This window comes from Peromyscus eremicus, chromosome 2 (assembly GCF_949786415.1).
Source record: "Peromyscus eremicus chromosome 2, PerEre_H2_v1, whole genome shotgun sequence".
NCBI lineage: Eukaryota > Metazoa > Chordata > Mammalia > Rodentia > Cricetidae > Peromyscus > Peromyscus eremicus.
In genome coordinates this window covers 158,146,519-158,288,594 of record NC_081417.1, presented here as the reverse complement: position 1 = coordinate 158,288,594, position 142,076 = coordinate 158,146,519, and the positions used below count along the sequence as shown (strand labels likewise).

Below are 142,076 nucleotides of genomic sequence, written 5' to 3'. Positions count from 1 at the left end.
CCTGCATCAACACTTGAGACAGATGGGAGAGCTGGCCCTGAGATCCTAAGAGCAGGAGACCTGTCCCTGCCCCCAACCAGCTGCAACACTCAGGAGAGCAGGCCCTGCACCTCACTTGGGCAGCACAGTAGAGCTGACCCTGTTGGTGGACCTGTGAGTGAGTCAGCCCCAGAGTTGTGAGCATGGGAGAGCTGTCCCCATTATTCATCTGTCATGTGGCAGCATGGGCAGAGGAGAGATGTCCTCTACTCCCCACCCATCAGTGCCTGAGGCAGGTGGAAGAGCTGGCCCTGAGGTCATAAGAGTGGGAGAGTTGTCCCTGCCCCTCACCAGCTGCAGCACTCAGGAGAGTGGCCCCTATGCCATGGCTGGGCAACACAGTAGAGCTGGCCCAGGAGGTGTGGATGTGGGAGAACCAACCCTGAGGATGTGAAAGTGGGAGAACTGGCCCCGCCCCTTGCTCCTCACTGCAAAGGGTGAACTAGCCAGGGCAATGCTGGAGAGCTTACCCCAGTGGTGAAGACAGGGGAAGAGCTGGCAGGCTGACCAACCCTGCAACTACCCAGGCCCAGAACCTCCTTCTCCAGGCTGTTCTCTGTGTTGACCCACCCCAACATCCACCCTATCTGTGATCAGCTGGAGCATGAGGGTGAGGGATGGGGGTGGGGTTGATCCCGTGGACCCAAGGCTGCAGGATCTCTATGACACAGGGCAGCAACAGGGTGTCCAGGGAAAGTCCCAGTGAGGGTCTGGCATTGATGGTGTAGCAGAGACCAGGGGCCTTGAACCAGACCAATGATTCTTTGTGATAAATGCTTGCATGTAAAAATGTATGGATAAAGGGGTTTACTGATAAAGAAAAAATATTTCTCAAAATTTTGTTTTATTCTGGAAGTGGGGGGTGGGAGGGAGATTGGTGGGATTGGGAGGCATGATGTGAAAGACACAAAGAATAAATAAAAAGAAAGTTAGAAAAATGTGTGCCACCCACGCTGACTTCAGAAAGAGTAGTTATGGTAGGTGTTTAGTAATCACACTGTAAACAGTTCTGTTGAAATTCCCAGTGCTGCTTGCTTCAAGAGTTCTGGGAATGCAAGAGAGAAGACTGGTTGAGTTGGGCACTAGGTCCAGAACACACATGTTGTCCAAGGAAAACGGTGTGGTAGAGGACCAGAAGGCAGTGTGCGTCAGGTGCCATCCAACCTCGTCCTTAGAGAGATGGCCTTGGGGTCCCCCACCTGACAGCCCCGTGAGACTCCCAGCTTCTTTCTGTACCAGCACATCCCGAGCCCTGGCTCCCAGGGCCGGGTCAGGAGTTTGGGATGCAGCTTGCCAGCTGGCTCCTCCTCCTTCTCCAGGCTGTTCTCTGGGCTTCGGATTTCTCCTGCACTGACCTTGCAGCTTTTCCTCCCCCGGGGCAGAGCTGGTGCCAGCGAGAAAGAAAGGCTCAGGTGCCAAGGACGGGAATTGGGAAGCAGAGGAGAACGGAATGCCCTGGAGTCCATCTGTGTATTTGAGAACAGAGATAGAGGGTGGGCAGGAGAGGACCTGGGGCCTCTCAGGTCCTTTGAATGGATGGAGGTGTGGTGTGTCCTCTGGATGCTGGCACAGACACTGTTTGGGGGCCTTTGTCCTACTTGGGTGTCACCAGAGCCATCTTGGTGGTGGGTCCCCAGAGAGATGAAGAAGAAAGGCTAGGACCAGGTCAAAGCGGGTGCATGGCTCACACCTGCAATTCCAGTACTTCAAAGGCTGAGGCAGGAGGATTGCCATGAGTGTGAGGCCAGCCCGGGCTACCGAGTAAGACCCTGTTTCATACAATAACAGTAACAGCAACAGTCAAACAGACAGGCAAGTTTAATCCCAACAGAACAGTGCTGGTAGGCTGGTCAACTCTGTGGGGCCTGGTAAGCTCCATGATCTCTCTAACCCCCTTTCCCATCCGTGTGGTCATATTTATTCTGGTCATGCTGTCTGGTTTATGAACGGTGTTCCGCCAGTTTCTGTAGTTCCCTCTTCACCTTCCACCTCCATCCTGCCCCTATTTCCACCTTTACTTCCCTTAGCTGTGGTTCCTGCCCTCTCCATTCCTTTGGCCCTTTCCCAAAGCCGGGCTTCATGGAGAGCTGGAGGACTATAGTGATAGAAACACAACCCTGGGCTAGAACAGAGAACCAGCCCAGTAAATACTCAGGTCCTGTGACTTGCCTCAGACCTTTGCCTCTCAGATGTACCAGCTGCCACACGTCGGAATGGCAAAGCTAGCCAGGCAGGCATGTTTGCCTGTGGAAGGCCAAGCGATTGCCAGGACCCAGCTGCCACTCTGTCACTGTGGAAACTTCATTCCACAGCACTTCAGCCTTCCCATGTGCAAGGGGACTGTAGTTAAACTGTCCTGTGTGGGTCGTCAGGGCCCTGGTCTGGATCCAGTGAGATCAGACTGAGAACGTTTGGTTTTGTGATTGGCACCTGTGAATATCATTTTATAACATCAGCTTTCCTGAAAACAGTGGCTGAGAGGCAGCAGGTACTGCCTAAGCATCGTGTGAATGTGAAGTCTTTTTATTCTTGCAACAAGCCTGTGATGGAGGCATCACTATAGCACCCATTTCAGAGGAAACGGGGTGTCGCCAGGCTAGGAGCAGAGCTGGGTTGATACTCAGGCACTAGGCTGCACAAGCCTGTTTAATTGTTGTTGTGATGGTTTTTGGTTTTATTTTTGTGTTGGGTTTGTTTGTTTATTTGTTTTTCAGACAGAGTTTCTCAGTGTGGTCCTGGCTGTCCTGGAACTCGCTCTGTAGACTAGGCTGGTGTTGAACTCAGAGATCCACCTGCCTCTGCCTCCAGAGTGCTGGGATTAAAGGCGTGTGCCACCAAGTACTTTCCTGTTTTTTCCTTCCTGTGTTGGGAACGGGACCCAGTGTCCTCGTTATACTGAACAGTTTGCTACTGAGCCACCCACACTCCACCCCCAAGTCTGTGCTTTCTCCATCACATTTATCTGTGCGTGTGCACATGTGCGTGCATGTATACATGGAGGAGCTCAGAGGACAGCTTGTAGGAGCTGATTCTCTCCTCCCACCATGTGGGTCCCAGGGATTATACTCAGGTTGTCAGGTTGGGGGCAGGTGTATTTTCACACTGAACCACGTTGCTGGCCCCCACACCCTCTATTAGTTGTGATTTTGTGTGTGGAGTCCAGTAGACATGGGAAAAGGCTGGGCGATGGGTGAGAGAAGGTGGCCACTGGCTGAAGGGCACCTGCTGCTGTTCCTGGGTTAGGCTTCCCCTGCTGTCCAGCTAGCCTGTGCTCATGGCTGAGGCTAGCTGTGGCCGTGAAGTGGCCCACTCCTCTCTCAGCACTGTGGGCCTCGCTGGTGATTTGTGCCGCTCTTTGGTGCTCCTAGCAGCAGAATGCCCTGGATCCATCAAATGGCCTAGGACTCTCCCGGGCCCAATTCCTGCTTACAAAGCAAGCTCCCTACACACCGACTTCCTGGCACAGAAGCCAGTCTGCTCAGGGGAGGGGAATGCTGAGTGACTATAACATTTCCCCAAGAAACATGTGGCTCTGTCTTGCCAGACAGGAAATGTCTGATGCTCTAGCTGTGTTTCTTCCACATCATAACCTCCTGAGCCATGTCTGATACTTCCTCCTTCCTTGTCTCTTCTTCCCAGGCACCCAGACGGTTGGAAGATGCTCATAGCGGCAATGTGCTTAGCCCTTCTGGGCTGCCTGCATGCCCAGGAATTCAAGGGACATGTTTCCATAATCCTGCTGGGAGCAACCGGGGACCTAGCTAAGAAGTACCTGTGGCAGGGACTGTTTCAGCTCTACCTGGATGAGGCTGGGAAGGGCCACAGTTTCAGCTTCCATGGGGCTGCCCTGACAGCCCCCGAGCAGGGCCAGAAGCTCATAGACAAGGCCTTGGAATCCCTCTCCTGCCCCAAGGACTTGGCACCCAGTCGCTGTGATGAACTCAAGGGTCAGTTTCTACAGCTGAGCCAATACCGCCAACTGAAGACAGCCGAGGACTATCAGACCCTGAACAAGGACATTGAGACCCAGGTCCGGCAGGATGGGCTCTGGGAAGCTGGCAGGATCTTCTACTTCTCTGTGCCACCCTTTGCCTATGCAGACATTGCCCGCAACATCAACAGCAGCTGCCGACCACGCCCAGGTGCCTGGCTGCGGGTTGTTCTTGAAAAACCCTTTGGCCATGACCACCTCTCAGCCCAGCAGCTGGCTTCAGAACTTGGAAGCTTTTTCCAGGAAGAGGAGATGTATCGGGTAGACCATTACCTGGGCAAGCAGGTGAGCTGCAGCTTGGAGTCCGTCATGCCTGTGCCGTGTGGGGTACCATGGATCTATCATCAAGGACTTACTACCAAATGTAGAATTGGGCTAGAGAGTGTTGGGAACCCTCAGGATCTGTGGTCTTCCTGAAGGCAGACAGGAGATGTGGAAGCAGGAGAGACCAGTGAATAGCAGGAAGGACCATTTTCTATCTCCTTGTCTTGGCTTTCCAGAGAGGGTGTACATCCTGATCTCCCCATGTTGACCTGCCTTCTCCACAGAAGTGGTCCAGGGACTCTGATATCTGGATCTGTTTTTCATTTGGAAATGCTGTGGGAATTAGAATTAGCTTTTTAAATCCCTCACCCATCTGCCTTTTAAAAATAAAAATCTTGGTCATCTTGAATTCTGTCTTGAGGCAAAAGGATGATAACAACTTAGAACTGAGTGAGGGAGTGGACCCCTGAATCCAAGTGGTTCAGTGAAGCCTAGAAACAGGAGCTGGGAGCTATCTAGAAGGTACAGGTCAGCGGCCAGTTCACTCTGCACAGGCCTCAGAACTCTGGGCTCATCAAGGGCTAGCATTCCCAGCACAGAGTGCACTGTGCCTCTGCCCTCTGGTACCCAGACTGCTGAGCTGGGCCACATACTGGGCCACATACTGGGCAGGGAACCAGCTCACAGGCACGTGCCTCCCTTCCCGTCTGACCCTCTGCGCCTGTCATGGTAATAGCCTCAAACTGTGCTCCCCAGACCAGGGCCAGTCTTGATAAGGGATCAGTGCCCTGGAAATGAAAAGGAATATTCTTAAATGTATACGGTTTAAAGTTTTTCATGTTACAATTTTGTCATTAAACTATTTTTATTAAAGTTGATAGTCTTAAAAGATAGGGTTCGGGCTGGAGAGATGGCTCAGAGGTTAAGAGCACTGGCTGCTCTTCCAGAGGTTCTGAGTTCAATTCCCAGCAACCACATGGTGGCTCACAACCATCTGTAATGAGATCTAGTGCCCTCTTCTGGCCTGCAGGGATGTGTGCAGGCAGAACATTGTATACATAATAAATAAATAAATAAATAAATAAATCTTTAAAAAAAAAAAAAAAAAAAGATAGGGTTCATTTTTTTCCCCTTTTCTTTCCTTTTCTTTCCTCTTTGTACTGCAGATTGAACGTGGGGTCTCAGGCATGCGAGGCCAGCATTCTACCACTGGCCACAGGAAGACAGTCAATTTTAAACATGTTCTTTCGTGGCTGGAAACTGTTTAAGCCATTTAGTTTTAAGTATCTCCATTGAGCTGTGAGACCTGAGGTCTAGGACCTGGTGCCCACAGACGGTTTCTCCCTTAAGCGAAGAGGTCTGGAGCTCGGGAGCCAGGGTTCTTCCTTCACCCAAGAACCTGGGATGACCAGTCTTCCTCCCCGACAGGCCGTGGCTCAGATCCTGCCCTTCCGAGATCAGAACCGTAAGGCCTTGGATGGCCTCTGGAACAGGCACCACGTGGAGCGCGTGGAGATCATCATGAAGGAGACCGTGGATGCAAAAGGTACGTGGGTCTGGTGCCCCGTGGGTCTGGCGCCCCTCGGCTCCTCAGCCTTGCCTGCCTGGGCTTCGGTGGCGCTCCAGGCTGCAGTCTGGAGTGCCAGCCAGGCCTTTGCACCATGGCCAGCTCAGCTCGGAGGGAGGAGTCCTGTTGGTGTGTAAGCTCCTGCTGCACTCTTTACAGAGCTGACCTGCAGGGTGCCTGGCGGCAAAGCCCAAGTTGTCACTGATGCCATAGGAGGCATTTGGTCCAGTGACAGGCACCTGGTGCAGACACTTGAAACAGCTGACAAGAAGTCAGTGCTGGAGGAGGTTACGCCAGGCATGTTTTCATGTGTGTGTCTGTGTCTGTATGTATGCATGTATGGTGTTTTTTGAGACAGGGTTTCATAGCCCAGGCTGGCCTCAAAATTACTACATAGCCAGGAATGACCTTGAACTTGTGATCCTCCAGCCTCTGCCTCTCTGGTGCTGGGACTCCAGGTGTGTGCTGCCACACTCCCATACTCCACTAATGTGGGTTTTACACTAGTGTGATGTGGATCATTGCAGTTGTGAGGGTTTGTACTTGTGTGAGTGATGCCACCGCCTGGGACATGGCAGCCTCTCCTGTGCCCTTCTCCCTCTCAAGTGACCTCTAGCACCTTGCTCTTCCTATGAGAGGCCTTTGCGGTCACTCCCTCCGGAAGCCACAGACTTCCATTGCTCTCTGTGGGGCTGCTCTTGTCCTGTGCTGGCCTCGCTGTCTCTCTCATGTGATTGTAGATGCCAGGAGGCCACCTGTCTTACAGAGTACTGAATGAATGGTGCCAGTCCAGGGTCGGGAGACAGCGTATTACACTTGTCTCTGTCCCTAGCGTGGTGACCTCAGTGTGTCACTGTTACATCTCTGGCAAGAGTAGGTTTTGCAGGTGATGACAGATAAGGTTACTTTGAGCATTCTGCCATGTTATTACAACACTTTTAGAAGTGCTGTGCTTGTGTGTGCATGTGTGTGCACACATGTGTCATGTGATCTTGTGGAGGTTAGAGGACAATCTTTGGAGTCAGTTCTTTACTACCATGTGGCTCCTAGATATTGAACTCAGATCATCAGGCTTGGGGTGGCAAGCACATCTACTCACCAAGCCAAGTTTCTAGTCCTGTTATTATAATTAAAACTATTTTTATCTTTATTTCATTATTTCATGTGTATTAGTGTTTTGCCTGAAAGTGTATGTGCACCACATGCATGCCTAGTGTCCAGGGAGGTCAGAAGAGGACGCTGGATCCCCAGGACTGGAGTCACAGACAGTTGTGTGTCACCATGTGGGTGCTGAGAATTGAATGCAGATCCTCTGCAAGAGCATAAGTGTTTTTAACCACTAAGCCCAGGGTTTAAAATCTCTCCAGCCCTGTTACTAAAATTTACAACATTGGTTCTTACATCATCATCCTCTAATAACTGTAACAATAATAATTTAAAAAGCTAACTGTCTCCCCAGAAGCATATGAGGTGGGGACAATTACTGGCCTTCTCTACAGGAAGTGCTATGGTACTCTGTCCAGGGGCCTTGGTCTGTTTCTAGGCCAGCACTGTGGCCCTGGCTCTCACACTTGGCACCACTACACAGTGCCACCACCCCACACAGCTGTATACCTACCTTCTGCAGCTGCAGGAATTTCCTGGGGCCACCCCCCTCATACCCCAAAATGTGACCTGACTAGAGGAGAGAGCTCCAAGCTCCTGGACCAAAGAGCAGCTAGCTAGAGGTCTGTCCTTCCTCTCTTCCGTCTGTCCATTTTGCTTTGTCTTTCTCTTCCCCTCAGTAACTCTGGCTTCTCTCCTCGCTCTTGGTGTGTGTAGTTAGTGCTGGAAGCTCTGGGCTGGGTGGTAGGTTCTCAGACGAGATCCAGCCTCTGGGAGGCTGGGGTGGGGGTGAGAAACTCCAGTGTGGAGGCCACAGGCAGACTGTGGTAGGCAGGTGAGGAATGAGGGGCAGGAGGCTAGACAGAGCTTCCCAGCCAGGCCTAGACAGGCATCTCTCCATCAGGAGGCACTGGGTCTCCCTCCTCCAGGATCACAGCAGAGAAGAGGTACAGCCCCCTATGGTGACTTCACCTGGGTCTCAGGACGTCTCCAGAGCCCTTTCAGGTGTCTGATGTCCAAGCAGGAGTGTGTGCTGCACCTGTCCTTGCTTCGTCTGCAGAGCTGAGCTGCAGATCTGGTACTGAGAGCATGGGTCCAGTGGAGGTGCAGTGACCACTCTGGAGCCAACCAGCAGTTTCTGCTGTCTGGACTTGGTCTGGTCCTGCCGCAGCTGGGAGGCAGGGTCTTGCTCCCTCTGCCTGGCGTCTTCCCTGTGCTCACCACGGGGCGTGGAAGAGTCCCGTGGGTAGAGCTGGCTCTGGTCCTCTCACCTCTACATTCTGCCCCTCTCCTGCCCATGTCCTCCATGTACTGCACACCCACTATGGACTCTTTGCAGGGTCTCTGTGGAGACAGGGGCCAGGCAGGCTATGGCAAAGGTGCCTTTGAAACTTAGAAAATGGAAGCCAAGGAACAGGCAGAAAGGCAGGTGGATGCCTGGGCAGGTGGATGCCTGGGCAGGTGGATGCCTGGGCAGGTGGACTTGCTGAGTTGAGCCTGTAACAGTGAGAGTGTGGGTCTGAGCAGCAGCTGGTACCCGGTGGCTGTGCCCAGGGAACGGTCATGGGCTCTGGCTACAAGGCTGCTGTAGCAGGTGGACTTAACTGCGCCTGAGCCTCCAGCACAATACTCTCCCACTCAGTGGGACGCCAAGCGGCCAGGCTCCCCCTTGTTCCCAGGGCTGTTGTGTGGGACTGGCCAGCTAGCCGGGTGTGCTTCCTTTCAACAACTGCTTTGTTTCCTTTAAGACAGTGTCTCTCAAGGTAGCCTAGGCTGGCCTCCATCTTACAATATAGCTCAGGCTGGCCTTGAACTCATAGAAATCCTCCTGCCTCAGGCTCCCAAGTGCTGGGATTACAGACACATGCTGCCACTTCCCTCTTCTAGAATCTGTTTTTGTTGCACTGGCCAGCGGGACTGCTGCTCTGCTGGGTCTTTCTGGTCTAGGTACAGCAATAATGGGAAATTCTGCTACCAAGCCCCAAGCCCAGGAGGAGGGCTCTGTCATGGGCCACTTTGGCAATAGAATGACACACGTGAGTGCTGGGAGGACAAGTCTTACACGGTCCTAAGGAGGCATCTACAGAAGCTCTGGTGACCCAGGCACGGTCCCCCTCTCCTACCTTCCGGACAGGAACTGTAGATCTGCCCAAGTGCCAACATCTGGGTGACAGTGGTGGGCTCAGAAGAGTGATGCTCCTGATGGCCTCAGTGTGGGCTGAATGTTTCCGAGGCTTAATTCTGAGCCCTTCAGTTTGAATTTTAAGCAAAAAGACCAAGGTCACAAGGCATTCCCAGTCCACTGCCATCCCCTCCCCTCCCCCTGCCATACCACTCATTCCTTACTCCTTCCTAGGAGTAGATGCTGGGGGAGTCTAAACTGTACCCTGCGTTCTGGTAGGGGAGGGGCTCCTATCCAGGCCTGTTGTTCCCCTGCCCCTCCCCTGCTTTGCAGCAGCCATGGGAAAGGGACTTTTGAACTGCAAGGTCACTTGGCTCTTTCTCCCACCCCCATCCACCTGGGTGGCAGCAGTTCCACAGCTCCCTCTCTCCCTCCTTCTGGGTTTCTGCCGCAGCCTCTGGCTCAGTGGAGCTTGCTGCAGAGGCTGCTGCACAGGCTGGGGCACCCTGGATGAGGAAGCAAGAACCATCCATCAAGCCAGTAGTAACCCCGCAGTGTCTGACCTGGGTTCAACCCACAGGAGGCCCTGCCCCAAGTCACATACGCCCTAGGGCCCTCCGTGGGGTCTCCTGATGCAGCAGCATGGGCTATGGGTGTGACCTTGGTTAGGTCACCTGCTGCAATGTAGCAGTGACTCCAAATGGCTGTGCAGAGGAATCAGGTCTTTAATGACAGAGGTTCCGTTGTGTTCCGCATCCTCTCAGTGCCCAGGCCTCAGGAGTTGGCTTTCCTCACTACCTTGTACTCAGAGGCACTCTGTACTAACCCAGTTTCCCTCTGCACAGAAGCCTTTGGAAGGGGTGGGGGTGGGGGGCACACTTCCCGAGGCTGTCCGTGCTGGGCAGTGTCTCTGTCCAGGCCCCAGGGAAAGGAGTGTGATGTATGAGTTAGAGTGACTGCCCTGTGCCTCTCACCAGGGCACAGAAACAGCCAGGGTCCTGGCGGGCAGCACCAGCTGTCCTGCTCCTTCCACCATGTGACATAGGGTGGCGCTGGGCACTTGCTCAGCAGAGCAGTGTCCCTTCCGACCCATCTGCCGCACTGTCTGCAGGCTGAGCTGCGGTAGCTGCAGCCTCGTGCCCAGAGCGAGGCCCCGGGAGGAGGGGAGGAGCAGCCAGCCTTCAGACAGTTTCTGCTCTGCCCTCACCGGCCTTATTTTTAGCGATCCCTGAAGACATTGGGAGGGACTGCAGCTGGCTTTTAGTAGTTTTTCCTTTGTTTCATTAAAATAATCTATTTTTGCTGGGAAACCCAGCTCTCGCACAGCACCGAAGCTATGGAAGGGGGTTACTGGTTCATTTCTGGGGACATGACCCTCAGCTCAACGTTTGTAGTGCTGAAAGCCACGGTAGTGTTCTCTGGGTGATTTTTGGCTTTAAACTAGGTAACGTCCATGGATGTACTTAACAAATAGAGATGCTCTCCAAGTTTACCAGGAGAGGAACAGTCTTAAGATGCCTATCCCAGCCAACGTTGGCTTAGTATGTAACAACCTGTAATTGGTCTGTAATACTTGTCCTTTCTTACTTAGCCCCCACCTCCATTTCCATATATTGACAATCTGCATAATATATTTTTAACAGCTCTATATTTTTGTTCTGTTCTATTTATATCACAGAATATGCAGTATAAGTTCTATACGTAGGCATTTTGGCTGTTTCCAGGTTTTGCTATTTTAAATAGTACTTTCTGAAATTTTTTTCTGAGATCAAATTCACATTCTGTAAAATTCACAACTTAAAGTTTGTGACTCAGTGTGTTTTAGTACTTTGCAATATTGTGCAGCCAGTCTCTACTTCCAGAACGTTTGTGATCATTAACTGTTTCCCCTCCAGTATATTTCTACAGCGGAGTCACCTGGCCAGAGATGGGAGGCAGTTTCCAGCTGTCTTCCATTCCTTAGACCGACAGGATGCCAGAGGGCAAAGCCGTGATCCACCCTGGACTCGCACAGTCAGGAGCTGAGTTCACAGGGGCTTTCTTTGAGTTGGCCATACTGCTTGCACCTTCTCTTTCCAATAATATAGATTTTAGCTGGCAACCTTTAACCTGGGAAAGGATGTGCAAAGCCAGTACAGACCCCCTTTAGGGAAAAAATTGGGTTCCTGACAACTGGCAGTTCCTGGACTAAGTCAGCACCTTGAGTCCCATGGGAGCGCCAGCGCCTGGCTTCCCACCTGCCGCTCAGCAGCTGAGCCCCTGCACAGTCTCTTTTTCCTTCACATGTGGCCCAGGCCACAGCCCTGGTCCTTCATAGCTGACCAGGTTGAGAGCAAAGACCAGAAATCCACGGGTTGTGCTAAACACAGGCACACACCCCGAGCCTGAAATGAAGAAATAAAGACAGCTCTCTTCCACTCAGCAGGTAGTAAACCCCAGGCATACAATCTCCCCAGAATCAAGAAGCCGGTGGATAAAAATAGGAAAGGGGCCACTCGGGGATTTAGGAAATTAATGAATAGTAAGCAGATAGCGGGCTTTTAAGGACTCTGGTGCTCTCTCTCCGTCAAAAATTCATCTGTTCTTAAAGCCGTAACCGTCCTCTCTTTGCTTAAATCTGCTCTAATTCATTGATTTTTATCAGGTATGGGTTTTCATGTTTGAGTATCCCTGAAGCTGGATTTGCCATCGAGGGTGCCAGGCTGAGCCAGCACCCAGCTTCTTCCTGTGGCTATAATTAGCCAGGTTCGAATCTCAGGCTCGGTGGAGTACATTGTTGCCTCACCTTGTACCTCCAGTGACCTTTCAGGGATGACCACCAGATGTCACGTCTGCGCTCTTCAGAATCAGCAGGTTTTAAATGGTGTCCTTGCACCTTTCTCATAAAATGCCAACTACTTTTTTTAAAAAAGTATTTGTTTCTATTTCATGTGTATAAGCATCTTGCTTGAATATATTCCTGTGCATCACACCAGTGCCTGTTGCCTGTGGGTGTCAGAAGAGGGTGTAAGATTCCCTGAAACTGGAATTAGGGATGGTGTGAGCCACCATGTGGGTGCTGGGAACTGAATCCTGGTCCTCTGTAAGAACAACAAACAGTGAGCCATCTCCAGCTCCCTACCATTTTTAAAAATGTATATCTTTTTAAAGGACTCTTTTTATTTTATTTTTATTTTTTTGAGACAGGGTATCACTATGTAGCACTGGCTGTCCTGGAACTCACTATGTTGACCAGGCTGGCCTCAAGATCACAGAAGTTTGCCTTCCAAGTGCTGGAATTAAAGGTGTGGGCCACCACTGCTTGTCTCTATTTTTGCTTTTAATTGTTTGTGTGTGTGTGTGTGTGTGTGTGTGTGTGTGTTTGTATGTCAGTGTGTGTGTGTGTGTGTGTGTGTGTGTGTGTGTGTGTGTTTGTATGTCAGTGCAGTACCTTTGGAGCCCAGAAGAGGGCATCAAATCCCCTGGAGCTGGAGTTCAGGTAGTTGAGGGTGTTGGGAACCGAACTCAGTTCTTCTGGAAAAGTGGCAAGTACTCTTAACCACTGACCCATCTCTCTAGCCCCCAACTGCCTTTTACATTTTATTATTTCTATGCCACCATGTCTCTCCAGCAGGGCAGGTTCTGAAGACTTAGGGTGCCTGCTCAGAACATGCTCAGCTTCACAAGTCTAAGCCAGGCTTGCCTCCCTTTTATCTGTTTGGATTAAATATTAACTAGATTCCAGGAAAAATAATGCTTAGAAAACACATGCAAGGTGAATATAACTATGTAATAAGAAATGCAAACAGGTTTTAATTCAAATTTTTTTATCCCCCCCCCAATGAGCCCAGAGTCTCGAGCATAATAAATAAACATTCTACCACTGCGCCACATCCAAGTGCCTTCCAGTTTTTTCCATCAAAAACCCTTTAGTGCACTTATTATTATTGATGTGCATGTATGGGCGTGTGCACGCCATGGCACACAGTGGAGGTCGGATGATAACCGGTGGGAGCCGGTTCCTCTTTCCATCTGTGGGGCCTGCGGGTTCCGGTCGTCAGCCTTGTTTGCAGACACCTCTGCCCATGGTCATCCTCACCCCCTCTGCAGTTATTAAAGCACCTGAAGAGCTCTGTGTGTGTCTCCTTGGACTCTGTCCTGTTTCCTACCCTCTGTTGTTCCCAATTTTGAGCGTGCTTACTTCGGTGTGTACGTTTGTGCACTTTTGTATGTATGTGTGTGTACAGATGTGTGCGTGTGGGGGGCCAGGTGTCTTCCTCAATCATTCTCCACATTGTTTACTTTGACTTAGGGTCTCTTTGTGACCAGCCAGCTATTACTGGGGCTCCCCTGTCTCCACCTCCTCAGGGCTGGGGTTGCAGATGTGCACCACCACACCCAGCTTCTTATTCGGGTGATAGGACTCTGATCTGAGAGCTTCATGTGCACAGGACGGGAACGTGGCTGACTGGGTCGTCTCAGCCATGCCTGGTTCTCTTTACTCCTGTCATGTGTGTCTGTGTCCTTAAAGAATGCTTGTTAAACTTCAGTGAGGAGCCACACACTTACAGCAGCTTTTGTTTTGCCTGTTTCTTTTTTTGTGGTGCTGCGGTTGGAGCCCAGGGCCACATGTGGGCTAGGTGAGGCTCTGCTGCCAAGCTCCCCCAGCCATCCTTTCACCTCGTCAGCCTGCCTCCCTCTGCGCGCTCAGGGCTCTTTTCTACTCCGACTCCCCCGGCGCCTTCTGATCTGTAACCACCCCTACTGAATTGCCAACTTCAATGATGGTTACTAACTGAAATCCTGTTCATGCGGGCCAGTTTCTGGCCTATTTGTTTATTTATTATGACTTTGCTTTTCTTTGTGTGTGTGCATGTGTTTGCACTCACATCTTTGTTAGCACATGTGTGTGCTGGTACCCTCAGAGGCCAGAAGAGGGTGTCAGATCCCCTGGAGCTGGAGTCACAGGCAGTTGTGAGCTGACCGATGTAGACTTCAGGAACTGAACTCTGGTCCTCTGTAAGAGCAGGAGGTACTCTTAACTACTGACCCATCTTTTCAGCCCCTGTACCCTCCTCAAATAAGTTCCTACTTGATCCAAGCAGTTCTGTCTCCTTGTGATGTCCTGTGCCAGGACGTGTGTGCCAGGACGTGTGTGCCAGGATGTGTGGGCATTCGTTCCTTCTGCTGCCTACTGTGTGAAAGTGGCAGTACCTTAAGCAGCAAGCCCGCACCGTGGGCCTCACGTGCAGACATGAATGGCCAGCATCGAGTGGGCTGGAGAAGGCAGGCCTGCAGTATTGGAGGCCCACGCCCCTCGGTGCTCAGAATACATAGGAATCAGTTAGCTGCACAGCAGTGTGTGCGGCAAAGCATTTGGTAAGCGGTTGCGCTCTGTGCCAGGCTTTCAGGTTTGCTCTGTGAGTGAGGTGGTGATGGACTGGGTGTTGGCAAGCTGGGACACCCAAGGCTGTGATGGGGGTAGCGGTAGATCTGAACCCTGTGCTTCGATGCTTGTGTCTGTGTTGAAGTCAGGGGTAATCAGAACTCACATACCTTAGTCTAGGAAGGAGGGCTCCCCTAGCCCGGTCACATGATCTCTTCCCATGTAGAGCAGGGGTAAGTATGTACTTGCCTCGTGGGGACTTTGTGGTACAAGAGTGACATTTGTCAGGTGTTCGGTGCTGTACCAGGTCACAGGTGGCAAGCTTTGGGCTCCGTGTTCTAGGCACGACCCCTGACCTTCACTGTGGCCCTTCCCACCTGTCAGCCAGCCGTCTGTCTCCACCTGGATGCCGACACATGAGACACGTGCATGGTTTCCTTCCCCTTGTCCCTGTCCTGCCCTCCCACTCTGTGAGTGTTACCACCGGCCACCCTGTTGCTCAGGCCCAGGTTGAGGATCTGCTTTGCCTCCTCCCCTCTCCCTTCACTCACACTGTCCTCTTCTGTGGCAAGTCCAGTCAATTCCAGGCAGAAATGACTCTGGCTCCTCGGCCACTGCTCTAGCGGGACCCTGGCCACCCCTTCCATCTCTTCCGGCCTCCACAGCCTCGCCACACAGCAGGCCAGGGCCCTGCTCTCGGTGTACCTCAGGGCTGCTCCAATGGAGCCATCCAGGGGCTTCCCTTGGAGTCCAGAGCACTGTACCATTCATTACCTCATCCCACAGGACCTCAACTCCCCTCCAGCCTCGTCTCCACTGTCTCCTTGCTACTTCTCTGTCCAGCCCCAGCAGGCCCCATCTCTCCTGCCCCAGGGCTGTGCACATCAGGGTTCCTGTACCTGAAATGCTCTCTTCTCAGAGGAGCCTCCCATGACCCTCTGTCACAGCTCACAGTTTTATTTCCTTTCTCTCCTTCCCCCTTTCTCTCCTTCCCATTTCCGTGTACCCTGGCTAAGTGTGCTCTTGCAGTGGGGCGTGCGTGTGTGCGTGCGTGCATGTGTGTGTGCGTGCATGTGCGTGTGTGTGTGCGCGCGCGCGTGTGCGCGCGCGTGCATGTGTGTGTGCACGTGCGTGCGTGTGTGTGTGTGTGTGTGTGTGTGTGTGTGTGTGTGTGTGTGTGGTTCTGTCCAGTGGTTGGATACACATCTAAGCAGCTCACAGTAGGAGGAGGCTGTCAGCGTCAACACCTAGTCCTTTCTCAGCCATCCTCCCTCCTCTCGCCCTGGCTAGGTTACCCCCTCCCTCTCCTCCCACCCCCGCCCGGCCAGTGCCCAGGGAAGGAGGGCAGGCAAGGAGGCCAGCCAAGCTCCGCAGATGTTTCTGCCTAGCCCTGAGACTAGAACCTTCCCAAGACAACTCCTGAACAGGCCCAGTGGGATGATCCCTTCTCTAGATGTTGATGGAGGGGGGCTGCCCCAACGTCCCCTTTCCTGTCTCATGTCGAGGTCTGCAGTGACCCTCCTTGTCATGGGTTCTCTGGATGAAGGATAAGGATGCCGGGACAAGTGATGGGTAGTGTCTTACCGCCTCGGGGACCCTTCTGACAGCCCCCCTGTCGCTCAGGCCGAGCCAGTTTCTATGAGGAGTACGGCGTCATCCGTGACACACTGCAGAACCACCTGACGGAGATCCTCACGCTGGTGGCCATGGAGCTGCCCCAGAACATCAGCAGCTCGGCCGCCGTGCTGCAGCATAAGCTCCAGACCTTCCAGGCCCTGCGGGGGCTGCAGAAGACCAGTGCCATCCTGGGCCAGTACCAGGCCTATAGTGGGCAGGTGCGTCAAGAGCTGCAGAAGCCAGACGGTTTCCAGAGCCTGACACCAACCTTTGCAGGTAGGCACCAGAGCCGGCAGCTGTGGGGCCTCCGGCAGCTGGAAGCAGCTGTTCCAGCCAGTGCCCTATGGAGCGTGGTAGCTTGGACTCCAAAGAATCTTTACAAGAGGGCTCAGTACATTGTGATCACCACCCCCTAGGCCTTCTGCCATTTTAAAGCTGCAGGTCACCTACAGCAGCCTCCATTCAGTTCCAGAAAGGTCTCCTGAGGGCATGCCTGTGGGTTTGAGATAGGTGCCACCTTCGTGGGCTGTGTATATGTCTTCCATAATATGGCAAACCTCAGTCCAGCCACAGCCAAGGAATGTCCCTGTGGACAGACACCACATTGGCCAGCAGATAGTTGCTAGATCCACCTGGAAAGTTCCAGAAGCCTTTGGGGAGAGCAGCTGGATCCTAGCAGGTAGAGACCATGACTGTGAACAGCCCTGCATATAAAGGCCATTTGATGTGCTGGGCAGCGTGTGAACCTCCTCTCAGTCCGTCCTCACACACCACAGGCAGGTGCAGTTCTTGTCCTCGTTGGTGAGGATACAGGGTGAAAAGGCAGCATCTCAGCTAGGCTTGAACTGGTGTGTAGTTTGTCAGCGCCTGGCGTCTGTGACTGTGGCTCGCACACACATGCACACATTCCTCCTACTCCATAGACTCCTACCCCCACCCACCTGGCTTCCACTCATGCTTGGCTTGGTTTTGGCATTCTGGGGTCTTCACACAAAGAGACGCTGCCTCGGGACACTGCCCTTATCCATCAGGATCCAACATGCCTCCTACCCCTTTTGCCCCACGAGATCCTTCCATGGCAGACTCCAAACCCAGTTAGACCAGGTCTCTCAGAGGGACCTCAGAGTGCTGCTGTTATGGCCATAGAGTTCACCTTGCTCGCTGTTTCCATCCCTGCCTGGGAAGAAGAAGCAGCAGAAGGCACAGCGGGCCGGGCTGAGCGGGGCCCGGGGTGCAGGGTGGCTGCAGAGCCAGCTGGCAGGCTGCGGTGTGGCTGTCTGTTCTTTCTCCACCTTAGGTGTCCTTGTCCACATCGACAACCTGCGCTGGGAGGGCGTCCCTTTCCTCTTGATGTCTGGCAAGGCCTTGGACGAAAGAGTGGGCTACGTTCGGATCTTGTTTAAGAACCGGGCGTACTGCACCCAGAGCGAGAGACACTGGGCGTCCGCGCAGAGCCGGTGCCTGCCCCAGCAGATTATCTTCTACATTGGACATGGCGAGCTGGGCCACCCCACCATCCTGGTCAGCCAGAACCTGTTCAAGCCCTACGTCCCCACTCAGAGCTGGACGGAGGTGCAGGGCCAGCCTGGGCTCCGCCTTTTTGGTCGTCCTCTGTCTGATTACTTTGCCTATAAACCTGTGCGGGAGCAAGATGCCTACTCCACCCTCTTGTCTCACATCTTCCACTGCCAAAAGGAGTCCTTCATCACCACAGAGAATCTGTTGGCCTCCTGGGTCTTCTGGACCCCCTTACTGGACAGTCTGGCCCTCGAAGTTCCACGCCTTTACCCCGGGGGAGCGGAGAATGGCCATCTGCTGGATTTTGAGTTCAGTGGTGGTCAGCTGTCCTTCTCCCAGCAGCAGCTAGAGGTGTTGATGCCAGAGCTGGGGTCAGTCCCAAAGCCCAGTGACTTCCAGGTCCTCAGGGCCCAGTACAGAGAGAGCCCACTGATCACTGCCTGGCCGGAGGAGCTGATCTCTAAGCTAGCCGGTGACATTGAAGCCACCGCAGTGCAGTCCGTACGACGCTTTGGCAAGTTCCACCTGGCACTGTCAGGGGGTTCCAGCCCCATAGCCCTCTTCCAGCAGCTGGCCACAGGGCATTACAGCTTCCCCTGGGCCCACACACACCTTTGGCTGGTTGATGAGCGCTGCGTCCCTCTCTCAGATCCAGAGTCCAACTTCCAGAGCCTGCAGGCTCACCTGCTGCAGCACGTTAGGGTGCCCTACTACAACATTCACCCCATGCCGGTGCACCTGCACCAGCGGCTTTGTGCTGAAGAGGACCAGGGGGCCCAGACCTATGCCAGCGACATCTCAGCCCTGGTGGCCAACAGCAGCTTTGACCTGGTGCTGCTGGGCATGGGCACTGATGGGCACACAGCCTCCCTGTTCCCACAGTCACCCACGGGCCTGGATGGAGATCAGCTGGTGGTGCTGACGGAGAGCCCTTTCAGGCCATACCAGCGCATGAGCCTCAGCCTGCCCCTCATCAACCGTGCCAAGAAGGTAGCTGTCCTGGTCATGGGGAGGACAAAGCGTGAGATCACCATGCTGGTGAGCCGGGTGGGCCATGAGCCCAAGAAGTGGCCCATCTCCGGCGTGCTGCCTCTTTCCGGACAGCTGGTTTGGTACATGGATTACGAGGCCTTTCTGGGATGACAGGCGCACCCTGGTCTCAGTCTCTATCGAACTTTCTGTCACCCGCTCAGTGTGCCCCAGCTGTCCCGAGCCTGGTACCAGAGTCAGGCCCCAGAGAAGGGAGGATGAAATTCTGCCCTGCTTCCTGGGCCCACTGGTTCTGTGTAATTATGGTGCCTGGACACAAAAACAAGGCAGAACTCGGACCTCTGCTTTGGAGATGCCTCGAAACCCAGACAGGAGGGAAACTCTGAGGTCTCCCTCAGTTACTCGTCAGTGTCTACTACGCAGAGTAAGACAGGGAGAGGCTGCACGTTGAAGAAGCAGTGTGGTGTGCGCAGACTGGCCGGTGGACCTGGGACCGGTTTCTGTAGGAAGAGGGGCCCGAGTTGGTGGAGAGAAGGATGCAGACTCCTGGTGAGTGGGCCAGGCAGGAAGAGTAGACACAGTCCTGGGATTGCACTGGGCAGCCTGCCTCCTCTGGAATCCCGTCATCCCTCTGTGCATCTAGCTGACGTCTGGTCCTTCCTCAGGCAGCTTCTACCTCCTCAGTGCCTGACAGCCCTGTCCTCTGCATTCCCATTGCCCTCAGCCTCTCCCTATATACAAAGGAGAGACAGATACAGACACTGCCATGTCACACACACACACCCCATCTAAAGACCTGGGCTCCCCTTTCCCCACTGAGATCTGTTCTGCCCTCACAGGGCCACAGGTGTCTCTGATCTAGTAGATAGGGTGCTCTGTCTGCTCCTGGGGGGATGACTGCAGCTCACAGCCTCTTCCTGGAGTGTATGTGGCCAATTCCCAGCACTAGGGGGCAGGCTGCAGCTAGCCCTCATCACACTACCTCTCTAGGGGCCCCAAGCCTGGCAGCTGACTCTGGGGGTGTCTCCACCTCTCTTCACCACTAACCTGGTACCACTGGGACCAGGACAGACGGCTCCTAACTGCAGCCTCCTCCAGGGCCTCTGCATTTTTATTTTTTAAAAGAAAGCCGACAGCATAAAGCAAACTTCTCAGGGCACGTTCAGCTTTTGTTTCGTCCTCCTGCTTAGTCACGTGGACAAGGCAGGGCATAGAAGGGTTACCATGGCCCCTGCCTCCCAGTCACGCTCTGTCGGTCACACAGTCTCAGTCTTTTGGAATTTTCCCAGAGAGGGGCTTTCCTTTGGTGAGGAGCGTCAGGGAATCTGTTTCTCTACTTTTGACTGTACTTTATCCCAGGCAGTGCATGCAAAGAACCCTTGCTTTCACTAGAGATGTGTGCACAGTGTAGCCTGAGCTGGGGCTCTGTATGAAAGGCACTCTTGTTAAAATTCTGCTTACTCTGGCCTCCAGTGACCCAGACTGACAGAACACCTCTATTACAAGAGAGCTACCCTGGGCAGAAAGGACGCGTAATGCCCTGGGCCCTTTGCTGGCTGGTGCTCACTTTTGTGGCTGGTGTCACAGGTCGTTGCAGTGAGGTTCCACCTTTGGCCATGTGGGGGAGCTCACGTGCCACCACTCACACTCCATCCAGGAGGCAAGTTTAGTGCCAAATGTCATCTCTTTGTTTTATGCTCTGCCTCTCTGGCTTCTTAGCGTTCTCATCTGTTCTTTAAGGACTCAGTCCTCTGAAGTTTCAAAATCAGAGAGAAAGGGGCCTTGCATGCCCCGGGAGAGAGGGTGAACATGCTTTGTGTCACCATGCTGAATAACAGTGAGTCACTGCCCAGCCTGAGCTTAGAATGTCCTGTTCTTACCCAGAAGAGTGACTCGCCTGTATCTGTGGGGAGTTAGTTGCACAGGGGAGGCCAGTGTGGGGAAATACCAAAGATTTCCTTTCCGGAAGCAAGCACTAATAAAACCTCATTGGAAAGGTTGGCGGGAGACATTGTCAGAGTTCTTGGCATGCACCTGTGCGTGCCCTTTCCCCTTCTGCCCCAGAGTTAGGAAGGAGTGATGCTCAGAGTCAGGACCACCGAGACTGCTGCTCTTCAGACCCTGTGGTCCATCATCCACGGCAAGCAGTCACATAATCTGTGTCTTGAGTCACAGGAAGGAGTTCTCAGCCTTAGAACCTGGGATACCCTCAATTTTCTGTTTTTCATTAAAAAAATTGTTGCTTGCAAATCACTTATGCTGAGTTGATAACAGTGTGAAGAACACGCCTTTGTCAGCTTGCTGCCTGTCAGGAAGTGGGGATCTGAGGCTGGGAAGAGGGGATGGGTGTCCAGGTCCCTGGGGAGAGGGGCATGGATGGTCACTTGTGTCTGGGACACAGCCTTCCCTCCCTGAAGTCCACTTCCATGCATGCTTCCCCAGTGAAGTGAGGTCCCCGCAGCTGTGGGGACCTCTGACCTTGCAAGCATTCACCCTGTGCTAGCTCAGAGCCCCGGTGGATGCTGCTGACTGCATCCCCATCCCTCCCTTAGGGAGGGAGAGGGAGGGAGGAGGAAACAGTGGAAGCAGAGGCCTGCCCCTTGCTCAGGTGGCTCTTGTGTGTCCTGGGCTGACAATAGCACACCTTGTCCTGCTGACAGGCCAGTTTGCTGCCGGTGGGACCTCAGTGACTGATGATTTGAAACGAGTCCAGTGGCAGCCAGAAACTCTGTTAGGTTCTAGAGCCCGTTCCCAGTACCCACAAGGGCCTCACGTGGCAGTCAGGTTCCCTGAATGGGCCCATGATTCCTCCGTGGGAAGAATGTAGGGCATGTGAATGGCAGAAGGAGCCCTTGGGGTGACATGCCAGTTAACATCTCCAGCACAAACATTGCAGCTGGATGTCACAAGCTAGATCTGATTTCCAGTCCTGGGCAAGTGTTCTTGCTAATTAATTGTGCGCTAAATGGTCCCAACTTCTTAATTTCTGCTTCTTTTTCTTATGATTAATTTTTTTAGTTTTATGTGCATTGGTGTTTTGCCTGCATATGTGTCTATGTGAGGGAGTCAGATTGCCAGAGCTGGAGTTACAGACAGTTGCGAGCTGCCATGTGGGTGTTGGGAATTGAACCCGGGTCCTCTGGAAGAGCTGATAGTGCTCTTAACCACGGAGACATCTCCCCAGCCCATATTCCCTGCTTCTTATTGCCCTACAAAAATACTCTCTTTTCACTTTGGCCCCCAAATTATCTGTGTAATCAGAGCTCCCTGCCACTTCACCGATACCTTAGACCTTTCCCTCAAGGGCCTTCTCCCAGAAACGAAACCAGACTTCATCCCCCAGTTTCCCTCTTCCCCCATCCTGACAGAGAGCCAGGGGCGCATGATGGAAAAGGGAATGAAGAAGCTTCCAGAAAGCCTAAATGGGGCAAATTCTTGGAATTTAATTTTCAGGAACTTTGTATTTTGTTTCCTACAAAGTGTGTACAGCCCCACAGAGTGGCCCTGCGGCAGATCCCCAGAGTGGCCCTGAGGCAGATCCCCAGCTGTATTTTTTTCTTAACAGCTGGGGCTCCCTCAGTCTACTGGTAGAAAAACTACCTGGCAACATCCAGTGTCAGGGAATGAGCCACAGGTGGTGGGGGGAAGTCACATTGGTTGGCCAAAGTGGTCAGCACATGCCTGCCCCGGGAATGATGCTCCAAATGAACCAAGGGTCTGAACGGGCTGCTGTCCCCAGATGTCACAGACTGCACAGGTCATGAGGCTTTCTGCAGGCCACACTGGAGAAAGCAGGCCTTTCTGCTCCCTGCGTTCCTCTCCCCAGCCCCCAGCTCTCCTGGGGCAGTTCTGCACCCCAGTGTCTCAGCCCCCAAGGTCGTGCTGTGTGTGGCCCAGGGACCTTGAAGACATGCTCATGCCTTGGTTTGGCAGCATATGTATGGGAGAAAGGATTGCACTCAGGAGTTAGTCAGAACGCAACCCGAACCAGAACTCGGGGTGGGTCTGCACTGCTCTGTCTGGGCCCGTTTTAACTGCAGTGGTGGGGATGCCCAATTGAAGATGAGATCCGTTCCTGACTCAGCCCTGCCTGCACTTACCTTGAGCCCATCAGAGCTGGCGTTAGCTGCACCGTCGTTCAGTTGGTTGCACATATGTCTTTTGCTTGCCTCATGCTGCAGCCCACGTGGGCTCTAGACACAAGGCTGCCCTGCCTCCAGCCCTTCCCGCTCCACAGCAGAACTGACCCTCCAGGTATCTAGGGAGTCCTTGCAAGAGTGTGGCCTCTGGGAAGGGGAGCAGGGCTCAAACCAGAATGTGTTCCTGGAAGATGCAAGGGGCAGATGTCTTCCAGGAACACCAAATCCTGCCTTCTGCAGGTTCTTCACACCTACTGCAGGCTCCTCACACCTAGAGATGGGTGTGAGGAACCCCTGAGAATCCTTCACCTCTAGCTGAGAAAGGTGTCAATTCATCACTGCTGTCACCAGCACAAGACATCCTGGCAAGTGATCTGAGGATGCATCACTGTGATCTAGCAAGCCATGGGGAGGAGATGGCTTGGATGTATTGTCCCTCCAGCCATCCCACATTGGGAGTATATTTATTTGCATCCAAGGGGATGTCCATGTCTGTGTGTGACCATGGACAGGGGCCTCAAATTAATGACACTCTGTTCATTCTTTGACCTCCAAGGGTGAGCTTTGTTAAAGCTCCGTGTTGCTTCAGTGGCTGGTGTTTTCAAGGAAGTCCATTTGTCTTTTCTGTCCCTTCCTGTCGAGTGGCAAATAATCTGCATTTGCCAAGCACTGTTGAGTTCATGAACAGCTGGGAGTTGGCATTGAGAATACAGGTGTACACCGAGTGTGTGTGTGTGTGTGTGTGTGTGTGTGTGTGGTCTCTGGCTGTGCCTCACAGAGGGCTGGTTATGATGCATTATGCTCAACTGATAGAGCACTTGCCTAACATGCAAAAAGCCCTGGGTTCCATTCCCACTGCCACATAAACTGGGCGTGATGCTATACACCTGTAATCCTAGGAGGTGGAGGCAGGAGGACCGGGAATTCACGGCTATCCTTGGCTACATAGCAAGGTCAAACTAGCCTGGATAGATGAGATCCTGTTTCAAAAAAAGCCTTGTGAATGAAAAAGGTAAGGACTAGGTTAGCTGGGAGTGAGAACACCCAAGTTGTTTCCCTCAGTGTCTCTGGGGGGGTCTGGTCCAGTTGACTCTTCCTGTGTCTGTCCACGTGGGAGAGCCGGATGAGTGGACTCCAGCAGTTACCAGGGCTGCTCCTGCCCACCCGTGCCTGCGTGAGGAGCCTGAGTCCCCAGAGACCGTTAGACTTCTGAGTCACCCTGACAAACACCAAAGGAGGAAGGATTTATTTTGACTCATGGGTCATTTTAGCCCAAGGTCACTTGACTGTGTTGTTTGTGGGCCAGAACTGAGGCAGAACGTCATGGTGTGAGCATAGTGACCCAGAAGTGGGATAGAAGAGGCCGGGAAGGGGCAAGAGACAAGCATGTCCTCCACAAGCACACTCTCGGGGACTTGCTTTCTCCAGCGAAGGCTGACCTCCTGTCGCCTCTGAGAATGCTTTCATATTATAAAGTCAGCAGGGGATTAATGCATCCGTGATGTCAGCATCTTCAGGACAGTTCTCCAAAGACCACCAGCTGCAGCCCGGCTCCCCATGCATGAGTCTGCAGACAGATTCCACACAAGGTGTCCCAGAAGGTCGCTACCATGCTGAGTGCCTGGGGGGGGTGGTGTTGTGACCCGGGTTGTGCCCTTACTCTCTGCTGGATAGAAGGGAACTGGGGGTCTGGGCCTTTGTCAGGTCAGAATGGCAGTGGGCAGTGGCATAGGTGGGAATGTCCAGGAGCAAGAATGTGGGTTTTATCCCCCCCATGAGGGAAACTCCCCCAATCTTAGGGAGACTGGCACCTGCCTCAGAGAATGAGAGACATTCAGAATAAGTGCCTTTTAAAACTTTCTGAGACTCTTTATGTTTTTGGTTTTTTTTGTATATCAAATGTAACATTGATTTTTTTTTTTAAACAATAAACTTGTTTATTTGCCAAAATCCAAGTTTCTTCCTTTGGGGGATGGAGTAAAGTGGGTTGTGAGCCTGGCTAATGTGACAGAGGAGGGGACGTGGAACAGAGTTAGTGCTTGTCAACCTGACACAGGCTAGAGTCACCTGGGAAGAGATAGATCCTCTTTTGGTTCCCTAGGGAACCTTCACACACAGAGAGAAATGCACACACACACACACACACACACACACACACACACACACACACGCATGTATGCATACACAGACACACACACAATGCACACATGCTGTGGGATGGTCTGTATGGCAAATATGTTGCTGATAAAGCTGGGAAGTGGAAGGCTGAGTCAGAGAGACACTGCCAGCTGCCACGATGAGAAACAGCATGTGAAGATGCCAGTAAGCCACGAGCCATGTGGCAAGGTATAGATTTATAGAAATGGATTAATTTAAGCTGTAAGAACAGTTAGCAAGAAGCCTGCCATGGCCATACAGTTTGTAACCAATGTAAGTCTCTGTGTTTACTTGGTTGGGTCTGAGGCTGTGGGACTGGCAGGTGACAGATTTATCCTGACTGTGGGCCAGGCAGGAAAACTCTAGCTAAAAATGGCGCCCAATGTGGGGCAAGAGTTTCCACCTAAAAACTGAGAAAAAAGATTCTAAACTGGAGCTAAAAACAGTTCCTAATTGTCTCTCTCAAATGAGTGGCAGCTGCTGGTTTGAGCTACTTGTGGGTTTCTGGTGTGCGTGCTCGACCTGCAGTATGACAGGAATGAGGCCTCTGCAAGTGGCACATTAAGCGGTGTGGTGGATTTAGCCTTTGCTAGTACAAAACAAAAAAAAAAAGAGGTTTCTGGGCTACACGCTGCTTGGATAAAAGCATAACCCACGATAGCTCCCAGAGCTGGTGGAAAACCACCATGTTGGGAAGCTGAGGTGGGCGGAGCTAGCAGCCACAGCTGCTGCAGTTTAAAGCAATAGATTCACAATAAGACAGATTCAGATGTAATAGTTTACAATGTGTGTAAAAATGTACGTAGGCTTGAAAGAGAGAGAGAAAGGAATATATACAGTTATATAAAGAAATAAAGAGTTTTTAAAAATAAAGTCTTTAAAGAGACAGTAAAGGTAGTATATAAAATAAGCCACGTAAAGATGGATATTACACAGAGAATCTGGATTGTGTTGTCTTTGGGATTCTTAACTGCAGAGAGATATTTGATTGTAAAGGAAGCTGAGTTAAACCAATATGCATATTTTAAAGATACCTTGACTTCAAAATTTAGATATAAGGATATGTTGCTTTGGAAAAGAGTCTCTGCTTTTGTTCCCACAGAAAGCCAAAGGCTATGGATTTGTTCCAGATTAAGATACATCAGGTTTGACCAGCCAAGACCCCCTGAAAGGTCTCCGATGACACCATGGCCCAGATGATCCAACATCCAGAACGGTTTGAAGGCATCTGGCTCAGACGATACAGCCTCATGAACTATTCCATAATTCTAAAATTTTCTTTGTTTCCCCATAAGATACAGCACCCTCCTCCAGCAGGAAGTAGTAAGAGAAGCTACGCCCAAATTCCCAAATTATATGTAATTTTACTTTGTTAAGGTTAAAACCTTCCTTTTTGAAAAAAGAAAAAGGGGAGGGGGGAGTGCTGTGGGATGGTCTGTATGGCAAATGTGTTGCTGATTAGTCAATAAATAAAACACTGATTGGCCATTGGCTAGGCAGGAAGTATAGGCGGGACAAGGAGGAGAATAAAGCTGGGAAGTGGAAGGCTGAGTCAGAGAGACACTGCCAGCTGCCACGATGAGAAACAGCATGTGAAGATGCCAGTAAGCCACAAGCCATGTGGCAAGGTATAGATTTATAGAAATGGATTAATTTAAGCTGTAAGAACAGTTAGCAAGAAGCCTGCCATGGCCATACAGTTTGTAACCAATATAAGTCTCTGTGTTTACTTGGTTGGGTCTGAGGCTGTGGGACTGGCAGGTGACAGATTTATCCTGACTGTGGGCCAGGCAGGAAAACTCTAGCTACACACACATACACACACTCATATACATATTTTTTTTTTCTGAGAGGTTTTCTCTGTGTATCCCTGGCTGTCCTGGAACTCACTCTGTAGACCAGGCTGGCCTTGAACTCAGTGATCCTCCTGAGTGCTGAGATTAAAGGCATGCACCACCACTGCCTGGCCATAAATAAATTTGTAAAAATTTTTATTCTTTTGGAATGCAAAATGCTACTCAGAACACAGTTGAATTTATATATCCACTATGAAAAACAACTGTGACAGAGCTAAAACTAAAAAAAAAAAAAAAAAAAAAAAAAAAAAAAAAAAAAAAAAAGAATGATTCTCGCTCATGACTCATGTGTCCTTTGGCCTATATTTCATCCTTCCTTATCACCTAATATTATTCTCTTGATCTCCTTTTTAAATTTTAGACTATATATACTGACTCCTGTTACTTATGCACACAAATACATTATAGGTTATTGTAAATGGAGGCTTTTCTCTGTCCTGTGTAGATGTAACAAACCATCTCATTAAATAAGAAACACAGCCGGGCGGTGGTGGCGCACGCCTTTAATCCCAGCACTCGGGAGGCAGAGCCAGGTGGATCTCTGTGAGTTCAAGGCCAGCCTGGGCTACAGAGTGAGATCCAGGAAAGGCGCAAAGCTACACAGAGAAACCCTGTCTCAAAAAAAAAAACGAAACACAGAGCCGATTCAGAGAAGAAAGCCAAGAGGTCAGAGCTAAGAGCCTTACCCTTTCTGCTTCAGGGATCCTCTTCAGCCAAGAGAGTTCTACGAAAAAAGGATCTACTTCCTGTGTATTTGTCTTATATAGTCTTTCTGTTCTGCTTTCTCATTGGTTGTAAACCCAAACACATGACCGCCTCATCACTGCCTGTCTGTACAGACCTCCAGGTTTTCTATGGTTGGGATTGAGATTAAAGGCGTGTGTCTCCAATGCTGGCTGTATCCTTGAACACACAGAGATCTACCTAGCTCTGTCTACCAAGTGCTGGGATTAAAGGTTTGCGCCACCGCCGCCTCGCTCTTGCTATGGCTCTAATAGCTCTGACCCCTGGGCAACTTTATTTATTAATATACAATTAAAATCACATTTCAGTACAAATAAAATACCACCATATTTCCCCTTTTCTATTTTAATAAAAAGAAAAAAAAGGTTATAACTAACAAAAGAAAAACTATATACAAAAGTACAATAACTATATACAATATATACAAGTAATGAATATCTAAACAATGTCTAGTCCATCTGTATTTGACAAATTCAGAGAAAATAATTTCATTATCCTATTTTGGTAAGTCCAAAATGTATCTAATTCACTTTCTATCCTAATTAATCTTCAACTATAACTAACTAACCTTCAACTATAACTAACTAATCTTCAACTCCCTCAGAGACCCAAGAAGGAAATAATATTAGCTAACAAAAACAGGGAGTGCATGCAAGCAACTTCCAAAAAATTTGTGAGTTGACAGAAACAGCCAGCTGCCTGGACAGTCACCTGAGGTTTCTCTGCAGTGCTGGGACATCATCTTCAGCCTATAGGCTTAGCGTATCTGACAGACTCATTTGTGAAGTAGAATGTACACAAGGTCAACAGCTCAACCTCACATTGGGTGAGAGCAGTCCATGTATCAGAAACACCTGAATTCCACTAGTGTCCTGTCATGATTCAGGATTTTAAATTCTGGAAATTGTTGATAGTTTTTTAATTCAGCTGTCCATTCTTCTTGGCTGTGTATATATGGCTTCATCTCAGCATCCCGTTCTTCTCCACATCCCTCTATCAAATGCCAGTCTACTATTGAGAGGCGTGAGCTTAATTACTCTTCAAGAATAACTGTTTCAGCTGCTGTTCCATAGCACATCAGAAGCCATCAGGCCACTGCCTGTTCAGCTGCCTTTGAAGAAAAGGCCACTGTACCTTTTGTGAATTGCGAAGGCCACTTCAGGGATGGTGCCATTTTGTCCTGGCCTCAGAAGATGCCTTTTGATAAAGCCATAACCACACTTGTTTTGGCAAGAATCAGTAGTCCTTTGTTTCATGTCCTGTCTGTCCATTTTGTCCTGTTGATTCGAGGATACTTTGTTGTCCAGTGGCTAAGTTTTGCCACAATGAAAGTTAACTCCATACGCAGTTTCTTCAATGCACTTATTTTCTCTGAAGTAGATTGGTACTGCCAGGAGCCGACATGTCTCATAGTCATAACAAAAAAGAAAAATTTTCTAAGTTACTGAAACATTTTAAATGCCATATTCTGTAGATCTCTGAAGGGTTTGAAGATGACCTGTCTATCTAAAATATATCTGCTCAATTTTTAAAACATATCTAATATGACTACAAGTTCTATTGTAATGTCTAACTACTAACTTTCATTTCTTTATATCCTAATAGTTGATAATAATAACATTCAAGGATCAGAAAATTGCATTGTTAAATGAACGGTATAAGTACAATTAGAAATATACATATAGCATTTTCTAACAATATCAATTTTAATATATATAATTTGTATACAATATAAAACAATCCAATCCAATGTAAAGTATTTAAAACTAGTAATTGTCTTTTTCTTCTTTTTTCTTTTCTTTTCTTTTCTTTTCTTTTCTTTCTCTTTTTTTAAACAAGAACCTTAAATCTAATCTCCTTTGCTTAACCTTTTTCCTAACCCTTGACAACAACTTGTAACCAACCCCCCTAAACAATGAAAATTATCCCAGACCCAAAACCCATTAAAAAGACCAAAAAACCACCCGCCCCACACCACCTCTTTGGGAATGTGGGCGTCGTATTCTTAAATTGCTTCCTGCTGGGTATGGGCGAAGGTATCTTTATCCTGAAAGAAAAATTTTAGGTTAATTGTCAAATTCTAGGAAAGGTAACTATATCCTTCATTATCCAGTCTGTGTATAATGCCAAAATTCAGGGTTTATCTCAAGTCCTTATTCAAGTAGTCTTTGAGACTGGATCATCTCAGCTGGTCATCTCAAAATTGCTCTGAGCACCTTGTAGTTGAAAGCTGATCTGTAGATGATGTTTGTCAGCTTAGTGATATTATTATTGTCCACGTGGAATTGTTGTTGTTGTGGGGCCCCATCTTCTTCCTGGAGACTTCAGTTGATGTTAGGACTGGCCGTGATTTCCTGCAGAAAACTGATAAGAGACTCGAACACAAAGACATATATATGCAGCTAATTGAAGCCTTTTTTCTAGAATTAATTAGTACTCTATATGACCATTCATATCTTAACAAAGTTTAAAATGTATATATATATATATATATATATATATATATATATATATTAATCTTGTAAATTTTGATATAAAATTTATACTTTAAGAAAAGTTTAAAGAATCAGAATAGAATCAAGGAGTTGAGATTAGTAGTAGAATAGTCCCTTAATTAACTTGGCTTTTCTCCTGTCCCATAGCAGAAGATGGCTCTTTTATTCTGGCATGATACAGGGAGTTTGCATTTTCCTTTTAACAACATGCTTGAGTTTAAAGAAGGAGAGAGCCATTCTCCAATTCCAAAGTCAGCTTTAAATTTTAATTGAACTGGCACTATTAGAAGACCAATAGTGTTAAATCTTTAGAGAAAAGCAGAAACAAACATTTAGGAAGACATAAAATTTTTTAGATAATATATACCCATATGTCGTTTCACTCTGCTTCCTGGGATAGATGATTTGTCCCTTTTCTTCAGTTGTCTCATTTGTCCTGTGTTCTTCAGATTCCTTAACCTTCATTCTCCTAAAAGACAAAAACAAAAACCTTTCCCCAAGACTAATTTTGGGGATGTTCCTTTTTGGCAAGTTATTATCTGATTAAATGAAAAGGCATGTGTTACTGGTATAAGTTAGTTTAAATTGGATGTTCATGTTGGTTGATGAACTATCACCTCTTCTAATTAAGAGGTTTCTCTTGTTCAAATCGAACCTTTATCAATTTTGATGGTACCCACAGCTTATCTTCTCCTGTAGAAATAAAAGCAAAACCTCGTCCCCAACGTAACACATACCCTGGTTTCCATTCTGAGGTCAGCACATCCTTAAAGTATATAGACTGATTTAATTCTGTAGTTTTTTCTATTATCCAATGTCTCTCTGCAGCTGTTGTTCCTTTCTCATTGGCATTAAGAAAATTCAAAGTTAATAGAGCATTATGCAGTCTATTTCTGGGGCTTTTTGTTACCCCTTGCTGTTTATTTAGCATATCCTTTAGAGTTCTGTTTGATCTTTCTATAACTGCTTGACCTGTAGGATTATGTGGTATGTCTGTAATATGCTTTATATTGTAATAAGCAAAAAAAACTGTTTCATTTTAACAGAGATATATGCTGAAGCATTGTCAGTTTTAATTTGTGTAGGTATGCCCATGATGGCCATAACTTCTAGGAAATGCAAATGCATGATTACAGAATCAGCTTTTTCAGAACTCAAAGCAGTTGCCCATTGAAATCCTGAATAAGTATCGATGGTATGGTGTACATATTTCAATTTTCCAGCCGGGCGGTGGTGGCGCACGCCTTTAATCCCAGCACTTGGGAGGCAGAGCCAGGCGGATCTCTGTGAGTTCGAGGCCAGCCTGGACTACCAAGTGAGTTCCAGGAAAGGCGCAAAGCTACACAGAGAAACCCTGTCTTGAAAAAACAAAACAAACAAACAAAAAACATATTTCAAATTTCCAAATTCTGCAAAGTGAAACACGTCCATTGTGGTGGTATTATGTTCCCCAAAATATTGTGTACCTTAATAAACTTATCTGGGGTCAGAGAACAGAAAAGCCACAAGATACTTAGGCTAGAAAATGTTAGCACACGCCTTTAATCCTAGCATTCCAGAGACAGAAATCCCTCTGGATCTCTGTGAGTTCAAGGCCACATTGGAAACAGCCAGGCATGGTGACTCACGCCTTTAATCCCAGAAAGCAGCCTTTAATTCCAGGGAGTGGTGGTAGAAAGCAGAAAGGTTTATAAGGCGTGAGGACCAGAAACTAGAAGCATTTGGCTGGTTAAGCTTTCAGGCTTTGAAGCAACACAGTTCAGCTGAGATTCATTCTGGATGAGGACTCAGAGGCCTCATTTAGTCTGAGGAAACAGGATCAGCTGAGGAACTGGCAAGGTGAGATAGCTGTGGCTTGTTCTGTCTCTCTGTTCTTCCAGTGTACACCCCAATATCTGGCTCAGGTTTAATTTTATTAATAAGAACATTTAAGATTAATGCTACAGTCCATCTGCCAGATTTCATTCCTTTGAGTACCCTTTGGGTTACATCCTGCTGGTAATGGTGTTTGATTGTAGAAGGAACAAGTAGGACATTTCTTTACTATTTCTTTGGCTTGTTGCCAGGTTATGGAAAAATCCTTTTTTAAACCTTTACTATTGACATGATGTTTTTTATGAAATTCTGAGGCCTCCAGCACATTTCCTATTAGTAATTTATCAATCTCATCATTTGCCTTGTGCTAGAGGGCCTGGTAGACCAGTATGGGATTGGATGTGAGTTATATATAAAGGATGACTCCTTTTCCTAATTGTATCTTGTAATTGAATAAATAGTGAAGTTAATTCTGAAGCATCAGGGATAAATTATGCAATCTCAATATGTAATACTACTCTTTCAGCATACTGAGAGTCAGTTACTATGTTGAGAGGTTCTGAAAAATCCATTAATACCAACAGAATAGCATACAATTCTGATTTTTGAACTGAATTATAAGGACTTTGAACCACTTTACTTAAATTTTCTGATTTGTAACCTGCCTTTCCTTGTTTGTTGGCATCTGTATAAAATGTACGAACTCCAGATATGGGTTTTTCCCATACAATTCGAGGCAAGATCCAATCAGCTCTCTTTATAAGATCAATTCTATCGCTTTTTGGATATTTGCTGTTAATTTCTCCCAAAAAATTACTGCAAGCTCTTTGCCAAGGTTCACTTTCTGTCCATAATTTTTCAATGTCCTCCTTAGTTAAAGGTATGACAATTTCTGCTGGGTCTATTTCTGCTAATTGACGAAGTCTCAATTTTCCTTTCCAAATCAAGTCAGAGATTTTTTCCACATAAGTTTTTAATTTTTTATTTGGTTTATTTGGTAAAAATATCCATTCCAATATAATATCTTCCCTCTGCATTAATATTCCTGTAGGAGAATGCCTAGAAGGTAAAATAACCAAAATGCAATCCAGCTTTGGATCAATACGATCCACGTGCCCTTCATGTACTTTCTTTTCTACCAAGGCCAATTCTTTCTCAGCTTCAGGTGATAATTCTCTTGGACTATTTAAGTCCTTGTCACCTTCTAAGGTTTTGAACAAATTATGCAGTTCATCATTTTTTACCCCAACAATAGTTCATAGATGAGAAATATCTCCAAATAATCTTTGAAAGTCATTAAGAGTCTGTAGTCTATCTCTCCTAATTTGCACCTTTTTGGGTCTAATTTTTTGTTGCTCTATTTTATATCCTAAATAATTAATAGAATCTCCTCTTTGTATCTTTTCAGGAGCAATTTGTAATCCCCAGCAAGGCAAAATTTTCTTTACTTCTTCAAACATTCTTTCTAAAGTATCTGCATTTGAGTCAGCTAGTAAAATATCATCCATATAATGATAAATTATAGATTTAGGAAATTTTTTACGTATCACTTCCAATGGCTGTTGTACAAAATATTGGCACAGAGGTGGGCTATTCAACATTCCCTGTAGGAGGACCCTCCATTGAAATCTTTTAACCGGTTGAGAATTATTATAAGTAGGCACTGTGAAAGCAAATCTTTCTCTGTCTTTTTCTTGTAAGGGTATTGAAAAGAAACAGTCTTTTAAATCAATAACTATGAGAGGCCATCCTTTTGGTAACAGAGTAGGCAAAGGAATTCCAGATTGTAGAGAGCCCATTGGCTGAATTACTTTGTTAATTGCTCTAAGGTCTGTTACCATTCTCCATTTACCAGATTTCTTTTTAATAACAAATACAGGAGAATTCCAAGGGCTGGTTGATTCTTCAATATGCTGAGCATTTAACTGTTCTTCTACCAGCTCTTCTAAAGCCTGGAGTTTCTCTGTTGTTAAAGGCCATTTCTGAACCCATACAGGCTTGTCTGTTAACCATTTTAAAGGTAGAGCTGTTGGTGTCTTTGGAAGATCATCAGTTGTTGTGCCCTGTTCTTGTATAATATGGATGGCTGGTGACCACTCAGAATAATGCCTTCTAATACTTCTCTCAGAAACATGTGCTATTTATGATTTGTTTCTGAGATTGGAGGGATGTTAATCTGAGTATTCCTTTGTTGCAACAAGTCTCGACCCCACAGGTTCATAGCTATGTTAGCTAGATATGGTTTCAATTTTCCTCTCTGTCCTTCTGGACCTATACATTCAAGCCATCTTGCACTCTGTTTCACCTGAGATAATGTCCCAATTCCTAACAGTTGAACGTTTACCTCCTGAAGAGGCCAAGTTGGATGCCAAAATTCTGGTGCAATTATGGTAACGTTCGCACCTGTGTCTACCAGACCAGACAACAAACACCATTTATTTTTATCATTAATTTTGGTCTTTGTTCATTAATAGAAGTTTGCCAAAAAATTTTCTTTATGTTTTCTCCTGAATTTTCTATTCTCTCTGTTTCATCATCCTGACCAGCATGACTTATTCCAATAGACATTTGGTTATTTAATTGCTCTGAGTAGGGGTTTCCTCTACGACTGCAGGAACTGGATTTGCTATGGGGGCCTGCATGAGGCCACTCTGGGAGTTTCCCAAAGACTGAGGCAAAGGATTATTCTGTCTGTCCCTTGTTTTCTACATTCGTTTGTCCAGTGTTTTCCCTTACCACACCTTCTGCATACTTCAGAATGAAGGGGCATTCTGTTGCCATTGTTCCTTGAAGAAACATTGTTTCTAGGAATGACCTGTTTACAGTACCTTTTCAAATGTCCTTGCTTTCCACATCCAAAACATCTAACATTCCTCAAACCTTTTGAAATTGCTTCTCCTACCCACATATCATCATGACCATGAGCTTCAACATTAACGGTGTCTCTAATCCAATCTTCCAAAGGTACACATCTTGCCTTTAACGGCCTGATTATTGTTTTGCATGCTGCATTCGCATTCTCAAAGGCCAAAGATTCAATTATTATCTTACTAGCTTCTGAATCCAGGACCATTCTCTTTACTGCTGATGCCAGTCTTTGTAAAAAAAAAATCTGCAAAAGATTCTTTTGGGCCTTGTACAACCTTTGTAAATGACTCAGTTTTTTTCCTGGTTCCTCAACTCTGTCCCATGCATTCAAGGCTGCCGTTCGACATAAAGTTAGGGTTTGGACATCATATAAACATTGTGTTTGTGCTGAAGCATATTGACCTCCAATAAGCTGATCCTGGCAGACTTGTATTCCTTTATCCCTCCATTGTTTTTCTATGTTTTTAGCTTCATCCTTGAACCAAGTTAGCCACTGAAGCCTTTGACTGGGTTCAAGAACAGCTTGTGCCAGCTCCCGCCAGTCCTATGGTACAATCCTATTATATGTTGACCAAGAGTTTAACATTTGCTTTACATATGGGGAATGCATGCCATAAGATACTATTGCCTCCTTAAACCTTCGTAAATCTAACATTTCAATTGGAGCCCAAATATTTTGTGTAGTCATTTGATTAGGCAACTGCTGTATGGTTACTGGACAAATTAAAGGTGACTGTGTGAAAACAGGCTTTCTTTCTGTAACCTTATGATCCAATCTTGAAGCAACTTCACTGTTTATTTCTTCTGTCTGAATTTTTACAGGTTTAACAAGTTTTTCTAAAGCTGTCATCCTGGCACTTAAATTGACTGTCTTTTTAAATAGTAAAATGAGGATAAGCACAGTAATAAACTGCATAATTCGATCAACATTAATCTTCTCATATAGTTGTTCCATTGTCAGACTGCCTAAAATTGCAAACAAAGCCCAATTTTCTTCCAATGTACACAGAAAACCCATTTTTTTTAATGTGGAAAAAAATTTCTCTTTTAAATAGTTTCCTTTAAAATATCTGATATGTTAAGTGACTTACCAAGTCTGCGTAGAACAGTAGAAATCCGAGAGAATTTCAAAACAGCCACCTAGTGTCCGAGGTATGAATCCAGAGAGAGAGAGAGAGAGAGAGAGAGAGAGAGAGAGCAAGCGTAGCCACAAGTTCTGCCTAAGAGCTTGAATCCAGCCATGTGTTCCCGCTTGAGCCCAGTCAAGGCTTGGCTCTGGCTTCCTTAAGCTCCGACCACGTGCGTTGGCTTTACAGGCAGGGGCCCAGTTTATCAGGGCAGGCCTGAGTTGTTTGTAGCACCAGCTTTAAGCTAACCGCTTGGGGCTACGGTCAGTCTGGCCTGAGGCCAAGCCGACCTAGGCCCGGGCTAGGGAGCCGGCTGCCCAGGCGGGAAACCAGACCTGCCGCCAAGCCAAGTTAAGTGGTTTTTAATGGATTCTTGTCACATTGGCCTCCAAATGTAGATGTAACCAACCGTCTTATTAAATAAGAAACACAGAGCTGATTCAGAGAAGAAAGCCAAGAGGTCAGAGCTAAGAACCTTACCCTTCCTGCTTCAAGGATCCTCTTCAGCCAAGAGAGCTCTCTGAGAAAAGGATCTACTTCCTGTGTGTTTGTCTTATATAGTCTTTCTGTTCTGCTTTCTCATTGGTTGTAAACCCAAACACATGACCGCCTTCTCACTGCCTGTTTGTAGAGACTTCCAGGTCTTCTATAGTTGGGATTGAGATTAAAAGCATGTGTCTCCAATGCTGGCTGTATCCTTGAACACACAGAGATCTACCTAGCTCTGTCTACCAAGTGCTGGGATTAAAGGCTTGCGCCACCGCCACCTCACTCTTGCTATGGCTCTAATAGCTCTGACCCCTGGGCAACTTTATTTATTAACATACAATTAAAATCACATTTCAGTACAAATAAAATAGCACCGTAGTCCTGCCCACAGCCGCTTCCAAATAATCACTCAGAAGCTTATATTAATTAAAAATGATCAGCCAGGGCTGGAGAGATGGCTCAGAGGTTAAGAGCACTGACTGCTCTTCCAAAGGTCTTGAGTTCAATTCCCAGCAACCACATGGTGGCTCACAACCATCTGTAATGAGATCTGGTGCCCTCTTCTGGCCTTCAGTCATATATGCTGTATATGTAATAAATAAATCTTTAAAAAAAAAAAAAAAAAAAAAAATGATCAGCCAGTAGCTCAGGCTTTTTACTGACCAGCTATTACACTTAAATTAACCCATAATTCTTATCTATGTTTAGCCACATGGCTTAGTACCTTTTCTCAGTGTGACATTCTCATCTTGCTTTCTCTGCATCTGGCTGGCGACCCTCTGACTCCACCTTCTTCTTCCCCTCCTTAGTTTGTTTTTTCTACCTAACTTTATTCTGCCTGGCTATTGGCTGAACAGCTTGTTTATTAAACCAATCACAGTGACAAATCTTCACAGTGTACCGAAGGATCAACCCACAGCAGGCTATGATTGAAATATGACAGAGAACATGTGTTTTGGGTTGGATCACCTTGTATAATATTATACTCTCCAGGTTTATCCATTTTTCTGAAAACATCTCACAATTTCATTTTTTTAACTGCTGAGAAGTATTCCAGTGTGTAAATATACCACATTTGCATTACCCTTCCATCTGTTGATGGACATCTATTTTGATTCTATTTCCTTGCTCTATGAATAGAACAACAATAAACATGAATGTGCAAATATTTTTGTGATGGAGTATCGAGATCTTTGATAAATGCCCAGGAGTGCAATGGCTGGGTCATAGGGTAGTTCTACAGTTAAGTTTTTGAGGAAACTCCAAACTGATTTCCGTAATGGCTGCATTAATTTGCACTCCAGCAGTGAACAAAGTTTCCCTTTCCCTACAACCTCCCCAACATTTGTTGTCAGACTTTTTTTAAATGCTATTTTTATTAATTCTTTGTGAATTCCACACACTGTATTTTGATGGAATTCACTCTTCCATCTAACTTCTCCTGAATCCATCTCTGCTTTTCCACCCCTCTCAACTTTGTGTCTTTTTTTTAAATTATTTTTAAATTTTATGTGTATTAGTGTTTTGCCTGCATGTATTTCTGTGTACCACAAGTGTGCAATACCCAAGGAGGACAGAAGAGGGCGTCTGATCTGTGTCAGGAGTTATAAACAGTTGTGAGCTGCCATGTGAGTGCTGAGAGTTGGAACCCTGTCCTCTGGAAAAGCGGCCAATGCTTGCCCCAATACTCATGGGTGGGGTCATCCACCGGGTCATGGTCAACCTACTAGGGGCCACACCCTTAAAGAAAACTGACTCTCCCTCCCGCAGAAGCCATCAACCATCAACAGTGGGAGTGTATACTAGCCAGTTTTATGTCAACTTGACACCAGCTAGAGTCATCAGAGAGGAGGGAGCATTGATTGAGAAAACACCTCCATATAATTGGGTTGTAGGCGAGCCTGTAGGGCACTTCTCAGAGATTGACAGGGCAGGGCCCAGCCCATGTGGGTGGAGGCAACCTTGGACTGGTGGTCCTGGGTTCAATAAGAAAGTAGGCAGAGCAAGCCATAAGGAGCAAGCCAGTAAGCAGCACCCCTTCATGGTCTCTGCATCAGCTCCTGCCTCCAGGTTCCTGCCCTGCTTGAGTTCCTGTCCTGACTTCCCAGTGATGAACAGTGATCTGGAAGTGTAAGCCAGATAAACCCTCTCCTCCCCAGTGTGCTTTTGGTGACGGTGTTCACCACACACCAGTGGCAACCCTAACTTAGCACTGTCAGTTTTCTTGGCTGTAGCCATTTTGAGTGGGATGAAGTGGCATCTTAGAGTAATTTTCATTTGCGTTTCTCCAGTGACTAGGGATGGTGAAGACTTTAAAAATAGTTCTTGTCTGTGTGTGTGTTTCTTCTTTTTCCAGCTCTGTTCAGTTCATTAGCCCGTCTGTTGATTTGCCGTTTTTTTCCTTGATGTTTCATTTCTGCAGACCTTTGTAAATTCTAGACAGTAGCCCTTGTCTGAGGTACAGCTGACAAGACTTCCTCCCTCTGCGGGCTGCGTGTTTGCTCCGCTGATTGTTTCTTTTGCTGTGCAGAAACTTATTTTCACGTGGTCCTGTGTGTGGCTCTTAAGACTGGTTCCTGTGCTATTCCCGTTTTATTCAGGCAGCCCTTGCTTATCCAGTTTTATGTCTGGGTAAGTGCCTGGAGCGATAGTCCCTATGTTTTCTTCCAGCGCCTTCAGCATTTCACGGTTTAAATTAAGGTCTTTGATCACCTCAGGTTGATTTTTACGCAGAGTAAAAGACATGAATCTAATTTCATTTTTCTGTAGATGGAAACCCAGCTTTACCAGCACTGTCTCCTGACTAGATCTCCCTCCCCACCACCCCGCATGCTTTTGTCTTGTCAAAAATTAGGCTCCCATAGCATTGTGGCTTTATTTTGGTGTCATCTAGTCTGTGTATTCATTGGTCTAAATGTCTGCTTTTATTCCAAATCAAGCTGTCTTTGTCACTATAGCTCTGTAGTATAATTTGAGGTCAAGTATTGTGGTATAACTAGCTATGTTCTTACTTCTGAGGATTGCTTTGGCTCTGTGTGTGTGTGTGTGTGTGTGTGTGTGTGTGTGTGTGTGTGTGTGTTTTGTAGTTCCACATGAATTCTTAGGTGGTTTTCTGTTGTTGTTGTTTTGTTTTTAATCTAGATCTGTGAATAATGTTGTCAGAGCCAGGCATGGGGGCACACCCTTTTAATCCCAGCACTTGGGAGGCAGAGGCAGGTGGATCTCTGTGAGTTTGGGGTCAGCCTGGTCTACAGAGTGAGTTCCAGGACAGCCAGGGCTACACAGAGAAACCCTGTCTCAAAAACAAAAAAATGTTGTCAAAATTTTAATGAGTATTGCATTGAATATATGGGGAGGTCTCTGAAACCTCCATGGCCAGCAAAGTGAGCTGGGAGCCAAGAAAGCAGTTTGGTTCAACATGACTGAATAGCCGTTGTTGGTTCAAACTTCAGAAATCTGACCCCAACTAGTTTCTTTTAAGCATATTGAAGCACAGCATAATTTGGTGAAACTTTTCTGGTGATAATTAACTCAAGTTCATGTATACAACAAAGCAGACGTTTATCTCTTTGAGGAACAAAATAAGCTAAATAAAGATCAGACATGACTGCATTGAAATTCTTTGTAAAGTACATGTGACACCTTCCATAAAGATAGGTTCTATATATGACTGGGGAAAAAAAGTAAACCAAGCTCACCATAAGGGTCTGAGGAGGATCCAGTGTGGTCTTGGCCACACAGATAGAGTGAAGGTCACCAGGCTATTTAAAGCACATCCACCCCAGCCTTCTGGGTAACAGGTTATGCATCCATTCCTTTGAAGAAACGACCCTGTGTGGTTAATAGTCCAGGTTGCCCTAGTGCTGCACTGTGAGCACAGGACTTATGTACCTGCTACAACTATCTAGATTAATTTGGGTAGGAGAGCCCTTTTCGTTATATTAATCCTGCCAATCCAGAAACAGTGTTTCCATTATCCAGGGTCTTCGTTGGTTTCCTTTCTCACTTTTTTCTTTTCTTTTCTTTTTTTGCTTTTGTTTTGAGGCAGGGTCTCCTTATGAAGTCCTGGTTGTCCTGGAATTTGCTATGTAGACCAGACTGGCCTTGGGCTCACAGAGATCTGTCTGCTTCTACCTCCTGAGTGCTAGGATTAAAGGCCTGTGCCACCATGCCAAGCTTTGGTTTCCTTTTCCAATGTGTTGAAGTTTTCGGGGTGTGTGTGTGTGTGTGAGTGTGTGTGTGTGTGTGTGTGTGTCTTTGTGTAGAGGCATACAAAGTGTGAAGACACCTTATGGGAAGTTGGTTCTCTCCTCCCGCCATGTGAGTCCCAAGGATTGAACCCAAGTCATTAGACAAGTACCCACCGAGTACGTGAAGTGCATGAGAGAGGGGGGCTGTGGGGGTCTCTTAGATGTAGGCGACGTAGCAAGTTGGTGTGCCAGTGCCAGGTGTGAGACACAGGAGCCCCTGGAGCCCGACCTCAAGTGACAGAGGCAGATGGTGCCTCTGTACATCTGCTCGGCCACAGCCACTGCACTCGGCCCACTGCGAGGAGTGTCCAAGAAAGAATGTTCCAGGGACAAGCAAACAAAGAGGCTTCCCTCACTCGTTTCTTGCCCCTCCCCCAGCTTTTCTCCTCCTCTTCAGTCTCCACGTGTCCCATCTCTCTTCCCTTCCCACCCCAAATGTCACTCAGTAGCTTCCTTTGAGGATGTGTCCCCAGGTACAACTCAGGTCTGCGCAGCAGGCAAGCAGTCCAGGGCCTCCTCTGGGATGGTCCCAGGATACCTGAGTCTGCCACCCCTGTCCTAGAAGGAGTTAGTGTATAGGAGAACAGAGGAATGCACCCTCTGGCTATCCCCCAGATCTGAGTCAAAGCCCTAGAAAGTAGGCCCTGGAACATACTTAAGTGTCCTGAGTGCCAGGCTTGGAGATCACCTCATTTATCCCTTTCATTTATTTGTCCATCTTGAGTGCAAATGGAGGAAGAGAGAGAGAGGAAAGGATAGAGCTAAGGACAGGAAGAGGAGCCTTGTGTCGGGGGGGTATAATGGCCATGGCTTTGACTTCCTAGCCCCCTTTCTCTCCCCTGGTTCCAACTCTGAGCCCTTCTCGATAGGTAGGCTGGACACCGTAGGCTGGTTATATTTGGGTCTTCTCCCCTGGCCACAGATTCCCAGGGAGAGGGGGTGGCAGCAGGCAACTTTGGTCTTCTATAGGTGTCTTGTCCTGCCCAGTAGCTTTTCCTCCATCCCTTCTCCACCTGATCTGAGGGAAGCTGATCCCATAAACAGTTCAAGTGCCCTTGGTCCTGACCAAGGTGTGAGCCATCAGTGAGCATCCATCCCGTGCAGGTCTGCTCCCTGCCAGTCCTTTTCTTTACTTCAGAAGGGAGTATAGGAGGGTCCCAGCACTCCCACCCATCAGGGCGTTCCTAACGGGCATGTGCTAAAGGCTGGGCCTAGGACTCAAGCACTGTCCCCTGACATTTCTACCCGGAAGTGAGAGGAAAAGTGCATTTCTCTTTTTGACTAAGAGCTGGTCCTGTGCTTCAAGCCTGCAGAGCAGGCAGTAGGTCTCTTTCCTCTCCCATTGCTGATCCCAGAGAAGGAAGCCCAGCAGACGGGGGCCTGAGGGCTCCCATCAGCCTGTGGTGCCCAAGGCTCTGCCCACGCCTTCCCCTGCCTGTAAACCAATCCATCCGGCTTCTTTCCCAGCTTAAACTACTTTGAACTGGATTTTTTCACTCTTAAGGAAAGAACCCCTGGACAATGGAACAGACAGACACAGAATAGAATATTTCAGGCCAGTGCTCTACCACTGAGACACATCCCCAGCCCAAGAGACTATTAGAGAGTTAGGATTCTTCATATTCATATTATATTTAGTTTATGTATTTATTTATTTTATTTTTACAGGGCTAGGGATTAGCCCCAGGGATGTGTGCATGCCAGGTACAGACAAACAGGTTTGTTGTTATTGTTTGTTTTTTGAGACAGGATCTCACACTGCTCAGGCTGGCCTTGAACTCACCATTTTCAGAGTGCACATCATAGGCACAGGCAACCACTCTAGTTTATGCAGTGTTGAGGGCCAAACCCAAGGCTTCAAGCATGTTGGGCAAGCATTCTACCAACTGAACTATATATCTCTAGACACAGAAAAACATGATTCTAATTTCTGTCTTAGAAGTCCAATGATATGGGGAGCCCAAAGCAGGGTGCTGGCCTCAGCAGGAAGAGGAGGAGGTGGTAGCTGTGTTCTGAAGACCTCTGCCAGGAGAAAGGACTAGGGTAGAACATGGGCTTCTCAGGCAGGCAGCCAAAAGCACCACGTCTCAGATGGGAGACATATAAGGTCCTGAACTACTGGACAGGATGGTTCCAGGTGGGCAGCTTAGGCTACAGAGGCTATGAGGATAGCCCCACAGCCTTGAATGCTGTCCCAGCCTCTCAGACTGGGCCACCCCAAAGACTTGGAGACATGAAGGTACAGGGGATGGGGAACCATCTCCCAGACAAAAACCATATCCAAGCGTCCACAGAAAAGACTCTTGCCCTAAAACAAAGCTAGAGCTGAAAATGAGAGCCAAACCATTCAGGCCTGGCAAGAAGGCTCACCACCGCCCATCCATGCAAGCCTGATGGAACTCATGTAAAGGTAGAGGGAGAGAACGGAGCCCACAAAGCTGTACTCTGACCTCTGCACACACAAAAAATTAAAAAAAAATACAATATAAAACCATATCAGGAAAACCAGGCCTGAGAACTTGCTGAACACACCACATGTTTGAAGGGATGATGAGAGCCTCACTGGACTCCATGGTGAGGAGGGCACTTAACACTGAGATGGAGGATCCCACTGACCTGTGTGTGATCACCTGATGTGTGTGTCGAGGGACTGACAGGCAGAGAACTCCCTACTGTCCCCAGGGCTCCAGCTCAGCTCAGTCCCCACTGCTTGAGTGTCAACTTAAGCTGCTGGGTCACCACATTGCTGTCATCTGTCCTGCTTGTTCCTGTGTCTCATGACCACAGAACAACCCTCTGCAGCTGAACTCAGCTCTGAGGTGGACCCTCCAGCAGCTCTGTGTGCCCCCAGCATCCCTCTAGCTGGGTTCATTAACATCTTCTCTTTGGGGCTGAAGGACCATCAGTCAAGAGAATTGGTTGAGGGGTTGGGATTTAGCTCAGTGGTAGAGTGCTTGTCTAGCAAGCACAAGGCCCTGGGTTCGGTCCTCAGCTCTGGAAAATTTAAAAGAAAGAGAGAGAGAGAGAGAGAGAGAGAGAGAGAGAGAGAGAGAGAGAGAGAGAGAGAGAGAATTGGTTTAATTTATTGTGACATTGTGGGAAGATACAAATCTCTGTGTTAATGTTTTTGGCATGGCTTGCTTACACTAGGAGGTGTCCAGCCAGTACAGCTGCCGTGTGAATGCTCGGGAATACAGAGGTGGGTGATGGGCACCCCAACACACCATTCATTCACTCATTCATCCCCCTGTAACTCCTCAGTTCAGGCACAGTGGCAGATGCTGGGTCCCTGGTTACCAGGGAGCTGACCAGGCCCTCTCTTTCTTTGCCACATTGTGACATGTCTCCCCAGTTAGGGGCAAGGCTTGCCATCCTTGTTACACACCCTGCCTGGGGTGCCGTGGACACTCAGAAAGTGAGTCAGGCCTATGGGCCAGACCACCATGCTGCCCTGCCCACGAACATTTCCTTCCCGTGGGCTTGCTCAGTAGCGGCCTGGCTCATGCTGGCACTCTGCCCACACAGCCCTTCTCTGGCTCCTGCCAACAGCAATTTCCTTTCAGACCTCCTCCCAGCTCCACAAGGGAGGATCAGCTTTGCCTGTGACACACTTCCCACCCTCTCTGGAGGAAGCAAGAAGCAAGGATGTGGGACCCTGTTCTCACATAACACCTTGTAAGATTCCAAACACAAAATCAGAGTTCAAATCCTGGCTCCACTACTTAGCAGTGAATGTCATGGGGTCATGTCACTGTTCTGAATTTTGGTCTCCTCTTCTGTGAACTGGGATAGTTAATTCTGCTTTCTAGAAAGGAGGCACCAAGCCAGGACCTCACTGTGGCTCAGAATGAGCTAAGCAGAGGGTCTATCGCCAGGGACTTCAGGAGAGAGAACAGAGTAACCTCAGACCTTGCAGATATAGGATAGTCCACAGAAGGGCTCTGGGCACTTCTGTTGGGGGCAGTAAGAGTCAGGAAAAACCTTCACTGAGCCAGAGCCACAATTCAGGAATTTGGTTCCACAGGTACTTATTATGCACTTACTGTGTGCCATGCGTGGTGCTTAGTACCGGGACAAACTTCATAGCAGGACCTTCCCTGGGATTCCCAGTCTGAAGGAGATAGACAAAGTCCCAGGCAACCACAGCTCTGAGCACTGTGCAGCCAGGACTGTATGCAGCCAGGTAGAGGGAACTCTTCCAGGGGCACCAACCCCCAGCTGGGGGCCAGACAAATGGGGGGCTCTACTGCACAGGTAGGTCATTCATCCCCAGAGGCCTGGCCTCACCCCCTCTCACCCACAGCGAGAAGCTGCCTTTCAGGCTTTGGAAGTTGCCATGGCATAATTACCAGGTGTTCTCAGATTCAGTAGGAAGGGCTGCCCATCTCTCTCTGTCTCTCTGTCTCTGTGTGTGTGTGTGTGTGTGTGTGTGTGTGTGTGTGTGTGTGTGTGTATGTATCTGTGTCTGTGTCGTGTTTGTGTGAACAAGCATGTCACAGCATGCCTGTGGAGGTCAGAGAATAGCTTCCAGGAGTCTGTTCTATCCCTCACTGTGGTTTCTAGGCATTGAACTCAGATCCTCAGGCTAATGCTGCAAGTGTTTTATCCATCAAGCCATATGGCTGGCTCTTTTCTGTCTTTGTGTTTGTTTGTTTGTTTGTTTGTTTGTTTGTTTGTTTGTTTGTTTGTTTTGGGGGGAAGTTTGAGACAGGGTTTCTCTGTATAGCTTTGTGCCTTTCCTGGAACTCACTCTGTAGTCCAGGCTGGCCTTGAACTCACAGAGATCTGCCTGGCTCTGCCTCCCAAGTGCTGGGATTAAAGGCGTGCACCACCGCCTGGCTCTGTCTTTGGTTTTTGAGGCGGGTCTCATATTGTCCGGGCTGGCCTCAAACCCACTATGAAGCTGGCGTTGAACTCCTGATTCTCCTGCCTCCTCTTTCCAAGTGCTGGAATTGGGGGTGTGTACCACCACACCTGGCTAGGACTGAAGCCCTCTGGGAGCCATTGCCTCCGAGAGTGCTCCTACAGTGAAGAGCTGGCTTGTGGAAGCAGGTGACCCAGCCTGGCGGCGGCCGCAGTGGCACCAAGTGTCCTGCGGAGGCACAGCTTCTCTCCCAGCCTTAGCTGTAGCTCTCCTGTCTTCTCTAGCTGGTGTGCCCCTGCCCAGCCACAGAACTGGCCTGGTGTCCCTTGGTGCCATCGGCCCCTAGGGAGCAGGAGCCCTGTGAAGCCCAGACCTGAGGAGCACAAGCTGACATCCCAGAGCCAGGGATCCCCGCCCTCCTCTGCCCCAGCTCCACCCCCTTCCTTCGTCACCCCCACCCCCACCCCCCAGCTGCAGAGTGGTTTCCTGGTGCAGCTACCAGAAAAGGTTCAGCCCACTCATGGTACGGTCCAGATCCTGGGTGGTCTAGTGTCAGGGACCCAGAGGCCAGAGGATCTGGGTTCAGATTGCCACCAATTTCCTGAGAGTTTTTTCTAGGGCTCCAGGCAAACCCACCAGTTGAACAGGAAAATAACAGACCCCACACTTAAAACCAGATGTCAGAATCTCTCCCAGCCACTCAGAGACAGGAGACGCCAGCTCACCTCCTCCTCCTCTGCTCCAGTCCCTGCTGCAGACGGGCCCTCTACCACTAAGCCACACAACAGACAGCTTAGCTGGCACCTAAAAATATTGCCTTGTGTTTTTCCTTTAAATAGAAAGGCCCTTCAGCTCGATCCATGCCAGGCCTCCGCCTTCTGTGTTCTGGGTGGGCGCCTGGGACCTCAGCCAGATTCAGCGGCCCCCACACTGAGCTGCCGTGGCTCCGGAATGGAGCAGGGTCAGGTGGGGTGAGGAGTGGTTATGTGGCTTGTCCACTGCTGAGAACTGGCTGGGACAGGACAGGGTAGACTGGTGTTCGTCTACCTGATGTCCAGAGCGTCACGTAGCCAGAGGGGCCTGTTTCAAAGCCCAGGGCATTCCATAGCACAGAGGAGAGGAAAGGGTTCAGGATTGGGGAGACCTGTGACAGTGGAAAGGGGACAGGCATGCTGATGTGCTTACAGGAGCCTTGTCCAGGGCTGTCTGGCCTTCTGAGGTATCCGTGAGAGCCAGGAAGCTATGTCCCGGGTTCTAAGCTCTGCCTGGCAGGAGAGACCTTGGGTTCAAGGACCTTTTCTTGGAGGAAGAGCTAACCAGGGGGCCGTGGCAGCTGCGAGATGCTGTTAACAGTTGGGATGTAAAGTATCCTCCATGGAGCTGTTTTTGGAGGTCGTGGGATCTACGGGACAGTGGCCTGACTGGCAGAAGTGGGTTGTTGGTTCACAGCCTTGAAGCTGGTATCTGCTTCTGCTTCTAGCCTGAGCTCTCTGCTTCTTGACCCACCAAGCCAGCCTCCATACAAGCTCTGGCCAACCTGGAACTGACCTGTTCCTCCCACCATGCCTTCCCCACCAAAGAGCCTCTGAAACCGACCTTTCCTCCCACACATTGCTTCTGTGAGGGATTTTAGTCATAGTCATAAGAAGAGTTACCAATGCCTGTGCTGATTTTGAAGCTAGGTTGCTGGGTTCAAATCCAAGCTGTAAGTTTGTAAGTAACTTAGCTAGTGGCTACACTGTCCTGAACAAACCATTTATTTCATTTGTGCCTCGTATTTCTTCGTCTACACCAGAAGGCTTCTGTGAGGATTAACGAGTGAGGTTTTCTTTTGTTTTGTTTGAGGCAGAGCCTTATGTATCTCAGGCTGTCCTTGAACTGCCGATCCCTTGCCTCTGCTTCTCAAGGGCTGGGATTGTCAGGCTGCTATGGCTGGCACTTTTTTTTTTTTTTTTTTTTTTTTTTTTGGTTTTTCGAGACAGGGTTTCTCTGTGTAGCTTTGTGCCTTTCCTGGAACTCACTTGGTAGCCCAGGCTGGCCTCGAACTCACAGAGATCCGCCTGGCTCTGCCTCCCGAGTGCTGGGATTAAAGGCGTGCGCCACCACTGCCCGGCCAAAGATTTAGCTATTTATTATATATACATATTCTGCCTGCATGTATACCTGCAGGCCAGAAGAGGGCGCCAGATCTCATTACAGGTGGTTGAGAACCACCATGTGGTTGCTGGGAATTGAACTCAGGACCTCCGGAAGAACAGTCAGTGCTCTTAACGACTGAGCCATCTCTCCAGCCCCCTGGCTGGCACTTTAAACAAGGTTTTTCTTTAAAAATTCATTTATTCGACAGGTGGTGGAGGTGCATGCCTTTAATTCCAGCACTCGGGAGGCAGAGCCAGGTGGATCTCTGTGAGTTCGAGGCCAGCCTGGGCTACAGATTGAGTTCCAGGAAAGGCGCAAAGCTACACAGAGAAACTCTGTCTTGAAAAACAAACAAACAAACAAAAATTGACAGAACTTGAGAACTGAACCCAAGGCTTTCTGCAGGCTACAGCCCAGAAGCCACCTCAGGAATACTGGGCACGGAGCATGTCACGTGACCAGCTCCTCCTTTTCATTCTTCACTGTGCTATCCCTTTATGTGACTAAGCTTATTTGATTTAATGTCTTCCTTAATTCATCAAATACTATTTGAGGACAGTGGGGACTGAGATTGTTAAGGAAATAGTCACTGTCCCCCTCAATCCCACCCACTGGAGCATCTTCCTCCACCCTCGTGACTTCCTTCTCTTCTGGAGCCTATGAGAGACTTAAAAGGCGTCCAAGCTACAGGTTTTCCTCTGAGGTCTTCCACAGTTTCCGCTGCCCTTTCAGCTCAGGTCCCGGGTTGCACACACTGGGTTGCTCATCTATGAGTCAGGCTCAGACAACCCTGGAGCCCAAGGCCAGGAGAACCAGCTCATCCCCAGCCACTCAACACATGTGACAGAATAGAAATGATTGCTTTTTAAACCCACTGGGTTTGGGGTGGTGTTTCATGGCAATGACTGAGAGATACCATGTGTCAAGCTTGGGCCCGGGTGAGCCTTGGGCATTTGTGGGAATGCAACATAGCCCCTCATGTAATATAAAGAGTGATGAGATTGGGATTCATCAGAGATTCAGACAAACTGACAGACTGCCTCTCTGACAGGTGTTGTGAGGGAGGGCCAGGTGGGAGAGCATGTAATCAGGTGTGATCAAGCCAAGAAGGGCAGATGGGAGCTGGGGGCCAGAGCAGAGCAGGGGAGGAGGAGAGCGCCTGTGGCAGTCATGGTGGGGGGAAGCAGGAGGTTGAGGGAAAGGGTGGAGGAAAGTGGTGGGGCTAGGAGAGGTGGGAAGAGGGTGTCAGGTGTGGGGTCGGGGGAGGGGCAGAAGGCAGGCCATCAAGGGCCTTGTAAATATGGTCAGATCTTGGGACTGTTTTAAAAATATTGATTGATTGTGGTGTTTGTGTGTGAGTGTGTACATGCATGCCCACACACTCATGCGTCCTGTTCAATGAATATGGAGGGCAAGCTGAGGGAATCTGGTCTTTCCTTCCACCATTGAGTTCTGGGGATCAAACCCAGGCCTCAGGCTTGGCAGCAAGTCCTTTATCTACTGAGCCATCCTGACTGCCTTTGGGCTGTTTTAATGACGGAGAGGGACAGTGGGAGTTTGCATTGCAGAGACCATTTCTGTTGTTGAATGGAACCTGATCAGAAGAGGGAAGAGGATGAAGGGCCAGGCGACAGGCAGCTGAGGGCTGAGGAGGGTGTGCATGTTAGTTTCCTGTCAGGGCCAAAGTCAAGATGAAGGTGTCTCAGGCAAGGAAATACTCATTCCTTACCGCTCCCAACCCCTGAATATCGGCAGTTTTGGTTTCATTGGTGTGTGCCCTCTTGACTTAATCTGCCTGTTTCCTGCTCAGTTAATTTGACTTTTTAGCTGTTTGACAGGTTCTCTGTGTAGTTCAGGCTGGCCCCACACTCCTGCCTCAGCCTTATGAGTGCTGGAATTACAATGGAGTGCTACCCATCTCTCTCTCTCTCTCTCTCTCTCTCTCTCTCTCTCTCTCTCTCTCTCTCTCTCTTTAGAATTTTCTGTTCTGTGGGTCTGTGTCATTCTTTTCCGAGGTCATTCATCATTGGATTAAATCCCACATGAGTCCAGTATGATGTCATTTTAGATTTTCAAAGATCTCTCTCTGTGTCGGTCTCTGTCTCTCTCTCTTTCTCCACCCCCTTGGTCTCTCAGGTTGGTCTCCAACTTGCTATGTAGCTGAGGATGACCTTGAACTTCTGATCCTCCTGCCTCTACCTCCACATGCATGCATGGATTACAGGCATATACCACCAAACGAAAATTTATTTCATGCTGGGGATTGAACCCAGGGCTCCATGCATGCTAGGCCAGCGCTCTGCCACCCGAGCTGCATCCCTAACCCAAGACCCAATGACTGAATATGCTGTATTCACAGGGTTTGGGTGGATATGGACTTGGGGCCACACTCTTCACTCCAGTACAGTATGGAACAGGGAGGAGACGGCAAAGGTGGCAGGTAGATAATGTTGGGAGTGGCGGGGTAAAGAGAAGGAAAGGTGGGGCTGGGCCTGCTAAGGGGCTAGAGTGTCTCGTCCTTCTCTCCAGTACTCTGTTGGCCCCTCCTTGAGCACAGAGTCACTCTCTGGCTGATGTCTACGATCTTCCCAGACTCCCCTAGGTCCTCTATCCTTCTGTGCTTAACCTTTTCATGATACCTAGTGCTTTTGCCCTAGATTCATGCTAAGCCTGGCTTTAGCTTTGCAGGAGCTCTGAGTTCAAATCCTGACTCTGCCAGTTATGGGATGGATGCCTCTGGGCACTGGACTCAACGATTTTGTGTCTCAGCATCTCCATGACAAAACAGAGAGAATCATAGAACGGACTTCCTGGGAGGGCTGTGTGGGAGGAGGCATGTGATACCAGCACTTCCTGGAGGTGGCAAAGCACATAACAGATGTAGCTTGCAAGAGATATGTGTTTGTCTGGTGAATCTGGACGTTTTATTTTATTTTTCTAATAATTGATTTAATTTTCTTTTATGTGCATTGGTGTGAGGGTGTGAGATCCCCTGGAACTGGAGTTACAGACAGGTGTGAGCTGCTGTGTAGGTGCTGGGAATTGAATCCAGGTCCTCTGAAAGAGTAGCCAATGCTCTTAACCGAGGAGCCATCTCTCCGGCCTGAATCTGGACATTTTAATTATTCTTCTTCCATCCTGATCTTCTCTGAAAAGATTCAGGACATCTTCAAGGAAGATTCTAGAATGTTCTAGGCTGTGTGCAGAGGGTGACAGGCCCAATGCTCCGAGCTCTTGGTGTGAGGCAGAGCAGGCGTTCTGACTCAGTCTCATCCTCCACCCTTGTGGGATCAACACTAACAAGCTCCCCGCATGCAACAGGGTATATGGCTCATGTCTAATAAATGCTAATGCTGAATGAATGGGGCAACTGTGCCTTGCTAGGTGTGAAGATGGAGCAGAGGGTCCAGATCTGTGGATCTGGACTCATGATCAAGATATCTGCCAAACACAGCAAGCTCTGTGGTGGGGACTGGAGAGGAGACTGAGTCCCCAGCTGCCGGAGGTGTCTTGTCATTTGGGGACAACAGAGTGGCTTTTCTAGATTCTTTATATAGAGCAATGGTTCTCAACCTTCCTAATGCTGTGACCTTTTAATACAATTCTTCATGTTGTGGTGACCCCAACCATAAAATTATTTTCATTGCTACTTCATAACTGTAATTTTGCTACTGTTATGAGTTGTAAATATCTATGTTTTCTAATGGTCTTAAGGAACCACTGCGAAAGGGCCATTTGACCCCCAAAGGGGTCACAACCCACAGGAAGGGAACTACTGATATATTAAAATTTTGAGCCAGAATCCTGAATAGAGACGTTCTTTCCCCCAAGCTTCTAAGTAAAAGAAGAACAACTGCCGGGCGGTGGTGGCGCACGCCTTTAATCCCAGCACTCAGGAGTCAGAGGCAGGTGGATCTCTGTGAGTTCGAGGCCAGCCTGGTCTCCAAAGCGAGTTCCAGGAAAGGTGCAAAGCTACACAGAGAAACCCTGTCTCGAAAAACCAAAAAAAAAGAAAGAAAGAAAAACAACCATTGAACAAATACACCTAAAGTAGTCTTTTTTAAAAAAATGGCTTAAGAAAAAAAAGATTTATTTGTGTGTGTGTGTGTGTGTGTGTGTGTGTGTGTGTGTGTGTGTGTGTGTGTGTTGCCTGAATGTCTGGACACGACGTTTGATCCTGCTGCCTTCAGAGATCAGAATAAGGCATCAGTGCCCTGAAACTAGGATTATGGATAGTTGTGAGCCACCACTTGGGTGCTGGGAACCAAAGCTGAGTCTTCCACTCAACTATTTCTCCAGTCCCATGAAGTGATTCTTCATTCTCTCTGCTACTGTCTGAGCGATGCCGCTTACTCTCTGTGCGTGTGCGTGTGCGTGTGTGTGTGTGTGTGTGTGTGTGTGTGTGTGTGTGTGTGTAGCTTGTGTGTAGAGGCCAGAAGTCAACACTGTGTGTCATTTTAAATCACTCTCCACCTTACATTTTGAGACAGGGTCTCTCACTGATGGACTAGACTGTCTGGCAGTGAGTCTCAGGATCCTCCTGTCGCTGCCTTCCCAGCACTGGGGTTACAGGTGTGCTACCACGGCCACATTCTTATCAGGTCTTCATTACCAAACAGTCCATCTCCCAGCCCTGAATGATCCCGTTCCAGCCTTTCCCATTTACAAGTCTCTAAAGCCAGGGCTTGCTCTGTTTTGTTTACCGCTTGCGGTTGTGCAGAACAGCAGAGGAAGGGTCTGCACAAGGGCTGAGGGGAAAAAGCAGTAGTCCCCAGTGTGGGGATCCTGAATGCCGCAGTCCCGGCCGGGCAGGTAAGATGTGCCTACTGCAATAGTGGTACAAAGATCAGAGAGGAACCAGCTGCATTCCGTTTGGACGAGAGGCCTCTTCCTCAAGAGGGAATTCATTTCTGTGACTGTAAACCTGGTTAAAGCCCATAGCCTGGGAGGCCATGGACCCTGAGGCAGGAGAGAGGATACTACTGTTGTTTTACTAAATGTTCAAGTCATCAGAGCGCCTTCTAAATATCTACGCTAATACTTGTAGACTGCTGCTCCCAGCCTTGGCCAGAGATCTCCCTTCTGCTCTGAGCAGTAGTTAATGCAAAGACTCAGAACTGGCCAAAGGGCTGAGACTAGATGGCTGTTGACTGCTCAGCCCCAAATGGGATGTCTATATTAACCCCTCCCCTATACACACTGCCTGAGGTTCATGGGACATCCCTGAAGAGGGAACAGAAAGATGAAGAGCTGGAGAATGGGGAGGAGCGCTGTGAAATGCTGTCTTCAGGGCTTGCATGGCTGTTGTGTGCCTGATCTTGCTGCAGCTACAGTTACCTGCACAGGCCCTGTGTAAGAGCAAGCCAACGAGATCAATCCACGTTCCAGCAGGCAGCACCAAGCGAACTGGGGGATTAAAAAAAAATAGAAAGGAAGAAAAGGAAAACAAAGAAGAGCACAGTATGTGTTCATTAAGATCCTCAACATTTAATTAAAAAATAAATACTGAGAGACCAAAGGAAGAAATACTTCAAGGAAGCGGTCACTTACACTGTTTTAATAAAGTTTTACCGTTCTAGTAAAAATGTCCTATGGGAAAAATACCCTGAAGGACTGGCAAAAATTACTAGTGAAAAGTTGACAGGGTCACCAGCATCCCAGCCGACGTGTATTATTTTACTGGAAGAAGTTTTAGAAAACATTGTGGTAGGGGCTGGAGAGGTGGCTCAGTGGTTAAGAGCAAATGGGTTAAGAGAATGTGGGTTCCACTCTCAGCACCCACACGGCAGCTCACAACCATCCAAAACTCCCAGCTCCAGGGGATCTGGCACCCTCTTCAGGCCTCCAGCAGTACCAAGCACTCAAAGTATGCTTGTGTACATGTAGGCGAAACACTCATTGATACAAAATAAAAATGAATACATCTTTAAAAATAAACATTGCAATAACTGTTGTCCCAAGATCCCTTCTCTCCCTCTACCCCTCATCTCTTTGGGATCCCATGTAGCCCAAGCTGGCCTTGAACTCACTATATAAGGGATTCTGACCTTGAATTTTAGACCTTCCTGCCTCTATCTCCCAAGTGCTGAGTTTGCAGGTATATTCCATCAAGGCCAGGTTTATGTGATGCTAAGCACTCTACCAACTGAGCTGCATCCCACAGAATGACCATTTCTTTGTTAATGCCTTCTCAGAGTCTAAGGAACTCTTCAACCCCGGGCACTAGTAAAAAGTTACAGAAACTTTTCTCTGAATGTCTGATAGAGCTATCCTGCAATCTTACATTCGGCCAGCAGGTGTCACTGTTCAATAACATGTGATCCTGAACCGGCTCTGCACGCTCACACCGACAAATGTAGGAAGGATGGACACACTTCATGAAAGTTACAAGATCAAAATCTGTGAAAGTACCAATCTAGGTTTACTTTGTGAGAGAAATCGTATTCTATGGGTGCCCAACGGCCTACATTTATTAATATGCCCAGTGTTTGTTCTGTTTTGGTGGCTCTTGCCACACTTCTGTGTCATGGATTGCTCTCAGAAATCCCGGGGAATCTTTAAACTCTTCAAAACTTTCTGATTCCATCCTAATACAGTGCACTGCACTCATATTTGTTAAATGAACACCTACCTATGCGAAGGTGCCTCTCTGAACCCTGGAAAATGCCTAGAGCATTTCTGTAGATATCAAAGCTGAATGTCTTGGGCTGGGTAAGCACACCCCACAACTGTGAGGATCTGAGTTAAGGTCCCCAGCGTCAGTGTAAAGTAGGCCGTGGTAGGGATCATCTATAGTCTCATTTGGACACTCATACCTGAGATGTGGGGTGGAGACCGGAGAATCTCCAGAGGCTCTGGCAACGGGCCTGGCAGAAATGAAGGCAGAAACGTGTTCTAAAGAGACATGTGTCTCTCCGGGCGGTGGTGGTGCACTCCTTTAATCCCAACACTTGGGAGGCAGAGCCAGGCTCTGTGAGTTCGAGGCCAGCCTGGTCTACAGAGCAAGATCCAGAAAAAGCACAAAGCTACACAGAGAAACCATGTCTCAAAAAACCAAACCAAAGAGAGAGAGAGAGAGAGAGAGAGAGAGAGAGAGAGAGAGAGAGAGAGAGAGGTGTCTCTCAGTCTGACTGTCAGACTATTGAACAGCAGTGGACTCCAGAGAAATGGGAATGTCCCCAGGAATCATGCTGGCAGAAGGAAAGGACACTAGTCAGAGGGGAACTTGTCTCCCAGAGAGCTTTCACACAGTTCTAAGAAATCATCAGACCTCCCTACAGGATGTGAAGAAGCCCCGACAAGGATGGACCAGTGGTGAATAGAGCCATGTTTTGACAGGGACTGCTAGGTGTGCATTTCCTGGTTTCTCTCCCACCTCAAAACCCCAAACATGAACTCGTGGGATTTATTAGCTCTCTCTGTCCTTCTTCCCAGTACAACCATATGAATATATCTTCTTTTTCTGCTTTCCATTTTTAATTTGGCTCTATTAATTGGCTTATTGAGGACGGGTGGCCCAGCCTGACTTGAATCACAAGTTGTAACCCCCAAGTTCGATAACATACAAGACCAGCTAGCCTAGTGTATGCAGTAGCAAGTAAGAGACCCTCGTCTCAAACGAGGTGGAAGGTGAGGAACAACGCCTGAGGTTGTACTCACCTGTACATGCATGTTGCAGTACACTCATGCCCACATTTACATACACCAGCATGCACACAAAATTAACCTCAAAACAAACAATCCTTGCAGGTTAAGTATCTTGGTCACGGACACAGTGGGCGAAATACAGAGTTGGAGTTTACCCTTCTGCTGTTCTTAAAATGCTACAGGCTCCTGTCTTCTATGAGATTCTTTGGGTCGGGCCGGTGGTGGCGCATGCCTTTAATCCCAGCACTCAGGAGGCAGAAGCAGGCGGATCTCTGTGAGTTCAAGGCCAGCCTGGGCTACAGAGTGAGTTCCAGGAAAGGCACCAAAACTACACAGAGAAACCCTGTCTCAAAAAACCAAAGAGAGAGAGAGAGAGAGAGAGAGATTCTTTGGAATAGGAGCAGCTTCTGAATCCTCACTGGAATGGATCTCAGCTGAACTGCTTAAAAGCCTCTAGTTCCTGATCCTCACGCCTTAAGAGAGCAAGTTCCTGTTCCTTCGCACCTTATATATCTTTCTGTGTCCTGCCATCACTTCCTGGGATTAAAGGCATACGTCTTTCCCAAACCAAGACATGAGATCTCAAGTCCTGGGATTAAAGGTGTGTGCCACCACTGCCTGACTCTGTTTCCAGTGTGGCCTTGAACTCACAGAGATCCAGATGGATCTCTGCCTCTGGAATGCTAGGATTAATGGTGTGTACCACCACTGTCTGGCCTCTATATCTAATCTAGTGGCTGTTCTGTTCTTTGATCCTCAGATAAGTTTATTAGGGTGCACAATATATTGGGGGGCAGAATCTATCACCACACAGGCTTGTTCCCTAGTGATCCATTCTTATCATTTTCTCAAGATTAGAGAAGTGAGCAAAATATATCAACAGCATACGTGATACAGAAGATGTGGGAGGGGGGCAGGGGAGGGCTTGGGCAGAACTAGGAGTCTGGAGCCACCTCCTCCCCTGTGGATCACAGGCCTGACTCAGGCTTCAAGCATGTATCAGCTGACCTTCCAATGGTGTTTATCAGCTGGTGTTACACTATTGCAAGACTATGACTTTTCAGCAAACAATATTATTACGCCCCTTCCACTCACAATCTGGCCTTGAGGATTCTTTAATAGTGCTTGATCTGAATCACAGAGGTCACTGCTATATGACTAACCATCTGACATCTAGCCTACCTTCCCAGTATGCCAGGAGTGGGGAAGACTGTCAGTATCTAGTTACCCAACAGGATCAGAACTCAAGAGTTTGAGATAAGTGCTGGCGGATGGGAGTTCACGGCTTTTGAGAACTGCCTTTCTTGGGAGTCACCGAACCTGAGGACCCCAAAGGAACAGCTGCCATTCTAATCATTTGAAATGTGCCCCAGTCTGTCCTGGAAGCTGTTCCCCAGGCAAAAGACAAAGCCTAGAACAATACTCTTTGGCCCCTGGTGTATGGTGTACCAGCCCTATGAGATAACCACACCTGATAAGGGACACACACCTTCTGCACTGCACACCAGCATGGCTGTCCTCCCAAGTCGGAGTTGGTCTGTGGCTGCTGTGATCACTCCAGAATGCTACAAGTTTTCCAACTGCAGAGGCAGTGAGGCCAACAAGAGGGAGTCGTGATGGTCCACCAAGTAGGAAGCACCCGAGTCACCGACAAGGCTGCCCGTCTATATAGCTGTACACTTGAACCTATAGGGCCCCAGAGAGGCCACATTTCTCACCCAGGCCCACCTGGTTCATAGCAGGTGGAGGCATCTGTGTTTTCAAACAAAACTAAACTTTTCTGCAACACAGTGACGTTGTTGGAATCTTCACAGCATCTCTGACCCTTCAGGTTTCGTCTTTACAGTGAGTGATTAAATGACAGTGGCCACAGTATTTATAGCATCTTCTCTAGCATTCCCTCCCCACCCATGGTGAAGAGTGGGGAAATCTTAGGGGGATTTCGTTAAGACAGGAATGTGAAATCCCCCCAGTCACCTGTGACTACTCTCTTGTGCACAGTGAGGGGAAGGGAAAATTCCTTCCAGACTAGAGCTTCTAACAGAGCACTTTTTATGTGAGGTCCTTAAAGGTGGGCTGTCTAGATACTGTGGATGCCTATGTAACCAGTCCCTCGGGGGTCTCGAAGTCCTGAGATGCCTGCTTGGCCCCATGGGCGCAGAAACAGTGAGTATAGTCCAGTCGGATTACGAATTGACTCACATACTGCTCCTTTGCACGTAGGCATTACATTAAAACGCGGAGTTTCAAATGAGTTAAGCAAGGTTTTGCTCCTGTGATTATTGCTATAACCTCACCCTGCCAAACGTGACCCCCCCCCCCCCCATGAATGAACCTCAACTCCCCAATGCAGGACCTGGCACCACTGCAGCTCTCCGCAGGCTTTCCATTATTACAATCCCGGCTTCAGGCCCAGCCTTTCCCAAAAACTCCTCCAGAGGGATTGAAGCAGTTGCTGCCGACGCCAGAGCAGAGATGCCTGGCTGCAGCCTCCGCTGCCCCCAGGGAGCCTCCGCAAGAGGGCGGTGGCGGGGGCTGCAGAGCTCGCACGCCCGCGATCCCGCCCCACCTCTGCACCCTGTGCGCTCTACGCTCTCGGGCGCCTCGTAGCGCTCAGCGCTGGGAAACTCAAGACTTGGCCCGGAGAGTAGAGGGGCGTGGCGGGGAGAAGGGGCGGGGCACAGGGCGGGGCACGGTGGAAAAGTGGGGAGAGGAGGGGCTTGGGAGGGGCTGGCAGAAGAAGGGAGGGCGGGGATAAAGGGCGTGACCCGAAGCAGGGCGTGGTGTAAGGAACTGGACATGGGGCGTGGCAGGGCCGATGAAGGCGGGGTGGGGCGTACAAGCCCCGCCCACGGCGCGTCCCCCTTTCCCTCCACCCCCCCACTTTAGAGCGGTCGGTTGGTTTTTCTTCTCAGCGCACGAGTCGCGCTCGAGCGGCCCGCGCGCTTGCTGCAGGAACCAGCTCCAGGCGCTGGCGCCGGGGCCGCGGGAAGGAAGCGACTTCGCTGTCTGCAGCGGGCGCGGCCCGGGGCACCGCGAGCCTCCAGAGCTCCAGGGGCTGCGGCCTCTCTGCACCGTAGGCGGCGCGGGACACCAAAGACCCGGTGGGTGGGCGCGCGGTCGGCCTCTGGGACCCGGGGAGGGGGCGACGTGGGGACCGTCGCGCTGTGGGAACTGGGAGGGTGGGCGCGGGGCAGAGCGTGGGCATAGGGTGGGCACCCGGCGTGAAACGCTGGCCCGGGAGCCCCGCTCGCTGTGGGTCCCTGGAGAGGGGCCGGGCGCCGCCCAGCGCGCTGCCGCCTGTGCTGCTGAGGGCGGCTCCTGGAGGCTCTAGGGTCCCACCTGCGGGGGTGGCACTGGGCGGGGGCCTCAGTGGAGCGGGGACTGTCGCGCCATGGGATGAGCCTCGGCGGCTGCAGAACGGTAAGAAGCCTGGGGCGCGCGGTAGTCTCGGGGCGCCCTAGGGTTCTCTTCTCGAAGCTGACTCCCGTCGCCGAAGTAGAGTGGACCCCTTCTGCACCGAGCATCACGACCCTGCTGAGTTAAGTTAGTTTCGCTTTTCCCGCCAGTCCGGGCTCTTATTTGTAGCGGTCACTACTGTCCCGGTCCCCCTCCCGATCCCGTCCCCCTCCCGATCCGGCCCCGTAGCGCCTCTCTATGGGAGACCGCCTAGCGACACTGCGAGCGGCGCCAGCCACCCCGGAGCCGCCGATGCTTCTCCCGGCAACCGAGGTTATGTCAGGAAATCGATGGAAACCAGAGAAACAAGAGCAGCCTGAGACGGCTGTTGGAGCAGCGGGATGGATTGCCCCGCGCCTGCCGAGTGTGTAAAGATACGTTAATTTCCAAGTTTACCGAGAGCAAAGGCTCTGAATATTCGCCAAATGGTGCCTGTAAAGATGCTGGCCGGCCAGGAAGTTGTGTGTGCTTTTGAGTATGGGCGTGTGTCCTCATGCGTTTGTGCCCGTTTATCCCTGTGAATGTGTTTTCCAAGTACTCTTGCGTGTCTGTGAACATATTTCTGTGGCATGAGCATGTGTCTATACATCTGTGTGTGTGTGTGTGTGTGTGTGTGTGTGTGTGTGTGTGTGTGTTTATGTGCGCTCCATCTGGGGAAACAAGTGAGGCTGGCCATTGGCTCTGGAAGGCTGTGGAGTGTGACTGCCCTTGCTTGTTTGGTTCTGGTAAGTGGGGTATTGCTGGAGCATTAGCTGGCACCCTTCCAGGGAAGCCCCTGCGAGTGCCAGCTGAGCAGGGCTCAGGCTCCTCTCTCTTCCTCTCTCCTTTTCTCTGAAAGCAAACTGTACAGTGTGGTGGTGAGCTGGCAGAGGCTGCTTCCTGAGTGAGTAATATTTAATTAAATACTCCAGTTAGTGGCATCAGAAACTGCTCATGAGCTGAGTTTTAACAGGTGTTTATGGTAACAGCACTATCCCCCATGACGAAGGCTTGGTGTCCTTGAAGTGTGTGTGTGTGTGTGTGTGTGTGTGTGTGGTGGTGGTGGTGGTGTGTACGCTGAGGTAGGATGACCTGGAGGGAGTTGGCTTTCTTCCTGATTGTTAGATGTGAGGAGATTAGGACTGCCTTCCTTACTTCCAACTCTGGGAGGTAGAAATCACTAGACTAACATTAGTGGTTAAGACAAAAGGAATCATGAAGTCAGGAAAGCACTACATCACTTAGAGAATATCTAACTAGACCAGCCCTTTCCCAGTGGAAGCCCAGAGAGGTTGGGTGACTTACCCAAAGTACTATGGACCAAGTTCCAAGTCCTGTCCTGGCTGTTGTTGGTTAGTGTCCCCGGCACTGAGGTCATAGGCCAGGCAGCTGCAAAGTGATGAACTGGATTAGATCATCTGAAACATTTCTCCTCCTCCTCTTTCTGCATCCACTTTTTTTCTAGTAGATGCAGTTATCTGGATGGGAGGTGTGGAGCTGCTGAATCTAAAACCGTTACAAGTCTTTCTTACTTAGTCTAGATCCCACTCAAATTGGCCAGATCAAACCCTGGGGAGAAGCTGCAGCTGTCAGAGTCTTAGGAAGGAGTGGTCTTGCCTGGGGCCCCGGGTGAGGTCACTTAGGGGGTAAATAAGGCTGCCTGAGTGTGAGTGGCTGCAAAGGTGGACACACCCTTCATTGGGTTCCTCAAGACTGCTGCATCCAACTGGCCCCCTGGGAATCAGCATAGATGTTGAACTCTCCCTGCTCCCAGGAGGCGCTGCTCTGCTCATGGGGAAGTTGGTGCTCCCTTCTCGAACCTGCCATCTCCTGGGTGGATGAAGCTTCCAGGCAGATGGCTCTTCACTTTAGCAAAGCCTTTGCTTTCTCACCACATTCTGAGTTTCGTCCAGGAATTTCACACCAGCCCCTTTCAGACAGAGGGTGTGGCTGGTATGTGTGAATTGATTCATCTTCTTGTTTTGGGTGCACAGCTCGTGGCAGGTATGCCTCAGGCTGTCTAGGCGGCAGCGCACAGGCCCTGCATTCACTGCAGACCTGGTCAGTGAGAGCGGAGCGAAAGGCTGTCTGTCATCCGAGGCGTCCCGTGCTCTGCTCACCTTCTCCCAAATGGCATCCTCTCCACAGAAGAGCCAAGTGATGCCCGTGCTGCAAGGGCTCAGATCCGAGACCTCATCCCACTCCTGGTGGGTGATGGCTTGAGGAATGTGCCAGTGATCTGCTCCAAGCCTTTGACACATTAACTTGTCTGCACTTCCCGGCAGCCCTGGGCCGTGGGTTCTCCCCCCTTCCATCCCTCTTTGCCCCAGCTGGCAGGTTACATAGTCGAGGTCTATTTGCCATTGAATGGTGAAGTCAAAACTCCAGTCCAGACTTCGGTCACTCTCACAGTGTCTCACTCTGCTGCCTTTCAGGTCCCTTCAACAAGTTTGTGTTAACTTTGAAAATGTGTTATTGAAAATTTATTATTGTGCGTGCGCGCGCATGTGTGTGTGTTTGTGTGTGTATGTGTGTATGTGTGTGTGTGGAGGGGTGCATAAGTGCCATAGTGTGTGTGTGTGTGTGTGTGTGTGTGTGTGTGTGTGTGTGGAGGGGTGCATAAGTGCCATAGTGTGTGTGTGTGTGTGTGGTCAGAGGACAACTTGGTGGAATCCATTCTCTCTACATTAAGTAGGTACTGGGAGTCAAATTCAGGCTGTCAAGCTTGTGTATCTAGCATTGTCTGCTGACACATCTTGACGGCCCCTGTTAATTTTTTAAATGAATTTTTTGTTGTTGCAAAAAAAAAAAAATCCAACCATATATCAGTTAAAAGGAGAATATAATGAATAAGTCCCCACATTCCTTCAGCAGTTTCAAGGATCAACACATGCACATACATGAATGCACACATGAGCAATGCATATGTACATGTTGGAATATTCTAAAGCAGAAATATGTTGTCAGTTTACCCGTAGTTACCTTTTAAGGGTACATACTTAAGGGGAGAATCGGATTCAGAAGAGACGCTGTGACTCCTTATGAGGGTAAGGTTTGGGTCAGTGTGCCATTTGCACTTTGAAGGTGAGGTTGATGCTAGATTCTGGCGGAAGAGGATTGGGCACCAGTCAGGGCCTTCAGCTTGGTGCCACTCTGCAGAGCCCCTGGGCAGCGTCTTCTTATTTAGCCTTGTAAAAGTTCTGTTCGTTGCCTAATATTAAAAAGAATGAGTCTGAGGATCATGAGGCAAACCACATCGGCTTATGCTCTCCCGGTCTCCCTGAAGAGTTGGGCAAGAGAAGCCGCCAGGGCACAGCCCCGCTCTGCCTGCTGCGGCGGCCCAGGCCTTGTGCAACGCTGGGGCCTGGGTCATGATGGGCCTGGGAGTCAGGGAACGAGAGAGTGATCTGTCAACAAACGCTGGACTAGACCTTAACCCCAGCTTCGCCCTTCAGCATGCAGTGCTGGCCGCGGATGGAAGGGCTCTGGGAGCCTCTGCTTCCCAGGGGAACACCTGGGGAAAGAAGGGGAGCTCTGGGTGACCAAGGCTGAATGTGGAGGGGATTGGAATGTGATCTCCACACTCACAAAAGGCCCGCTGAGTGGGACTCCAGTGACTCAGGGCTGGAAGGCCCTGCCGGTGACAAGGTCTCCACTCTGCCCCTCATGGTGAACACTGCTATGTGGGGCTACCTGTAGCTGCTATGTTTTGGGGCCACCTTGATTGTAACTTTAAGAACTACTTTTCTTGTTGCTATGACAACATACCTGACCAAAACAACTTAAAGAAAGGGTTATTTCATCATCTTGGGGAAGGCGTGGCTCAGAAGCCTGAGGTGTCTGGTCATATGGTGTCCACAGTCAGCAAACAGGGGGAGATGAGTGCTAGGACTCAGCTTGCTTTATCTTATTTATTCAGCCCAGGACCATCCTGGACCTTGCCACCCACATTCAAGGTGGGTCGTCTCCCCTCCCAGCTACACTTCTCTTGAAACACCCTCACAGACACACCCAGAGGAGTGTCTTCTAGGTGAGTCCAAATCCTATCAAGTTCATAAGGAAAATTAAATATCATAGCACCCCTATATTGTGAGCTACTGTGCCTCTTACTTGTCACCCCATCCCTAAGGAGCAAAGGCTCTTGCCCATTGGGTAAGAGCAAAGCGGGCTGCCCTCCAAAACAACTTACATGCCTCCTAATTCACTAGGAAGAACCCACAAGCCTGTGGGGGTGGACTTGTGGGTATGGGGTCATAGTGGCAAGGGGACACAAAATTGGGTCTGCTGAATTTATTGAGGTTGAGATTCTTCATTTAATATTGCAATTCCAAGAGTTATGAAGGGTGCTAACAGGTTGATTGGCTGGCTGAAACATGAAAAGCTGGCACACTGTGTTGGAACAGGAGATGCCAAATCTCCCTGGGTTTAATGGAGGAAAGAGTTGGCGGCTGGAAAGATTGGAATTCCAGAGGGACAGATCTCCCATTTAAAACCTCACCACCCCTACTGTCCAAAAGATGAACTTCCCACCAGTTCTCTGGGAAATAGGTTTGGGATACGATCCACCACTCCCGAAGTGCTGATTGCTCTTTTCAGACCTTGCATGGAGCCCTGAGAACTCTGAGATCAGTGGGAGTAATTGGATGGGGGAGAAGGAGGCTGAGTGGTGGCTCAACCTCCAAAGGCAAGGTGGGTGTAATTAGTAATTACGGTAATGGAGGCAGTGCAGAGCAGCAATCACAGCTGTCTGGCTCGTGCAGACCTATGGGGCTGGGGAGTTAATCACCATCTTCCTAGAAGTGAAATAGATGGGAAGCCTCCTGCCTTCTAGACCATACACGCAAAAAGCCTCCAGGGTGAGCGAGCTGCAGTCCACTCAGATCATAAAAACAGAAGTGTGGCTCCTCGCGCAGTTCCCAACCTGAGCCAGTTTTCAGGCCCAGAACGCAATGACAGGGAGGCCAGGCCTACCTGAGTACGCCTGGTATCACTTAGGAAAATTTATACTGTTAATCTTTCAGCCAGGCCTCCCCGAAGGGCCTTAAGGTCTCTTGCCAGGATGACTGTGCACTGGGGAACAGGAACTAGTTAGAGTACCCCGGGACTAGTGGATGTTGCCTCTGAGCTGACTTGAGTCCAGGAGACTGGCATTGCCATTGTGGTCCTCCCTTCCCACAGGGGCTGATGGAGGTCATGTGATTTGTGGGTTTTCAGTTTAGATCCAACTCAAGAGGGTGCAGAGGGTCCCTGAACATATCCTGTGGTGATTTTTTTCCAACCCCAGAATGTAATTGGAACGGAAAGTATGGCAGCTGGCATAATCATCACATTGGTTCTCTGACCTGTGGAGCAAGGCCTGCTACGGTGACCCAAGTCAAACGGAATCCATTAGAAATGTGTCCACCCAGGGAGATCATAAATTGGAAGCAATGCCATATCTCTTAGAGGGATTTCAGAGATGAGCACCCCTGTCAAGGGTGTGAGAGATGCCGAGGGTGATGGTCTCCCCACCCAGATCCCCATTCAACTCAACAAAGGACACGTAGCCTATGCAAAAACACGCATGGGTCTTAGAGAATAATAGTGCCCATCATTAACTGGACCAAGTGGTGACTCCAGCTGGAGCTGCCGTACCAGATGTGGCTTTTCTTGTTAAGCAAATGCACACACCTGGTACGTGGTATATAGCTATCAACCTGGCAAATGCCTTTTTCTCCAGACTTGTCCACAAGCCCTTCCAGAAGTAGTTCACTTTCACCTGGCAAGGGCAGTAATACACATGCGTGGTCCTACCTTCAGGGTAGTCAACTCTCCTGTGCTATGGCATAGTTTCATTCCCAGGGGGGCATCTTGATTATCATTCCCTTCTACAATACGTCCCACAGGGCAATGATGTTGACAGTATTATGCTATGCTGATTGGATTGAATGAGCCAGAGGTGAAAACCACTCTGGATTACTGGTAAGACATCTTCATAACAGAAGTTGGAAATAAGACCTACTGAAATTTAGGGACCCTTTGCATCAATGAAGTTTGTATGAGTCCATGGTGTGAAGCATGCTGGAACACCCCTTCTCAAGCAAAGGATTAAGTTGTTGTGACTGGCCTTGCCTACAGCCAAGAAAAAAGGCATAATGCTAGCAGACCTATTTGGACTTTGAAGATAGTACATTCCTCAGCTGGGTGTGTTACTCCGGCCCATTTATTGAGGGACTTTCAGTGTTGCTGGTTTTGAGTGGGAACTGGACCAGGAGAAGGCTCTGCAACAGAACCAGGCTAACAGTCAGACTGCTTTTGTGTTTGGGCTGCATGATCCAGAAGCTCCAGTGATCCTTGAGGTGTTGTGGTAGATAAGGATGCTATCTGGAGCCCTTGGCAGCTCCGGAAGTGAATCACAGCACAAGTGTTCGGGACTTTGGAGCATGGCCCAGCTGCTCTCCCCAAATAACTACTCTCCTTTTGAGAGACAGCCTTTGGCATGCTGCTGGGCCTTACTGAAAAGCGAACCTTTGACCATAGGCCACCACTGTATCATTTGATCTGAGCCACCCCTATGAACTGGTGTTATTGGATCGCCCTGAGCCATAAAGATGGATATGTACTTAGGAGCAATCCATGATCCAACAAAAGATATTTATATGAACCTGAGCAGTGCCTGAAGGCTCAAGTATGTATCTGAGTAGACAGAGGACATGTAGCTAGATATGTGTGTCCCAAGTAAATGGTCACTAAAAGATGACCTCTGGAAAGAGGATGTTAGTAGTCAAGTGCATAGGGATGACTTGTTTTGAAGATAACTGGCCAGCTTATTTCCTCAGCCATCCTTCCTATTGCCCAATGATGTCCTAAAGTAGCCATGGTACCAGAGAAGGACACTGTGTGTGAGAAGCAGAGAGACTGATGCTTGGAAATTGTGTATGTAACATGCATGCATGGTTTGTTTCTGTCTATATGGAAAAATAGTCATACTGGCTTAAGAACCTGGTGAAAGGGGCTGACAGCTCCTGAGGAATGACGTGTGAGGTTGACCTCTAGCTCTGTATGCACAGACATGCATGCATGCACACGTACATGAACGTGTGTACACACACACACACACACACACACACACACACAGAGTCTGGTGAGGAGGCTGGAGCTGGAAGGTTAGAGAAGCTAGCTGACCCTGACCTGCAGTTGGGAGGTGAACTGGCAGCACTCTTGGGGTACAGTAGACAGGCTTTGGGAGCTCACTGGACATGGAATGTTAAAGGAGGTAAAGAACTATAGGTGTTTCTGAGAAACCCAGCTAGTTAGGTCGTAGTAGATCAAGACCCTAGAATGAGGTCTGGGGACTAGGTCTAAAGAGGCGCTTTGAACTTGTCCTGGTAAACTGGCCCCAGTAGACCTGTCCAGATGATAGACAGGAAGGCTTGGGGCTAGAGAGAGGCCTAGGAACTGGAGCCTTCTTTGTAAGGAAGTTTCTTTGCCAGCAGATTTCATGGCATGAGGTGAGATACCACAGGAGATGGAGCCATGTTGGGCATCTTCTTCCAGAACTGGGAAGACCTTTGGTGGCTTCTCAGGCCTGGTGTTCCCACCTGGTGCACCGTGTCTGGGGAGTGACCACCCCTGAACACCAGAAGACACTTGCTACCTGATGTGTGTTGGGGTCTCTAACTAAGGTGAGTAGCAGAGTGTCCGAGAACCATCGAGAAAGCCTTTTGGTTTGTGGTTTTAGGCTTCTGCTTCCCTTTTTAAAATTTCAAGAGAAAAATATTAAGTCTGCATCTTGACATTTCTTTTCTTCAGTGCTGGGGATTGAACCTAAAGCCTTGTGTCTGCTGGAGAAATGCTCTACCACTGAGCCACACTTTCAGCCCCTGGATCTTTGAGACAGAGTCTTGTTGTTTTAGTTTAGATTGACCTTGAACTCGTGATCCTCCAGCCTCAGCTTCCTGGGTGCTGGAATTACGGACGGGTATGCATTGCCATGCTCAGTTTGTGTGATAATGGAAATAGAACCCAGGTCTTAGTGCATGCTGGACCCATACTCTACCAGCAGGGCTGCATCTCCAGCCACCCGGGGAAGGTGGCTTCATGATGTGCTTTCAAGGTAATTGTAGAGACATGAGCTCTGTGGGTAGACACAGGTTTCCACTGATGCCCACTTCAGCTGGACAGCAGGTGGAGTGAGGTTGCTTGTGTAGCTGGAGGGGTAAAGGTCTGGGAGCCATAGAGGTGTGGCTCTGACTTCTTGGCCAGTAAGTGCCTCTATTCCCTGGTCTCTGGACTGTGGTCAACACTCTGGCCTCTGCCTTCTCATTTCCTTTCCCCTCCCAACCCTCCTTAAGCCTGATCCAGCACCCTTGTTACTAGAACTGCTGAGCAGAGGACACCAATGACCTGTCTCCATTACCCACACACTTAGGGGTGCCCTTGCCCTTCCCCCTGCTTAGGAGCTCCTGGTCCCTCCTTGGGTCTTCTGAGACCCTGTTAGCATCCTTGCTGCCTGCCACCTCTCCCCCGACTCTGAGACCTTCCTACTCATTAACTGGCTTTTCGTCACTGCAACAAATTTGTGAGAGAAACAGCCCAGCAGAGGACAGATGGATTCTTGGCTGGTGGGTTCAGGTTTCGTGGTCCATGGTCACTCAGCTCTGCTGCCGCTGGGCCCGCGTGAGGCTGTGCGTCTCGAGTGCAGATGGGGAATGTGGCAGAGCAAAGCAGCATACCCCGGCGCAGTTGGGAGGCACGGAGGCTGGTGTGTGGATAGCTAGAACGACTCTTCTCCCTCCGTTTCCTCCTGACAGCTTCTCCCGCTCTTTCCACACTTAGTCCGGCATTCGGTGTGGGGTGTCTGAAACCCCTTCTCCTTTAAGGATGAGCTGTTGGAATCCTTGTCACTGCCTTTGTCTGCCGGGCTCTGTGCTTGGCACCCTCAAATGGCCCTGGGAGGTGGACACTGCTGCCCTGTTTATGGGTGAGAAGAATGAACTGCAGAGATGTTTCCTGAGCTGTAGACAGCTTCCAGGTGCCTGGTGGACCCCAGGAACATGTGGATCCCAAACATTCGGACCCACGAGGAAGGTTCCTGCAAGGCTGGGGAATTTTCTTGGTCGGTGCTGGGAAACTGGCCCTCATGGGGAAGCCTGAGAGGTGGCTGCATTACTGTATAGCAGGGGTGGCCTCCTGTCAGGCTTAGGGGTTGTTTATGGGTTCAGTGTGTCCTTGTACCCCTCTTCCACCACCTCACCCCCAGAGTCGTTTCTGAGATGTGTTGATCGATGGAATTTTTTTCTCAACTTGCCTTTATTACCTTGCATATGAAACATAGTCATTGGGGCTCCTGGATAGTGACTCTCAGAAGGGCCAAATTCAAGTCCTTGGTACGTCCACCCAGCTGTCTCCCCGAGTCAGGTCATTGATGCCCCCTTGGCAGCGCGGCTGTCCACCGACCAAGGCACAGGTGTCTGGCTGGGTGCTGTTGCTCTCTTGTCCCATGTCTTCCCTCTTGTGGGGTCTGTGATGATAGGATACTCCTGCACCTGCTGTGGGAGGCCACAGAGGAAGCCAGCCATCAGTCAGCAGGAGCCAGAGAGTAGCAGACTTTGTGAGGAATGAGGCAGACCTGTCATTGGTTCGGTGAAACCCTTCAGGGCTTCCTGAATGAGACCTGCAGACAGGCAGAAAGCCCCCAGAAATGGAGCCGTGCAGCTCGATTCCTCTGAAAATGAGGGATGAGGGGGACCTTTGCATGCTTTCCGGATCCCAAGCTCTTCTCAGTTTGGTGATTTTAGGGCTCGTGAGAAGGCATGGAAGTGGGGGTGGGGGGCTTCCTAAAGACATGCAGCAGTGTTTATGATAATTACCTATAAATTATATGTATGTGTCAGGGTTCCTTTGAAAAGACTTTCTTTCTTCAGAATGACGATGATTTCTCTGTCTTATGTGCTGTCAGGTTGATTCTGAGTTGACATCTATGATCGCCCCACCCCCACCCTACCCCATTTGCCCTGTCTGGAAAGCTCAAGATAAAAGGCTTCCCCCACCCCTTTTAACAATTCCTCCATCATTCTGCTGCTGTCCCCTGAATGCCTGCTCTGTCCAGGCCATCCTGGTGCCTACACCGAGGGAGATGCCCAGACATGGCTAACCCGGAGGTCGCGTCTGAGCTGGACTAGGTCTCTTTCTTCCCTGGGATGGGTCTTGCTGCAGCAGAGGTCTGCATTACTGTAGATGTTCACTGTGGAGACTTGCAGACGCAGATACCTCCAGTCCCTGCCCTGACGACCCACTGCCAAGGATTACTGCTTACTCCCCTACCTATTCAGCAGGCATGTCCTCCTCCCTAGAAAGCCCATCAGGCTCAGGAATAGCATCCGTGTTCCAGGAAAGACCAGAAGGGCTCTTGTGCCTGGAGATTTACACTGAGTGTCCCCTGAACCTGTGCTCTGGACACTTTCCCCAATTTCTGCAGTCTCAGGGCCATCTGAACTGAAGGGGGTCTGTTTACATTTGGACTTAGGGGAGGAGCAGGTTAGGGTTCTCTAGTTTGCACTGCTCAGCATAGATTTGGAGACCATTCCCCTGGAAGCTGAGGCTGAGAAGCCTTCTCCCTCCCTTATCTGTCTCTGTCTAAAATGCTTCCAGGAACCTGACGGGAATCAATAGAAGCACACGATACCAGGGCCAGGCAGGCAGCACCCAGCTGTTTCTGCAAGTTGCTGGGTGTCAGGTGTGACATATGGCTTCACCCAGCATGTTTGAGGGAGTATGGGGTGTTATGCCTGTTTCTTCCTGAGAAGGTGGGTTTAGAGCAACCCGAGGGAAGTGAACTTCCTCTGTGCTACTGAGCTGTCTGTCCTTCCACTCCAGGCAGGTGAAGCAGCTGTGCCTAGAGCTGGTAGACACCAGGGCCAGACTTCCCTCTTTCCTAAGCCTGGCACTGAGTTGAGACTCACGACCCTTCAGGAGGACCAGACTTTCTGTTGGTGTAGCTGGCTCTCTGCTTGTCTCTCTCTGAGTATTTTATAAGGCAAGGCAGGGTATCCCTGGCAACACACATATTGTCAGCACATGCCACTATCTCTTAGGGCCCAAATTATGTACAGTAGGAGCTAGTGCAAGGCTTGCTTTTCTTGGTCTTAACTGTTGTATAATTTACATGGCACGCTGTTTGCCTGCTGTAAGTGCCACGTTGATTTTTAAGGCACAGTACACAAATGGGCAGCCCTTGATGCTCTGTGTGTGTGTGTGTGTATCTGTCTGTCTGTGTGCATGTGTGTGAGACAGGGTCTCTATGTGGCCATGGCTGTCCTGGAACTCACTCTGTAGACCAGGCTGGCCTTGAACTCACAGAGATCCGCCTATCTCTGCCTCCCAGTGCTGGGATTAAAGGCGTGTGCCACCACACCTGGCTTCATTGTTGTTCATGAATTAAATTTCCCCTCACAACCGCAGCATCCTTGCAAGTGAGCAGAGTTGGGATAGAGACAGTTCTCTCAGGTTCCTTGGTTCCTGGTTACAATCCAGGTGGGTACCATCATGATTTCTTGGACTAAATTTCACGTCACTTGAACAATTTCACTTTGACTCATCCTGTAAAAGTGGCGCAGCTTTGGAAAGCACTCAGGGAAAGCTGTTCCCAGGATGTGACCAAGGGTGGCATAAGAAGATTGTCCAAAGCTAGGCCCATTGTATGTTCGGGGTGGTCCTGCATGTGAACCACTTATTTCCAGTTCTTCAGTGTAGATCAAGTACCTGTATCAGGTTTCCTCTGAATGCTTTCCAATAAACATGAGATGCAGACTCTTAAGCCTATTCACAGATAGCTAAAACCAAGCCAAATGCTGCACACAGAGGTGCATTGCATGCCTATAATCTCAATTCTTGAGAAGCTGAGGCAGGAGAATTGTAAGTTCCAGGCCAGCGTGGACTACATAGTGACTCTGTTGCAAAAGAAAAGAAAAAAAAATCGAACAGAAAGCTTAATGGTGTCAAGTAAGAATTCATGCTGATAGTGATGTAGATGCAAGCAAGCTATGTTTTGTATTTTTTTCCATTTTTCTTGTGTATGTGGGGTGTATGCATTGTGTGTGTGTGTGTGTGTTTGCAGGTGTGCACTCACAAGCATGTATACATGTGGAGGCCTGAGGCTGATGTCGGGAGCCAACCTTCATCACTCTTTCACATTATTCCTAAGTCAGTTTCCTGGTAAAGCCCAGACTGCACCAATCTGGTTAGACTTGCTAGCCAGTTTGTTCCAGGGATTCCCTGTCATCCCCTTCTGAGGCCACCATTACAGGGTGGCACCGTACCTATCTCGCATGTGTGTGGTTTCTGAGGACCCAGGCTCTGGTCCTCAGGCCTTCACCACCAAGCCATCTTCCCCAGCCCCCCAGTGTGTCCTGACCGTCTGCCTACCACTGAGCTGGAAGCCAGTCAGGATGGGTGGTGTGAAGCAGTCACTACAGGACCACAGTGTGAGCCCTGGGCTGGGATGTGCTGGGCTGTGTAGGGAGTGTTTCTGATGGAGAGAGGCAAAGGAATGGCATATGGCTGGGCCAGGAGGAGAAGGAGATAGGAGAGTGAGTAGCGGCGTGTCCAACTCACCCACTCCAATCCCCAGTGTCTGGCCCTCAGCAGATGTTGGTGATGACATGTGAACAGCACCAGCATCTTCAGAGAGGTAAGAAAAAGATCCTAAGTCCTGCACTTTCCCCAGACAATCCTAGACATGTTTAGTGGTTCTGCCGGGCTGTCAGCAGATCCAGCCACGTCCAGCGAATCTTCCACATTCTCACAAATACCTAGAACAGCTGCCGGCTGGGAAAGCTGGAGGCCTTCCCACAGCTACCCTAGGTCTTTCCTGGTGGGAAGATGAGCCCAGAGCTGGGAGCTGACACCAGTGTTCTGACTCTGCTGGCTGTCTTCTACATGTCTAGAGGGACATCAGCCAGAGGTGATGCACACTTGGGTTCGTAACCAGGAGGTAGAGGGAGGTGGGGGAAGGGAACAGGGCTCTCACACTTCCCCTGCTCTTTGTCTAAGAACTCACATTGAAACAAAACTGAGAAAATGGAGGCCTCGCCGCTGGGCTTCCCTTGTAGTGCCACGTTTTTCTCTGAGAAAAGCCAGCCTTGGGCATCGGGCTTTAATTACCTTCCCAAGGGGCACTTCCTGTGGATATTTCTAGTGACAAGTGGCTGAGGCTGAGTTCCTAAATAAAATTAGGGTTTTAACTGGGTCATAAGCTCACATGCTCCCAGAGGCTGGGAAGGGAGGCGGTAGGGCATCGGGAAGACTGTGGCAAAGAAGTCCACGTCCTGGCTAAGGAGTAGCTCCTGGGACAGTGGAGCCCAGTGGTGTGGCAGCGTTGCCAAGAGTCTAGATAATTCAGTGAATTTTGTTTGAGAAGTCCCCAAAGTGCACTGGTTGCACATAAAATCTCTGTGATAAGACGAGAGGACAAGGCCGGGGAACCATCAGGGTCGCTGATGGGAACTGTTTCTGCACCCGGTCCAGCCCCTGCCCACTTGCCCAGGTTGCATTGTGGGTGAAACTGAGAACTGACTCAGCAGATTCTACTGCAGCAAGAGACTCATGCTGGCACTGCGGGGTGAGGGGACAGCCGCCCTACTCATCCAGAGACGGCGGCGTTGGTAGGGTTTTCTTCTGGTACCTGCACAGAGCATCTCAGTAGGTTTTTTCTCTCCGTTTTGGAGATCTAATACCTACCCCTGGTAAATATCCACTGTCTTTACGTTGCAGATAAGCAAACTGTGACCTGCTGAGGCACCACCTACTTTTGTGGGTGGGATTTGAAAATAAGTCTTATTCCTCTGTGTGTCTGTTAAATAAGTACACTGTACTCTGTCTGGTGCCAATGACCTTGCCCTGGGGGCATGGGCTGCATTCTAATTATATCCACTGCCAGGCCATTATCACCTACCATTTGAAGAACACTGGGTGTGGAGGTCAAGGTGCCCCCCTAACTTCTCTGCTGTTGGGAACGTGGGGTACACAGGCTATCCCACCTCTGAGGGCCGGCACCTCTCACAAGGCTGCTGACTAATTCTCTTTGCAAAGGGCTGTTTCACATGCTTGAGCTTCCAGTAACCACGTGGGTGGATTTGTTTCACTAAAGGGGAAAATGAAACAAAACAAAACATGGAGGGGTTTTCTTTCCCAAGAAGAGGACTCGCTAATTAAGGGTTCAGCGTGCGTGGCTCAGGGCATCCTGGTGCATTTCTGCAGCCAGCAGGGCCTCTTGGCAGCCGGCTTGGGGAGAAATCGCTTAGTCATTTACAAGCGGATCCAGGTGCGGGAGGTCAGGGAGGTGGAGGGGCTGCGGGGGCACAAGAGGCCCTGCCCTGCTCAGGGAACAGCTGGGTGCTCCTTCCAGCTCAGCCCTGCCCCAGACTACAGGAGGAGAGCTGGGTGAAGAGGAAGGTGGCAGGTGAGACAGCGGACCAAACCCTTGGGGCTCATGGCACTCCCAAGGGACGTGGCCTGGCAAGAAGATGCTCGCAGCTGGTGCAGGCTGGCTGCCCACTGCTGTTGGGCTGGAGACAGGGGAGTGCCCAGCCTGCTTAGACTCTGCTGGAGAATGGACAAAGCAGTTCCAGGAGACCAGGGTGTGTGTGTGTGTGTGTGTGTGTGTGTGTGTCCACATGGATATTCCACATAGCCTCATCCATCCAGGGCATCACTACACCTGGTTGGGTCCAGGCACTATCAAAACAGAGTCTACTTTGGTGCTGGTAGAGGCAGGACCCCAGGAGCCTCTGCTATGTCCTAAGCTAAAGGCAGAGCCCTTTAGTCACTTTATGGCGAGGGAACACAGGTCATGGCAAAGACGCTTGGGCGGCAAGCATGGAAGTTTTGGTACCCTGCAGCCCATGTGTGTCCCCTGCCTTAGAACATGGACGTAAGCGGGCTGTGCAGTGACTGCTGAGTGCAGTGGGCAGTTAGACTCTTCTTCAGGGTGGCACCTCCTGTCTGGATGCGGCCGCAGGGGAAGCCGGGTTTAGTCTGCGTGTGGAGGAGGTTGAAGCTGTTTTGAGCTTGGCTGGGAGTCAGGGAGATGACTGCAGTCTAGCGTTGGTACTTTCTGCTCCTGTGACCTGAGTGTGCTGGTCACTTCTCTGAGCTCCAGTTTCCCTCTGCAAAGTGGGAGTGTCAGAATGCCCCACAAATGGGATGATGCATGCAGGTGAGTTGGCTGGGGGTGCCCTTCCAATAGCCAGGGTACCCTGCCTATTGGAAATGAGGCAGTTTATCATAAAGAGGGTGGGTAACCAGATAACTCTTCCCAAATATAACACTAGCGGAGGTGGTAACGGCAAAGGGATCAGCAGGGATCGGATTGAATTTTAATGGCAGTCAGGATTTAATCAGGGGAAATAAGGGAAAGCTATGTTGGGGGTGGTGTCTCTGACACTACGTCTTCGGGCTGTGAGGGCTGAGAGAGGAAAGGAAGACGAGATGCTTTCACTGGGTGAGGGCAGTGTGTGTGCAAAGTCTTCAGAAGCATACTTGGGACTTGGAGTCATAATAGGCACCTGAGAAATGTCATCCGCAAAGGCAATATGATGCCTGGATTTTCAGTTTCGATATTTGGGAGAGGTCTGTATGTCTGTGTCTGTGTGTCTTGTCTGTCGATCTGTCTATATCTTTCCCTTCCCCCTACAGGTCAGTTCGTTTCTCAGGTCTGGGCTTTGTATTCCTCTCTGACCTTCCATTTACCACACATGCATATTAAGGATGTCTGTGTGCCAGGCTTGGCCATGTTCCAGTCCCCTCCCCACCCATAGGAAGCAGAGTGGACAGTTGTGGGCTGTGCCAAGCCAGGTGGACGGGAAGCAGCTGCGCTCTTTCCCCCTTTCCGGGCAGGTTAGGGAAGCATGGTGATTGTTCTGGGAAGCTCAGCTTGGACAGCGCCTGTGTTTCCTGTGGCCAGTGAGGGAGCCTTAGGGTCTGGACTGAGGCAAGGGCTGGAGGTGGGCGTGGGCACCGGAGGCGTACAGTGCCACGGCAGATCCTCAGCTAAGGAGGTGGCTGGCGGTGATGGACTCATGGCAGGCACACCCATGCCAGTTACCGCACTCTCACTCTGGCTATGACCTCTTTGCTTTCTCCCTTGGCAGCGGGAGTTCTGCCCCAGAGGCAGCTTTTGTTCCAGGTAGCAGGCAGGTGAGAATGAGAAGGGCACCTGCGGAGCAGTTCTCTGCCATACTCTTCTTTGCTCCAGGACCACCACCATCCCCAGCCTTCCTGTGTCCTGAGAACACCACGAGCTTTGGTTCTGGCTTCCCACCTGGATCCTGGACAAGTTCTTGTGCTTCTCAGAGCCTTGGCTTCCACAGCTGTAGATAGGGGTGTGAGGTCCTTGTGCAGAACCACAGCTGGACTGAGCACAGACACAGACAGATGTGTGGCTGGCGCCTGTCGGCCACTGGTGCCATCATTTAGACAATTGTACCTTTGTGAGTTCAACAGCTCTCTGCCAGACTCTGGGTGCAGAGCTGGACAAGGCAGGGTTCTTGGCCCTAAGGACTGGCCTTCCATGGTGGGGACAGTCATATGAGCTGGTGATTAGAACACAGTGTAGCTGTGCAGAAGCCACCCTGGCCAGAGCCCAGCCTGTGATTGTACCCTAGAATGGGTCCTAATGAGGAGTCAGGAGCTACAGACGCAGAAGTCTGAAGGGCAGCAGTGTGTGGGCCTGTGTAAGTCTCCCAGGCCACTGTTCGCCAGACTTCAGAGTCCTGCAACACCCAGCTCCCTTCAAGCTAGCCCCACCACTCTGGGATCCTGAAGTGTAGGCCTCTGTTACCTTCTGAAGTTGACTTGGTATGAGGAGGTAGGGTCCCTCTTAGCTACATACCTGTACTAAACACTGGGGAGGCCAAGGCAAGAGGATTGCTGCATATTTGTGGCCAGCCTAGGCTACATAGCAAGACCCAGTGTCCAAAACATAAAAAGCAGGCAGGGAGCTCTACTTTCAAGCCCGCTGGATCTTGTAGCTCTGGCTTTCTTGGGACAAGGCATAGAGGTGAGATGTCCAGTTTCTTTGCCTCCTTCCTGACTTTTCATGGCAAGAACTTCCTCTTACGAATAGGAGATGCTGCACCAGTGCTGTGTGGTGTTCTTGGCAGCGCTGGGGGGGCGCTCAGTGGGAAAAGGCTTGGGAACCGTAATTCGCCATCATCATCTCTTGGGGTAGGACTGCCCCCTGTACGTTAGACACATCCACTGGTTCAGCTGGCCAAGCCGGAGGCTTAATCCTGCAGAAGACTTTGCCTCTTCTCAGTTACCTTTCACCCCTGCCTCGCCTCAGGTGTGTACAGATGTGGGGTGGCCACAAGAGCCCCTTTGTCCTCAGGCACGATCAGTTTGTTTGGCATACCTCGTTTAGTTCTTATAACATAGAGAAAGTAAGTTCCCACCTCCTTCCATCTCGGGAGTATTTTAGGTAGTGGCACAGTAGAACCCTGGGGGAGCTGTAGAGACCCAGCTAGAACTGGTCCCTTCCCTCGGCATCTGACCTGAGGCGCTGAAGAAAGTGCTGGAGTGTGCTCCAGGCTCCGACATGGCTTGGACACTGTCAGGGTTGCAGGTGCCCATTTTATACAGTAGCTGGGACATGGTGGCTGCACATGGTAGGTGCATGGTAGAAACTGAAATGAACGGATGATGAATGAATGAGCTAGTCCATCCCTTCACTGATGATGGAGGAGCTAGCATGTTTGATCTAGCCAGGTCATACTTTATGGATGTCCAATGACTGATTCTCAGGGGCCCCATCCATCTAGTTCTAAAGCTGCTGTGTCTAGAACAGTGCCTGGCTTACAGTGGGATTGAGTCCCTCAACCTAGTAAGATGGACACAGATGCCTTGGCTCTCCAGCCTGTGCGTGCTCCTGAAGGATCGGGTCTGTGTCCTTCCTCCCCAAAGCTGGCCTCTCCCCACAGATCCCCACCTTCCTTCTGAAGGTGGACTGAGGGCAGATCCCTGCTTGGCTCCCCCCACACAGCTGACCATCTTCCTCCTACAGATCGCTGAAGGCGAGCTCTGTATTTCTTACTTCTTCATGCGGGGCTTTTTGTTTATGTCACGGCTGGTTTTGAGACCACACATCCTGAGGTGAAGTGACTGGGATGGAGTCACATGGAGTCTCACAGTAGGTTCAGTGTGGCGGGAGGGACCAAGCTTTACTAGGCTCTGGGGAAGACCCCCACCCCTCCTCCAAACCCCCCCCCCATTCCTATGAACTGTTCAAATGTCTGAATTCCTGAGATCCCCTCTCCCACTCTCTAGGCTACGGCAAGGGAGTGACTTTGGCCGTGATTCTAGAGAAGGAGGCAGCAGAGTAGTTACAGTTACTGGAAGTAATCGTATTTCCTTTCAGGCCTCTCTATCCCACTAGAAGAACATTTAAAAAATAAAGACAGAAATCAAAACAAAACAAAAACTTCCCCAAAACACCAAGCCGAAAAAAAAATTCTTGAACCTCCCTAGTTTAGTCTGCGTGGTTGGTCGGGAGGGGGTGGAGGTGGGGGGCGGCTTAGACATCTGCATTCCTGGGGCTTAGCTGGCTCTTCGGATGTGGAGTTTCTGGGTTAGTGGTCCACCAATATGGAGTCAGAGCTCCTTACAGAGAAAGCATGTGTTTGCATTGGAATTTCAAATATCCTGCAAAGCATGGGTGGCCTCTGTGAGCCCCAGGAGCATGAGAAGGGCTCTTGTCTCAGGGAGAGACAAGTCCCCTAGCTGGGTCTTCAGACCTTTATAGCATGTTCACTGTGTGTTGGGGACACAGCTGAGGTGGCCTGAGGAGCTCTGGAAAAGTAATGAGCAGTGGGAGACGGACATGGGGTTGTTCCTTTTGTCACCTCAAAGGCCATTGGAGTTGAAGTCACCTGATTGTCACTGTAAAGTACCACTCACTGTCTTCAGGACCAGTCTGATGGCAGAGGTAGTAAGATGCAAGTCCCATGACTGAGTGAGTGTTGGGGGAGAAAATGAGTATGTTAGATAGGTCGGTGATGGGCAAGCCAGGGTCATGGGAAAAGATTTTTATGGACAGGCAAGCTGGAGGGCACAGACCCAATCCTTCAGGCAGGACACAGGGCTGGAAGACTATCACCCATCTCTACTCTGGAGGCAAGAAACTGTCCTAGGCATGGGGCTGCAGAGCTGGGTGCTCCAGTGGCAGCTCAGAGGCACAGTAGGGCTGGAGAGGATGACAGCCACAGAAATAATCCAGTAAGTGCCACCTATGATCCCCCCTCCCCCCCTGGCCTACTATCCTATGAAGGAGCAGCTCTGGTATCTGTTTTATACATGGCAAAAGCTGTCTGTCTGTCCTCAGGAAATACACAGCTGGGTCATGTTGGACCAGCAGTTGAAATGCCTGCCCCTTCTGAACTCCCATCCTGTAAGAGGCTCAAGGGCCATTACCAACCCCCTGAGCCCCTGGGTTTAGCCCTGGGAATGGAGTCCTATGTCGGTCCTGTCCCTGTGCTGGTCTTTTCGTCAGCTCCTGGGACGAGCCAGGCTTAGGTCTCTGGATGCCAGTCTCATCAGATATTCAAGTCACTCCTATAAGACAGGGCTGCTCGCCAGTTTGCAGAAAGGGGAAACTGAGGCCCACAATATCACAGGTCATAATGGAGCCAGGGGCATGGGGCACATTGAAAATTTCAGAGCTCATGACTTTCTGATTTTGGCAAATTTTCCACAGACTCTTATCTGTTCCTGTTTGGAGAACTATCCATTAGCTTGCCCCTCTCTGTGTGGTATGTCCATCAGCTATGAACAAGTGTGATCAGAAACCTCCACCGATAACTGACCAAGAGGAGACATCTATGAACAGGACCCGAGAGCCTCAGCCAGTGTTTTCTGTTGGATGAGAAATGGCTTCATCTCTGGACAGAGTGTAAAGGGGGACCGGAGAGCACTGTGCTAGAGGTTCTGAGGCAATCAGGGCCGCCTGCTGGTTCCATTGTGGTTGGAAATTAGTGAACTATTTTGGAGGGCCAAGAGAAGCCACATCCAGGTGCAGCTATTACAGAGGAATGGTGGTTCATAACATTGAGCCTGACCTTGGCTACTCGGATGGCCTGCAGGAAGCAGGGGCCCTTGGCCTGGAGGGGAGCTCTGGGTTAAGTCACCAGACACATCAGCCTCTCACCCTCACCACACCCTTCCTAAGGCTCTTCCCAGACACCTTTTGTTGTCTGGCTATGACAGACGTCTGGGCTCCCAGGGAGGTTCCTGATGGCGGACCTTAGAAATAGGTCACTCCCTTCCCCTGTAGCCAGCACTGACCCAGATGTGACCTGCCCCATGTGACAGTGTCTGTCTGAGTGACACTCTTTGATGCTGGCAGTGGAGGGCCAGGTGGCCATCTCTTCCCAGCTTTGGCCTTTGAAGACTTTGTCATCTCAGCCACAGCACTTCGCAGGCTGCTTCAGTCAGCCCCTCCTCCCCTCTGCCATATTGGAAAGGGGAAATCCAGCCTTGACCTCTTCCGCTCTCATGAGCGCCCTGGCTGGGCTGGCGGCTCCCAGTCTCTGGATGGAACAGGCAAGTTCCTGCTGGGCCGAAGCCAAGGGCTGCTAGGGCTTGGTATGGCCCCTCTCTGGCCCCCTACCCCTTTGCCTCCCACAGAACCCTGGGGTTTTCCATTTCTTCCTGGCTTGCTTTCTCAGTCCTCCCGCCCCCAGGCCTTTTGGCTGGGACTTTAGGAGATCTGTCCATGATGGCAGATGCCATCCATGGAACCACAGACCTTCCTCTCCTCCCTCTCAGGTCCTGATTCCTGAGGGCCAGAGAGAAATTCCAGGGGGCATTCTTCTAGCAAGAAAAGCTGAGATATGAATCCCAAGGAGGGAATTACTTTATCCGAGCCACAGAATTCCTCCCCAGGGTATCTGGTCGCTCCATCTTGGTCATAATTCCTGGGTTTTCTAGGCCACTTCTTTTCCCTTCTAGTTCCTGCCCTTTTTTTTTTTTTTTGGTTTTTCGAGACAGGGTTTCTTCGTGTAGCTTTGCGCCTTTCCTGGAACTCACTTGGTAGTCCAGGCTGGCCTCGAACTCACAGAGATCCGCCTGGCTCTGCCTCCCGAGTGCTGGGATTAAAGGCGTGCGCCACCACCGCCCGGCTCCTGCCCTTTTTTATGTAGCTATATTAGAACCTTTATTATCCCTCCCCAGACAGTTTCAACTTGTGGAGTGTGGTGCTGTGCGTGCATGTGTATGTGTGTGTGTGTGTGTGTGTGTGTGTGTGTGTGTGTGTGTGTGTGCGCGCGCGTTAGCCTGAATGTGGAGGTAAGAGGACAGCTTGTGGGAGTTGGTTCTCACCTTCTATGGCGTGAGTCCCAGGGTTTCATGCGTGCTAGGTAAGCCCTCTACCAGGCGAGTTCCATCCCCAGCCCAAGAGACACTAATTTCTGATAATCTCATGCCTGCGTTTTTCTCAGTTAGCAAGTCCGGCACCTGTGAAGCAGCTGGATCAGACCCCAAGTGAGGCAGGTTTGTCCCCATCACCGTGTGGACCTACTGTGAAGCAAGCCGACACACAGGAGACTACACAGCCATCATGGCAACAGTCACTGTCATTCCAGCTGGACTCTGCTGCGTGCAGGCTCTGCTGCATGCAGTCTCTCTGCTGCGTGCAGGCTCTCTGCTGCGTGCAGGCTCTCTGCCGCGTGCAGGCTCTGCTGCGTGCAGGCTCTGCTGCATTTCCACGGCCAGTGCATAGTAGGTCCTCAAGAAGCTTCTCATAGGGAGTGTGGAGATGACCACTGCTGGCTGCGTGCGCCTTTCTGTCCTCAGTGTCTTTATGGTCAGGTACAGAGAGTTTGGTGTGGCAGCCTGGGGGTCCTGGACTGTACCTCCTGAGGAGCCTGGATGGGTGGGCATGGGGCAGGACTCAAGACAAAAGCCTGTTGTGTCCTTAGGGAAAATCTAAACCTGGCTTTCCCCGATGCTGGATCTACCAGTGGCCAGCCTGTCTTCCCATAAAGAGAACTTTGTGTGTGGCTCCTGGTGGGAGGCAGCCGGTGGTCAGTGTCTCTTAGTGCCCAGAGACTCTGGAGTGGGTATGACAGCCTTGAATCCACGGCACATGGCAGTAACTATGATGCCAGGCTAAATAGTCAGGTTCAAGACAAGAAGTTTGTTTCCTGTGCCGGGGGGCCTGTGGGGCCGGACCCACTGCAGATGGCAGATGCATGCTTTATTAGAAGACGGTGCTTTCATAGAAAGCGGGGACACTGGCCTCTCAGGCTGCTGGATGGGAGGGTGGTCAGATGCAGGGTGTACCAGCTGCTTATCCTGTCTGGAAGGACAGTGCTCACTGGCTGTTGCTCCTAAAGAGAAGGTGTGTGTGGATGGAGGGAATTATTGAGCCTCTTCTGTTCCCAGTGTAGATGTGGATTCCCCAAGCTGGGGCTGGGGGCCCAGAAGGACCAATGCTCTGTTGTCTAGCCCTGAGCTGATTCTCTTGGCTCTGGGCCAGGGAGGAAGGAGGGAGGGACCGAAGCTGCTGCCTGCTTCCTAGGCACAGCCAGCTCTACCCAATAGAGACAGTTTGGGCTGCAGAGAGTTGAGTCTGAGTCTCTAGAAATGAGGGGCCTGGAAGGCAAGCTGGGGGATGGAGCGGGGTTTATAACCAGTCAACTGGGGACAGATAGAGAGGTGCCTAGGCACCCCTTCAGGATGGTGGTATATCTGGGGGAGGTGCAAGGCCCTGCTTCTCCAGGAGTGTTGTGCAGTATTTCTGGGGAGCACAGTGATAGAAGACAGGAGCCTCTCACTCAGTCCACAAGCATTTATTTATTACCATGCCAGGCACTGTTCCAGATCCCGAGATGTGGTGGGCAAGATGAACTTCCTGCCCTCATGGAGTGCCTCTTCTGGTGAAGACAGGTCTCTAACTGGTGTCTCCGTGAACATAATGTTTCTGGACAAGCATGAAATGGATTTCTGTGGTAGGAGGGCTAGGGCAGACATATCTGCTATCGTAGATGATGGCTGGCAGGCCTCAGTGGTGTCGTGACTTCAGAGCGAGGCTTGATGGGAGAGAGCGGCTAGCCCTCTGAATGAAGGAGAACCCTTGGATGGTATAGAGGTCCTGAGTTTCAGACTGCCAGAAGCCTGGAGAGGCTGGACAGAGTATGGCAGGTGAGGAGAAGCAGGGAATACGGTCCAAATGGAAGGCCTAAAGGCTCTGTGAGAAGGTAGCTCATGCCTGAAGGCAGCCACAGGAGAGCGTGGGCGATGGAGGGCCACGAGCTGGGAGCCACACAGGGCAAGGCTGTGTCGTGAGTGGCTCATGCTGGCCCCTGGAAGGGAAAATGGGTAACAACCTGCTTCTGCCTAGACTGACTGGATTTCTGCCCTCAAATTTACACATGATGGGACATCACCAAATAAGGTCACCAGGAGGCAGGTGCTCCATCCAGATGTTTGTCTGACATCTGCTATGTGCCCCTGCGAGGGCACAGGAGGTGTCACACAGAGGAGAGGCCATAAGACTTTCCAGTGTCAAAGGCTGTGTCTGCAGAGAGGGGCAAAGTCTGATGAGGAAGCAGGACATGCCTGGTGGAAGAAACAGTGTGAGCCAAAAAGGAGTCTTAGCAAAAGTCAACCGTGGAAGAGTTCTCCCGAGCATGCCAGTGGCCCTGTGCTCAGTCCCCAGCACCATAAATAAATAGTTTAAAATATTCATAAGCTAACAAAGAAAACCCTCAACCTGGGGAAATGCTCAACTGTTAAAGAGCCTGTCATACAAACATAAAGTCCTGAGTTTAATCCCTCAGGAGTCACAAAAGAACATAGCAGCATGCACCTTTGACCCCAGTGCTGGGGAGGCAGAGACAGGAGGGTCCCTGGGGTTTGTAGCCAGCCAGACCAGCTCAGTCAGGGAGCTCCAGGTTCCGAAGGAAACCCTGCCTTAAGGTAGTGAATGAGGAAGACGCTCAGGGTTGACCTCTGGCCTCCACGTGTACACACACACACACACACACACACACACACACACACGCACGCACACACACACACACACACACACGCACACACCAAAGCTTAACTTGCTTGTCAGCAGGAGCTTTTTCAGGTCAGAAAATCAAATCTAAGAAGGAAAAAAACAAAACAAAACTGTAAGGTTGTTTAAAAAAGAGGAAGAAAAGGAAGAGTTGATGGGCCTCAGGCGCTCTGGGCCCAAGGGTTCCAGCCCCGGCGTCAGCAACTCTGTCTCTTGCTGTTTAAACATCTAATTCCATTCTTTCTGACCTCTTTCTCCAAAGGTCATTTAGGCAAAAGTCCCAGGATTGTTTTGACTAGTCCCTTATCCTCACTGTCCCAGGGCCATGTGAATCTCCTGATACAGCAGTCTGATGTCAGGGCCCAGCTCCCAGGGCCCAGCAGTAGATCAAGGCCTGCTTTGTGAATGGGGACAGGGATTCTTCAGAGTCAGAACTGAGGCACATCATCAAAACGACACAAACCAAGTACCCCCGGCAAAGTGTTGGGGACACGGGACATTTCCGTAGAGTAGTCTTACGTTTGGTTGGGGGCAGTCATCAAAGGAGCAAGGGATGAGTCTAGAAGGGTAGAGGAGGTCACAAATCACTGTTGACCACTGTCCTTGAAGGGACCTGTGTCTGGCAGACTTGCCAAGGTGATGTGCATACTTCACGGGTGGCCACCAGATGGTTTAAGGCAGGGACATGTGAGACTGCACCACGAGGATGCTGGGTCCTGGAGGCTGCTGGGGAGGGTCTGTGAGGACCTCAAGAGAAAGACTCAGTGCAGTCTACACCCAGGAAGCCTGTTGAAGCTCTGCCCTCTCCTGACACCCCTCTCCACGTGAAGTTGCCTGCATCCGGGGTAGAATGGAACCTGCCATTAGCATGCCCCGGCAGCCTCAGCAGCTTTGGAGAGTTCGTATGCCCATTTCAGCTTTGGCACAGTTCATGGGGGATGAGCAGGGCATGTTTCCAAAAGCTGAGCTCCCTTCTCACGGGTGCTTTACCTTCTGGACTGCCATTGAACTTGTTCTCCATAAATCCTGGAGGGAAGTTAGAGCTGGGTCTCCTTGGCATTCCTGGCTCCTCTTTAGGAACAAGGAAGATGTCTATTTTGCCACTCCGAAAGCCAGTCCTACACCTCACTGCAGAGTGCTTGATTTGTCAGGGTTAAAGGTCATTGTAGCAAAAAGTGGTAGCAGGGACAGAGTATCTCAAGTCCAACCACAAAGGTCTGAGTCAGGTGACTGGCCCTGTCTTACACTGCTGTTGTCCAGCTGTCGCCAAGAGCATGACAGGGCCAGCTGCTGATGTCAGACGGGAGCATTCATGTGTAGGCAGGCTTTGCTTTTCTCTGCCATTGATTGGTTGGGCCTCTGGTGCTCATGGCAAGACTTCTCAGGTGGGAAGAGCCCCCAGTGGTAATCAAAGTCTACTCCAAGCACCACCAGGAACCAGCCGTACTGCTCTTCTGAGACTCAGTCCCCCTGCCACAGAGGCAGACACCCTTGGGCCACTAAGATTCCACCCTGTGTAAATTCTCACACCATTGGAAGCACACCTCTCACCTCCCAAGAGAAGTCAAGAGTGGTGTCCTATAGTCACCTCCATTGTGCTTTGAATGGGAGTCAGAGACATGATCAGACTTCATGCCGCGGTAGGAGGGGCTTGGCCTAGCTGCCTCTGTGTGAATGGCCTCCTTGGAGGGCTGTGGAGATCTGGCACAGGGGCTGGGGGAGAAATCTAAGCGTTTCAAGAAGCTGGGATACCCACAGGGCCCTGTTGCAGCTGCCATGTCTACTTTCCCAGAGGGAGCTGCTGACCAGAGGGATCCTGCACATTCACCCCCTGGAGATAAACAGCACCCTGATTGCTAGCCGAACAGACGCAGTAAGCCTGACTTTCCAAGGGGCTTTCTTCATTCCTAAAGTTTAGTCTACTTTGGTTTAATTTCAAAGACGTATTGCTTTTGAGTCAAAACATAAAAAATCCCCCTGAATGCACTGTAGAGATTGTTGGCTATGAGGGAAGGGATGTTGGGGGTGCGCAGGGGTGGGGTGGGGGGACAGCTGGAACATTCTCTAAGCCTTTTCTGTCTGCTGCCCTGACCAGCTCTCTAGGGGTACCACGTCCCAAAGGCACTCCCTCCCATCTGAGGGTCTTTGCTTTGGGACTGGTGTTTCAGGGCTGGGTAATGGGATGGTTTCTTGTGTTTAGATGAATCTGCTGTTGTTTCTTAGCTAAGAGTCAAGCATGCCCCTTATGCACAGGTGTAGTGCACTAGATAGGCTGAATGGCCCTGAGTGTAACACTCCCAGGATGTCCCACAAGGGGTGGGGCAAGAAAATACGGTTTTATTTCCGTCTATGCCAGTTTAAATTTCTGGTGTGTGTGTGTGTGTGTGTGTGTGTGTGTGTGTGTGTGTGTGTGTATGTGTTTCATGATGTTTGGACTCGGTGGCTGTGGCATTATTGTGAGCATAGTATGTGTATCAGTCTATGTCATCTGTCTATGTCTTTTGGGAGTGATTGTTTAAAAATGGACACTTTGCCAAATAGGCATAAAAACTGAAGATGGATGTGAATTCTGGTGCAGATGAGGCTCTGGGTTATGAAGGGAATGGATGCCTGTGAGTGTCCTTAGAAGTTTGGGGAGCTGCATCTTAGGGACAAGGGCAGGCCATACCGAGAGAAGGGAGACTGTGGGCAGAGCGGCAAACATCTGGATACCACATTTCTCTACTCTGCATGCAGCTGGTCCTCTCACTGGAGCCTGGGCCTGGAAGACCCAAGTTCGGGGGAAAGTTTGGCCGTCTCAATCAAAGGCCAGCAATTTAGAGATTGGTTAGTAAACACACAGTTGTCCATCTCCTGGCAATGGTGGCCCACTGCAAAGGGCAGTCACTTTGTCACCAACAGGTTCACAGACACCCTGCCTTCTGGGGCTTTATTCTTACAGCTCACGTACCTGGGGTGGAACTTCTGGGTTGACTACAGTTTATTTCCCTGTTCAAACCGTGTGGCACTGGTTCCTGTACTCCCCCACTGGAGATGGGATCTCTGTCCGGGCACTAGAAATCTGACGCGTGCACAGGGATATCTCACTTTAATTTGGGGTTCCCCTGTCTGTAAAGAGAAATCTTTCTCTGTCCCACCAGCTAGCTCCCAAATAATGGCACGAAGACTTGCTACTAATTATAAAACTCGACCTATTACTTAGGCTTGTTCCTAACTAGCTCTTATAACTTAAATTAACCCATTTGTATTAATCTATATTCTTTCATGTGGCATTACCTCTCTTCCATCTTGCACCTCCTGTTTCCTGTTTCTGAACAAAGATTTCCTCCTCCTACTTCCTCTCTCTGCCCGGAAGTCCCGCCTATCCCTCCTGCCTAGCTATTGGCCATTCAGCTCTTTATTAAACCAGTCACAGCAATGTATCTTCACACAGTGTACAAATATCCCGCAACACCTGTCAACTTGAGTTTGAGCATCTTTCAAGCAGTCTGCCATTTGGATTTTTCCCCCCGGTGGACTATCCATAACCTTTGGCCACATCATGTCTGTGTGCTAGCAGATCCAAAAGTGAGTGTGGCAGGAGCTCTCCCTGTAGAAGTTTCACTCAGGCAGGCAGGGAGGGGACCAGTCTGAACTGTAGTGTCAGAGGGAACTTACACCTAGCATGTGGTTTGAGGGATACCCAGCAAGGAAGGCATCTGCGTTTGGACCAAGGTGAGCCGGAGGTTGAAGATGGAAATTGACAGATACATAGAGTCTGGGAGGGGAAGGGATCTATTTGAATCCTTATGAGAGATGTTGTTTGTGGGTAAATTTGAGAAAGGTTGTTCCCTGGAGCTATCAAAGCAGAAGGGCCACAGAGAGTGAGGGGGTTGCTGGGGTGGGGCGCTGGGCAGTGAGGAGTGTGCGTCATGGAGAGTACAGTGTCTGTGTCAAGGACATGGCAGGAGTTCCACGTGAGGTTGAGAAGTACAGAGGATGCTTTTCTTAGGCCCGTTCAATGTATTGATTAGGAATCCATGACCTTGAAGGGCACTTGGGCTCGGCCTGAGTAGCCTGCTTCTGTAGGCTGAGTGTGGATGGGAACAGAGGCCACAGGAAGTGTGGGCAGCAGGAGAGCATACTGGGAGCCAGAGGAATCCTGGCACTCACAGCTCTCTCCTGGGCACTCTGCCTCAGACTTGACTTCAGCGATTTGTCTGTCTGTTTGTTTTGTTTTATGAGACAGGGTCTCGTGTAACCCAGCCTTGCCTTGAACTCACTATGTAGTGGAGGCTGGCTTCGAACTCCTGTCCCTCTTGCCTCAGCCTCCCAAGTGCTGGTATTACGGGCATATGCCACCACATTTAGCTTGACTTTAATTCACTTCACCAATAAGTGGGCATGTTGGGCACCAGCGACACTCAGGTGTCTCCAAGCTGCTTTCCAGGTAAGTAGCCCTGGGTGACACCCTGTCCAGCGTGTTAGATGGGAGCCTTTAGCCACCTGAGACTTGGGTTTCGGTGTCTTACTCTGCTGTTTTCACGTTTGCTTCTACCTCCTGCCGGTTCTGTCTCCTGGCCTGTTTGGTGAGACCTGTGGCTTGTGAGCATGTGGGCTGGCCCAGACCGGACCCAGATGCAGTCTGGGAATCATGACTGGAAGAGGTACAAAGAGCCCTGGGGAACTAGTCACCAAATAAACCATGTCCTTCCCTCTGTGCTGGGCCAACTGTCCTTTTCAGCAGGGCTGCTCTTGGGAGGACAGACAGTGTTGGCCATTGGTCAGCTTAAAGAAACAAGAGGACACTGCTAGGGGCAGTAGACCACATTTCTTAGCAGTTTTGAGCATTTGTCCTAGGAATACCAGGATGCAAGAGCTCTTCTTTCATTACTTTGAGATCTCTATGCCTCAAGTTTTCCTTTTATTTTCATATGAAAGAAGTGTTTATTATGACAAATGTAGATAACCTAAAATTTACTATTTGAATCCCAGGCTCAAACCCAATGCCTCATGCATCCTGGGCAAGTGCTGTACCACTGAACCCCATCTCCAGCCCCTGATCATTTTAAAGAGTAAACTCAGGCTGGTGAGATGGCTCAGTGGACAAAGACACTTGCCCCTAAGCCTGATTCCCACAAGTTGTGTGCTGACCTTCACAGGCATGCCATGGCGTGCACACACCCCCATACACACACACCCCTACAATACAGTAAGAAGTCAGTGCATGTAAGGTAAGTTCAGTGGGAGTGGTAATATGCAGGTCCTCATGCAGCCCTCGCCACTGCCCATCTCCAGAACCTTTAATGGTCCCCAGCCGAGAGTGTCCCACGCAGCCCTCACTCTCCCTCTCCACCACCCCACCCTGAGCCCTAACGTTCACCCATCTACATCAGTCTCTTGAGTTTGTCCTCTCTACGGACCACATAGACGTGAAAGCATACTGTTTTTGTCTTTTTGTGACTTACTTCATTTCCCAAAATATTCTCAAGGTTCATCTTTGAGATGTCGGAATCCCCTGCCCTTTTGAGTCTGAATTGTAACTCACTGTATGTACAGATTACGGTTTTGTCCATCAGTAGACACGTGGGTTTCTCACACCCTTGGCCATAACGAACAGAAATGCCGTCAGCTTGGCTTTCAGTTCTTTTGGACATCGTGATGGTTAATCTTCGTGGTTAATTTGAGTGGATTTAGAATCGCCATGGAAACACATTGTGAGTGTGTCTATAAAAGCATCTTCAGAAGAGTTACCTGAGGAGGGAGACCCACCCTGAGTGCAGTGGTGCCATCCCATAGGCTGTGGTTTTCGAATGAATAAAAGGAGGTGAGCTGAGCCCCAGCATTCACCTCTTCAGTTCCCTCACTGCAGATGTGATATGGCCAGCCACCTCACACTCCTGCTACCATGCTTCTGCTGTGACAGACTGTACCCTCCATCTGTGAGCCAGAGTAAACCCTTCTAGAAGTTACCTTTGTGGGGCATTCTGGCACAGCAGCAAGAAGAACAACTGACACAGAGCATTGGTACTGAGAGGTTCACAGGCCTTTAGAACTAGTTTGCAGAGGGAGCGTGGAAGAGTCTGGAGCCATGGGCTAGAACGCTATCAGCAGAACTGTCCTTGTGGGAGTTTGGAAGAATGCAGAAAGAAATGTGGACAGTGGAAACCTGGCTTAGGAGGTTTCTGAGAGGAACAAATAAATACTCTATTGAGAAGTAGGCCAGAAGTCATTCATACTTTATTCTGGCAACAAAAATCTGTCTGCATTCTACCTGTGTCCTGAGAATTTGAGTGAGACTTAAAGGTAATGAGATAATTTATTTGGCAGAGGAAATTTCAAGAAAGGTTAGTATGTTCAGACTGAGGCATGGTTTTTACTCACTGCTCTTATCCAGGTCTGCAGTGACACAGAGCAGCAAAGGGACCAGAAAGATATGAAAATGTGCAGATTGGCCAAGAAAGGTGTGGGAGAGAGTTTAAAGATGTGTACGAGGAGGGTGGGGAGAGAAAGGCCTTGTAATGGTTAAGGAGGTGACCACCATTAATAAATGACTTGGTTTGGTTTGGTTTGGTTTGGTTTTTCGAGATAGAATTTTTCTGTGTAGCTTTGCGCCTTTCCTGGACCTCGCTCTGTAGACCAGGCTGGCCTCGAACTCACAGAGATCTGCCTGGCTCTGCCTCCCAAGTGCTGGGATTAAAGGCATGCGCCGCCACCTCTGCCCGGTTAATAAATGACTTCATGTTCTGCACTGGGACAAGAGGAAACTGCCCTTAGGTCAAGATACCGCCCCTTTGCACACTGAAGACTCCGTCTCTTTAAAAGGAGAGAGCCTGAAGTGAGAATGCAGATAAAGGGGTTCCCTGCTCCAAATGGCCACCTAGGCAAGCTGCTTCCAGACTCAGCCTGGAAGGCACACAGGGGCTATTGTGGCTGTGGTCCAAGGGGGCCGGGCTACGTCTTGAGCTGACAGCAGAACTTGGTACTGTCATCCAGGTCTGTTAGCTTTGCAGTCATGGACGATCAGAGGAGGTGGTCATAGAGACTTGCACCAAGGTTCCAGAAAGCTGTTGAAGCTAGGCAGTACATGGCAGGCTTAGCTTCCCTGCAAGAAGGCCTTGAGAGATCATTGCATGAACCTGAGAAGGCAAAGGCTAGCTTGCAGAGGAGACTCCAAGTGTGTTGGAGGTGCTAAGATCATAGGACATCTGCTAAGGAGAGCTGCAGGCATAGAGTAGAGCTGGTCCCAAGAGTGTGTGTGCTGTAGGTGACAGCAGGAGGGGAATGAACCATCGTGAGCTCCAGATGTCAAAATGGAGCTGCAGGAATTGGTGTTTGCCTTTCGAGTTTCAGTCCTGCTTTGGTCTGGTACTTCGTTCCTGCCCTCTCTTTCCTCCCTTTGGAGCAGAAATATTAATTCTTTGCCACTGTACATTGGAGGATATATAGCTTGCCTTTTGATTTCATGGATGTGAAGCAGCCTTGGGTTTTAGAAGAAGCTTTGGATTTTTGAATGCTGTTGGGACTGTTAAAGATTATGGGGACTTTTAGGAATAGACTGAGCTCATTTTGCATTATAAGATGAAAATGAGACACTGTCAGAGATAGACTGGTACAGCTCAATAGTGATGTTGAGTGCCCTGAAGGCAAAGGGTAGAGGTGTGGTGGTTAATCATCATTATCAACTTGACTGGGTTAGAGTCACTGTGGGAACACACCTCTGGCTCCGAATGAGGGTATTTCCAGAAAGATTTAACCAAGAAGGCAAAGTTTACCCTGAATGTGGGTGGCACTATCCCACGGACTGGGCTCCCAGACTGAATAAAGAGAGAAAGCAAGGGGCCTATGAGACGTCCCCATGGGTAGAAGTACTTGATGACATGGAAGCCTGAGAGTCTTGGCTCAATCCCAGGACCTGCCTAAAGAAGGTAGGAGAGAACTGACTCCACACAGCTGGCCACCGGCCTCAACATGTGTGCTGCAATGCGTGGACCCATAACCAAACATCTCTCCCTTCCCCCACCCCCTTCCCCTCTCGCTCTCCCCCACCCACATAGAGTAATAAGTAATTTTTCTAAAAAGGAGAAGTGAGCTGAGCACCAGCATCCCTCTCTCCTCATCCTGACTGCATTCACAATGTGAGCAGCTGCCCCACGCTCCCGCCACCGCGCCTCCTCGGCCACCACGCCTCCTCGGCCACCACGCCTCCTCAGCCACAGTGAACTGGCCCTTCAAACTGTGAGCCTGCCATCCTTAGGTTGCTTCTGTTAGGGATTTGTCACAGCAGTGAGAACTAACTGTAGCCAGCAGTGATGTGTCCCCCACAGGGAATTGCTAGATTACATGGTCATTCTATTTTGAGGTTTTTGATGAACCTCCATGGTGTTTCCCTCCATGACTGCATTTTACAAAACAAAGCATTCCAAGTAGATGATTCTTAAAAAAAAAAAAAAAAAAAAAAAAAAAAGATTTATTTTTACTTTTAAAATTGTGTATATATGTGTGCACATGTATGCAGTATTCCTGATGGCAGAGAGGGCGTCAGACCCCCGGTGCTGGAGTGAGCCACCAGATGTGGGGTGCTGGAAACCAAACTCACGTCCTCTGCAAAAGCAGAGATGGACGTTAAGGCAGCTCTGTGCGGTTCTCATGCAGCCAAGTGTTTTGTGTTAAGATGTAGCCATGGATGCCAGGTAAATAGCAACATCCACCACCTCATGCACAAACACACGTCACATATTAATACTCTAAACTGCCTACACAGAGAGCTGTCTGAGCACGTGGCATCATTGAAAGACCTACTGTGTGCTGGGACTTGTTGGGCTCCTCCTGCGTGTTTGTTATCTTCTTTGGTTACCTCAGCAGCCTGCTGGGCTGGTGTTCCATCTTCTCACTTTTGTGGGTGAAAAGATGAGCCTGAGCCGCTGATGGGGATTGTCATCTTTTAGGCTGTTCACCTTTCCTGGTTCTCATGTGTGTGGAGGCCAGAGGACAAACTCGGGTGTTTCCTCAGCTGTCACCGACCTTGTGTTTTTGTTTTGCTTTGTTTTGTTTTTAAGATAGGTCTCGAGCATGTAGCTGCCTCTGCCTCCCAATGCTGGGATGAAAGGTGTGCACCAGCACGCCTGGTGGAATTTTTGAAGTTGTTTTATTTTGTGCGTGTACATTTATGGACACATTCATGCCACCGTGCATGTGTAGCAGATCCTTCTACCATGTGGGATCCAAGACCTGAATTCATGCCATCATGGTTGGCGGCAGGTGCCCTTATCCACTGAGCCATCTTGCCAGCCCCACGTTGTTTATTGAGACAAGTTCTCTGACTGGCCTGGAGCTCTCCTAGTGGCTAGGTGGCCAGCTAAAAAGCCCCAGGGATCCACCTGTCCCTGCCTTCCCAGTGTTGGGATAACAAGGATGCACCACCATGCCCGGCTTTTAAATGTGGTCTGTGGGCATTGAATCAAGTCTTCCTGCTTGTAGGGCAAGCGGTTTACCAACCAAGTGTCTCCCTAGCTCCTTATTGGCTCTTAACCTCTTTTCCCCAAAGCAAAAGAGAAGGAAAATAGAAAAGGAGGAAGAGAGGAAGGCGCTGGGTCAGCTGCTTCTGATGGCTTTTCAAGCATGTCTGAGAACCAGTTTCCATATTGAAGCCTCGATGGCTGACCGGCAGAGCCCTCACTTTGGCGTGCCAAAATGACACCAGTCACCATGTTTATGGACCTGATGCCCTGCCCTGCCCTTTGCAATAGGTAGTGAAACTTGAACCACTTTGTGGGGAGAGGCCATGGCTCTCCACGTATAGTGTTTTCTGGTTCCCACCCAGAAACCCAGGGGGTTGAACGCACTAGTGAAGTGAGTGGACTGTCTGCCGGACCGTGTCTTCCCTGCCTCTCGCTGGGTGCTGCCGGGTGTCCAGGCCCTGCTCCCTGCTGTGACCTGGCCCTCATGTCCTTGCCACCAGGCAGGGTTTCATAGTCTTACCCTACTCCACACCCGCTACCCACCCACCCCCGCAACACGAGGCGGTAAACAGTGTCCAAGTGCAGGGTAGAGGAAGCTTGGCTCACTCACCTGGATGCCCAGAAAGTGGAATGGGTGGAGGAAGGACAAACACGTCTCCCTGCATGCCGCCCTACTGCAGGGAGCAGACCTGGAGACTTGGGGTGAGGGTCTGAGGAGGGATGCAGTGTGTCACTTAGCTCTTTCTCTCTCCTGTTCCCGCTGAAGCTTCCCTCCAGTGTCTCCTTAAGGTGTCCTCAGGCCCTGCATGGGAGAAATCCTGTCGCAGGAGAGGGTGGTTCTGAGTGGAAGGTTCTGGGTGTGCTGGGACAGGAGAGGAAGGGGACCCAATCCTCTCCTGTCCTGGGCCTGGGCTGTGCTGGCTGCACCTGAAGCCCCACCTCCCAGCCCCTCAGGACAGTGCAGGGCCCTGGTGCAGTCCTGGCTGCTCTCCTGCCAAGTTTGGCTAGAGCCTGGTGAGAAGTACCTTGTCGTCTTTGGTGGTGAGTCTATTCATCTGATGACAAGTTGCTTGGCCGGGTGGGGGTGGGGTGGGGTGGGGGTGGGGTGGGGTGGGGGTGGGGTGAGAGGGTTGCTCATGGCTGGCAAGATCTGTGCGAACTATGCCGTCCTCAGCCTGCCCCTGCCTGGGCTGAGGTTTCTGGCGATCCCTTCTTGAGGTCTGATGGGGGCATCACCTCTGGACCTGCCAAGCTTACTGGTGGAAAACAGTTTGGCAAACTTGGCTCAGCGCTCTGTGCGGTGTCCTGTGTTGGCGGTGACTCTGAAGTTACTGGGGTTCCGTGTGTTTGTCTTCCTGAGTGGGATGACACAGGGTCCCTGGGTCTTGGGAAATATTCAGAGGCATAGGAAGGGAATGAGTTACCTCCTGGCCTCCACTGGCTTGCAGCCTCCGCTCTTGGAGGGCCTTAAACTGCTGGGCCGCTGACCCTGTAATTGTTCCCAGCAGTGAGGAGGGAGGCCGGCTAGGCCTGCCTGTTTGTTTTGCCTTGTGTTAGGCCAGTGGTAACCAAGGGCCGTTTCCCCTTGGTGACGGTGGAGCTGGCTCTGGCCAGGACTGATCAAGCAGCTCAGGCACGGCAGGCCTGGGGACCCTGTGGGGCAGCCACACTCAGGAGGATCCCCAGGTCTCAGCAGCCCGGTGCTGCTTCATTTGGCTCTCTAATTCTACACCCCACCCCCCATGGGGGGGTAAAGACCCACAGACTTTTCTCCTGGCTTTTTCCCAAGGCACTTGCCTGGAACATTCCAGAACTCTGGATTTTGTGGTAGGTGTTGGGAGACTGTGAGGCCACTTGTTGGCTGGCCACATGTGGGCGGGTCTTGGACAGGCTCGTGGACTTGAGCCAAGATACAGGGTTGTGACTGACCGCATGCCTAGGTTCCTGCAGGCCCAGGGTCCTGAGGTAATCCCAGGCAGAGTTTGGAGGAGACGACGGTGAGGCAGCCAGGGCAGACCTTGAGAGATGGGCAAAGCCTGTGGTACTGAGAAGTCTCAGGGTCTCCCCGGCTAACTGGACTCTAAGGGATATTTGAAGTAGAAGAGACGGCAAGATGGCTGAAGCTTGAAGGGTGGGCAGAGAGGAGACTGTGGGGAGGAGCCTCGGGGTGGTGTCACCATGACTTGTCCTCCCAGACCGCTGTGACCACTGTCCTAAGGTCTAGGAACACAGTCTGTTTAATGTGCCCTACCCTGCCCACCTCTATGGGTCTTGCAAAAGGGCTGGAGTCTCTAACTCAGGGCAGGGAACATTGTGTGGTGCCTCTCACGTGGGCTGTTGTGTTTCAGGATCAGCTTCCTGGAGGGAGATAAAGCCCTTCCTGATGTGTTTCTTCTAAGCCTCTACCTCCCAAAGAGCCCCCACTGACAGCCCCAAGCCACCTGAGCACACATCACCTGAGGTCTGTCTGTTACAGATCCCCTCAGTGTGGATAGGTAGAGTGGGACCTGAGGCTCTGCATTTTTCATCAAGCTCCTGGCATGCAATGGGGTTTGCTGAGTGTCACAAGGTGCAGGACATGGCAGGTGACTGGTCCCCTCCTCCTTTATAAGGGACAGTGTGCCTGTGATGGAGCCATAAAGGAGTCAGACTGCTCCACGTGCAGGGTCTCCATGCTGTCTGGTTTTTTGTTTGGGGCCCTGGAGAGGGAGCTGTCAATCAGGAGATGAGGTGCAGGGAGGAGCGGGGCTGAGCTCCCTGTGCAACTTTCACACGGGTCCCTGCCACCAGCCCAGCTGCCGATACCATTAAGCCTCAGTGATTCATTGTAGTGCGCTGTGTTATGAAAACGCAGGTCCCAGCGGCTTGTTTTGTTGGCAGGTCTTGTCGCCTCAGCAGAAAAGAACCGCTTTTGATATGGGAACAGAAACCCAGACAGCAGTAGAGCTCAGCAGTGCCTTCGGCAGGAGCAGGGATTGTGGTCCAGCTCTAGCTGTGGGAACCTGAGTCTGGCAAGAAGGCTTGCGGTGAGGGCCTGAGGAGGGGTCTCCCACAGTTGATCTGGTGGCAGCTGCCCAGCTGTGATGTGCCAGGCCCTCCTGCTTGTGCGTGCAGCTCTCCTGTCACAGGAAACTCAGCCTGCTGCGGATAGACCTTTTTGAAGCTTGGCCTAGCTGCTTCCAGAACTCCCTGCCAGCAAGGCCATAGTGTAAAATAGACATTTGAGTCTTGTGTACCTGGGGTGGCAGGAGCTGGGCGTTCGTTCCCAAGGCTGATCCCAAGACTGTTGGGACAAGCAAGTCTCTCCTCCTCCTCCACACCACTGTCCTCCTGGGTTGGCCTATTAAATGACTCTTGGCCAGTTTCCCACTTTCCCCTTCTGTGTCCTCAAGATTTGAGAACTGGACTCGACAGGCCCCAGATCCAAACTGCTTTCCTGAGAAACTTCCTTGGTGCCCAGGCCCCGGCTTCCTGGTGTAGGAAGCAGAGGAAGGGAAGGGCCCCTCCTCCCCCAGACACTGGGTGAAGTCCCCAGGGGCTCTGTGGCTGTTCCTGAGCCTGAGATGGCCCAGAGTAGCACAGAGCTAAGTCAGCATCTCGGAGCTGCTGTTCTCTGCCAAGATGGCTGAGTTTGGGGTAAGGAATGGTTTTGAGTTTGCATGTCTGCATTGAAACCCTATCTCAGGAGACATACCCTCCTCTCTTCTTCCTCATACCACTAAACTGGAAATATATCTTCAGTGTTGGCTGTTTAATTGTTTTTACATTTGTTTGTTTCTTTGTGTGTATGTGTACAGGCATGTACATGCCTGTTGTGTGGCAAAACTTTTCCTGGGGAGACACAATATACATGTCCACTCACCCCAGATAGGGAACTCATGACAGACCAAAGTGTGGACGCCACTGAAGTCCAGTCGGTGAACCAATGAGTTTTATTGGGTCACTTGCAGGAATATGGGTGAGGGGTTACTTACAGGAGCAGAAATGGCTCAAACACAGCTGTGTCACCAAAACCCAACCCAGCATGGTGACAGCTCACAAAGCTGGGAACCTGGAGCACACCACACAGCCTCCAAGCAGCTCTGTGGGGTTCTGTTTCTTCCAGGCAGCTGATCTGGTCTCAGAGTCTTCCTTGCAGCTTGGCTTTGCCCCTCTGAGGGCGACTCTCAGCTTTTATTGTTTACTCTGGCAGGCAGGGGCCTAGTGAATCTGCTCAGTTTCAGGGACTTCCTGAAGCTTTTTGAGTTGCTTACCTTCCTGATTAAGGAGCTTTCCTGCAGGGTGGAATGTTTTAATCTCTGGAGGAAACTGTTACACAACAATGCCACGGAGCATGTGCGAAGGTCAGAGGAAGAGTTATGTGGAGTCAGTTCTCTCCTTCTATCACGTGGGTCCCTGGAATCAAACTCACATCCTCTGGCTTGTTAGCAAGCACCTGCACCCCCCGAGCCATCTCTTTGGTCCTGGATGTTCATTTAATGCTGAACTTCCCATGGGATCTACATTTTATCCTCTAGGCAACCCATGAGGTTGGAGCATCATCACCTTTACTTCAGTGCACAAGGGACCCAGAGCACAAAGAGGTGAGGAAGTAAGGTCATTCAGCTCGTAGAGCAGAAGCTGGTACTTGACAGCCCAGCCCCAAACTGCACACGCCCTCTACAGTTTGACAGGCACTTGGCTAACCCTCTCTCCCTTGATTGACCCTGACTCACAGCCAGCTTTCCGTGTCTCACATGAGCCCAGCTGGCAAGGGCCTATGGGAAGTGAGGGCACCTGTGTGAGGTGCTTGGGCTGTGCCCAAGCTCTAAGTGGTAACATTCCAAGAACACATCACGTTGTCCATTAGAATGAGCTTGCATATGGGAACAAGCCTGGGCCAACTGAGCATCAGGCCTGGGCCTTCCTGGATGTGGGCATTTCTGTGGTGTAGTATTGCTGGTGGTCAGGCCAAGACATCAGCAGCAGGGGGAGCAAGCAGGAGCTCAGTAGCCAGGATGATTTCCTGATATCAGAAAGTGGGACCCTTGCTAATGTTGGATGCCTCCGGGGTGGACCTGCTCTGTGAGCAAGCAGGTACTGGAACCTGTCAGCAGGCCTCCTTCCTGCAGTGGGCAGGGCCCATGCCGGCCCTGACAGCACTTTTCCCATGCCAGCATCCTCACGCTATTGTAGTTTGGGTGTGCTGGTCACCACACCTCAGTCTTCTGTTTGGGCACAGGCAGGAGATACGGGTACACATTCCAGATTCCTCCAGAGAAACTTGATCCATAGATGCCTGCTCAAGGATGCAAAGCTACCCGCCAAGCTCAGCACTTTTTTCTTTTGCAGAGAGAGGCGGGGGGGGGGGGGGGGGGGCAGGCCAGAGGATCACAGCAAGCAGGCTCGAGAAGGCTCTTAACTCCCACATCTTCTACCATTAGCCCATTAGCTGTGGCTGGTGTGAAACACTGGCTGCAAGCCAGTGCTGAGCCAGTACTCAGCCAGCCAGGTCCCCTGTGGGTTCTGAGCATCCTTCAACCTTGTGCCTCTGTCCTACCCTCCTCTTGTCATGAGCACACAACGACACATACTTTCATTCAGTGTGCTTTTTTAACTTCAGGTAGCATAACAATAACCTTTGTGTATGTGTATGTGTGTGGCAGGGTGCACATGCATGTGTGGAAGACACGGGTCAACCTGTAGTGGTATTGTCAGGAGCTAGCCACTTTGCTTTTTGAGTCAAGATCTCTTCCTGGGACTAATTGATCATACTAGATTGGCTGACCCATGAACTCCAGGGTTCTTCATTGTCCTCCCTCTGCAGAGCTTGGCTTTGTTCATGGGTGCTGGGGGCTGGATGAGGGTCTTCACACGTGTGTAGGAAGCACTTTATGAACTGAACTCTCTTCCCAGCTCATATTAACAAGCCCTGTATTGTTAAAAATTGCATTTTGTGTGTGTGTGTGTACATGTACACGTGTGCTGTGGTATACACAAGTGTCAGAGGACTACATGGAAGCAGTTCTCTCCATCATGTGGGTCCCATAACTAAACTCAGGTTGTCAGGTTTGGTGGCGAGTGTCTTTACACACTACATAATCTTACCAACCCAATATTAATCGTTTAAAAAACACAATTCAGTGGCATCTGGTACACACACACACACACACACACACACACACACACACACACACTTAGTCCCCAAACATTTACTGACCTCTAGCAGTCTGCTTTGGTCTGTATGGATTCTTCTGTTCTAGTCATTCTGTAAGATGGAACCATAGACTGTGTGACCTTTTGTGTCTGGCTTCTTTCACTTGGCATCACGTTTTCAAGTTCCAGCCACAGGATAACATATACCAGGACACTGTTCCTTTCATGGCTGAATAGTGTTCCGTATCGTGAACTGCAGTTAGTTTAGTAAATCACGTCATCTGTTGATGGGCACTTGGGACCATTGTTGCCTTTTGCAACAATAACAAACAACAAGATGAAATTTGAAAGGAAGGGCGACCCAGAAGCCCGCTGCTGGACACGGTGGGACTCCGCATCCCGGTCCTTTTCTATTGAATTGCCAGTGAACGACAGCTGTGCTGTTCCTTTGGCTTGTTGAGATATGGCCGACTTGCTGTGTAGCCCAGGCTGGCCTCCAACTCACAATCCTCCTGCTTCCTTCTCTGAGTGCTGGGATTACAGGTGTGTGCTGGCACCTTGCCAACAGCGTTTTTGACAGGTGAAGAATAGTCTGTCCAGGCCCTGGGTAAGAGGTCGTTTTCTCCCTCCTTGCTCTTTCCTGCACACGATAAGCTGGTGCATGAGAATTCCTCCCCAAGCCTTATCTGAAGCGCAGGATTCATTCACTTGCCACCTGTGACTTACTGGGCCTCCCCTCTAGAGATCATAGGACTTTCCAGGCTAATGGGCCGGGAGCAGGAAGGCCAGGGCAGGTAAGAAGTTCCTGGAGGCTATAGGACCTTGAGAAGTCCTTGCTTCCCCACTGTCTTGAGAGCCCCAGACTTGCCTCTCCTAGGCCTCCTGTTGAGTTCTGTGAAATCCCACCCAGGGACTGGTGCTGGGGCTGCTACCTGGTTCCTTTTAGACCTCTTCACAAGTTTATTGGCAGCAGTCCATCAGAAGTCTGTTTGACAGACTAGCTCAGCAGAAACTCTCCAGCACCCTGAGCCTACCACGATGAGGTGCAGAGACCAGGAAGCCTAGAGGCAGGTCAGAGGCATCTTTAGTGTCTTATACAAAAAATGACAGTAAAGTAGGGGTTCCGAGAGCCAAAGCCTTGAGGGTGAGCTAAAGGAAGTACTTCCGGGTCACACTGTTAAAGAGAAAATCTTAACCCCATATGTGACCATCCTTACAAAGAACCTAGGTGTCACTCAGATGTGATAAGGGTCCACAAAGGACTAGTTATACAACCATTAACACATAAAACTGCTGCAAGAGCTAAGATAAGACTGGGAAAAACAACCCCTGTGCTGAACGTGGTTTGACCTTTGGCTGTAAATGACCATCATTGTGTCTGCACTCTAGGATGGTCCAGAAGACAAGTATACAGATCTCATGACTCCTTACATGTGACATTTGAAATAGTTTATATTAAGGTAGAAGAAGAGGTTTCTGGGAAGTGAAGGGGTGGGGAGATGGTGGATAAAGTGCTTGCTACGCAAGTGCATGAGGGCTACGGATCGGAGTTACTCCCTGTAACCCCAGTGCATGGGAGATGAAGACAGAGGACTCCTTCTACAAACTGGCTACACTAGTCAGATCAGTGAGCTCCAGGTTCAGTGAGAGACCCTCCCTGCACACACAAACATGTACGCGCAAACTTACACACTTGAATACATGCATACGTACCTGCAAATCATAGTGCATTTATATGGACTGGGGATCTAGGTTTGATGGTGCACGCACACCTTTAATCCCAGCATTTGGGAGAACCAGGAACATATACAGTTCCCAGGGTCTACCACTGCCGCTACCTCACTCTGAGAACCACTCTCGGAAACGCAGTTACAGGGAGCAACCGTACAGCCTCTTCCCCTTCCGAATATTTCGGGGGTGATTGCTGCTGCTGCTGCTGCTGCTGCTGCTGCTGCTGCTGCTGCTGCTGCTGCTTTTGATCTAAGGGGTTTATATGACTGACTGAATTGAGGGAGACTTAAGAGGATGTTATGTGAGGAGGCCTTCAGCCTCCCTGCTTTTTGTATGCCCTGTTCAGGGACTCGGGCTCTTCTGTCTTCCCTCTGAGACACCTTCTTGAGAGCTGGGCAACTGGAGTTATCTCTGCGAACCATGGACCTGTGACTTCCCATGAACCCCTGCACTTGACTTTCATGTTCCTTATTTTTAGGGATCCCTTAGTAATGAGAGACAGGAGGAGACAGGGCATTACATGTTTGACGCTTCTCCTATGTGCCAGATGCCGTCTTCTGGAGCTGGAGCTGCATATTGTGTGCTGAAATAAAAAATGCCATGCTTCTTCCTCCTTGTACATCCCTAGGTAGTTTGAGGGTACCTATCTGGATCTGCAGAATGGGACAAGTGCACCCCAGGTCCCTCTCACTTGCTCATGGCTGGGCACTAGACCCTTGGACCTGTGGACAGATTTCTCCTGAGGTCCACTTCTAGAATCAACCTTCTCTATGAGAAGAGATCAAGGTGTCGCCTGATCCTGTCTAGGCCTTAGGCCCCAAAAGTTGAGTTTTGCTTTGCTGTAGGCCTGCAGCCTATCTCAGACCTGTGCTAGCCTCGTCTCAGATCAGGCAGCCCTGGAGCCAGCCTGGTGGAGAGTCTGGCAAAAGGGAGCCCAGGGGTTGTTGCCCTGGAGAGCCTTCTCACAAGAGTATAGGCTCGTTGGAGCCACCCAGCCCACTTGGGGGCTGCAGGCACCTGCCTCCAGCACCCTATCCCCTGCCTTCCTCAGGAGCTGGTAAGAGCAGCCGGGCTTTCTCTGTGGGCTCCTTCAGCAGTTCTCCCTGCTCCTCTGATGCTGCTGTTGGAGGTACTCAGCTCCTTTTCACCAGCAGCAGCAGCCCAGTCCATGGCTGACTTCCCTAGGCCATGTGGATCAATAGCCCAGGGTCTAGTCTATTCCCGCTGCCATTAAAGGTGCACATGCCCCTCCTGCAGCGGAGCCTCTCTGGGTGAGTCGCAGACTAGCCCTCCAGCTCTGACCTGACTACAGCTAACTGTTATTTTAATTTTTGGTCTCTATATGAATGTCTACTGGTTTCCCAGGGGCACGGTGCAACTGCTTTGAGCCCTTTCTGAAAGTGCCGTGAGTAATCTGGAGCCTTCCGTAGGTGTTTGTGGCAGGTGCATTTTTGCTCTTTTGAGGCCAGAGGCTAGAGCTCTGGACTATGTGGGATTTTCTTTCCAAAATCGCCTGTCAGAACTGCCTATCAGAACTTCCCAGAAGGGCCCGATACTCTCTGATGGTTCTATATCCTTGCCTGAGAAGTCCTCTCAAGCGGGTGATTGGGTGGAGTGGGAAATTACAACCAAAGGCAGGAGTCCAAATGAGGATGGTACCTTTGTTCTGTGGCCCAGCTGCTTGTGCACGCCCTGAGCGCTCCCACCACCCAACCCATCCTCCAGCCTGCGTTCAGAAGGCTGGAGGAAGCAGTGAACCCTACCGGCAGGTCACCCTGGGGCAGGCGGTCAGACAGTGGCCCAGCCAGCCTGCAGAGGCCACACTGTAATATAATAACAGGCTGTTGTGCCCCAGGCAGATTGCTCTTGCAAAACCCTGGGCTGCAACCACTGATGTGTGAGGCAGGGAGGCCACGGCAGGGAGGGAGCCTGTTTGATCTTCAGGTGAAAGGAGGCTTTATAAATAGGTCACCTTGTTCCACATCCTGAATTTCATTCTTTCTCCATCTTGTGTCAAAACAATGGTTTTACTGTTCTGGGGTCAGAGGTAGTGAGGGTGAACCAAGCTTCAGGGGGTGGCCGTGTGTCTGCTGACTCCCTGGTGGCCCTCTTTTGTCTGCTCCCATCCACCACCACCCCCAGTCACCTTGGCAGTGCCTCCTACAGTTAGAGGCTAATTTTTAGTAGAGGTAGCACTCTTGAGCCAAGTCGTTGAAAGCGCTTTGGGGAAAGGTGAGGTCTGAAGGGTTGTACCATTCCCTAAAGGGACATGATAGGGTTCCCGGTCAATGCTGGCAAGTTCGGAAATCCTGCCGGAGCCAAGAGCTGAAAGTTGTTGTCTTGGATGTCCCTCTCCCCGTTCTTCCTCTTCCCCTTCCTGCTCTCTAGAGTCGGTCTGTTGAGGCCGGAGCAGCCGTGGGTTTTATGAAACAGCAAGATGAGGCCTGTGACAGGGGCAGGACTTGCGTAGAGCCCACCTGGCTGAATTGTAGGATACATGAGTTGTGTTGGGGCAGTGGCCGTAGACAGCTGCCCGGTTTTCAGTGGACAGAGTAAGGTGGTGATGTAGAAAGAGTGCAAGCGGCACTCTGGAGAATCGATGGCAAAGACAATGGTTTTCTTTGGGACGGCCCCAGAGCTTGACCAGCGTTCTTAGCCTTGACTCTGCTGTCCTGTCAATCGTGGACCTCAAAGTGTCTAAAATGAACATGCCCTGTTTTTCCTAGCACTGCACCCCAGGGTGGCTACTGTAAAATATTTGGTGTTTATTCTTCTGGGTATTTCTCTATGCCCGCAAACAGACACACATGCGTGGAGAGACTAAATTCTATTCCTTTGGAGATGGGAACACACGCTGCATGTTTCTGTGATCTGCTTTGGAGCAGCCTCATGGTCCATTTTTGCAGCCTGTCCCAAGCTGCCTCATTCTCAGGGCTGCTCAGCCTGTCACATTGCCCGGTATGGATGAAATGGATCTTATGTTGTGTCAAATGTCTTCATCTGAGGACTCTTAGGTTTAGGCCTGGTGTGGGGGGGAGGGTCTCACAGATGAGACTCCCGAAAGAGTATTAGACACCTGGTTGGAGGCATGCCACACCACACAACCCCTGCTGAGAAGGCTGTCCTGTTTGAGACAGACGTTCATCACACTAGCTGATAATTTCCTGCCAAGCTCTTCTGTCCTCCATGATGTCTTGGATAACACAAGGGGCCCTTGACTAAGAGAACAGAAGGCTGCCCATGGGAAGCCAAAGCTTCAGGAAGTTCACATCTCGTTAGAGCCAAGCCGTGCGTTTGAAAGTCTATTACAGATGGCACCTTTGGTGGGCTCCTGGTGTCCCAGGCCACCTGATCTTACAGCAGGTGATGGGGAGTCTGGATTGAAAGCTTTTGCTCCTAACCAGTGTTGCCTGTCACATTGAACCTGAACTGAGCGATGACCCCAACTCTGTATGGCAGAAGTAGGGGGAGGGGTGGGAGTTCTCCTTAGAGAAAGGCGGAAGAAATGCAAACCACAGGGTTTAGTGTGGTCTAGTGGATGCAGACACACACACACACACACACACACACACCACACACACACACACACACACACACACACACACACACACCCTCAGCTGCTACATCTCTGATCTGGTTCACGCTAATGTAAAGAAGTACAGAATCAGACAAGTGGTGTGGTGTGTGTGTGTGTGTGTGTGTGTGTGTGTGTGTGTAAAAGGGCCTCTCTGTGTATGTATGTATGTATGTATGTATGTATGTATGTATGTATGTAAAAGGGCCTCTGTGTGTGTGTGTGTGTGTGTGTGTGTGCGCATGTAAACTGGCCTCTGTGTGTATAAACTGGCAAGTATGAGTGTGCATGTGTTGTGTGTGTGACCTCGCCAGTCAGAGTTGCATATCAGCTCACAGGACCAGTACCTAGCTAGCGTGCAAATGTCTTTGCTCTTGCTTGCCTTGGTCCTGACTCTGTGTGTCAGTTCCCTTCTGTGCGTCTCTACCCACCCCACCCTCCAGCCAGAGAGGAAGGTCCCAACACGTGCTTGGCTTTGATATTGGGGATAAGGTCTCTGCCATTCCCAGGCTGTGACCAGTACTGTGCGTAGTGGAGCATGGTTTGAGCCGGGATATGAGGAGCAGAAAGGTCAGAACTATGGAAAGACTGAGGTCCCCCAGGACATACCACCCATACAGAGCCATGGGGTCTACCCCGGGCCCAAAGCCTTCTCTTCCGTGTGCTTAAATTCAGCCCCACATCCCTAACAAGAGAGCAAGTAGCATTGGGGGGGTGGGGGAGGGGTGGCCTGCTATGACCTGTGAAGCGGCTCACATGGCATTTCCTGAGTAATTATCCAGGTGGCTTTTCTGTCACACAGTCCCTGTCACTGGTCTTGACTCTGGAACAAGAACTCAGACTCCAGAGGAAAGATAGTTCTCTTTTGTGACTCATGGAGCCCTCAGTCTATTGTGCAAAGAATATGCTTTCTCTCTCTCATAAGCAATCTGCTCTCCCTTTGATGGTGTTTTTCCTTGGTTGATCTTTAATCTGATTTTACCTGGAGAAAAACATTGATGGGGAATAACTGGACATGTTTGTTCCCTGCTGCCCAATAAGAGTAACAGATCTGTAGTTAGAGAGCTAGTGCTCTCTCTCTCTGTCTCTCTGTCTCTGTCTGTCTCTCTCTCTCTCTCTCTCTCTCTCACACACACACACACACACACACACACACACACACACACACACACACACACACACACACACGTACGTGCACATATGTAGCTAGAGTTTTTCTGGTCCTGCCTGGCCCACAGTCAGGACAAATCTCTCTCACCCGCCAGTCCCGAAGCCACTCAGACCCAACAAAGTAAACACACAGAGACATATTATTTATAAACTACATGACCGTGGCAGGCTTCTTGCTAACTGTTTATATATCTTAAATTAACCCATTTCTATTCATCTATAAGTTGCCACATAGCTTGTGGCTTACCGGTATGGTAACATGTTGCTTCTCATCATGGGCGGCTGGCAACGTCTCTCTGCCTCAGCCTTCCACTTCCCACAATTCTCCTCTCTGCTAGTCCCACCTATACTTCCTGCCTGGCTACTGGCCAGTCAGTGTTTTATTTATCTAACAATCATCCACAGCGCACATATGTACACCTGTGTACACAGTTTCTTGGCTGGGATAGTTGTCCTGCCTCATGGGAGCTGTGATGGGGATAACAACATTGTATGTCTCCTCTTCATCTCTCTCTGAGGAGTGTCCCTGGTCCTTGGGAATTACCAACACTATAATTTATGACAACTGGTGGGTGCAGTCCTGGGTACTAAGCACAGTGGGATGTGTCCATTATTTGGGATGGCCAGAGTAGGAGCCTTGGTAGGGTAAGAGAGGTGCTAACTAGGACTTTGTTTGGGAGTTGACTAGCCATGAGAGTGGCCGGCAGGTGCTGTGTGGAGGGACATGGTAGTGAATACCAGAGTTTACATTCTGAGCATGAGAACTGCTAAGGGACTCAGTAGGAGCCACCAGCTTCCTGCTCCTCAGCCTCACTGACCACTGGCATCACTACACTCAATGGTGCCCATGTGTGTGCAGGCATGGATGCCTGTCTCTGCAGGCATCTGTCTATGCAGGCATCTGTCTCTGCAGGCATCCTGTCTATGCAGGCGTCCGTGGATGTTGTGACTGGTGGAGCAGGGTGATGGCAGTCCAGCCCTGTCAGCTCTCCGCTGTCTACTTTCAGCCTACAAGAAAACACAAACCCCCTGCTTCCCACCCTTCTGGGTTTGGCATCTCCTGGGTAGGGATGAGGGCTGAGTCCTCCCACCTCTTAGAGCTTTGCCATCTGCTCCCTTGGTAACCTCAGGCCCTGGCACTCATATGGCACCTTTGGACCCTGTAAAGCCTGGGCCTCTGCTTTGTTTCTATAACAGCAGGAAACGGGGGAGGCCTAGAGCCAGTACCTGTACTGGTCCCCACTTCCTACCAATAGTCCCCACTGCTGGACTCCTTCCGGCTCAGTGAAGCCTGTCTGGTCCATTGTTAGCCACAGCTGTGCAGACCCACCCAGGTTCCCTTCCCTCAGCACCCATGGATGACATACACCCACCCCATCCTGAGCTCCATGTCCAGGTATTTTGGGGAGCAGGTCAGCAGTTTGTCACAGCTTTATAAGAGGGGTCAGTTGGCAAACTGTGCCCATGGGCTAAATCCAGCTCTCTGTTTTCTTAAAGTTTTTTGGGATATAGACACACCCATTTATTTACACACTGTCTGAAAAGCCTAAAATACTTACTATCTGACCATTCACAAAACAAGTTCACTGACCTCCGGCTAAGTTAGAGTCCCTCATCTTGGTCTTCTGTAGGATGGCATCCCAGTGCCTGGGTCATGGCCAGAGGCAGTGCTCATCTGTTGAGCCAGGGGTGGTAACCAGGAAGATCGACTCACAGTGATCTTTGTCCAGTGAATGAGCACATTCTAGAACATCAAAAGGAATATGCCAGTTGTGCCAGGTCCTCTCTAGGACATGGTCTCCACTGAATTTCAGAAAAGCATGTGACACACAGATGGCACTCCTGTTAGAGATGAGCGAATGGGAAACTTGGAAAAACCAAGGGTGAATCTTAGATGGTATGTACAAGGCACGGTCATCCTGAGTGAGTTCGGGAGCCTTGGAGACAGGCTTGGGGACACACCCTCCAGGCCACAGCCCAGGGAAAGGTGAGAATGGAAGGGTACGTCTGCATGGGGTGTTTTTAAAAACGATTTATTTTTAAAATTATGTGTATGTGAGCCGGGCGATGGTGGTGCACACCTTTAATCCCAGCACTCAGGAGGCAGAGGCAGGCAGATCTCTGTGAGTTCAAGGCCAGCCTAGGCTACAGAGTGAGTTCCAGGAAAGGCTCCAAAGCTACACAAGAGAAACTCTGTCTCCAAAAAAAAAAAAAAAATGATGTGTATGTGTGTGGGATGGGGAATGTGCACATGAATGCAAGTCCTCATGGAGACCAAAGGTACCAGGTTTCCTGGAGCTGGCGCTACAGTCCGTGTGAACCACCTGGCATGGGCGCTGGAAATGGAACTTGGGTCCTCTGCAAGAGCAGGATGTACTTTGAACCTTTGAGCCATCTTTCTAGCTCCCTGCACGGGCAACTTTAAAGTGGATGAAGGGAGGGGAGCTGGATGGCCTTGGCACCTTTGCATAGGCTAGGAGGTGGCTAGCTATGGACAATAGGACAGTGTCATCTTCAGCCAACAACCTGGACACACAGGAAAGATGAGTCAAGAGTGACTTTAGGATTGCCATAGCAACTGACCACTCAGAAGGTGACGCAGATGATGGGATGGTGGCACATACACAAGAGAGGGCTTGGACCATGTCCTCTAGCCTGCCCTTCTGAGAGAGTCGTTTCACAATACTGTGGATACTTTAACCTGTGCTAACCCTCTCTCCAGCTCCTCCTCCTCACACCCACCCTTCACAGCCGTTCCATGCCTGAGGCTCTCACCTTCCTACAGCTCAGTACAGTGTGGGTGTTAGTGGATTCACTAGACCCTATGCAGGCCCTTGGTAACATCTCAGAACTAGAAGAGCGTGTGGGACTGACCTGGGCAGATATTGGACGCTCTGCTCTCAGGTCGCTTTTTTTGATTGTTCTTTCTAAGGCTACCAAGAGATCCATTGTCATATTTGCTTCATGCTTGCCTGCTTCAGCCTTCACAAAGCTTCATTCAGTGGAGATAGAGTGGGAGCCATAATCTAGCTTGAGGACTGGCAGGCTGTGGGCTGGCCTGTTTTTATACATAAAGTTTTATTGGAATGCAGCCACGAACATCAGTTTGCATGCCTTTCATGGGTGCTTTTGTGCTGTGATGGTGAAGTTGAATAGCTGTAGTCTGGTCCATAAAGCCCAAGACAATTAGCATGGAGCCTTTACACAGAAAATTTGCTGGTTTCTGGTTGTTTTCATCTGATTTCTGCCTGCTGTGATAAAACACTCTGACCAGAAGCAATTTAGGTGAGTAAAGGTTTATTCCAGCTCTGTCACTGAGGAAAGTCAGCATAGTAACTCAAAGGGCTTGAAGCAAAACCACAGATGAGTGATTGAGCCAGCAACGTGAGGCCCTGGGTCAAAACAGTAAGTTTTTAAAAGGGCGAGTGATGGAGTTCAGTGGTAGAGTTCTTGCCTAGCATGTACACAGCTTTAGGGTTTGTTGTTTGTTTTGTTTTGTTTTGTTTTGTTTTGTTTTGTTTTGTTTTGTTTTGTTTTGAGACAGGGTTTCTCTGTGTAGCCCTGGCTGTCCTGGAACTTGTTTTGTAGACCAGGCTGGCCTCAAACTCACAGAGATCCACCTGCCCTTGTTTCCCAAGTCCTAGGATCAAAGGTATGCACCATCACGCTCAGCTACACAGCTTTAGGTTTAATCCTCAGTATCACAAAGAAAGATGAGAGAAACTAGGATTGTTGTGCCTAGACATCCAGAATTTAGGGTCACAGTATCCACAGGGCTTTGTGGAACTGGTGCAGTCCTCAGCTGCAAAGGGACACCTCAGGTCTATGCAGATTTGGGTGCAGCAGTCCTCCCTTGTCTCTGTAGAGATCCCTGTATCTTTGGGATTGGGGGCTGGGGTGGAGGGCATGCCATGTGCTCTCTCTGGCACCAAGAAGGAAGGTATGACCTGACCACAGGATAAGGGCATTGGGTACATGCTCCTACTTAGATCCTTCCCCTGGAACTGAACCTCCAGGAGACCTTTCCACCCAGAAGACATCATTTTCATGGTGGTCTTTTCCCAGCCAAGAGGACAGTAGCTTACGTTGGTCCCATTGCAGACCTGTCCCACTTCCTGGACCTGTGCTCACTAAAGGGGAGACCATTGCTTCCTAGTCCCCAGCTGTCCCTGAGCCTGGCACTCTGCAGCCTTCTCACACTAGATTCCTTCACGTTCCCTTCATCAGCATGACCCTGTTTCCCAGCAACCAACACTCAGTGTCCTCCACCCATCTTCACTGATGCTCATTCTGTTAGATTATGTAGCCAGGAAGCTACCTTCCTCATTATCCTGTTGATCATAGGAGACTGTCTTCAAAGTGGGGAGCCAAAAGTCCCTTCTTAAGTCCAAGAAGGGTTTTGTGGGTTTTTAAATATATGTGTAGCGTGTGTGTGTGTGTGTGTGTGTGTGTGTGTGTGTGTGTGTGTACATGTGTGTGTGTACATGTGCGTGAAGGCTGGAGGACGGCACTGGGTGTCTTTTTCACCTCTCCATCTTACATGTTGAGGGAAGGATCTTTCACTGAATTTACTACTTTAGCTAGTCTGTCTAGCCAGCCTGCTCTGGAGAGAGCCTGTGTCCACCCCCAGGTGCACTGGGACCATAGGTGGGCTGCCACACACACCCAGCTTCTATGTGGGTTCTGAGGATCTGAACTCTGGCTCACGCTTGTGAGGCAGGCCCCTTTACCCACTGAGCCATCTTTTCAGCATTCCAGGTTTGGGTGGCAGAGAGCACCTGCTCATGAGGAGTGCAAATGCTTTTCTGTTTTCCCTGACCCAAAGCTGGGCAGGGAGGGACAGGTCGGGGAGTGTTGTCAACCCGACTCTTGGCCTCCTCCTTCTCCTCCTCTCTGTCACCACTGGAGATCAAGTAGACAGATGTAGTGAGGTCTCCCCTCTGGTCCCTCTTCCCCATCCTCTAACAGATCCTGGAGATGGGGAAGCCAGAGCGGAAAGAAGCAGTGTGGGGTTAGGCCTCCCTCCTACCATGCTGTAGCAGGAAGACTCAAGGAGGAACATTGTCTTCTGTGAAGGGTTCCTTCTAACAAAGCAGTTGATTATCTGCAAGTTAGCCCAGAACCACGTGTGGGTTAGTGGGTGAGCCTTGCCCCTTCCGTGTCCTTCTGAATCCAAGGCCCAGCCAGGGTCCTTGAAGAAAGCCTTTTGATGGCTCCAGTCCAGGTAGGGTACAGACCTCTGGGCCTCAGAGCCTGGCTGAGTGTGCTTGCAGTTCCTGAGTTGAACTGCTGTCTAGATCAGGATTTCCTCCCTGGGGCGACTTGGTGTCATGACTGTCAGAGGTGACTGTGCTGGAGAAGAAGAGGGACAGCTGGGCTCGGCATCTCCATCTGCCTGTGCTGTGGTCCGGATTCTGTGCAGGGAAGCAAAGTGGTGTGCATCCCTTCATTCTGACCAAGGTGTCACTGAGTTGAGGCTTCCTCCAGGGTCTGTGCTGCCACCTTGGCCTTTTGACTGTGAAACACCACCAACAAGCCCAAATGGCATCTCCTATGTCTCAGACTGACCCAGCACACTGAGAAAAGTTCTCAGTCCCCAAGCCCACCTCTGCCTCTCCACACAGACCATGGGGCAGATGGCCCCTTTACCTTTGTGACAGTGTAGCCACAGGGACGAGGACGTTTCATTCTGTGCCAGGGTTCCAAGCTGCTGAGACCTATTGGTGTGTATAGCTCTGTGTTCCTCTTTAATCCTTCCCCTGCTACTGCACCCCTCTCACCCACAATCCTGTTTTTCTTTCCATCCACTAGGCAATACTGAATGCTTCACAACCTTCGGAGATCGCCTAGCAACCTTCCTTAGGAATTCTGTCTGGCCCTGATTAGAAATCTGGAATCAAGGCCCCAAGATTGATGAGTTTGCCTTGGGAGTCATTGAAAAGGTGAAACCAAAGGTCAACATGGGTCAGAAGGTCACGGGAGGGATCAAGACTGTGGACATGCGGGACCCCACATACCGACCTCTGAAGCAGGAGCTCCAGGGTCTGGATTATTGCAAGCCCACCCGGCTGGACCTGCTGCTCGACATGCCCCCCGTGTCCTATGATGTCCAGCTGCTCCACTCCTGGAACAATAATGACCGTTCGCTCAATGTCTTCGTGAAAGAAGATGACAAATTGATCTTTCACCGGCATCCGGTGGCCCAGAGCACAGACGCTATCAGGGGCAAAATTGGGTACACACGTGGACTGCATGTGTGGCAGATCACATGGGCCATGAGGCAACGAGGCACACATGCTGTGGTGGGGGTGGCCACAGCGGATGCCCCTCTGCACTCTGTTGGGTACACAACCCTCGTAGGGAATAACCACGAGTCCTGGGGCTGGGACTTGGGGCGCAACCGTCTCTACCATGATGGCAAGAACCAGCCAAGTAAAACGTACCCAGCCTTTTTGGAGCCGGACGAGACATTCATTGTCCCTGACTCCTTTCTTGTGGCCCTGGACATGGATGATGGGACCCTGAGTTTCATTGTGGATGGACAGTACATGGGAGTGGCTTTTCGGGGACTCAAGGGTAAAAAACTGTATCCTGTAGTGAGTGCCGTCTGGGGCCACTGTGAGATCCGCATGCGCTACTTGAACGGACTTGATCGTAAGTGTTCCCTGCTTTGTCTAAAGCAGCGTTGTCGTTCACATCCCTAGGGCCCTGGCTAGTTTGTGGAGTTACTAGATTTAAAATGTCTTTAAGGAGATAGCCCAGTGTTTGTATCCATACAGGCTGTGTGTCTTAGTTAGGGTTTCTATTGATGGGAAGAGACACCATGACCACAGCAACTCTTTTAAAGGAAACATTTAATTGGGGTGGCTTACAGTTTCAGAGGTTCAGTCCATTATCATCATGGTGGGAAGCATGGTAGTGTGCAGGCAGATGTGGTGCTGGAGTAAATCGCTGAGAGTCCTACATCTTGAAGTCAACTGAGACAATGGACGGTATCGTGAGCATAGGAAACCTCAAAGCCTGCCCCTACAGTGACACACTTCCTCCAACAAAGCCACACCTCCTAATAGTACCACTTTCTATCAAATTATGGAGGCCAAATTCATTCAAACTACCTCATCATTCTTGACCTCTACCTGGCTAAATGAGAAATTCTGTCCAGAGCCTGCTGGAATCCCTGGCAGTGCTTCATGTATAGCGGATGGATGGATGGATGGGTGGGTGGGTGGGTGGGTGGATGGATGGGTGGGTGGATGAGTGGATGGGTGACTGGCTAGATGGATGGATGGGTGATGGATGGGTGGGTGAGTAGGTGGGTGGCTGGGTGGGTGGGTGGGTAGATGGATGGATGGGTGGGTGATGGAGTAATAAGCAGATAAATGAATGAATGAATAGTTCTTCTTATTCTCTGATTGACATGCTTCTAGCCTTTAGCTGTAGTTGACCATATTCTAGCACAGTAGCCAATGTCACCGAATGAGCTTTGTAGCCTTGGGGATGCTCCTGGCTTCTTAGATAGTAAAAGTCAGGGACCTTTATCAATTCTGTCCAGATTCTGAGTCTTCGTCTCTCAGAGTGCGACACTCCTTTGCACTATAGTCTTGAGAAAGACTTGCTTGGTCTTAGAATGGGGGCTCTGCTGAGTCAGCGCTGACTCTGCCTGCCCTTTGGGAAGGGGTGTGGCCGTTCTCTGTGCTGAAATGCTGGTGGCAGGTGCAGGCCCGTGACTGCCCAGCAAGAGTGCAAATGGGAGCTGTGTTCCAGAACCATCCACCCCATGCCAGCCACTCTCTGGGAGTTCATTTCCTACAGGGGTGTCTCCTGTGGTCTGCGTGTTCCATCTCCAGGAGGGGATGAGCCAGAAAGCCCCAACCACCCATGGCTGTTTTAAAACACTGGCACTCTAAATCCTAGCCCCATAGTGATAGGTGTGGCTCTCACTGATGTCAGGAGACAGACCTGGACTATCCTGTCATCTCCGACCCTGCAGGATCCCTAAGTCTGCCTCACCCCTCTCTCAAATCAGTCTTTGGAAGACACTGGAATGTGAGAGTAGTCAGACACATGAGTTAACTCCTGAATCTTCCAGAAGCCTCTTCCTTTTCCTTTCCATGTTCTACCCAGGCTTTTCCTGGACGATGACGAGGAACCCATGTTGGGTGGAGGCATCTGCACTTGCAGAGTCCCTGCCTGCTCCATTCCCTGGGCAGCCCAACACAAAGGGTATGGCACTCCTGGCACATGTGGCCGAGTGTGCCCCTAGAAGGGAGCCTCCCTGCGGAAGTCATCTCAGGCCTAGACCAGGGAACTAGCAGAGCAAGTTCTGTGGGTCTGTTACAGGAATAAGTGGCGTAAGTCCACAACCAAATTTGCAGGGATGGGTGGAGATTGGGACTCCTGGATCCAAGTGTCCTGGTTTAGGTTCTCAGGGAACCCTGGCTCTGGGCCTGCCTCCCTCCTCCCTGCAGAGGAGTGGTCAGTAATGCCCCAGGGGGCGTTATGCTCCTTCACTGCAGACTGACAGATGGGAGGATTGCTGGGGCTCCTGTTGTCTCCCAGACACCAGATCTGGGCTCCATGCGATTTACCTAACCGTGTCATTCGGGAACAGGCCTGCCAATATTTTCATGAGCCCTGAGAATTTGCATGGTTTCCTTGTATCCCAGCTCCCATACAGCATACCGATCCATAGCAGTCAAGAGGGGCCTGGGGTGTGTTTGCCCTTGGCCAGCTGTGTGTGGCTCATATGGCATTTTCATCAGTGGCATCCTAGAGGCCTAGACACATGTCCGGTGAACAGATGGTACTCTGCTCTGCATCAGGTGGAAAGATAAAATACCTGACAAGTGAAACGAAGGAAGGAAGGAAGGAAGGAAGGAAGGGTTGCTTTGGCTCGCAGTCTGAGGGCTACATCCATCATGTGGGGAAGGTATGAGACAGCTAGTCATATTACATCCATAGTCGGGAAGCAGAGAAAGATGAATGCTCGCCTTTTCTTTTTCCTTCAATCCAGAACTCCAGCCCTACTGGAAAAGTCTAAAGAGGTTGGGTGCGAGTGTGAGGATGGGAATAAGCTGTTGGAAACTGGCCTCACTCAGACATCTGTCATGGCAGCTAAGATCCAGATAGACATAGAATGTCACATCAAGTTACTTCCTGGTCAGTGATACACACTCCAGGCTCTCTTCAGCTTAACTGAGTGCCAGACAATGCCAAGACCCTTGGCCTCCCATTTCCCATAGTCCTGGCTGTATGTGGTTGACTTTGGAAGACGCAGATAGGAACATAAATATGGCCATTTCCTTGGATGCTGAGCAGGACATCTGAGGGTGGCATGTTATCATTATCCCTGCTGCCAGGGTAGAGTAGGAAGAGTTGGCATGTGTTGGAGCCATCACCTGCTTACACTGACACCTCAGAGCATTGTTGAGGGGCGACTCATGCCTTACAAGGATCCCTTGACTGATGATAGGCACGAGTGGGCGCCATGACAGTTGTGGGGTAAGAGATAACTGGGCTTGAGGCAAAGCAAGAGCTACAGAGGTGGTCGAGGCAGCCGTATTCTAGAATGCACACCTCAGTAGATTGTGTCTAAGAAATGAGAAAGCATGTCAAGGATATGACTCCAGGTGTTGGGCCTGAGCAGGTTGAAGGATGTGGCTGCAGTCAGAAAGATGGGAACACTGTAGGTAGGGAGGAACATGTGGGGTGGAAGTTAATCCAGGTGGACCTACGAGCCTGGAGTTTGAGACACAGGGACTGGCAGGGGAGTTCGTCCGTGTATAGATGGCATTGAAAGCAGTGGGTCTTGGGCTAGGGGTGTTGCTTAAGGGTAGCAAGCTTGCGTAAGGCCCTGAGTTTCATCCCCAGCACACTTAAAACAACAACAAATACACCATGACCCTGGATGAGAGCACCCAGAGGGATGGAGAGCCAGGCTTGAGGGCTGACACTGGACTCTGTTAGGAGGGGGAGGCCCAGGAGAAGCAGGCCATGAGTCCAGAGAGTCCCAAGAGATGGTATTGTGTGCCAAGGGAAGAAGGAGTTTCGAGAAAGACAAAGTAATGACAGGTCAAGAATGCTGACAGCTGCCTTGGCAACAAGAAGTTGTTGAGGACCTCGCCAGGAGTCATGTGGGTGGAGCAGGGTTAAGGCCTGGTGCCTGGTGGAGGAAGAAGGATGCTATACTCATTTCCTGGGGCTGTCGGAACAAATTACCCTGAACCAGGCCTTTAAAACAACAGAGATATATTCTGTCACAGTTCAGGAGGCCAGATGTCCGAGATGGAGCTGTCAGCAGACTCCGACCTCGCGGGGGCTCCAGGCGAGCGTCAGTCCCCTGCCGCCAGCAGGCCTGGCTGTTGGCCCTTAGTTTGTAGCTGTCCTCCCCGCCTGCCTCTCTCCACTCCTGGCCAGTTCCCAGTGTGAGTGTCCGCCCTCTCCTGCTGATGCTCTGGGGAGACTCGTCACCCTGCCCTGCCAGGACTTCCTTCAGAGAGTGTCACACCACTAAGAGGTGTTCTAGTGCCTCTCTCAGAAACTCTGGCCTCACGAGGGCAGCAGGTGCTGAGAGTTTGGGGGGCAGGGACCAAGAGCACCTGTATCATTTGGAGAGGTGTCAGTTGAGTATTTTCACTGCCAGCTGCTTTTAGGCCAGCCGCAGGTACCATGGGGGTGAGCACCATCATTGAACTGGAGTCCTCTCTCCGTGTGACTTGATCCTTTAAGTCATAGACTGGTTAAACAACACTTGCCTTTTTTTTTTTTTTTTCAGTTGTTTCCCATTTGTGCATATGAATGTGTTTGTGAGGGGGGTGCATGTGCATGGGTGCATGTGTAGGGGGGCATGTGCATGGGTACATGAGTGGGGGTGCATTGCAGGGGTGCATGTGCCCGTGGAAGTCTGAGATTGATGTCAGGAAGCAGCATCCTCAATAACTTCCACCTGACTCGTTGAGGCAGGTTTCTCAATCAAACTCAGAGCTCACTGATGTGGCTAGTCTTGCTAGCCAGCTTGCTTGGGGAACCCGTCTCTCTATCTTCCAAGGCTGGAATTACAGGCAGATTGCCGCGTCCACTTGGCATGTACTGGGTCCTGGGAATCCAAAGTCCGGTCCTCATATTTGCACAGCAAGTGCTTTTCTTAAGCCATCTCCCCAGCTCGAACGGTGCTTTTGAAGCTTCAGTTGACTCAAGTTTTTCTCAGAGTACCACAGGAGTCTCAGGTTTGGGGCTCTGGGACTGTGCAGCTCTGACTAGGCCACTAGGAAGCTGTTCCTCTTAGAAATGCAGAAGTTGGCATGTGGACTCTTCCAGGTCCTCAACCCTCTGCTCCTGGAAATCGTGTCTATTTTACTTCCTGGTGTCTTTGCTGCACATTCAGCCCCCACCTTATCTGTCATTCATATAAACAATATCAGTGGCCACCTCGGCCTCCTGAGACGAGTGTAAGTGGCCAGAGGCTCCAGCCAACAGGACATGTACCCACCAGCTCAGTGGAACAGCAGTGGACACTTGGGCTATGGATGGAGCAGGGAGCAAGCCTGTAGCTCTTGGCCGGAAGTACTGAAGTGGGAGGGACTTTCCTGGGTCCTGGTAGTGCCTAATTAAAATTGGAACAATGTCTCTTTCCATGATCCATGCATTCTCATCTCTGCCCAGGCTTTGAAAAGCAGGCAGAGCACAGCTCTGTGTACTGTTTCTTCTACGAGGGTGGGGAATGGGGCCTGTTTGTTCTTGTTCACAGAGTGCCTGGTTCACTCTGATTATGTTTTCAGCCCTTAACGTATCACCACAGCCTTTAGCTGCCCTTCCTGTAGCTGGTCCTGGAAGGCCCCACAGCTCGTGACCATCTCACAGAAACTCCCCACCCCACCCCCTGTGTGCCTGCTTTCTGCACGGGTGAATGAGGTGTCTACTGCATCCCTTCAGAGTCCTTGGTCCTTAGACCTTGGGCTGCCCATCTCTAGGTTGGGGCACCAGTCCTCCCAGGTCCACAGCACATGCTCCATGCACCATGGTGGCGGTGGTGGTGGCAGTTGCAGTGTCAGTCCTGAGTCACGGGAGCTGGCGCAGGGACTTCTTCAGTCCTAGTCCTCTGGTTTGGAAACTTTCTTCATGGGTATCTGTGAGGTGGCCTGAAACTCACAATGCCAAGGGGTACATGGTGGGAATACCGTCTGGGCTGGTGAGGCTCTTGGGCCACATTCCATGATTCCTGGTGCTTCTTCAACTGCCCTCCAGCCCTTGGGGAAGCCCCTCTACCCCCCAAGTGGGGCTGAGCCACATCCTCCCGGAAGACTACGCTGGGCAGCCCCAGGCCCTTTGTCCCAGTGACACCAGATGGTGGCATTCCGAAGCAGAGGGGAGGAAACACAGAGGGTCCCCACTCTGCCCTGCAGGAGGGCCATCTTACAGCCGCCAGGTGCTGGCCAAAGGCTGCGGTTAAGCCTTCTGGTTTCAGGGTCTAGCTGGCCATGGATGGATGAAACTCCTTTGCTTTCTCCTCCTGCCTCCAGGCTCAGGTGATTACTCTGCATTGTCTAGGAAAGGATCTATTGCAAAGCTTCCCATTCAAAACCATTACTGCTTGGGTTTCTCTCCTGAGAGGCTATGGCTGCAATTTTCCGTGTGTGTGTGTGTGTGTGTGTGTGTGTGTGTGTGTGTGTGTGTGTGTGTGTGATGTGTACATGTGTGAGTGCTGGCACACCCATGCCACCAAATCATACTCAGGTCATCAAGTATGTGCAACAAACACTTTTACACATTAAGCCACCCCATCAGCTCAGGTTTATTCTGTGGGCAGGGTGTGAGTGAGTGCATATGCACATGTATGTGAGTGGGTGCATATGCACGTGTATGTGAGTGGGTGCATATGCACATGTATGTGAGTGGGTGCATATGCACATGTATGTGGGTGGGTGCATATGCACATGTATGTGAGTGGGTGCATATGCACATGTATGTGGAGGCCAGAGGGCAGCCTCAGGTATCATTCCTGGAGTACTTCCTTCCACCTTGCTCTCTGGGACCTGGGACTCGCTAGTCAGTGAGCCCCAGGAATCCTCGCATGTCTGCCTCCCAGCACTGAGATTCTGAGTGTGTGCTGCCATGCCTAACTTTTTTCATGTGCTCTGGGAACTGTCCTCATTCTTTCATGGCAAGCACCTCTAGACTGAGTCACCCACACACACACACCCACACACACACACACACACACACACACTTTGTTCTTTTCCGGAACAGCTGGTGTAAAGTACAGTTTAGGTACCATATTCTAATTCATCCATCTGAAGCACCCAGTAGCTTCACTACAGTCAGCATCAGACCATTCTCCTAACCCCAAAGGATCCTGCACCCATTGGCAGTCTCCATGTTCTCTCAGACATAGAACCCAATCTTCAGTAATGTTTAATGTTATTTATATGGTGATAGGGTCTGAACCCAGGGCCTTGCACATGCTAAGCACATGCTCTACCACTGGGCTACATCTCCAGCCCTTAAAGGGGTTATTTTTAATGTTTTGAGGCATATTGGTAAATACTGAAAATTTTAACAGAAGAATGCACTTTAGCATTGTGGAAATGGCTCAGGAAAATGCTTGCCTTGCAGGAATGAGGCCCCGAGTTTGAGCCCCAGGTGTGATGTGTGCACATGCAACCCCAGCACTGGGGAGGCAGAGAACCAGGCAGATGTCTGAGGCCAGCCAGCCTGGTGAACTTCAGGCTGTGACTTTGTCTCAGAACAGGCAGCACCATGGTGGCTGGCTTTCCTGAGGAATGTCAGCTAAGGCTGTTCTTTGCCTTGCACATTCACACGCATGCATGTGTGTCCCTCACCATGTTCATCTGTACACACATGAGCATGTACACACAAAAGAAGAAGCGCACACATTTTTCAAAGGGCCCACTTTTTCAGTGGAGTGAGATTTGGAGGGAAAGTTTTCGTCCTGAGCTTTTTTTTTTTTTTTTTTTTTTTTTTTTTTTTGGCTCACAACAGAACTTGCCATCAAGGGGTGGGTGCCGACTAAGCTACCGTTCATTTGCTTGTGCTATTTATAGCCCCAGGATCTGGGGGCACTGAACAATTCCACGTGTGCATTTGTGCCTGGTCCCAAGCAGAGTGAGAGGGACTGCTTTGGGGATGCCAGTTGGCAGGGTCTGCTCACACTCAAGGTGTTGAGAAGCCTGCGAGAAACAATTTTCAGACTGAAGAACTCTGAGATGCCAGCTGGCCAGGGCTGCCTCCGCAGGACAGAACACAGGGGCCTCGGAGGCTGGGAGGGGAAGCCATTCTTTAATCTGGACACCTGAGACAGCTCTGTCATGAGTTCTTCTGGCTGGGAAACATCTGGGCTGCTCTTAGGACAGTGCAGGGAGGTGGCCTTGAGTACCCTTGGGGTTCCAGCTGCAGCTGGGCTGGCATTTCCAGTTTCCCTGTCATATGTCTTGGGCAATGCAGTATGGTAGCTCAGACCATGGATGCTAGGCCCAGGGTGCCCGGAACTGGACCTGAGCCTCTACCCTAGCCTGTTTGGCACCTTTTCTGTTCCTCAATGTTCTCTGCAGAAAAAGGAAGGCAAGGACAGTACCTGAGAGGCTCTTGGAAGTAGAAGCTGGGTGGTAGACAAGGACCTCCCCTCCAAAGCCTGTCTGGGGCCTGTGACTGGAATGGGGGAGTGCTGAGAGCTGACTCTCATTTGCCCTGGAGCTGTTCACACTGAAGGTACCTTTTTCCAGACAGGGCATAAGTGACCCCACGGGGAGACCAGGAACAGCTCCTTCAGGTCCCAGCCCCGTCTCTTCAGCAGGGCAAGCCTAGGCAAGTTTTCTAGATGCTACCTCTCAGTTCCCTTTTCTGTAAAGAGAATGAGAACAGCAGTGGCCTCTCTGGTTGCTCCATTGCAGCTGATCACTGTTGGGAGAGGACTGCATCCCTGTCAGTCGTGAGCCTCAGAACCTGTCTGGTCCAGTGCGCCTTCTCTGCAGTCATCAGAACAGTTCAGAATTTAAAATCCCGTTTGGTAGTGATCTGCTGGTTAAAATCCACTCAATTCAGTGCTAACCTTGGACATGTTGTAAGCACTGTCTGTCTATTCTAGAAGTTTCCTGAGCTTTGCTAAGGTTCTCCTCTTTTCCTGGTTTTCCCAGCGGAACCCCTGCCACTCATGGACCTGTGCCGGCGTTCGGTGCGCCTAGCTCTGGGAAAGGAACGCCTGGGTGCCATCCCCGCTCTGCCACTACCTGCCTCCCTCAAGGCCTACCTCCTCTACCAGTGACCCACATCCCAGGACTGCCACACGACAGCCACCTGGTGCCAACTCACCGAGCCGTTAGGGTCCACTGACCCCTGCGCCTGGGATGGAAGCCCACCTTCAGCCATGGGCAGACATGTCTTCTCATCCTACCAGCCGCCTCTGCTAGGTGGACCAATGCCAACGGACTTCTCTCCTCCCTTCCCAACACTGGCTGAAGCAGCAGCAGCAGCAGCAGCAGCAGCAGCGTCCAGGCCCTTCCCTGAACCAGATGCAGAGAATAAACGTCTATGGAAGCCTCTGTCGGGCCCCTGTCTGCTCTCACGTGGAGTGGGCTGCTCCCCACCTGGCGGACAGTCTGCAGCCACCTGAGGGTCCTGGGAGGTGAGATTAGTGGGAGATGCCAGAGCTCCAGGGCAGATTCCCAAAGCAGGAATGGTCAGGACAAGGCACACAGATGAAGCTCAGGATGTCACATACCGTGGACACTGAGGCAGAACCCCAGGTTGGACCTCCCTTGGGCCAAGAGTGCTCGGCTTCAATGTCAGCTGTTGGTGCTCCATGCCCTGTATTTATTCTTGAAACAGTAACAAAGGCCGTTTATTTATTCCATTTAGAAAGGAAACGTTGTTGGGTCACTTCCCTTGGTGTCTTCTGTTGCTCCCTCCCCGCCCCCTGCCACCTCCCTGGAATGTGTGTGCCACACCTGCCCCTTTTCCCAGGACATGCCTGTAGCATATGAACTGGTGTGCACAGACATAAGTGTGTCATTGTGTAGATCCTTCGACCCAGTTTCCAAAGGGCTCTGCACCAGCACCAGAGCAGGCCCCAAGGAGAATTATTGGGCTGTGCAAGTACCTTGGGCATTCCTACACCATTGCACGTGTTTGAGTCTCTTGTCTTCCATGAGTTTTGAATTTCACACCTGATTTTTCTGGTGTTTCCTGTTGGCATCCTCAGAGCTCTGGGCCTGGTTGAGTGGAGTGTCCAAAGCTATAGGCAAAGCAGTGTGAAAGAGACCAAGAGCAGAGTGGAGCATCATGAAAGCCTGCGCCTCTCAGGCTCAAGAGCCACAGGGAGCAACACTCATCATGACCCCACCACACCAGCCTCAGGCCTCAGGAGTGGGGTGTTAAGACAGCAGGGAGATGACTGCCCGTCCCCAGCAGCACCGTCATGGAGCATTCCAGCACCTGCTCCTGCTCTCCTGCCCTTTCTCTTACTTTGAAATCAACTCCCTAAGTTGGGAATGTAGCCCGGTTGGTGGAGTACTTGCCTAGCATGCAGGAAGCTCAGGTTCCACCCCCGTACCGAGGAAAATCAGGCACGGTGAAACACCCGTGATCCCAGAAGTCAGGGGGTGGAGGCAGGGGGATGAGGAATTCAGCTACATGGTGAGTTTGTGGCCACCTAGTGCTATGTGAAACCTTGTCCTTTAAAAAAAAGAAAAAGAAGGAAAGAAACCAACTCCCGTCGAGTGTGAGTTCTGCTCATTCTGCACAGGTACAATAGATGACTTTATGTTGAAAATGTTTAATATATTTACATATATATATTTGTAAGAATTGTTTTAAGCAGCTGCTGTAGGTACCTTTTTTCCCAGTCTTCCAGTGGAGTATAATTTTTAAAGCACAAAATTGGTGCCAAGACTAGATAAAGAATGTAAATTATCCCCTTCATATTTTGAAGTTTTGAGGGTTTTTGTTTGTTTTGTTTTGTTCCCTTTTGGGGCCTTGTCAGATTGTAAAATTTCACTTGTTCCCGTTTTCAACTGGGATCATATTCAGCTGTACGGATCGCAGCTTCTCGTCTTGGTCCAGCTGTACAGCATGGAAGCTGGTGAATTGCCAGGCTCACCTGAATCCCCCACACTCTGTCCCCAGGCCTCGCCACCCCTCCCTGCTGTCCCATCAGCATAAAGCCTCATGGCATGTATAGTTTTGAAACTCCTGTCCTGTTCTATTTTATGATGATTCATAACAGTAACCTAATAAAGGAAAGTTTGTTAAGATATGAAACTGTCTTTGAGTCTTGTGGGCCAGGGGTGGGGGGCAGGGGGCAGGGTTAAGCCCTCTGCCAGCCGCCAGTGATTCTGTCTGCTGTGTTGCTTGCCACTCCTTGGCCTGGCCTAAGAGTGGGGTGCTTGCCAGAGAGTGAGGAGACCATCCTAGGGTACACTTCACTTTCGCAGAAAGCTTGTATCCCCAGCCGCTTGCTAAGCCTAATAGGAAGTGATTCCGCATGCTGCTGAACCTCTCATCACCTTGTTTAAAAGCTTAGTGTGAGAACTGGGGAGATGGCTCAGCTTGTCAAGGGCTTGTCACACAAGCAGGAGGACCTGAGTTTGGGTCAGAGCACCAGTGTAGAAAGCTGGGAGCAGCAGTGTGCATCCGTAACCCCAGTACTGGGGAGGCAGAGATAAGCAAGGCCCTGGAGGCCAGCCAGTCGGGCCAAACCCATGAACTCCAGGTTTAATGAGAGGACCCTGTCTCAGAAACACGTGCTGTCAGTCCCCAGCCTCTGCATACTTGTATGTGCACACAGGTAACACACACAAAGAACAGCTAAGAGGAATACTCAAATGACCGTGGGCTAGTTAGGACCAGATGGACAGCTGGCATGGTCCCCTCGGAGTCCAGTCTCAGCGCTTATCGGAAGACTTTAGGCGTGTGTGGTGTTGAAAGAACCTAGCCCAGCGAACCCATCTCGCCAGCTGCTGCAGACTGAGGCCCTGTGGGAAGGACAGGGAATTCTGGCTTATTTAGAGGAACGATGAACGATACTGTGAAACTTGAAAAACTCACTAAGTGAGCTCATATGTCATAACTAGTTTCCAGAGAACCACAGAGAGTGTGTGCAGCTTATTGGGGTTTTTGTCTGAAGGGCACGTGGGGCTCTGGGGGTGCTGTGGGAAGTGCCTGGTCAGGAGGCACAAGCCACTCAGCATGTCCCTTTCTGAGAGTCCCCTGACCAGTTTTCCTTATCCTGGGTTGTTAAATGCAAGTTCCCGAGCTGGCAGATGTAATTCGGTTGGTAGAGTGCTTTCCTAACCCGCATGAAGCCCCGCACGGCATTCCCCAGAACCATAGAAAGTCTGGCATGGCCACCAAGATGGCTCAGCAGGGAAAGACACTTGCTGCTAAGTGTTTTACCCCGAGGATCCATATGGTGGAGAAAACTGACTTCCTCAGATTGTCCTCTGACTTCTAACGCACACTGTGGTGCCTGAAAAAAAAACCAAAAAAAAAAAAAAAAAAATACAGCAATTAAAATTGTGAAAAGAAAACACAACCTGGCATGGTGACAGATGTCTATAATCTCAGTACTCAAGAGCTAGAGGCTGAAAGAGTCATCCTTTCAAGGTCATCCTTGGCTACATAGTAATTTAGAGGCCAGCCTGGGCTACATGGGACCCTGTCTCAAAAAAAAGAAAGAAAATGCATATTGCAGCAACCCCACCCCATAGGCCCAACCAGCATTTCCGGGTCCAGGCCCAGGGACCTGCACTCCCCCACGCTCTCCAGGTAACCTTGCTTAAGAGATATGCCAATGCTCTTTGGGACTGTGTCCACTCTTTCTCTGGCAAAGTTGCTAGGTAAAGGGACTCACCTCAGTGTGGCGGTCTCTTGGCCCAGGAACTACTAGCACATGGAATCAATCCCCAGTCACACCGAGGTCCTAACACTGGTGGTGTAACCTTGGATGAGCCTCTGTAAAATGCAGTCACAGATATAACAAGGGCTGTGGGCCCCCAGAGCAGGGGCGGCCATCACAGAGCATGTGCCAGCGCATTGTAGAGACTCTAGCTCTTCTGAAAGATACGGCTTCCTACACTGGGACTTGGCTTCTGGGGACAAACCAAGCATTCTGCATCTAACCTCCTAATTAATCTTTCTTCTCAGGTAGTCCACAGATCAAGGTGGATACTGGGGAAGGAGACTTCCACACCCGCCCCGGATGTAGGCAGAGGAAAGAGGGTAGGTCTAGAGTTATTTTTAGGCAGGAGTTCATGTCTGGGTTGCAGTTGGAACTCAGGCCTCCTTTGAAAGGGTGGCAGAGGAGGAGAGGGGTCAGGCATGGGGTAGGGGAGGCATCGGCAAAATGAGGGCCTTTGTGCTGCCAGGAGACTTCTGGGGGAGCCGGCCTTTGTGCTGAAGGGAACAGTTTTAATAAAACCATCTGTGCAGACTTGGCCCATCTGGTTGTAATTAATCCCCTGCCTTCGAGCAGGTAGCCGGCTCTCTGGCTTGGCCATAGATGGGAAGACGCCTCTGTCTTCATCCTGGGCAGCAGCCTCCCTCCCGCTCCTAGGCGGGATGAGGAATGTGGACTCCGCTGAACCGTAAACTATGCTGGGGAAGCTGGGGAGGGGGCTGAAGACAGAGCAGTTCCTTCATGTTCCAGTCCAGACACCCAAACATGGTCGGGTTCCAGCCACAAGGAATATTTGAAATAAATGCACTGCGCAGGGCCAGGAGTTTGCTGTGTTTTCTGCATGGGGCCATGGCAACCGGAGAGGAAATCATGAGCTCGGATCAGGCTGGAGGATCAACAAATGATGTCCTGGCCCAGCAAGCCGGAGGAAGCCGCGCATGACTCTCCGAGGGCTTCTCAGGACTCAGCTGTGGGAAGCCAGGACTGTGGGAAGCCTGTCCATCTTCCCGGGGCACTCAGACTTCAAGATCCTCTTCTAGACTCAGATTATCTCTTTGTTATGTTTTTGGTAGACCATAGGAGATCTGCTGCTGTCACTGAAGGTCTAATGATTTTCTGAGCAGAGGGGAATGTTCTCAGTTAAAAAAAAAAAAAAAAAGAGCCCAGGCTAGGGGCAGTGGCTAGCTAGAATTTAGCTGCTAGATAGAAGTGTCCTAGTGCTGACCTGGTCTGGGTCTGTCTTCCAGCCCAGACCCAGCTGCAACCCTTCTGGGTCTATGTTCTAGGCAGAAAGGTATCCTCTAGGTCCCTAGGTTCCGTCTTTGTCCTGATGCCATCTGATGGTGGACTTATGTCTATATATTTATGGGCTTGTGTATGCCCATCAATAACAGGTCCTAGCTGGGTGTGTCAGCTGAAGTCCACAGACGCCCCTGCATCTGAATCACCTCGGGGAACTTACGGGAAAACAGAACCCTAGCAAGCTTGCTACGCCAACATGGAGAATCTGGTGACTCTGATAAAATGGCTCCAGATCCTTGAGACCCCAGAATTCTGTGCATAGCTTTACCCAGGCAGACCCCTCTGCCAGTCCCCCATGGTCCTCCAGAGACCTGCAGAAGGCCCTGAGGGGCTTCATCACACCCCTGGTGCAGAAGCTGCTGTGTGAAGGCTCTGACAGGGCTGCTTTGTCCTTAGCTCCTGCCAAAGCCCAGAGAGCCGAAGGCAGCAACGCCAGCACCCCACCCAGGCTCAAAGGTCTAGTCTTCACAATGTAGTGAAGTGGGTCCACAGGGAAGTCCTCGAGCGGAGGCCAGGAAATGCCTTCCTGGAAAGCTGCACCAGGAGCCTGGTGACGTTACCAGGTCTCCAAGCCACTGCTCAGGCAAGACCTTTGTAGCAGGAAGTCCCCTCAGGAGCTCTCCTTTTATTTGCAATGAAGCTGAAATCACATGACATTAAACTCACCATCTTGGAGTACACACTTCAGTGGCATTTAGCACATGCCCAACGTCGATCATTAGCCTCCAACTCAATCTAAAACACCCACACACTGTCTCTCTCTCTCTCTCTCTCTCTCTCTCTCTCTCTCTCTCTCTCTCTCTCCACACACACACACACACACACACACACACACTCAATCACTGTCCCATTTCCCTTGCCCACAGTGCCTGGCAACCGTGCACCTACTTTCTGCCTCCATGGATCTTCTGTTCAGGGGACTCGTGACACCATGGGGCCTTTCGCATCTGGCTGCTTTTGCTTCCCAATGGCCTGTGAAAGGGGTTGGTCCCTCACACTCTCCTTTATTATTTCTTCTTGTCTCCTTGTTCCTCAGAGGGGGAGAACATTCCCTCAGGATTCTTTCAGGATTCATGAACCAGTGTCTACAGTGTTCAGAACACTTGTAAGCCATAGATGTATGAGAGTAATGAATGACATGGTTCCCAGCCATCCAGAGTTCCTTGCGTGTATGCTGTATTTACCAAAGTCAGCCCTTTCCTAGGAAGACATCTTTCAAGGCCATTGCCAGGACCCAGAAGCCTCAGTTTCTCTGGGGCTTTTTTTTTAGTCTGGGAGCCAGGAGCAGCAAAGGGCCAGGTGATAAGGGCTTTGTGGCCTTGCTCAGTTCAGTGTCTCTGGTCCCAGGTTCCATTTATTTCCTGAGGCTGTATGACAAAGTGCCATGCACTGGGTGACTAAAAATACCACATGTTCTTCACAGCTCTGGAGGCCAGAAGTACAACATCAAGGTGTAGACAAAGATGTACTCTCCTTGGAGGTTCTAGAGGGAGGCCTCCTGTAGCTCCAGATGGTTCCAGGCTTCCCTTAGCTTCCCATGACCTTCTGCTTGGTTGGGGGCGGGGGGGACGTCTGTGTGGGCATGTCTGTGTGGGCATGTATATGGAGGCCAGAGCCAACCTTGACTGTTGCCCCTCATGAACTCTCTACTTTGTTGTTTTGTTTTAAAGCCAATGTCTCTCAATGGCCTGGAGCTCGCTAAGCAGACTATACTAAGTGACCATTGAGCCCCGGAGATCTACCTGTTTCTGCCTAGCTCCAGGATTACAAGCATGCACCCCACACCTGGCTTTGGTTACTTAACACAGGGCTGCATGCTTCTAAGGCAAGCATTTCACCAGCTGAATTAGCCCTCTCCCCCAGCTGAGCTAGCCCCCCCACCAACTGAACTAGCCTCCCCCACCAGCTGAACTAGCCCCCCCACCAACTGAACTAGCCTCTCCCACCAGCTGAACTAGCCCCACCAACTAAACTAGCCCCCCCACCAGCTGAACTAGCCCCCACCAACTGAACTAGCCCCCCACCAACTGAACTAGCCCCCCCACCAGCTGAACTAGCCCCCCACCAACTGAACTAGCCCACCAACTGAACTAGCCCCCCACCAGCTGAACTAGCCCCCCACCAACTGAACTAGCCCACCAACTGAACTAGCCCCCCACCAACTGAACTAGCCCCCCCCCACCAGCTGAACTAACCCCCCACCAACTGAACTAGCCCCCCCACCAGCTGAACTAACCCCCCACCAGCTGAACTAGCCCCCCCACCAGCTGAACTAGCCCACTAACCGAACTAGCCCCCCACCAGCTGAACTAACCCCCCACCAGCTGAACTAGCCCCCCACCAGCTGAACTAGCCCCCCCACCAGCTGAACTAGCCCCCCACCAGCTGAACTAGCCCCCCCACCAGCTGAACTAGCCCCCCCACCAGCTGAACTAGCCCCCTCACCAGCTGAACTAGCCCCCCACCAACTGAACTAACCCCCCACCAGCTGAACTAGCCCCCTCACCAGCTGAACTAGCCCCCCACCAGCTGAACTAGCCCCCCCACCAGCTGAACTAGCCCCCCACCAGCTGAACTAGCCCCCCACCAGCTGAACTAGCCCACCAACTGAACTAGCCCCCCACCAGCTGAACTAACCCCCCACCAGCTGAACTAGCCCCCCACCAGCTGAACTAGCCCCCCACCAGCTGAACTAGCCCACCAACTGAACTAGCCCCCCACCAGCTGAACTAGCCCCCCACCAGCTGAACTAACCCCCCACCAGCTGAACTAGCCCCCCACCAGCTGAACTAGCCCCCCACCAGCTGAACTAGCCCCCCACCAGCTGAACTAGCCCTACCCCTTCCCTCTGTTTTTATGCCTGTCTTCTTAAAACACCTGTCATGGGGCCCAAGGATCTTAGTCTTTAACTCAGTGGCATCTTCTGAGACCCTTTCCCCCAAACAAAGTCCTGTCCATGGGTTCTGGTCTCAAAATATGGACACATCATTTAGGGCCACCATACAACCCTCCCCCTGCATCTTAAAGACAGTTACTGGGGGGCTGGAAGGACTTTTCCAACAGAAGCAGGGGAGAGATGCAGCCCAGGCTAGCCCGTGGGGGCTGCTGCCAAACTGAGTTCTCAGTCATCAATAGTCACATGTCATTGTCCTCCCTCCCTGACCTCTTACCTTAGGCCAGTTCTATGACACCAGGTTTTGGCATACGTGATCCATATTCCGTGGTAAGAGCCCAGGGCAGGCTCAGAAGCCAGAGGGCCAGGCTCTGGCTACAAACTTTTAGTGACCACGTCCATGCACACTAACTGGGACTCTCTCTGTCTCCCCTCTGACCCACTATACTACCAGTCTCTGGAAAGGATGGCCATAGCTCAGAAGTCTCTAGAAACAGAGAATGAGCTTTAGACATCACACTTCAAGTACCAAGTTCTCATCTCCCTCCATCTGATGGGACAGAGATGCCACATATCCCTGCAGCTTTTGCTTCAGGGCTGCGCTGAGTTGATCCTACAAGGACATGGAATGTGAGCCCCCAGGCTACTGGGGGACAGAAGGCGCAGCTGGTGCCATGCCAAACTGGGGTGCCGTGGTCAGCCGGCACAGTTCTCTGTGCACATGGTTTGATTTACAGGAGGCGGTGAGCAGCTCCAACTGCAGACAGAAACTATCTGAAGCAGCTGCCAGATGTTGTGTCTGAGCTGGGTTTTACAACTTGCTTACTGGTGAGCAGCCACCTCCTGCTGGAGTTCAGCTTGCCCCAGCGGGTTCAGGGCCCTGGCGCCAACCCCATAGGCCTTGCTCAGCTGCCTGGAGGCACCCTCCTGTTTAGGTCTGTTGTGACTTTGAGGGGAGCCAGGCTGGGAGCCCAGTTTCCAAAGCATCCCACCTTCCTGAGGAGGTACGGTGGGTCTGACTTCAGGATGTCTCTCAGGAGCTTCGGGAGCTCTAAGAATGCTCTCGAATGTTCTGTCTGAGCTCAAGCACTTGGGGCGTGGCTTGAGAGCCATGTACCGACAAGTCTGGCCCTTGTTCTGCTTGTTCTGTCCCGGCTTTGGCCACCTGACACCAAAGGCCCAGGGGACCAGAGGCTGGGACCACAGCTCAGCCAAGAGCTTCTAGAAGGTTCCTCACGTACGGCATGAGGGCAGTCCCTGAGGGAGGTACTAGTGACTACAACCTGTCCGTGGAGACCACTGTGTCAAGCCAGGACAGCCCTAAAGGGTGGGCAGGATGTTCCCCAGCATGAGACTACTGGGGTTCACTGGAAGTTGGACTGTGTACAGGAGGCTGTGTCAAGAGGTGTACGACTCCGGGCTCCAGATCACTTCCTGGGGCCACTAGGCAGCGTTTTCTCAGAAAGTTTGCTGTGAAGCAGAGCTGAGCGGGTGACTGGGAAAGGGTGGGGAGGAGGAAGGAGACGCATGATTAATCTTGTTGCCTGTGAAAGCATGCTTGTGTCCGTCCAGGAATCCTGGCTGAAGGCCGCCAGAGTGGACAGACTGTTCAGTCCCCTCCTGAAAGCGCCAGCTATGTTTTGTCCGCCGGGAAGGAAAACACCCTTTGCCTAAGCTAGAGTTTGGCTCTGCCTCGGGGAGAGGCCTGGGAGGGCTCCATCTGAGAGGAGTGTAGCTGAGGACTAGAGGGCTTGGGGAGCCCTGCTTCCCTGAGGTCCCAGGGGTGTCCTGCAGCCCTCAGGAACGCCCTCTGCACTCTTACCCAGCGCCCGTTTTTCTTCTGAATTCTCCAGAGAATTAGAAAAAGGGAAGAAAAGTCCCCAGCAGTTCGTCTCTCCCTAAAACCTGTGTTGCCAGCCCAGGAATGGCGGCGGCGGCGGAACTTCAGATATCCCCAGGATGGCCCACAGCAGGGACAACGTCGCTGCAGAAGTACAGAGACTCAGGCCCAAGATCAAAAGTCTGGGGTTTGGACTCAGAACATCCCTGAAGGTGGCCCTGTCAGCTTCCCAGGGACCTGCCTGCGCCTTCTATCATAGGGGGATAATGATAACTTTCAACTAAGCTCATGGCATTACCAAGATCAAAGGCAGTGTGGGTACAGAGATAGGACCGACCTGAAAGGCCACGAAACCCACGCCTGCCCTTAGATTACCATCTCATTGATTTATGGGACAGTGGGAAAGAGACGCATCCTAGGAATGCCCAGCGCTCCCAGACAGCCCCTCCCTCTGGCCCAACACTTCCTCCCGGGTCTGCAGCAGCCCTCCAGGAAGCTGATGGCCTCTTTGAGCATCCCCCACTGACTTCCTGAAAGGATGGATTAGTTGCAGGTGTCACTTCCTTCAAGGGAAGCCAAGCAGCAGCCCAGGCCAGAATCACCCTGAGAACATGTCGGCCTCATATGAGAGCTCAGAGACCAGGGGTCCCTGTCAGGATAGCCTATAAAAATGTTGTCAAAGACCCAGACTCTATTATTCCATTTGGCAGACCAGTCTTAGCCTCCCTCGTCTGTGCCAGACACATGTGGACGCTAGATAGACTCAGAACACCTGAACCAGGGCATGGTGGGAGGACACACACAGACCAGCAGACCAGGGGGCTTGGGCTGCAGAGGAGGATGTGATGGGCCCTGCCTTTCAGTCTGGGCAGGGATGCCTTACTAGCATTCGGAAAGATGAGTAGTTTTCCAGAGATGAAAGGGAGCTTATTTATGTACATTCCTATATAAAATTGGTTGCTGCTGGGTAGCTCTCTGTAAGGTAACAGAATCCTGGATTGGGTTGGTACAGTAGTAGTACGATGATGACTATGATGATGATGATGATGACGTCACCCAAGCACATGATGTCAATACCTCCCACAGAAAACCCTTTGAAGAATGTTAACCCCAGACCCTCAGGAGCCAGGGTAATCTCTGAGGCCTTCTGACTCCATTCAGTTTCTGACTTTTCTGAGATGGTCCCTTCAGAGCGACTGTCCTGAGAAAGACCCTGGATTTCTACCCTCTTCTGCATCTGGCCCCTGGCTCATTGGGGAGCCATGAGCCAAGCCAGCAAGGCTGTTGCCCCATGGTGGGGTGTGGGCTCAGGACAGTAGCACCCCACAGGCTTAAGTACGGCCAAGAGCCGGTGGGAACATTTTCCTGATGTCATCTTTGGGCCCAGAGCCCAGCAGGAGCTGGGGTTGGTTCAAACATGGATGCTAGTGTTCAGACCTGCATTCTCCAAAGCCAGCAGGATCCCGCACCGCCGCCGCCCCCCCCCTCCCCCGCAGTGTGCGTGAGCATGCATGTGCACGTGTACACACACAACATAGACTAGAGACCAAGACCGGCCACAGTACTGGTACATCTGTGCCTAAGATCACCTGGTGGCTGCTGCTACGTGACAGGCTTAGAGAGGCTCAGTCGCTTTAGTCGCATTTCCCGTGTCTTCCCCTCCTCACCTGTCCTGGGAATTCTAGAACAATTCTGTTTGGAGTTTAGAATGACCCCACAGGGCTGGAGAGATGGCTCAGTGGACAAAGTGCTTGATGTGCAAGCGTGGGTACCTGGGTTCAAATCCTCAGCACCCATGTGAAAAGTCAAGCTTGACAGTGCATCTGTCGCCCCAGCTCTGAGGCTACACAGAGACAGGAGGGTCCAGCTCAGCGGTCCTCAACCTCCCTAATGCTGCGACCCTTTAGTACAGTTCCTCATGTTGCAGTGACCCCAACCATAAAGTTATTTCATTGCTACTTCATAACTGCTTTTGCTACTGTTGTGAATCATAATGAAATATCTGATAAGCGATCCCCAAAGGTGTCTCGACCCACAGGTTGAGAACCACTGGTCTGACTAAATCTGTGAGCTCCAGGTTCAGTGAGAGACGCTGTCTCAAAAAATAAGGTGGAAGACTCCTGATGTCAGTTCCACATGCACACACATGTACGTGCCCCTGCTTATACATATGCACACATACCAGTTTGTAAACGTGCGTGTGCGCGCGCACGCGCGCGCACACACACACACACACACACACACACACACACACACCACCTTAGGGAATGCTAAAAGTGGACTATTCTGATCTCTACTCATGTTGACTCCCAGGTCTGGGAGGCCAAGTTTTCTACAGACTGACTCTTGGTTGTTCTAGAAAGCCTGTCCTGGGCAAGGTGGCCCCTTCCTCCTACACTTATGAGGGCATGCTCTGTGGCCTCCCGAAGGGCACCTCTGCAGAAGGGCACCAAAACAGCTAGGCTGGCCTCTCCAGGGCCACATCACTCCTGTTTTCTCCGTAAACATTGCTCTGTCCAAGACCGACGAGGACACCTGACCCGGCCGAGGTTACCCCGGTCTTTAGAGCTCTGTCGGCTGCCAGCTTATTTTTACGAGCTGTTTAATCTGCTCACTGTCCTCTGTTCCCAGTAGATGAGGACACGCATTCCAGGATGGCCTCGAATGATAACAGCAGCTGTCTAGACAGAGGCTGGCCCCGACACCACCATAAATAAAAGCAGCTTTGTGCTCCAGGCTCTCGCCTGAGCCCAGGGAGGGGTGAGCAGGCCCCCAGCGGGCTGGCTGCCACAGGGCTCACCCAGCCGCCGTCTGCCCCTACCCTACACCCTGGGAGTCTAATAGAGTGCTTAAGCCCCACACGATGGCAGAAAATGGCCTGCTGGCCCTGGAGTGCCCTTGGAGCGATGAGGCGCTGAACATTGACGCTATCTCAGCTCTGTCTGTCCGTGTGGTCTGAGGGCTGCTTAGACAGGGAACACAGGCAGTCATTTGCTGATGTGACCTTGGTCTCCAGAGTTCCCATTCTGCCCACTGCTCCCCAGACCCAGGCCTCCAACTAGTCCGGTCAACCCAGGGGCAGCGGGAAGTTTCAGTTCCCAGCCCTCACCCTTTATTATCCACCTGCTCCACGGAGCCCTTGCTTCCTGCATGTGGCATTCATTCGCTGTTTTGTTTTCTTCTGAATGCTAGCTGAGACCTGTTAGCACAGAGCCAGGCAAGGCTGGACTCAGGTCTGAGAGGAGCTGGCAAGTAGAGAGACCTTAGGATGCCCCATGAGTTCAGAGAGATGGGCACTGCTGACCCATGGATCAGATGTGCCAAGAGTGTTCTGCAGCATCCACAAGTGTGTTCAGGCCAGCATGGAGGTATGAACACAAGTCCACTATTCCAGGTTCGGTCACAGTTCCAGGTCCCCAAATCATCCTCATGCCCTCATGTAGATTAGTCAATGTCTTCACTGAGAACAGCACCCTCCTGGGCAAGGTGCCTTTGTATACAACCTACCCTGTGCTGCTCCCCCTCCCCAGCCCCCGCCAGGGGAATTAAGTCTCTGGAATAAAATATTGGCTCTTCTCTGGGTCAGTGGCATGTTTATTTGGCCCCTCCTATGAGATAGGGGAGCTATGGGGCACAGTGGGAGATTTATGGAGAACAAAGACTGTTCTTAAACAGAATCTGGCTATTGGGGATGGCTGGAGGTGGGACGGAGACCATGGGTTAGATTCCACAAAGACAACATCAGTGAGACTCAGTATGTGGTACACATGCCTATGCCCTGCTGTGGGAATTCTATCTGTTCAGCCAATGGGATTGAGGTGACAAGCCCTAGGGCGTGGTCTTCTCTGCGTAGGTGACTGCTTAAGAACTGAGGATCGGGGTAACGTGCTCTCTTGGGTGGTCAGAGCAGGAGCAAGTGGCGGAGAACATGGCTTGCGGTTGGTCCCCATCGCCCTTGGGCAGCACGGCAGGACAACAGCAGCTGGATCAGCAGCAGCATCTACTTCATTTTATATTCCTGAGTGTGTGATCCCCATTTCATCCCTTAATAAATAAGTCTTCTTCCCAGTCATCTGTGGGTCTCTCATTAGATCTGGTACCGAACGTGTGGATTTCTCGTTATAACGCCCTGTGCATTGGATGGACCTTGTTTGCATTACTAATGACTTGGAGACTAGATCTAGGTGCTCAGGTGCCAAACACCCCTTCTTGGGAGCACAGCTTCCCCCAGGGGTTTGGCAAACCCATGCTGACCTCCCAATTCTGAGCTCATAGGTCTCCCCAAAACACAGGTCCTCAGAGAGTGGGGCCCCAGGACAGCAGAAGGCACAGCACCCAGACAGAGCACAAGGACAATGTACTGGGCCTTCCCAGCAACAGCCAGCACAGACCTGTTTTAAATCTTTGTCGACCTATTTGATCTAAATGAATGGCGTCTTAGAGCCGAAGTGTCCAGTAAGGAATTCCAAAATCACACCAAGCAGAAAAAGCAACTTTCTAAACAACGTTTATTCTTCTCTCATACATTACATCCCTTATTTTCCCTCCCTCCACTCCTCAGCCCCTCCCCCACTCCCCTCTCTCCCAGTCAGCTCCTCTGTTTCCCTTTCTTTATCCCACCCTCACACCCACAGAGGGTCCGAAATCAGGAGAGATTTCGCTGACCTGGGGATAAAGTAGCAGTGAGTGAGAGGAAGGCTGTGGGATTCTCCAGATAACCTACCCCATGATAGACTCCAGCCACCAGGCCAGGAGCTCCCTTCCTCACCCATGTACCCAAGCAACTGTGGTCCACCCCATCCTCAAGGCACGCCGCCATTCTGGCTACAGGAAAGAGAACCAGAGGCTCCTGAGAGGCCAGAGCAAGTCAGGCAAGGGTGACCGTGCCCTGACCCTTTGGACACTGGTTCATGTACCTGACTCTTAAAGGTAGAGAAGAGAGTCCGGGAGAGATGGTAGGTGGGGATGGGGCTGGCTGGGAACAAATGAATGCTGTGGGGTCCATGCGAAAGGGCGTGAGGGCAGCAAGGAAATCGGCCACTTCCCAGGAACAGGGGACAAGGGGAAAGACAGAAGATTGGGGACTAGAGAGGACCAGGGCAGGACGGGCCCTGTGTCTTATCACCTGTCACCTCACTCACCTGACAAACACATCTCACAGGAGCAGAAGGGACATGCGAGGAAGGGAGCAGAGAATTTCCTCTCTGTTTCTGTTGTGAGATACGGTCTCATGGAGTCCAGGATAGCAATCTCTAGCTCACTATGTGACAGAGGATGACCTCGACCCCTGACTCTCCTGCCGTCTCCTCCCAAGGGTTAGAAGGACGAACAGGCACCACCATGCTGGGTTCTTGCAGTGATAAAGTTGACCTGGGACATAATGCATGCCCGGCCAGCACTCTACCAACTGAGGGGCATCTCTAGCCCAAGGATTTACACTTTACATGTATACGAGTTTTATAACGGAACATGAACAAACATCTGTGTGACAAGCAGCAGGAAAGGCCAGCGAGAACTTAAGGCTGTGTCTGTGCCCCCAAGCCTGTTGGAAAGCACCAGGGTGCTCTATCTGAACCCCACTGTGATTCTGGAAGATTGGACTCCCATCTTATTTTACAGGGGAGGAAACTGAGGCACAGGGGCAGAGGAGTCTTGACCCAAGTGTGCCTCACAGCTGGCAAGAACGGAGTCAGGATTCCAGACAGAGATGGCTCTGATTCTCCATCGTCTTGGCCTCTCTGTGTCCTTCACCGCCTGGCAGTGAGCTGGCACCAGGCTTGTTTATTCAGTGCGTGGCCGGGAGAGCTCCGAGCCCTCCCTGCCTTGCTCAGAGCAGAGCTTCACACGGCAGCTTACCAAACAAGGGTCTGTTGAGGATACGGAGGAAACAAGGGGAGCATTGGACCGGCCACCATGCCTTCGGGGGCCTCTGGCTGGGCTGGACCAAGGGAGACATCCAAAGTCAGGAGCCAGGGGATGTGAAATGGGGACATGACCCATCCTGACCATCTTTGGAGCCCATCAGAGTCCCCTCTCAAAAAGGAACAGGAAAACAAGGTCCAGGATGGAAAAGGGCAGTGATGTGTGAGGATGAATTAGATCCTTCTTGTTATGGTATTAGACCCTCGGTGAGCTCACGATGCCAGTCAGGTCTGCTCAGAGTCTAAGCCACCATCCCCGTGGGAGGGTTTGTGGTATTGAGATACCTGGGAAAGGATAACAGTGTGGCAGCCTGGGGTGTCTTAAATCTGACACAGGACATCAAAGAGCACCTTGCCCCCTCCCCACAGCCTCTGACCACCCTCTCCTTTAGCCTCTCTGGCCAGGGAGGACCCTACAGTATAGAAGATGAAACCCAATGGCCTATGTTCTCTCAACACTACAGTTGACCCAAGAAGCTTCCCTTCCCCAGTGGGACCTATGCAGCCTAGCTCCACTTCCCTCAACTCTCATCGGCACTCAAGTTTCACTTTGGGGAAGCTAACTGCCCAGCATATGATCCTATGCACACGCATCTCCCCTAAGACAATTGTCAACGCCATTGAGAAAGAAGCCTGCTTCCCAGGGGAAGCCTAGCTGGATGGATCCCCTTGACCAGCCTTCTGGGAGCCATCTCAGACCCACCCAGTAGAGCAGCTGAGAGTGGCTGGAAAAGCATCGGAGTACCGGAAACAGGGAGGTGTGCCAGCTTTAGGCCATCATTTGCATGCCTGAATCCACAGGAACCCCAAGCCAGGCCTCCTCAGAACTCTCCAAGCTTCTTTTGCTGAAGCTGGTTGGAGTTGGGCCTCTGTCACCCACAGCTGCGTCTCCATACCATAAGCTTTCCCTGGGAACCTGAAGAAAGGGGGGAAAGGTTATTGTCTGAGGCAGTGAGGCCCATCAGGAGCACAGCCCTGAGGCAGACCTTGGCCAGGCTCAGCCTCCTGATTTTAGGCAGTGACTCAGACCAACGCCTTTGGGTTACTGAGATAGCCTCCACCCCTGCCAGGTCCCCAGTCCCTGTTCAGTGGTTAGGGGAACAGAAGGAGACTACTGCAGATATACCGCAGTCTCCAGAAGGTACAGGGAGGGAGGCCAGGAATGCAGGCACTTCTTAAAGCTGGGAAACTCCAAAAAAACTGTTTTTTCTCTTAGGGCCCCAGAAGGAGTCAGCCCTATTTACACCTGCTTCAATCACTGTCTGCAAAGGAGATAAGGCCGCCACTGTCCTTAGCGACGCCTGTGAGGGCTCTAAGGAGTAAATTCCAGCTGGACCCAGTAAAGAAAGAAAGAAAAAAGGTTAAAAGAAAGAAAGAAAAAAGTCTGATGTCCCGATTCATGCCTGTAATCCCAGCATTCTTGGGAGGTGGAAGTAGGAAGGATTTTGGCTACGTAGCAAATTCAAGGTCATCCTGAGCTATATGAAGCCCTGTGTCAAAAGACTAAAGAAAAAAGAAAGGAATAAAAGAAGGGGAGAAAAACTGAAGAGAGAAAAAACAGGTAACTTCTTTGTGGTAGTAGAATGGCGGTCCCTGGGCAGAGCAGGCATCCGTGGGGTTGACCACAGCCTGGGAACCTAGCCTTGAGCGTTATCGAAGTAGCGCTGGACTTCCCATGGAAGAGGCACCAGTGGACAAGAGGCTAGGCTTACCGACAGGTCCTGGAATGTTCTCAGCAACTGCGCAGAAGAGGACAGTAAGGAAAGGGCAGTGTTGGCGTCCCCAAGGCTAACCTCACAAAGCCCGGGACCTCGCTGAGCCCTGTGGAACTGGGCTCCAGTGGATAGAAGCCTCCTCTAAGTGGACCTGTAGACTGGTTGCCGTCAGTCAAGCTTCTCCCTGGGACGGATTCCAGAGCCCCATGCTCTCTCCAGACCTCGAATCCTAGCCAGACGAGAAATGGTTCTCAATTAAGCCAGGGGGGGCTCAAAGCACCCTTGAACACAGTGCACAAGCCAGGGCCCTCCGATAACTACGCTGTTGGCACAGGGCCCCTGGCTGAGGCCTGCCAGGCACACCCTTGGATAAGCCAGGTTTTTCCTGAGTGGAAGTAAGGTTCAGATCCATGTGCCCTGCAGGCTTGAGCAACCGGGCAGGCCATCCGGGTCCCACAGAAAAGGTGGGGAATCCTGGCTACCAGCCGGGGAGGGGACAACAGAGGAGTCTGAGAAGCTTCCAGGCTTCATCTCCACCCTCCAGAGTCACACGGGAATGTCTGAGACCAGGAGGCAGGTGGGTGGGGGTAGGGAGCCTTTCCACAGCCCCTTTCACGGTCACGGTCGGGGCACCACAATGGGAGAGCAGGCCAGACCTGTGAACAACTGCTGTGGAGAAGCAGGCAGAGGATACAGCTGCAGCCTCAGGCGAGACACCACTTCCTCCCCTCAGCCCGCCCTCCTTCCCAGAGATGCAGCCCACCAAAGATCTCATGTTCTGGAAACACTGGCTGATCCCATCCCTGAGTATGCGGAGGGGGGGGGGGGGGGGGACCTGAGGTTCCTGTTCCCAGCTGATCCAGGGAGGCCCACGGCCTTGACTCACACGCTCCCTTCATTCCTCACCCCTCCCCCTTCCACTGTCCTGTCTCCACCTGCAGCTCCCAGGGTGCAACTTCTCCCCTCATTCTAACCCCCAAAGTCCAGCACCGGTGCCAGCGTACACTGGGCTCAGTAAACACCCGCCGTCTCTCCTCAGCATCCCCACCCTGAAGTCGGCTGCACGCCACTTTGCCCAGCAGACTGTGCAGCACACTGCAGATGAGGAGCTAGATCATGGGCAGCAACTGGTAGAAACTACTGAGCACGGCAGGACCACTTCATACTGGGGCCCTCCCTCCGCCCCAGGGATGTGCTGATGACACCTGACGCCATCCCCAGCCCCACTCCTGAGGAGGAAGCTAGCCATCATCCTCGCTGGGTCTGGAAGAGCATCCCCAGCTGCTTCAAATAAGTGGAGCTGTGTGTTGCTGGCTGCCCACTGGCAGCTCCATCTGGCTTGCAGGTGGAGGCCCCAGTCTGTTTCAGCTAATAGCCCTTCTCTGGGCTTCTGGTTTAGGGACATGCATCTTCCAAGCTCTGTAAAGAAAAGCCCTCTTTCCTGAGGCTACCCCACCGGGCTGGGCCTGGAAGAAACTACTGCACACGCATCTTGGGGCTTGAGAGAGTGGCTTTCCGCACACTGGCCTTGAAGTTGTGGGGGGCATCCAAGATGTCAAGGTGCCCAGCGACCTCCATCTCTGCCTGAGCAGAAGCTGGGACAGGAAGCATTATGCCAACTGCTCCCCTCACACCAGGGATTGAAGACCCAGCAGCTGGGGTTCCTTAGAGATTCCAAATGAGTCCTCAGCCAGCTCAGCCATGGGGGTGCTCTCCAAGCGGAAAGCTTGGTCCACAACTGGGCCAGAAGTTGGTGTATGTACTGGAATCAACCTGGTCCACTTGGCCAGAGACAACACAGGTCCAGACCACACCAGCCTTGAGGAGTCCAGTAGGAAAAAGTTGGCTTCACTGTCTCAGGCTCCAGGGTTAAAGCCTCCTGCCAGAGCCGGCTCCAGAGGGATTCAGGTAGCTCTGATCCAATGGTCCGGAAAACATCTCTGAACACAGCTTTGTGCAAAGTGCGTAGTGGGTACCCTGCCCTATGGGATCCTGAGGCAGACAGGTAAAATCAGGTCAACATGGCATGTCTGAGCCGACACAGCAGAAGTCAAGGAAAATGGCTGGCCGTCCGCTACCCACAAGAGGGTCCCTGGGGCTGTCCAGATGACTGACTTTGCAGGGAATAATAGGCAAGGATGTTGAGGAGCTCAGAGGCAGCAGCCAGGCCCTGGCCCTTGGGGGTTCCTCCATTCCACAGTGTGCTCCTGGTACTTGGTGTGCCAGGCCTGGGAGTACCAGGCTTGCTTGGGAAGCCCCGGGCTCTGTGCCTTGGAAGACTCAGCTGCACCTGCCTGGCCTCGAGCCACAGGAAGTGCTTGCCTATGAGGTTCCTACAGGCAGCATCTCCCAGAAGCACAGAGGAAAGAGCTCGCGTGGTTTATGGCCACTGAAGTCAGGCTGGGTTCTGGAGGGTGTGAGCCAATCCTGCTGGTTCTGATTAGAGGACTGGGCTGCTCAAATGGCCGAAGGGGCTAGGGGCTATGGGAGGTTTGCAGAGCAGATGGCAGTGTATTGTAGTGTCTCTCAGCAACAGGGGCCACTGTAATGGGGAAGGGGGTACCCCAGGAGCTAGTTTCACTGTGAGGCCTGTGAATAGCCTGGCCGGGGCACCTGTCCTGGGCTGAACCTGGGTGGCTCGCTCGCGCTGTCCCTCGGGGGTACCTATGGAACCTGTGTTTTGACTGGAACCTGAATGGAAGCTGCTGGCTCCCAGCCAGGGCTGGTACTGCTAGGATCCCAAGGTCCTGAGGCCGGAGCCTGGCTGTGCACCTCACCTGAGCATCCTGAAACCAACCAAAAGCAGAGAAGTGAACCTAAAATCTAGATTAAGCAAGGCCTTGTCCCCAGTCGGTCCCCAGACTAAAAATAACCACAGTCCATGAACGGAACGTAGCCTGGGGTACAGTGAGATCTCAGTATATGTTTAATGGATGAAGACCCAAACTAAGGAACAGCTGGCAGGCAGTGTCCTGTGGGCACCTGCGCATGTGCTGTGCTATCCCCGGCCCCAGGGCTGCCAGGCTCTGGTCCCGTTGCAAGGCACAGGGGTGCGGGTGGAGTGGCAGGCACGGGTCAGACAGTGTGTGTCTGGCCTTTGAATGCTTTTCCCGGCAGTTCCTCTGATTCACAGCTGTCCCAGGAACAGTCATGGCTGTGTCAATAAATATTGGTGACACCAAGTGACCTCTCCGTCTCGCAGGGCTGCTTGGGCCTTCCTGCCCCTCCAAAAGCCTGTCCCGGCCATTGTTATTCTAGTCAGCGTGTGAGTCTCTGAGCCATGAGAGGTCCTGAGGGAGAGAATGACCCCTGCAGGCTGATAACCCAGAAAGCTGTGGCTGCGTCCTAGATTGGGGTCCCATTTTAAGAAGAAGCTCCAGCCCTCTGAGAGTTCACATCTCTGGGTACATGAGGATGAATGACGTCAGGAGGTCCTGACTCAGAAAGGGCTAGGAAGACGCCCAATGTTGACCCTGCCCTGTCCCCACAGCCCACCTCAGGGACCCTGTTCCTCCATGTTAGTGAAGGGACAGATGCATGTTGGGAACTAACACAAATACCAAGCTGGAACAAGCGGTCTCCCTCCCCACTTCACACTCTCCACAGCGCACACTGAGCGAATCCCCTTCTGGGGATGACAGGTTTTTAGTGTGAGAGGAAAAGAAATTACGAGTGTACAGGGTCTGTGTCACCTCCTCCATTCCACTCCAAAAACATCATTATTTCAGCTTTCTCGGGGGCAGGCACTCTGGGGGTGTGACAAGCTTGAGCCCATGCCCTCTCTCCTAACGGGAGCTCGCAGCAAGAGGGAAAGATGTACCAGGGCAGGTGTGGGGCTCTGGTGGGGAAGCTCAGGGGGCTGCCAGGGTAGCTAACGAAGACTAAAGGGACAAGTAACCAAGTCCCAGGGGTGGGGGGCTCTTGGCTGGAACCTGTGTTAAAAGCAAAACTGGGGGTAATGGCTAGTTCTTGGAGCTGTTGGAGAAATTAATTGTGGGGAGCATGTTAACTGGTATTCCTGAAACAAGGTCACATTTCTGGCTGTGAAAATAGACTCTGGGACATGCAAGAGACTGCTCTGGGTCCTCCAAGGTACTTGCTACGGGTCAAAGAGGGAGGGGTAGCTGACTCTGCTTAGGAGTCTATGGATGAGGACGTGCCTGGCTAAGTCCCAAGTCACTGTGCAAGGCAGAGAAGGACTCACTGGGCTTTTTGGAGCTGAACCAGGGAAAGGGCAGAGAGGTTGGCTGCAAATGGCCAGCAGGCAACAGTAGTTCACTTCTCTAGAGCGCGGTGGTGAGGGCTTCAGAGGTAGAATCTACAGGTATAAGGGATAGCATGGGAGGGAAGAGAATGTCTGGCTTCTGATGTAGACCCAGGGGAACAGAAATGGCGCTGGTATGGACAGAAGACTCCGGGACAGTGAGATGGCTCAGTGGTTAAAGGTGCTTGCCACCAAGTCTGACACCCACGTGGAAGAAAGGGGAGCTGAGTCCATAAGTTGTCCTCTGACCTCCACACATGCCATGACATGGATGTGCCACCTCCACACATAATAAAATACAAGTTAAATTGTTTTTATAATTTAAAATTATAAATAATTTATAAATTGTTTTTAAAAACTCTGTTTCAAAATATCTATGGCAATGGGACATCTCAGAGCTCCAGGAATTTGGAGGTGCATTAGTCCAAAGAACCGTGGAGTCTGAATTCTGTCCTCTGGCATGGCTGTGGGGGCACAATGTCCTTTGGCAATGCCAGCTAAACATGCTGGATATTCCAGATGTGGAGCTCAGTGAGGACAGA

General features: G+C 50.6%; 2 protein-coding genes across 6 annotated transcripts in view; both read left to right on the top strand.

Annotated features, from left to right (window-relative positions):
* H6pd (hexose-6-phosphate dehydrogenase/glucose 1-dehydrogenase) overlaps positions 1–19,353 on the top strand; it is a 23,816-nt gene extending 4,463 nt beyond the window's left edge. For both annotated transcript variants that reach the window (XM_059255409.1, XM_059255408.1), the window contains exons 2-5: positions 3,679–4,315; positions 5,723–5,840; positions 16,076–16,345; positions 17,367–19,353. In XM_059255409.1, coding sequence (XP_059111392.1) covers positions 3,698–4,315; positions 5,723–5,840; positions 16,076–16,345; positions 17,367–18,730 — 2,370 coding nt within the window. In that variant the 5' untranslated portion in view covers positions 3,679–3,697 and the 3' untranslated portion in view covers positions 18,731–19,353. The remainder of the gene's footprint in view (positions 1–3,678; positions 4,316–5,722; positions 5,841–16,075; positions 16,346–17,366) is intronic.
* Positions 19,354–58,102: 38,749 nt separating this feature from the next.
* On the top strand, positions 58,103–121,954 carry Spsb1 (splA/ryanodine receptor domain and SOCS box containing 1). 4 transcript variants are annotated; one of them, XM_059255407.1, is made up of 3 exons: positions 58,103–58,271; positions 110,504–111,346; positions 119,842–121,954. In XM_059255407.1, exons 2-3 carry the CDS (start codon positions 110,653–110,655, stop codon positions 119,967–119,969), a joined length of 822 nt encoding a protein of 273 aa, XP_059111390.1. In that variant the 5' UTR covers positions 58,103–58,271; positions 110,504–110,652; the 3' UTR covers positions 119,970–121,954. The 4 variants fall into 4 exon arrangements, 3 of the variants coding, with proteins under 3 accessions (XP_059111390.1, XP_059111389.1, XP_059111388.1); XR_009377725.1 differs by lacking the exon at positions 58,103–58,271 and adding an exon at positions 106,441–106,679 and having other exon boundaries at positions 110,504–110,634; positions 119,842–119,949; XM_059255406.1 differs by lacking the exon at positions 58,103–58,271 and adding an exon at positions 106,441–106,589.
* Positions 121,955–142,076: the final 20,122 nt, after the last annotated feature.

Bases quoted from the DNA above. Each gene is read 5' to 3' on its own strand.
- Spsb1 (XM_059255407.1), top strand. From the start codon at position 110,653: ATGGGTCAGAAGGTCACGGGAGGGATCAAGACTGTGGACATGCGGGAC. The intron at 111,347-119,841 runs GTAAGTGTTCCC...TGGTTTTCCCAG, and splicing joins CTACTTGAACGGACTTGATC to CGGAACCCCTGCCACTCATG.